Here is a 102692-nt window from a genome sequence, read left to right on the forward strand (position 1 = left end):
TTGATCTGGACACTTGACCTTTAGAGTCAGTCAGAAATCACAGGACAACTGAGGTGTTTTAAGGACAGTGATGTTTATTTCCTTTCATATCCTGAGATCCAAAATAGGACAAACAGCCCAAGACATGCCTCCAGCTCATGTGTTATTTCTGTAACATTGAGGAGACATGTTTAAACTTGTTTTCTAAACCTAGAGAAATTATTGGCTGGCTCAACAAGATTAAAATGTGGCATCTCTACCACAAACCAGTTCTCAAGATTTCCTCAGAGGAGTCTGTGTCTACTTACTTTTTAACACACTGATTACCATGTCTCCCAAATCTGGTTGACAGTTGTGTTTCATCAGGGTCACCTGATCTACCGTGGTCGATCAATGTGTTAATTGAAGTCTAGGAGATGGAAAGTATTACATCACTGACAGGTGTACAGTATAGCGGTTCACAATTTTTAAGGGTTATACTCTTGTATTTATTACTATTTACAATAGCGAAGACTTGGAAGCAACCTAAATGTCCATCGACAGATGACTGGATGAAGAAGACATGGTATATTTATACAATGGAATACTAGTCAGCCATAAAAAAGAATGAAATAATGCCATTTGCAGCAAGGTGGTTGGACCTAGACATTGTTATACTAAGTAAGTTAGAGACAGATACCATATGCTGCCATTTATATGTGGGATCTAAAATATGGTACAAATGATCTCATTTAGAAAACAGACTCAGAAAGAAAACAAATGTACATGGAAATGTTCATAGAAAACAAAGGGAAAAGGAGGGGTAAATTAGGAATTTTGGATTTAACAGATACACACTGCTATATATAAAAGAGGTAAACAACAAGGTCCTTCTGTACAGCACTGGGACTATATTCAATATACTGTATTAACCTATAATGGAAAAGAACCTGGCAAAGAATATATATATGTTTATATACATACATATGTGTAACTGAATCACTCTGCTGTAACCTGAAATTAATACAACCTTGTAAACCAACTATACTTCAATGAAAAATAAAAATAAAATAAATACTGGCTATGTTCCCTGTGCTGGACAGTATATCCTTGTAGGTCATTTATTTTGTGCATAGTAGTTTGTGTCTCTTCATCTCCTCCTCCTGTCTTTCCCTTCCCCCTTCCCTCTCTGCACTGGTCACCACTGGTTTGTTTTCTGTATCTGTGAGTCTGCTTCTGTTTTCTTATATTCACCAGTTTTTTGTAGTTTTTAGATTTCACATATAAGTGATGGCATACAGTGTTTGTCTTTCGCTGTCTGACTGACTTCACTAAGCATAATGCCCTCCAGGTCCATCCGTGCTTTTGAAAATGGCAAATTTTCATTCTTTCTACGGTTTTCATTCTTTTTAATGGGTGAGTTGTATTCCGTGTGTGTGTGTGTGTGTACACTCCACAATTGCTTTATATTATTGTATTTGAATGTAACTGTTTCCCACAAGAATGAGTTCTCATCTCTTACCCTACTCAAGGGTCACTCTGAAATTTGTCTCTACGGTTTCAGTTTTCATTTTGCCCTGAGTGTAAAACCTAACCTTATTACAGATTATGGGATTCCCGCCTTCCACGTAGCTCCTCCATGTTCTTTCAGCCATCCTCCTGAGCTGTCCCTGCGGTAGGCAACCTAGATTAAAGTATCCCCGGGCAACCAAACTCCAAGTAGCACTCAGTTGGAACGTTTGCCGTCAGGAGGGCAACAACCCTAAGGTGATCATGTTAATCATAAAAAAGGAAACAGATGGAGAGTGGATGGAGATCTAAAAATATACAAATTGAACTAACCCTCTGTAACTGAATGGAAATCTGTAGCTGAACTGAAAGATGAGTCTTTAAGAAACTCTTAGTTGAGATGGAAATGACACACAGCAAAAGTTGACGTATGTCGGGTGTACAGTTGATAAGCTTTGATGCATGAGTCCAGCTGTGAAAGCTGTTCCCCAACCAATGTGAGGGACAGATCTGTCACCTCCAAAACTGCCCTGGGGCTCCAAGGTCATCCTTCCTTTGTCCCTTCTTAACCCTCCCCCACCCTGTGCTAAGAGCCCCCTCTTCCGTTTTCTGACACAGTAGGTTATTTGGTATCCTCCAGAGTTCTTCTAAAGTGGAATCTGTGTGTGTGTGTGTGTGTTTTCTGGCTTTCACTTAGCAGCCTTATCTTAATAATCGTGCTCTTCTTGTAGAGTACGCTCCATTCAGCCCTGTGGAGTCTTACAGGAATATGTCACATTTTTATTCAATTAAATATTGATCCATGCGTCTCCATGGACAGGTCTGTGTAAGGAACTGAGGTGTCCTGTCTCTCGGGTGGATACTTAGGAGTGGAGTTGCTGTCTGAGAGTGCTGTACACTTTTACAGTCCTGTTGACAGTATATGACAATTCCATTTGCTCCAGATCCCTGCCAGTCCTCGGTGTGGCCAGTTGCTTCCTATTTCCGACATCATAATTAGCATGTAGTGGTATCTGGTTACAGTGTTTACGCACATTCCCTGAATAAATAAATAAGTAGACCATCTTTTTATGTGTTTATTTTATACTTTCTTTGGTAACTATTCTCCAAGTCATTTGTACCTTATTTTTTTCAGACTTCAAAGTATTTATTTTTCTTTAATTGTGAATTCACAACATGAAGTAAGATCATCGTTAATACTGTGTGTCTGTTCTGAGCTGTTCAGTCCATGAGGTATTACAATTAATTCACAACCTTTGACTTTAGAAGTCCTTACACTTACGGGAACACATCATTAGTTTTTAGAATGGCAACCATCTGTACAGTATTGACTAGATGTTTTGCCTTATTGTGAAGTTTGGTGGTTTTTAAATACATTCCGGGTATAAGTCTTTTTTCAGAGAGAAGATAGGCAGATTTATTTTTCCCCATGAACTGGCTTTTGCTTTTACTTCCCTTGAGGGGGGTCCCTCAGCAACCCAAATATCTTCGTGTTCATAAAGGTCCGGTTGCTAATGCATCGTTCTCACTGAGTGACCATGCCTTGGTGCATTGTCTAATCAGTAATCACCCCGTCCTTGGCCTTAGAGTTTTCAGCTGGAAGTTTTCTAGTGTTTTTCTTGCTTTAGGTCTTACATACAGAGTTATACATCAGTCGGTGTTATTTCTAGTACATGGGACCATGAAGTTTTTTTCTTTTCTCTTTTGCATGTGGATAGCCAATTTCCCCAGCAACTTTCGTTGAAAAAGATTATTACTTTCCACTGAACTGCTTTTGTACCTTTATCAAAAGTCATATTGCTGTTTCTTCCGCATAAGCAGGTTTTGTTTTGTTTTCCTTTTTTCCTTCCTTACTTGTGTTTTGGGGAACATTAAATAAAAGACAGGGTGTCAAGGTCATGCGATTTCTTTTCCAAATGAAAGAAAGTTTAAAAAGGCTTAAATTCCAAAGTCCAACCAATCACAACAATCTCCCAGAATACCTGCTATTCCGTTTCCCTTTGGGCGACATTTCAGGCAACGTTCTTCAGGGTTGCTGTTTCCTGAGCGCCCTCAGGCAAGGCACCTGTTCCTCTGAGGCGAGGGGCAAGTCAGCACAGCCATGTTTCCCCTCCCTCTTCCCCAGAGACAGCTCTGTCACCCTCTTTCCTTAAAGGGCTTCCCGTGCGAATGCCCCGTGACCTCATGGGACAAAACGCGATGAAGAGTTGTGTCTTCCTGCTGTAGATTCCGAACACCTTTTTAAGAGTCTCATCTTCCATACCTGTTTTTCATTCGTTGACTTAAAACCATTTCCCTAAGCCCCAGGAAAGCATGGTAGTAGGTCCGCTCGTGTTGAGAAACTTGGAAAGGAGAAACCCACCTCCTCCTGTCTCTGCCCATCTGGTTAGTTTCAAGGGCATTGAAACAGCCAACGGACCTGCGCTTTTGTTTTCTCCCCTCACATTTCCGTGTGTCTTATTCTCTTTCCTGGTAACTTATCGGGTAAAAATACATTTTCTTTGTTTTGTTCTTATTGTGGAAATTGGAAAAAACAAAAGCCACAGTGGTATTTTTATGATTTCCAACTCAGCTGAGTGAAAGCAGCCAGAGCCCTGACTCAGAATTGTCCGGTCCAGGCACATATCAGAGCCTCAGAGTTGCTCTGTGTTTGGTGTCTGACCTTTGAGGAGAACGTGTCTGGCAGGACTCCTCAGCCCCCGTCTTCAGTGGGCCACTTGTCTTCCTCCTCCTCCAAAGGACCAACACTCTTCCTTCAGTAATACTATCTCTATTTTTGTTCTCTTTCCTTCTGGTCCCAAGACCACTTTTCTTTCTTTCACACGCACCTCTCTGTATGGTGTCTTACCTATTCTCCTTCTGTGAAAGCTGCCAAATAGGGCCTTTTCTTGTGTCACAATATCATCACAAACTCTGTCTCCTCTGAGTTGGATGACTTTGACTGGGGATACGATCCCAGCAAACCTAGCGCTGCCCCCACGCTCGCCCGATACCAACCTCTCTGCCTCTTTTTTACGTACCTTTCACACTCCCAGCTTCTTCTGTTGGAGTCCTACCACCCCTGTTCCCTGGGTATGTCCGCTGAGATCGTCTCTTTCCAGGAGGGACCATACTACCTGCCTATCAAGGGGACACTGCTTCTCGGTTCTCCTGAGACACGATTGCAACACGATAGGTTTGGGTCCTGTTAGTCTTCTTCCTTTGTGGCTAAGGAAACTCCTAGCACCTTCGAGTCTGGACTCTTTCGTTAGTGTGCTAGAGACTTAGTAAGAGAATGAGAACGAGGAACGGGCCACTGCTGCACACATAGGAACCTTGGAACCAGCAAGCCCTGCTCAGCCGTCCCGTGTCAAAGTCCCTGGTCTTTCCTTCTCAAACGTGTCCAGGTTTCTGGAATCTGTTCCCCATCTCTCCCAGTGCATCAGCTAACTTGCGGCTTATTTTTCTGTTTTCTCTGTGATCACTATTTTTTCACCTTAGACTCCACGAGTCCTCTCTCCATAGTGCAAGGAAGCTTTTGAGCCGGGCCACCAGACACACCTGCTTCCCTCAAGGATGCCTGGCCAAGGTTCCAATGTACTTAGAATCTGAGTTGAGATAACTCACCAATGCCCGCCTTCACAGATCTGATCCTGGTGAGGTTGTGTCCCCCAGCGTGTCTCAAATGGGGCCAGGCTCAGAGGTCCCCAGAGCGGTTTACTGACGATGCTGGCTCTGATGGAAGGTGCTCAGTGTTGTGCCTGGACCCCTGCGTGTCTCACCAGTGCCCCGGGAGACGTCGTTGCTCCGGTCTCACAGCTCACTTGTCAGCAGAAGGCTGTGGGGTCTGCTGTTCCGAGCTTGCCCAGTGTTGAGTCCCCAGGAGACTGGTCCCGTCTGTTCCTAACTAGGAGCTGTGATTTGCCCAAATCTAAAGCTGTTTTAAAAGTATTTGTTTTCAGCCTGGGGCCGCTGTGCCTTTCAGGAGAGACAGCGGACGTGGATGCTGACATGTTTGATCATCCCAGTGGGCGAGGGGGTGTTGACACCTTCCACCTAGTGGGCACATCTTTGTACACACCCTACAGTGTGCAGGACAGCCTCTCACACCCAGCAAGTTGCCCAGTCATGTGTCAGTCGTGGGAGGAGGAGAAATGCTACTTCGTAAGAGTCAGCAAGCTCCTCACCCAGAACACAGCCTCAGTCCTTAGAGGAACCTGCAGATTTCTACGTGATTTGCTTCTTCCTGCCGTGTAGGAAACCCCCACACTCCCTAACTCCTTTCTCCTCCACACTTTAAGATCACTTTTTTCTTCTTATAGAAAGTCTTCTTTTACCAAAGAGACACTTCCTCAATGTCGTAGACTTTGGACTTTGGAGTTGGCCGAATCCCGAATGCCGAGGACTGGTTAAGACAGGAGTCAGTGTGTGTCCCCGGGGATTTTTGTGCTTGAGCCAGCAGGGCCCTGGCTCCGGTGTGCTTAGAAGGAACTCGGAGTCAGCCAGCATCCCCCGCTCTACGACTAGTTGCACCTGGGATGCACGAAGAAAGGGGCGGACAGTCGTGGCGGCTGCAGTCACACAGGTGGGGGTGTTCAAAGAAGGAGGTTCCCACCTGCAAAACAAAGGGATTCTCGTGTGAAACAATAACCTAGATTGTGCATTTCCACATGGCTTCCGAGGGCGCCTCACTCGTCTGAGTCAGGAAGGGAAGGGGCCTCCATCTTCCCATTGAATGTCGGGGGGTTTGGAAGCGCTGTGAGGGGCAGCCTGCCCAAGCAAGGAGCAGATACACACCAAGTGTGCACCGAGGAGGCAGTGTCTGCACCCGACCTCAAGGCTCCTTGCTGCAGTCCTTCCCTCCTTGGAACTCTGTTTAAGCTCACGTTTGCCACTTAGAATCTCTGGAACCTACCCAAATGGAAAGGAAAAAGAGACGTAGTAAAAGAAAAAAGGAAAAAAAAAGAGACATATTTGGTGACTGTCCAAAGACTTCTGGAAGCTTTTAGGCAGTGGATAGATAGGAGTAGGACTAAATGTGACTCCCCGCAAAAGTCACAGAGGCCCGTTTCTGGAAAGGACGGCCCCGCTGTCTCCTGCCTCTGTTGACCTTTGGAGTCATGTCCTTGTGTCGGTTCGTCACTGATTGATGGCTGTCTGTCCTTTGTTTGAAGTTCACCAGGTGTGTTTGTTTCCCTAAGTGCTGGACACTCCATTTCTGTGCTGATACTCTCATCAGCCAGCCTCTGGACATCCGTCTTAACCCAGATGTTTATTGTCACTTCAGTAGGAATTGGGTATTTTCCACGCCCCCGCCCTGCTCTAAGGGAGTAGGGAGGGTTAGCTAATGTCATGCTGGACTCAAAAGCCAAAGCAAAGAGCAGTGACTCCCAGACCCCGTTTTCTCAAGGTGTGTGTTCAGTGAGAGAGCAGTCCCAGTCCTCTGCAGAGTGACGTGACTTTTCCCGTATTTTGCAGGAATTTAGTAAAACGTATATAATCTAGTTCAATTTACAATACACGTTTATGCATGTGTGCGCCATAAAGAATGTATCTTTTGTAACATTCCTACTCTCCAGTGTTTGGTCTGTGTCCAATTGATGTGGATTTGATGCTTTTACAGCTTAAGTCTCATGACCCAGTCTCAGTGCAGGATAAACTGAGTTATGCTCTGGTAAAAGGAGATAGAATGCAAATAAGCTGGCAAGAAATTGCCAAATAAATTCCCAGTTTCTAAGTTCCAGGATGAACAACAAGGCAAGGTAGGAACAAGCAGTGTGTGTGCAGTGCACGTCAGAAGGAGACACGATTTCTGAGAGAGAAGGGAGTTTTGAAGGAAGCTCTGAGGACAGTTGGAAGAGGGAGTTCTGTGTGTGTCTTGTGAAGCACACACAGATGCTGAGATGTGGCAGGAGAAAATACACAGGAGCCTGGAAGGAACTTCCTGTGAATCAGCATACGAATGATGTCTGATAATATTATCATTTGAAAAAGATCATAAATAGAATTCTCGTGGCATTTTAATTCTGTTATGTGTGTATTGAAGAGTGTTCTCCAATATATTAGTGTGTTAATGAAATGCATGCATTTGATGCAGGAAAAACAGATGTGGGGCGTGAGAAAGGCTGTGTCCCAGGCTTTGGCTGAGCCCCTGGGACGCGCCCCGCCCAGTGTGGGTCCTTGGCTTCTCTCAGGAAGGGATTCAAGAGGGAGCCACCGTTGAGTAGAGGTAGATTTATTCAGAGACATACACTGAAAGGCAAGAGAAAGGCCGTGAGGTGTGGGGGTTGGGTGCTCAGATTAAAAGTAGGTACACACTCCATAGAATGCAGGCCTCTCTGAAGAGGGAGAGAGAGGGGTTGCCACAAGGTGCTGTGTTGCTGGTTTTTTATGGGCTTGGTGGCTTCACATGCTAGTAAGTGGAAGGACCAGTCTGAGTAGCCTGGGGCAGGGGCTGGGACTCCCAGGAAGTTGGCCATTTCCCACTCTGACATTTTGTGGCTAGCCTTGGGACTGCCATGGTGCCTGTGGGCGTGTTATTCACCATGCTAATACGTCACAGTGAGCATCTAAGGAAGCCCAAGGAAGTCGGACCTCCCACCATCCTGAGCCTCAAGGCCTACAGGGGGTTGAATCTTTCGCCATTTTGATGTTAATTGCTGTAGCATTCCTTGAGTGGCTGTGCCCTGCCCCCTTCCTATCTCACATTTGTGTAATGTGGTGTTGACCGAAATAAATGTGCAGCCTGAAAGTTGACAGTTCTGTTTCACTTGGCGGGAGGGCTCCAGCCGGGATGACCGCCTCTCGGATGGCTCCGAGGGGCTGCTCCGGAGAGGGAGGCGGGGAGCCAGGATACACAGGGGGGCAGTCTTAGGATAAAGATCACCTTGTAGTCAGAACATGAAAAGTTGTTTGTTACCTGAAGAAAACCAGACATCTGAAGTTACAGAATTTAGCACTTTCTTATGTATGGTAGGGAGCAAACATTTGGGCTCGCTGAATTCATTCCTTTGACAAGCACCTGGCTGTCTAGGGCCAGTGTCCTGTCCCTTCATATTCTGAGTCCCCTCAGAGGGCACCATTGTGAGAGGCTGCAGAGGCCAGGCTCTGGGCTGGGCCTCACTAGGAGGTGGGGCAGCCGCTGATCATTTAATTGATGGCTTCAGCGTTCTTTGTTTACTGATGTGGTTTGCGGTATTTTTCGTTCACAGTGCTCCCCTTTGGTCCTAAATTTGACCAGTATTTTGGGAGACATTTCATGACCAGTTTTGTGCCATGGCACTAGGATGGCTCATTTCTAGATCAGGTGGAAGATTATTTTGACCTGCCACTCAAAAGTGTTCACAGGGATCAGGCCCCGTTGATACTCAGAAATTCTCTGGACCACCTGTCTTACTGGTCTATCATGATCCAGGAGCATATTCCCTCTTGTTGCTTCTCCCCATATGTGGAGTTGCGCTGTTACAACCGTTGGTCTCACACAGAAGTACGTATCTGATCTACTGTTTCAAGTTGCCTGCTCATTATTTTATCAGAGGCGCAGTCACACATTTGGTAATGCAGAAACAATGTTGTAACACAGGCAAAATACAAGTAATACAGTTAGCAGTATTAGTAAGGTCACAAGTAAGAATTTAAGCCAAGAACTTCCATCAGGTGCAGCTCAGTGAACCCCCAGTTCATGTTAGTCTGTTCTGTACACATCCTTACCTTTAAGGAAGACGTCATACAGGCACCGTTCCTAAGACTTCCAGCCACATTTCTTAGTGGTATTAGCTTTGTTGTCTTTAGTATAGTTTAATTTTTCCGACGTAAGAGAGCCTTTAAACTTAAACCTCCATACCCTGGTGTTAACTATGTAAGTCCTTTCCATAATCGAGGGAGGTAATATTCTTTGGCTGAAATCTTAAGTCCATGTAAATTCTAGAATATCTGTATTAAGAATATATTCTCATACAGTATAACCTAGGGAGGTTTATTATTCATTTGACTATACTTCCCATTTGATTTAACATACCAAATCAAACTTACTAGTTAAAATCCCTCTTTGGGATGTTTCAGGGGCTGTCTGAAGCATCCCAGCCTTAGCTGGAGGTCAAAAGAATTCTCATGAAAATTGTGTATTTGGGAAGCTTGTTAAAAACTTTCAAAACACTTGGTCAGATAAAAGTATGGATCGCTGTGAAATAGTGCTTAGTCAGTAACAAGAAAATACGTCAAAGGGAAAGGCAGAACAGATCGCTTAAGGGGTATAAGAAGCTTTGCAGTCTGTTGCTGAAGGTGGATTAACGTTTTAAGAACCTTTGTCCTCTTAACAGAGAGAAAACCAAATCTAGTCTTGTACCGGCTTACTTCTAAGAGTCATTTACTTTGACTAAGTTTATTCTACACTTAGCCAATCCCGACCACGTACAAAACTCTTTCCTCAGGGTTCCTCTTCCTCAAGCCTTCCACGACTTTCTATACTCATATTATTTTGTCCCTTGTTTTCTATTCCATTCAGAAGTAACCAGCTTCAGGACAAAGTCACTGTTTTCCATTAACAAAATGTAATTTCATCCCTCATACCCTCTTTTCACATTGATCTTACTTTCCTAGGATACCGAGATGTTTCCCTTAATAGTAGAGAATATTTCAGGGTGGCACCAACCATTTACTAATATTTTAAGCATCTTTAGTTTCTCTGTAAGAGGAAGTCAATGTTAAGTAATTAATATTTCAATCTTATTTTATCTGAAAATGGCATAGCTGTTTAACAGACTCCCATCATTTAACTTAATTTAGCACAACTCTAGAATTTTAAGATAGCAAATATTTACAGAGATTATCTTAAGCATGCATTTCTAAAAATATATTTTAAAGCATTTACCCAAAAACTTCTCATTTGCATTTACTTAGAATTTACCCACCAAATTACTATTATTATTATTTTTTTGACAGATGTGCAACAGATATAATAAAGATCTTGTTTGACTTTCATTAAACCTAGGTACAGTAAAGGTATACTTAATATTGATGACCCTAAAGATGTCTATATTAATTAGAGCAAACTTAAGCTAAACTCAGTACCAGGTGTTAATATTGAATGTTTTCCAGTTCACGTGACCCTGAAAGTCAATTTGGTCAGCTTTTACTTTAGAAGTATTTAATTTGCAAGTAAGAGCTTTTAAGTCAATTAAGTAGAGCCCTTTTATAAATTTAATTTTGATAATTTTTAGCAGTAGGGACATCTCGTATCTATAATGTATACACAGACCTAGAAACAGACAAGACTAGAGATCTCATAGGTTCACGTTAAAACTTAGTTATGTGCTAGGTATTACAATATAAATTTATTGCTTATAAATAACACTTAGAACAAGCTGGATTTGTTTGCTCAAATCACTAAGGCTTACTATGTATGAAAAAGACTTTCAAGATTTTTATTTGTCCTTGACAAAGTCTGAAGGACCTGTCGGAGTTCTGAGTTCTAAAATCCCCAAAATGTCTTTGGCCTTAAGTTTTACCTCATTGAGATAATTAGGCTCAGTCTCGGGTCATTGTTTGCTGTATTTACACTTCTGCTCTGCAAGACAAAGAGAGTTGCTCCTAGTTCCCGCAAAGAACTGGTCTGTCACCCTGGCCCAACTGTATCTCCTTAATTTGCTTTCCTGTATCAGTGAGGAGAGCTACAAACAAAGACTTCTGCATTTTAAAACTTTAGGGTTCACTTCCTCATGTCTTCAGAGGCTTGCATAAGGCATTTAGTAAGGGCTCTTTTCCTTGAGTTAGAAGTTAAACGCAGGGTAAATCTTTTATTATTTTTTATTAGCCCGTGGATATTAGTTTTTAGTTTTACGTTCCAGTGGACGGCTCAGGCAGCTCTATGGGTTTCCTTTAGTGTGTTTAATTAGTATCCGGAGGGGCAGATTTATGTGCCTGGTCTTACAGTGCCAAGCAGGGGAAGCGTTCCCCACTGAAGCGTTATGTACCCCACAACGTAATTAAGCAAGCGGTTTATATAAAGCTCGTTTAAATATACCAGTTGTATAAACTTTTTTTCTCAATTTTATCAACTCTTATACCTTTAATTTTAATATTTACTAGGTTTAATCAATAAGTTTTATTTTTAGAAGGAGTGCTAGAAGCCTTTTTCTTTTATTTGTTGTCCACAATCTAATTTTATGTAAAAGTCTCCGGGCTCCCCAAGTTTGTGCCAAAGAACTTAGGCCCTTGTCAATTTTTAATTTGATTAATTGGTCCATTGCCCCAATCATTGATCAAGTATCTCACTGTATATTTTTTTCCAGCCCTATAAATATATACATTTTAAACTGGGGTAAATAAAGTGGACTTGTTTGAACTTTAATGTGGGAGACCAGTAGGTGATCCCTTTGGCCTTTTTAACTTGGTGTAGTGTAGTATCAAAACCTTGTATCTTAATCCGAAATGTCCATTTTATTTATCCCATTTTAAATAACCATCTAAAAAGTGTGCGTCCATTTGGGATAAATCCCTTATTTTTTCCTTGTTAAGAAAAAAATCTTTAGACATTTTCTACATTTTTTTTTTCCAGTTACTCAACTTAATTAACTTTTAAGTATTCCAGTGTTTTCATTAGCATCTCTAAAACCCATTGAAGGGAAAGGGGAAACAAAAATGTAGCTTTCCAAACTGTTTTCTTTTTTTAGAATTGTTAGGTTAACCACTACATACACTTTTCTACCTTTAAACTTGATTGATTTTAATAGGTACCAATAAAACAGCTGTTTACAATGAGAGGTTTCCCAACTTTCAGCAATTTAGACGTTTTTCGAAATTAAAGGATCCATCATATGGCCATCAATTTTATATCTATCTGTCTATCCATCCATCCAATCTAAATCTATCTATCTATCATCTATCAATCTATCTCTAGTGATTTTAAACCAATAAGATGAAGACGCTTTTCCACATGGGGGGGGGGGGTCCGTCTAAATAAAATTCAAAGCTTACTCCCCAGAAGGTAAAGGCCTTTGTGGTCCAGGCTGTGGCAACAAAGGCTAAGACGGCAAAATGCCTGAGAATTGGCACAGTTAAAGGATTGTTCAGAATCCCAGTTTATTTGCTTGGCCGCCATGTGTACACCATACCTGTACCCTTTGCATGGCAGAGTGCAAATTTTCTTTAAAAAAAAGAAACAGATACATACATACATACACACACATAAAACACCCAGAGAGAGATAAAACATTTAAATTTCAAGGACGCAGGAAGAGAAATCCAAGGTTCCCCTAAAGGGGCTTTTGTTTTTGTAAGGTCAGAATTCCAAGAGTTTTTAATCAGGCCTGGCTAGTTATTTTTAGGGTGAGATTTTCTTTTTTCTAAATTCCCAATTAAAGTCAGTTTTGTCCGTACATAAACCTAGCTGGGGCATAAGTTGGAGGCTGGCAATGTGTCATTTCTTTTTCTTTTGTTTTGAAAGTTCTATTCCCCATTCTAAGGTTAGGTTGTCAAAATAAAATCACTAGTGGGTTTCCCCGCAGGGACCGCTGCACGGCATGCTGCCTTTGCCTCTGCCACTCCTGCAGGTTTCTCGGTCACCGAGAAAGCTGTTGCCAGCCAGGACAAGGGTCCTGTTTTTGGAGTTGAAAGGCTCCTCATAAGATTTTTACTTTTATCCTGACGAATTCAATGGAGGTAGCCAAACTGAGGAGAGCATCAGACCAGCCTCTTACTGAACCACTCAGTCCAGACCCGGGTATCTTTCTACGGCCCCACCTAGGACATGTCCTCTATTCTGCCTGCTCCTCGGGATCTTTCAACTGGAGGGCCAGGTACCCGGATACACCGCCAAATAAAACTCAGGGTCGTCAACCAAAATGGGAGATCCGAGAACCAGGAGAGACTCCCCTAAGGGACAGATGGGCACAAAGGGCCACTGCTGGTACCAAGGCTGCGGTTCCTCGTAGAGTTCAGGCGAAGGAGAGAAGTCTGCTCTGGGCCGGTTGTGGTGGTCGCCGTAACTGTTGACTGAAATAGATGTGCAGCCTAAAAGTTGAGAGTTACGTTTTATTCAGCAGGAGGACTGGAGCCAGGATGACAGCCTCTCAGATGGCTCTGAGGGACGGCTCCGAAGAGGGAGGGGAGGAGCCAGGATACATAGGAGCTTTACAACAAAGACCAGATAGTTGGAACAATAAAAGATGACTTGTTATCTAAGGAAAGCAGGCATCTCAAGTTAAAGAATGTAGAGCTGTTCTATGTATGGGAGGAAGCAAGCATCTGGGCTCACTGAATTCACTCCTTTGACAGGCACCTAGCTGTCTAGGGCCAGTGTCCTGTCCTTTCCTGTTCTGAGCCCCCTCAGAGGGCAGCACTGTGAGTGGCTGCAGAGGCCGGGCTGTGGGCTGGTCCTCACGGGGGGGGGGTGGGGGGTGGCGGCAGCCGCTGGTGACTTGATGGCTTCAGCATTCTTAGTTTACTGATGTGGTTTGCAGTATTTTTTGTTCACAGTGTAAATTTTACTAGTCTGATTATATAGAGTACCTTACTCTGTTTGGGTGATTAAGGAGCAGTTTGTGATAGGAGAAAACTTAATATGAACTTACATGTTTATGTATATTTCAATGTCTTTATCAAATTTGGGGGTTTAGATCATGCTGACCTCATAAAATGGATAGAACAGCATCCCTTATCCTCTCCTTTTGGAAAATTTGACTAAGTTCAGGGCTCTCTCTCCTTTGCATGTTTGAGAGGATTCTCTAGTGAAATCACTCAAACTTGTAGCTCTTAATGGAAAACTGTCTGATGACAGACTCGTTTTCTCTTTTTTTTTTTTTTAACATTTTTATTGATTTATGATCATTTTACAATGTTGTGTCAAATTCCAGTGTTCAGCACAATTTTTCAGTCATTCATGGACATATACACACTCATTGTCACATTTTTTTCTCTGTGAGTTATCATAACATTTTGTGTATATTTCCCTGTGCTATACAGTGTAGTCTATTCTACAATTTTGAAATCCCAGTCTGTCCCTTCCCACCCTCCACCCCAGACTCGTTTTCTTGAAGAGGAAAAAGGACTCTTCACATTTTCTTTACATCCTGTGTCAACATTGGTAGCAGACCTTGTAAGAGCTGGGGCTGTTTTAGCAAAAGTGTTAACTACATTGTTGTCAGTTGGTGTGTGTGCTTTCTCTGATGTTTGTCTTCCTTCTGCAGGCTGGGTCATCACGCCCTTTCTTTCCTTAGTAATATTGATCCCTCATCACACACATACATGCAGTATTTCACAATTTTTATCTTTTTTATGCCAAATCGTGCCTTTCATCACTTGTTAAAGAGATTCACCCGTTCCTTCTCTGCTCTGTTGCCTTCGTGTGTATCCACCCAGCCACTCCACAATTTCCAGACACACTCTAAAGAGAAGAGTCAGAAGTCCAAACACACACTCCTTTATACAGGAGAGAGAATTCAAACATTTCTCTGGACGTGTGAATTACTTCCCTCCGAAGCCATCGTAACCTTCCTTACTGGTGCCTTTGCCTTTGGCCAAATGGAGCCCATTTGGAGACCATCTCTATGTAGAAACTGAAACATGGATTCCGTTAAGCATCACTGACGTCTAGTTTCACTTCCTCAGATCTCTCACCTTTGGCCCGAGATCTCGGGTGCAGGCTCTCTTGGATGGTGAACACCTTGAGGACCATGGGGAGCTGCTCTGTGTAATCTGCCCTTTCCTTGGAGATCCCGTGTCTCTTGCATTTGGAAGCATAGAGCAAGGAATCCCAGCTTCAGATCCTGTGTTCTGCGTCTGCAGTTGCAGCTTCCCACCTGAGCGCTCAGTCCCCTTCCTCCAAGCACTGCAGTGACTTCATGGTGCTGTGAAGGGACCACGTCTCAGCTGCTGCCCCTCTTTGATGACTAGTGACCCGTCAATAACAATGACCAGTCCTTCCACTCAATTTCAGACGTGCTGTGCTGTGGGCAAAGATGCATCCCCTCGGTTATGGAGCATGGCATCCCTCACTTTCCCCGCATAAATCTCAGGGAGTCCCACTCACATGTTTCCCCAGAATGAGTAGGATGCTCTGTGGGGACTGTTTCTGACCACAGTACCTCTTCCCACGGCAGTAAAGTGCCCACAGTCCTCTCCCCTTTCCCATCAGGGTGTAGTACGTTTTCTCCCTCTCACTGGGACACCTCGAGGACATCTCTGTTTAACCCTTACCAGACTTGTCTCTGATAAGGGGACATGTGTCCTATTAAAGGCACATTTTCCTGGATGTTTCACGTGGCTATTTGTAACTTTTAAAGTAGGTGACTTTCTGCAGAGATACACATACACAGAGTACTGGCTAAATCAATTTACTTGAACCCTCAGAAATCAAATACCACCAAGGAGGACATGGACGCTGAGCAGGAGAGAAGAAATGGGAAAGGAAGTGTGATTATGCAGTGAGATGATGTTATGCAGGAGCCAGGAATGTTATCTCTGTATTACTGATCCTGATCCTATGGAGAAGATGCCGTGCCAGGTTCTCCATGACATGTTCTGTAGGCGAATAAAACAGGACAGGGGTTAGTTGAGTTGACTGTCTAACAGGTGACAGGGCTCAGCCTCAGGGAGTAGGATGTCCAAGGTCAGAGGAGCTGTTAGCGAATCCAGTGGGCAGATTCCACATGAAACTTAATACTCTCCGATGTGTGGGTGTCCATTGGAAATTCACCCAATCATGGGCACATGGTGGGGCCTCTCCTGTGTAGGACTGATCCTAGGAGGTTCTTGATTTCGGGATGAATGCTTGTGGAATGGTTCGTGTAAAAATGATTGGCAGGACTGTGATTGAGTTACACTTCTGTTCTCTAATTTCACATTTTGTTTTCGGTGGACTGATGAATTATATTCAGCTGGAAGCTCATGGGGTTTTTTTTGGTTTGTTTGTTTTTTGCTTTTAAAGATCTCACTTTAACAAAATGACCTTCTGAAGGGGAATATAAACCAAAAGTGTGTTTCAGACAGTGTAGTTGGAAGGTCCTCACTGGGGCTGTTATGTGCAATTAAACATAATTTTTTTTGCAGCAATGGTGAGGTCTGTAAGCCCAGTTTTGGAGTCAGGGTGTAAATGGACAACCATCAGGTCAGGACTGACTGGGAAAATAATTAGTTTTCATCACCTTCTGGCAATCCCTGCTTCTCTCTAAGATCTGTCACCTGCATAACTCCTGCATGACGGTGCATTCTCACCAAAACCACTCAGCATTCATTGGCCAATCAGTAATCTGTAATTTAGTAAGGTTCAAGAGAAGCAAAATAACCCAATATAAGAGGAAAAAAACCCTCTAGTTACATAACTTAAATGATTGGGACAATAGACATTGTCTCCTAAAACCTTGGCCCATATGAAGTCACATTGCGTCCTGAGTGGTTTATTTGCTAGAGCGGCAGTAACAACAGGCCAGGTTTACTTACAGTTAGGAGCTGGTGGAGTCCTCTTTGCTTCACCAGTCAGGACAGTCGTCTGGGGGAAAATCGAAGAAGCAGGAATGAAAGAACCAGCGAGCACTACCATTTCCCAACATTTCCGAGGTTCTTCTTTTAAGTAATGGATTTTATAAAAGATTCTTTATGGAAGAAGAAATTTTAAACAAGTCAGTTTTTTTTTTTTTTTTTTTTCTCATAGCCTATTTACATCCCACATGAATGATGTATTCAGGGAAAGTTGTAGTAGTTTCATTACCAAGACTGATGATTTTCACAGTATTCTCTTCCGGAATCCCCTTCTCTTTTGTCACGTGCTTGAACTTCTTGAAGTCTTCCTCTTCAGTATCTTTTCCTGTGGCTGAAAATCACCATGTATAAAGCAGAATTTCACCCATTAAAACCCTGGGAAATTTCTGAACACAGAGGAAGAATTTGTGCAGATGAGATCTTCAGTTCGTACAGTGGTAACACAGTCTCAAACAGGCACCGACGCCGGGTGCCTGTCTTCAGAACGAAGCCCAGTCTGACTGTAACTACTTTCTCTGCAGCATCAGCACCAAGGCTGCAGAGACTCTTCGTGAACTTTGTGAATATGGTGCCCAGTTCATCACAAGTGTGCACATTACGTGATTCTTTATCAGCTTCCTAGAATCTACACGTGACACTCAAGCCTTGTTCTGGATCAAATGTTTTGGAAACATGTTGTCACCTCCCAGAGACACATTGGTCCCGTGACACACAGTCATGGGAGATGACTGATTTTTTAATCAAGTCACAGTTCACCCAAGCGCCTTTTTAAAATAAACACCTGTTGTCCCGGGGACTACAGCACACCTCTCAGTGAGCCCGTGTGGTCACCTGTGGTGATGTTCGTGTTTGTCGGAACATGGCATGACAGAAATTGAACAGGATGATTTATTTTAAAAGCTTCAGTTCCGGGGCTTAGAATGCATTGGAAAAGTGGCATAAGATGAAGAAACTGAGGTCAACCAGATCATAGGCATGGCTTGAAATTAGTTGACATGTTCAGAAACTATTTCTAAAACAAGTGGATTTTTAAAATTCTTAAATTTTAACACATAGGACTTACTTTGAAATCTCAGATGATCTGTTACTTCTCACTGCTACTGGCTCCTGTTTTAACCTTTGTTTCTTTGTAGATCATGTCCCAGGGTCCTTAATAAACACAACGACCTAGGCCTTGTTAATGGGTAAGGAGTCATGTGCGCACCTGGTGACTTTCTGAATACAAATGCTGACAGTGGAAGTGTTACCCGACACCGGCCACGGGGATAGCAGGGCGAGTTACATACCAAACACTCCGGTCAGTGTGGTCTGCGTGCCTTCTTCATCCACGTTGACGTCAGACGCTATCACGGTATTTTCAGACGCTTGAATTACTTTGAATTCATTTGTACCAGCATGTGTAAGCGAGTGAGAATAGACATGTGCACAGACGTGTCTTCACTGATTGGGCATGAGCTTCATTTAGCTAATTAGTGGATTAGCCACCACCCCGCCTTTGTCCTTGTGTCGCTCTGTGACGCTACACTCACTTATGACGGCAGGGAAAGTGTGGAAGAGCTTCCTTATCACCACCTTCTCGTACAGATAATCTGATCACAACTTCCAGTCTTACTAGAATGTTTTCTTGAATGTATGTTCTAAGGAAGCCAACATGTTTGTTTATTCTTTTTCAGAACACGTGCGTATTGTGACATGTAAGTTCAGGAACTCTGTATGTGTCCAGTATCTCTGCAGTGGGCTTCATTACTCTCTGGGACCAAAAGTAGCTGACCTCTCATCACTTGGTGTTATGTGTGCTGCCCTGTACCAGGCACCTTCTGAACACTGTGCATGAATGACTGCATTTCCTGTGTCTTGCAGTCTCAATGTGTGACGCCACAGATGCGCAGAGCCCACCGCCGTGTGGGTCGGTGTTAGGACAGGATTGCTCGCCAGGATGTGGAGGAAGTGACCACCGCCCAGTGACCGCACACCCCCTGGGGGGTGCACCTGACCCCTCCGGCTCCGTCCGTCCACCTGCCACTTTTCTCTTCAGAACAAGCGCTGATCTACTCCGTGTTACCTCTCAATCCATTCTCCCTTCTAGCCCTCCTGACACCTCGTTGGAATCGCTCATCAGGATCTGATTTACATCTGCCCAGCTGTGTCGCCCAAACAGAAAGTACCATTGCCCACTCTCTGGAACGGTGAAACATCATGCTTCTGCCAGAGCAAAGGCTAAGTAACAGCACAACTTCAGACTTTCAGACGGGTCTGTCCCCTTGCCCAAGGCCACTCCTAGTCCGTGGGCCGTGGGTTCCACCGGGACAGTTTCAATCAGGTTTCATGCATGTCCTCAGGTTCTCAGTCCCCACCTCTGTGACCCCCATGGTTTTACAGAGGAGGGTTTGAAGGCAGTCTCACAACAGGCTGTATGTGTTTTGAAGGGGAGGCAGGCAGTGAGGGTTAAGCGCATCTCCCGGGCCCCCTGCTGTGGTCACGGCGCTGCTGGTGCCGTGCTGGCCGTGGCTGCTCGTCACGTCCCCAGAACAACGCTGGGGGGGCTGCAAGCGCTCACTCCCAAAGACTGTGGAACAGGCCAGCTGTTCCTTCCTCTCCCTTCTTAAACCGTCCTGTCCACATCCAGGTAGAAAGGATTCCCCAAAATGGAGAAATTTATAGGAAAAATTGTAGAGGCATGAATGATCCACCCAAAGGGAAACAATAATGTAGGAATGAAAACGAGAAACATTCTTTAGGAAATGCCCTGATATATAAAGTTATTGGTGAATATGTAGAGAAATCCTTAATGCATATATTTTGCTTACTTGTGTTTATTGCACAACCCCTGTGCTATTTTTTCTGTTACACCAGTGTTGGGACCTCGTACTGATACATTTAAATTTTCATCAACTGTGTACCCCTTAGAGCGTTTAAATTTAGGTGTGCTGTTTAGGGCTTAGAATGCACTTAGACATTTACATGTTTGCCACAAACTCCATTGCTTTGAACACAAACCATGTTTATGAAGCAATAACCTTGGGTGTTTGAAATCACTATAGTTTTTAGACTGTAAGGTCCTTGGCTGTATAGGAATGGATTTAGATTGTTTTCAAAAAGTGTTTTCTGCAGATTAAGTTTGATGTGTAAACTAAAGATAGACACTTCAGACATTAGTTGTTTTAAAGAATTGTTTTAAAGGTTGTTTTAAAGAATCTAGAAATGGTTTCATGCACCTGAGAACCTCCTGACATAACAGTTCTATGTATATGTGTTTAGTCTGTCACTGACCACACTCAAGATTGGGAGGGGCCATCCAAGTCATGTGACTTAACCCGTTGTTGACGACAAAGTAAAGTGCCTGGAAAATTCAGAGATTAGTACTTGGTCATACGTCTCGTCTGTGGTAGAACTAGAATTTTAACCTATGTACTTCTTGAAGGAATAGGAGACCAAGTTTCCAACCCAAATACACCTTTACCCATAAAACAGTCATACTTACAATTTGTGACATAGGCACCATCTGCTTGCTTTATTCCCTGGGCAGTTTTTCTTTCACATTGTCCATTCAACCTTAAAAGAAAAACATGTTCAACTTGTTTGATGAAAAAGAATGAACAATTTTATATTCAACTGGGATTTTCGCTGTTTGGCCCTCTCGTCCCTATGTCACATTATAGCCTGTAAAGAAGGTGACATTCAGAAGAGAAGAAAAAAAGTCTTCTAAGATCAAGTTACTGTCAAGTTTAGGTAAGGGTGCCTGGTTACACATAAAGTCTGATCAGAATTTCCAAAGATAAACTAGAAATACAAAACAGATCATGTTTAAAGCCTAATAAACATGAGAAAATCTAGACTTGTGGAAAGGACAGAAAAGTAACAAGACTTTTCTTGAAACTCGTAACTATCAAGACTCAGCTTAGTTGTTTCATGACCCTGGCCAAGATTTCTTAGAGAATATAATACCAAAGAACAGGAAGAAGAAAAAAATAAAAATAAAAAAGACAATGCTTTTAAGTGTATTCAAAATACAGTCTGTTCTATCAAAACTCCATAATAGAATTAAACACTGAAAGACACAGGTAATGTGTGTGTGTCAAAAAGTGTGGCTGCATGAGAAACAGCTGAATATACAGTATTAAATGTTATGGAAACGGTAAACAGGAAGATAATATGGTCTCCTTAAAATGTCTGACAGCTGACAGGTACGTCTACTGGGATAGGATCGATACATGTATATGTATGTATAAAACACTCAGTTACATATATTTGTCTATCTTAAAACAAATGTCTCCAATCAGAAAGCTCTTAGTTGTCTTCTTCATACTTGTATTCTCCAAAACATCTCTCTGTGTTTGCATGCTCCTCGTAAATTCCCTGCGGGGCGGAGAACATTCTGTCAGCAGCGCTGGGAGCTGCGATGACCTTCATACCTTTAGTGATGATTGTAAATCGCTGAGAGTCAGCCCTTCAGGGTAGAGGCCACTTAGTCATCTATGTGCCCACATCCTCTGGGCCTCATAGGGAAGCATGTCCTAGAAGTTGGACGTGGACTCAGGCACATAAAACTGTAGGGGTGGAGACCAGGACCTTCTTGTTCCTGCCCCTTCCCTTGAATGAGTTGACTCCAGTGCAACATCTGTGACTTTCCCTCTAAGCAAAGGCTCCCAGGCGCCCTCTAGAGGCTGTTCCTGGACCTGACTCAGCAGCTCCAGAGACCCGTCTAAACCACAGGACCCGGGGAGGCACAGCCTTCCACCTAACCCATGCATTTCACAGCAGACGTGGAAACCAGACCCACTCTCAGGGCTGGGAATTCATGTGAGTTTTCCTTCTATGTTATTTTTTACTTACTTGATGAAAAACTTGAAGGCGATTCTGCGATTTTCATCATCTATTTCAATGTCACGGTTAAAAACCTGGAATGGGCCGTTCTCGCTGATCTTCTCGGTGTTACTGGCTGCGATATAAATGGTTCTCCATTCTGAAACCTGAAAGCAAAAATCTTCTTAGTAACGGTGGTCCGTCTCTTTTCATGGTGTCCACCACCGTCCATCACGACTTGCCCTTCACGTCTGCACATCAGCACAAATTACCTGCCTGGTATGAACAGAGCAGGGTTCATAGACAATGTGAAACCCAAGGCAGAGGGAGACCGTGGAGTTGAGATTACTCAGAGATACTTCACCCCCTGAGAAACTGGAAGAGTCCCGGTGGGACAGGTCTCTGGCTGACCCCCCCTTCTCTTGTACAAGGGCAGGAAAGATGCAGGAGAGCCTAGAAATTGGCAGTGGGGAGAATACGGAGACAGTACAGCAGTGCAGGTGCCAATTACTGGAGCAGTTCTGAGCTGGAGGTGGCTGTCTAGGTGAGGTGCATGGAAATATGGATACACATACCCTCAGCCCCAGAAGGCACTCACATACTCACACACACTTACTCACAGGCAAGTCCTCCTCCCAGACGAGCCCGTCCCTGGTACCTGCGATTGATCCCCCACAGCCGGAGGCTCCTGGGCGGCACAAAGCAAGCACACCAAGGACAAGAGTCAGGAACAGAATCTGCATCCTGGCGGTTCTTGTGGTCCTCCTCCTGGGGAAGCTGAGCGTGCCGTGTGCCACTTTGTGGAGAGAACCTGTGCGCCCCTTTTATAGTATCCGTGTGTGTTGTCCCATAGTGAACCAACGGTTGTTAACAAGACCTTGGTTACGTAGACGTTTTGTTCGGATATCCTGCTTGGCATTCAGGAGCCTCTCTGGCTCTCCATTGTTTTTATTTCAGATTAGATTTAAAAGAAGCTTAAACGGAATGAGACAATTTATCTTCAAGGTAACTGAGAAATCGCAGTACATATAAGGTGTTTCAAGGACAGTGATATTTACTTTCTCTTGTACCTTGAGTTCCACAATGAGGTGAGACCAAGGCACCTGTCCCCGCATCAGCTGTTGTTTCTTAACATTGAGGAGACATGTTTAAACTTACCTTCTCAAACTAAAGGTGTTACTGTTTAGTATAACAGGCTTCCAGGGATTCCCTTAAGAGACGTTGGGAAAGTCTCCAGTCCCTGAGGGGAGGAACAGATCAGCACAAACACGGATCTCTGCCCCCCTCCCCAGAGCTGGCTCTGTCATCCTTCTCCCTAAGGTGACCTTCCGGGTGGAATTGCAACAACCTGTTTTGAGGAAGTGACATCAGCAGTTCATTTTTGTTGCTCTATTTTCCAAATATCTTTGTTACAATCTTGTCTTTAACATATTATTTGTTCATGCAGTCACTTGTTTCCATAGGCAAGCAAGGAAACCTGATAGAAATTCCTCTAACTTTTAGACCTTTGAAAGGAAAAAGCAAATTTCCTATCTTTTTTTTCTGGTTAGTTTCAGTTGTAATGAAAGACCCAAAGAACCTCTTCTTTGTCTTTTCTTCCTCAAATTTCCCTTCATGTTCCTTTTCTTCTCTAGTGGCGTACGAGTTAAATTCTCAAGTTATATTCTGTTTTGACCAGGAAATCCTACTCATGTGATGTCCCACTGGTCTGACTGAGAACACCCGGAGTCCTGACTCAGCCCCAGCTGCTCCCGGGACACACACAGCCTCAGCGTCTCTGTCTTTGGTGTCGGACCTTTGAGGAGAGCGTGGCCGAAAGCACTCTTCAGCCTTCGTCTTCTGTCCAACGCTTGTCTTCCTACCCGCAAGGACCAACTACCTTGATTCACTGTTGTCTTTTCTCTTTTGTTTTGGCCTCAACATCATATTTCTCTTTCTTTCACAGATTCCTCTATGTGTTGTTCGATCCAGCCTTTGACTGTGAAGTGTATGGGAGGGAAGGGTTTCATGTCTCGAAATGTCTTGGAGTTTGTTCTCTTACCTCCCTGATTGGGATAATTCTCAGCAGAGTCATGATCCCAGATAACACCCCTCATCCACGTTTCTCCCTCCCTCCATGCCTGCCTCTTTGACCCCAACATTTGCAGGCTTTTCCTTTGGAGGAATGTGTTCCCTGGGGATGTGCGCCATTACCCCGCCGTAGGACGAGCTTTGTAACTGCCACTCACATTGAACAGTAGTTACTCTAAGAGACTATTACAGCAGCTTGGTCTTTTCATCCTGTCAGTCCTGTCACTTAGACCTCCAAAGACCGCATGACCTTTCATCATGATTGCCTTGAATTCCTGTCACTCACAACGTCCCTGAACAGTATGGCAAATAATAAAGGAACCATCCTACACACACATGAAGGTTTTAACCCCCAAATGTTGCTCAGCCATCGTGTGTAGATGTTTCTTGTTGTTCGTTCTCAGATTTGTCCAGGTCTCTCGAACTCTCTACCCCATCTCTCCTTGTTTATCAGCTAATTTCAGTCTTGTTTTTCTGTTTTCTCTGTGATCGTTGTTTCCACATCTTAGATTCCACAATCCTTCTCTAAGTAGTGCAAGGAACCTTTTGAGCCTGGCCACCAGACACACCTGTTTCCCTCACAGATTCCTGCCCATGCTTCCAATGTACTATTTATTACCTGCATTGAGATAATTCACCACTTGCCTATTTTTAGGGATCTGATCCTGGTAATATTCTCTGCCAGTGTTTCTTGAAAGGTGACAGACTCTGAGATCCCCGTAGTGTTTTATTGACAATGTTGGCTCTGATGGAGGGTGTTCAGTGTTGTCCCTGGACCCCCATCTTTCTCCCAGCACTCTGGGGGTCATCAGTCCTCTTCATCTTGCAGCATATTTGTTAACAGAAGACTGCGGGGTCCTCTTCTCAAAGCTTGCCCTGTGTGAAGTGTCCCCCAGGGCCCTGGTCCCATCAGGAGATCTCTGTGTTCTTAACCAGAAGCTGTGGTTTTACCAGTCCAGGAAGGCTTTCTAAAGCTGTTTGAAGGGCATTGGTTCTCAAACAGGGTGGCCTTTTCTGCCAGGAGACACACTTGACACGAATGGTGACATGTTTCATTGTCCCACTGGGTGACAGGGGTGTTGAAACCTTCCACCTCGTGGGCACAGATGAAGCATCCTTGGACTCACCTTACAGTGTGCAGCACAGTTTCTCACTCCCAGACTTACCCAGTCATGTGGAGGTCGAGAAATTCTAGTTAATAAGAGTTAACAAGCTCCTGTCCCCCAGAATGCAGCGTCAGTCGTCGTCGTGACTGCGCACCCAGAAGACTTGCTGCTTTCGCTAACTCCTCTGCAGGGAGTGCCCTCTCTCCCACTCTGTTCGGCCGCACTGGATTTGTGCTGACTCGGGGGGTTTTCTGCTTGCTTCTGCCCACAGTGTAGTAAACCCCCACACTCCCTAACCTTTCTGCTTCCCACTTGATGAGCGCTTTTCCTTTGCATGAGCCGTCTTCATCCACCAAAGGTACTTCCACAAAGCCATAGTCTGAACTTTGGCGTTCACTGCGTCCCCAGGGTACAGAACTGGTGCATAAATGAGTCAGTGTGTGTCCCCAGGGATTTCTGTTCCTGACGGGCTCGTGTGGGCAGCCATGCCTGTAACAGGGAGATTTGGTGAAAACAAACCCTGAAGGACCTGCTAACGAACTAGAGTCCAGAGCCATGTGGAGGGTTCGTTCCGCTGCACTCATTGGAGTTTGAAGGAGAAAGGGTTTTTGTCAGCAGACTTCCTTGGCCAGTGAAGCAAGGCTTTAGAAGGTCTGAATGGACTGAGTCAGGTGTGTTTAGAAGGAAGTTGGAGTTCTCCAGTATCCCTCACTCTAAAGGTAGTTGTACCCGAAATGCTTGAAGAAAGGGAAACAGTTGTAGCAGGTTCAGTAACACAGGTCAAGGTGTTTAAAGAAGGAGGTTCCACCTAGAAACTGATTCATAGAGAATAGGGATTCTTGTATTAAATAATTACCTGGATTTTAGATTTCAGCATAGCTTTTGAGGAAACTCAGTAGTCTGTCTCAGGAAAGGACAACCATCTTTTGATTGAATGTCGAGGTTGGAAAACACTTTAACGTGTTAAAAGGTTCAGTAAAGACGAGCTAAACACTAAATGTGAATGGCAGGGGCAGCATCTACACCTGATGTCAGATTTTCCTCACTTGAGCTTACTTTAAGTCATTGTTTTCCTTTGAAAATCCCTCAAACCCATCAATTGGTAAAGAAAATACACGTTAAAAAACAAAAACAAAAACGTACTGACTCTATGACATTATTTCTTCTGGAAAATTCTGGGAGCTTTTAGGCATGCAAATATACTTGAAAAGGACTAAATATGATCTCCTACAAATGTCAGAGAACGTAGCTTCCAGGAGAAAAGTTCCCCTTTGTCTCTTTATTTTCTTTGGCTTTGATTGGATGTCCCTCTGTTGCTACTGGTCAGTTCGTATTTGTTCATTGTTTCCGTTTCCGCATGTGTGTGTGTTTTACTGAATGATGCACACTCTATTTCTGGGTGATTTTCCATCAGCCTGTCTCTGGATACAGCCCTTGATCAAATGTTAATTTTCAATTAAATAGACATTGTTTTCAGTGCCTCCGCCCAGCTCTAAGTAATGAGTGAGGATTAGCTAAGGCCACCTTGGAATCAAAAGCTGACGTAATGAACAGTGACTCTCATACCAGTTTTTCTCAAGGTGTGTGCATTCAGTGAAAAAGTCTCAGTCCTCTGTGGAGTGATTTGAGTTTCCCTTTATTTTCTGTCAAAATAGAATATATATGGTGTCATCAATATACAAGAAACAGTGTCTCTGTATGCATAAGAGGACAGTGTGTTCTGTCAGATTGCTAGTGTGCAGCATTTGGTCTGGATTCAATTAATAAGGCTTTAACACCTGTCACGTGTGGACCTCTCCCAAGTCTCAAGATTCGTTAGAACCAGATAGACTGGATTCAGTATCCAGTGAGTTTCTCTCCCTGTGAAAGGAGACAGAAGAGAAGCAAGCCCCCTACTCTTGCCAAATATCTCACCGGTTTTTAAGGTCTAGAAACAAAATAAACCAAAGCAGGACCATGGAGTGTATCTGGGTCCTTTTGTGGAACGAGACAGAATTTCCAAAGTGAAAGGTTTCGGGCCAAGCTCTGAGGACAGTTAGAAGACTGAGTTGAGTGTGTTATCTGGGATGGGAACGTGCACGGAACTGAAACTAAAAAGGTGTTTTGGAAGATCCTGTCAGTTGTTTCTATCAATATTCCAAAGGTGTGTTCACTTTGTAAGGCATTTCCTTCTATAGGAATCGTGAAATCATTGAGACATAAAAAATGGTTACTGGTATGTTGACTGTCGTGTTGAAACATTTAGAAATAAATCCAGCAGTCTTTTAGCTGGACACATTCATAGTCAGAAACGGAAGAAATTAAATTCATAAGTTAGACCTCTCTGAATCAACATATGAATAATCTCTAAGAATATGATTACCTGAAGTGAATAAAATTATGACTCTCTTTATATTTTTACTCCTCTATGTATAAAACAAAGGCTACTCTCTGACATATTGGTATGTGTGTGCATTAATGAAAATGCATGATTTTATAAAATGTAGACTTTATAGCAATCTCTTAAAAGTACTTAATTCTTTCTGCGCATTAAGGAGGAGGTTGTAATATGAAATATTTTAGTATGAAATCCCAGTTATGTGTCTGGAAATCTTTGTCTGAGTTTAAATATTTCTTCTCCGAGTGTTTGATAGTTTTCGCTAGTGAAATATTCTGGACCTGCAACTTCTTTATGCACAATTCTATGATGACAGATGGCACTGCTTTAATAGATATAAGATAATAGAGATTGTTGGTTTCATCTTTTTTAGTATTTATAATCCATTTACTTATTTTATTGGATAATTATTTGGTACCTACCACATGCAAATTACTGTCTCTATTTAATTTATTCATTTATGTATTTATTTTATAGAAGTACAATCAATTAAAGTGTGTCAATATTTGGTATACAGCACAATGTCCCAGTGTTGCATATACATACATATATTCATTTTCATATTTTTTCCATTAAAGGCTATTACAAGATATTGAGCATAGTTCCCTGTGCTATCCAAAACAAACTTAAAAAAATCTATTGTATATAGCCAACATTATTAAATATCAAATATCAATATTAAATATCAAAACTCTCAAGTGTATCCCTTCCCAGCCCCTTACCCCAGTAACTATAAGATTGTTTACTAAGTCTGAGAGTCCGTTTCTTTTTGTAAAGTTCATAGTGTACTTTATTTATTTTCTTTTTTTAGATTCCACATATAAGTGATATCATATGGTATTTTTCTTTCTTTCTGGCTAACTTCACTTACAACAACAATCTGTGGTCCCATCCATGCTGCTGGAAATGGCATTATTTTATTCTTTTCTACGGCAGAGTAGTGTTCCGTTGTATAAACATATCACAACTTCTTTATCTATCATGTCGATGGACATTTAGGTTGTTCCCATATCTTGGCTATTGAAAATAGTGCTGCTGTGAACATTGGGATACGTGTATTTTTTCACATCATCATTCCCTTTCAGAAATATGCCCAGGCGTGGGATTGCTGGGTCATGTGATAAGTCTATTTTTAGTCTTTTGCAGGATCTCCAAACTGTTTTCCATAATGGCTGCACCAAAGTGCATTCCCACCAACCAGTGTAGGAGGGCTGCCTTTTCTCGACACCCTCTTCAGCATTTATCGTTTGTGAACTTTTGAATGATGGCCATTCTAACTGGTGTGAGGTGATACCTCATTGTAGTTTTGATATATATTTTTCTGGTAATTAGTGATATTGAGAATGTTTTCATATGTCTATTGGTCATTTGTTATGTCTTCACTGGAGAAATGCTTGTTTTCGTCTTCTGCCCATTTTCGATTGGCTTGTTTACTTTTTTGATATTAAAGTTATATGAGCTGTTTATACGTTCTGTAAATTAAGCCGTTGTCAGTCGCATTATTTGTGCGTATTTTCTCCCATTCCACAGGTAGTGGTTTTGCTTTTACTATGGTGTCCTTTGCTGTGCAAAAGCTTATGAGTTTAATTAGGTCCTATTTGTTTATTTTTGCTTTTATTTCCACTGCCTGGGTAGACAACTCTAGGAGAACATTGCTAAGATTTATGTCAGAGAATATTTTGCCTTTGTTTTCTTCTAGGAGATTTATTATGTCTTGTCTTATATTTAAGTCTTTAAGCCATTTTGAGTTTATTTTTTTGTATGGAGTGAGGCAGTGTTCTAACTTTATTGATTTACATGCTCGTACCCAGTTTTCCCAACACCACTTGCTGAAGAGACGGTGTCTTCTCCATTGTTTCCTTTGTTGGAGATTAATTCACCATAGTTCTGTGGATTTTTTCCTGTGCTCTCTATTCTGTTCTTCTGATCCATGTATCTGTTTTTATGCCAATACCATGCTGTTTTGATTTCAGTAACTCTGTAATATTGTCTGAAGTCTGTGAGGATTATTCCTCCAGCTTTGTATTGTTTCTTCAGTAATTGCTTTTGAATTCTGTGTGTTTTATGATTTCCATGTAAGTCTTAGAATTGTTTGTTTCAGGTCTTTAAAAAATGTCCTGGTTAGTTTCATAGTGATCATGTTAAATCTGTAGATTGCCTTGGCCACTACGACCATTTTAACAATGTTAATTCTTCCAGTCGAAGAGCATGGAATATTTTTCCATTTCTTTGTATCTTCTTTAATTTCCTTTCTCAGTGTTTTGTAGTTCTCCATGCAAAATTCTTTCATCTCCTTAGTCGGATTTCTTCCTAAGTATTTTATTGTTTTTGGTGCAATTTTAAAAGGGATTTTTTTTTAATGTCTTCGACTGTTGTTGCTTCATTGTTAGCGTAAAGAACTGCAACTGCTTTTTGTACATTAACCTTGTAGCAGGCTACCTTATCGAATTCTTTTCAAGTTCTAGTAGTTTTTGTGTGGAGCTTTTAGGGTTTTTAAAATATAGCATCATGCCATCTACATATGGTGACAGTTTTACCTCTTATTTTCTGACTTGGATTCCTTTTATTTCTTTTTCTTGCCTTACTGCTGTGGCTAGGACTTCCAAGACTATACTGAATAGCATTGGTGAGAGTGCGCAATGTTGTCTTGTCTTTTATCGGGAAGGTTTTCAGTTTTTCACCATTGAGTATTATGCTGACTGTAGGTTTGTCACAGATTTCATTATGTTGACATATGCTCCCTCTATATCCAATTTGGTAGGGATTTTTTTCATAAGTAGGTGTTCAACTTTATCAAATGCTTTTTCTGCATCTATTGAGATGATCATGTGATTTTTGTCCATTTTTTGTGGACGTGGTGTATCACATTGATTGATTTATGAACACTGAATTATCCTTGTGTTCCTGGGATGAATCCAACTTGATCATGGTATATGATCTTTCTTATGTGCTGTTGAATTCTGTTTGCTGATTTTGTTGATGGTTTTTACATCTATGTTCATCGGTAATATTGGCCTGTAATTTTCTTTTTTGATAGTGTCTTTGTTTTTGTTATCAGGGTGATGGTGGCTTCATAGAATGAGTTTGGACATACTCCCTCCTTTTCAATCTTTTGGAAGAGTTTGAAAAGGACTGGTATGAATTCTTCTTTGTATATTTGGTGGAATTCCCCAGTGAAGCCATCTTGTCCTGTACTTTTGTTTGCAGGGAGGTTTTTTAGTGCTAATTGTATTTCATTTCTGGTGATCCATCTGTTGAAGTGGTCAATTTCTCCTTCATTCAGTTTCGGTGGACTGTATGTTTGAGAAACTTGTCCATCTCTTCTGGGTTATCCAATTTGTCTCCATATAGTTGTTCATAGTATTCTCTTAGGATATTTTGTGTTTCTGTGATATTTGTTGTAATTTCTCCATTTTCTTTCCTTATTTTGTTTATTTGTGCTCTCTCTTTTCTTCTTGGTGAGCCTGTCCAGAGGTTTGTCAATTTTATTTTCTCTTTCAAAAAACCAGCTCTTGGTTTGATTGATTTTTTAAATCACTATTTGATGTATTTCCTCCTTGATCTTTATTATTTCTTCCTTCTACTGACTTATAATTTTGTTTGCTTTTCCCCTAATTCTTTTAGTTGGTAAGTTAGGTTGTTTGTTTGAGATTGCTCTTTTTTGGGGAAGGCCTGAATTGCTGTTAACTTCCCTCTTAGGACTGCTTTTGCTGCATCCCATAGATTTTGTGTGGTTGTGTTTTCATGGTCTTTTGTCCTAAAGTGTGTTTTAATTTCCTTTTTGATTTCATCACTGACCGATTGATTTTTTTAGTAGCATGTTCTTTAATCTCCATGCTGTCATTGTTTTCTCCTTTGTTTTTCTGTGCTGGATTTCTAGTTTCGTGGCATCGTGGTCAGAAAAGATTCTTGAAATAATTTCTATCCTTTTAAATTTGTCGAGCCTTCTTTTGTGCCCGAGTACATGATCTATCCTAGAAAATGTTCCATGTGCAAGAATGTATATTCTATCTTGTGGGGTTGTAATATTCTGAAAATATCAACCTAGTCCAATTGTTTTATTGTGTCTTTTTTTTCTCTCTTGCTGTGTTAATTTTCTATCTGAAAGATCTATCTAATGATGTTAATGGGGTGCTAAAGTTTCCTACAGTGATTGTGTTCCCATCAATCTCTCCGTTTTTATCTGTTAGTTTTTTTTTTTTATATGTTGAGGTGCTCCTATATTGGGAGCATATATGTCAATTGGTGTAATATCCTCATCTTGAATTGCTCCATTAATCATCATATAGTACTTTTTTTTGTCTTTTTTATGGCCTTTTAAGTTTTGTCTGATACCAGTATTGCTACTTTTGCTTTCTTATTTCTATGTGCATTAAATATCTTTTCCATCCTCTCACTCTCAATCGACGTGTGTCATTCTTAAAAAAGTCAGTCTCTTATACGCAGCATATTGTAGGTTCTTTTTTCATTATGCAGTCTGACACTGTATGTCTTTTGATTGCAGCATTTAATTCATTGACATTTATGGTAATTATTTATAGATGTGTGTTTATTGCCATTTTGATCTTATTTTTCCAGTTTACTTGGTATTTCCTCTTTGTTCCTTTTTGTTTCTTCTTGTGGTTTGATAATTTTTCTCTGTATTATCTTTATTCCTTTTTGGTTTTTGTGAGTATTGTAAGCTTTTGATGTTTGGTTACTCTGTTTTTAAGTATATTTACCCATTACTATAATTGTTGTTTTAAACTGATGGTCATATAGGTTCAATTGCATCCTTAAAGCACTGGGGAAAAAAAAAAAAGAATAAATCAGTATTTTGTTGCTCCTGTCTCCTACCCTTAATGATATTGACATTTTCTTTTACATTCTTATGTATATCCTATTATAACTCATTGTAGTTACTGCCTTTCCAATTACGGTTTTCTCCTTTTAATAGCATCCGGCTTCTTTTCTATTTAGATTAGACATTTCAATATTTCTTTTAGCATAGGCTTAGCATTGCTGAATTGTTTTAGTTTTGCTTGTCTGTGAGATTCTTTCTCTCTTCTTCAATTCTAAAAGATAGCCTCACTAGATAAAGTATCCTAGGTTGCAGCTTTTTCTCATTCAGGACATGGAAAGTATCTTGCCCCTCCCTTCTGGCCTGCACTGATTGTGTAGAGAAATCAGCTGAAAGCCTTATGGGGGTTCCCTTGTAACTCACTCTTTGTTTTTCTCTTTCTGCCTTTAGAATCATTTCTTTACCTTTAACCTTGGCCATCTTGATTATTAATATGTCTTGCTGTAGATCTATTTGGGTTCTTCTTTGGGACCCTCTGTGTTTCCTGTAATCTGACATTTGTTGCCTTCTTTAGGTTTGGGGAATTTTCAGTCATGATTTCTTCAAATACTTTTTCAATCCCCCTTGCTTTTTCTCCTGTGACCCCTAAAATGCTTAGGTTGGCACGCTTTATTTTATCCGAAGTTTCCTTATATTGATTTCATTGGTTTTTGTTTGCTTTTCTGTCTTCTGTTCTGATTGGGTGAGTTCTGTTATTTTGTCTTCTGAGACATTTATTAATTTTTCATTGTCTTTTTATTCATTTTTTCATTTTTTAAAAATTGAGTTATAGTAATATTACAATGTTGTGTCAAAGTCCAGCAAAGAACACAATTTTTGACTTATACATCAACATACATATATTCGTTGTCACATTTTTTTCCTTGTGAGCTAGCACAAGATCTTGTATATATTTCCCTGTGCTATACAGTATAATCTTCTTTATCTATTCTACATATGCCTGTGAATATCTACAAATTTTGAAATCCCAGTCTGTCCCTTCCCACCCCCTACCCCATTGACAACCACAAGTTTGTATTCTATGTCTATGGGTCTGTTTCTGTTTTGTATTTATGTTTTTTTTTAATTCTATGTATGAGCGATCTCTTATGGTATTTTTTTCTTTCTGTATCTGGCTTACTTCACATAAAATGGAATTCTCCAGGAACATCCATGTTGCTGCAAATGACGTTATGTTATCGGTTTTTATGGCTGAATAGTATTCTATTGTATAACTATACCACATCTTCTTTATCCAGTCATCTATTGATGGACATTTAGGCTGTTTCCATGTCTTGGCTATTGTAAATAGTGCTGCTATGAACATTGGGGTGCTGGTGTCTTTTTAATGTAGGGTTCCTTCTGGATATATGCCCAGGAGCGGGATTCCTGGGTCATACAGTAAGTCTATTCCTAGTGTTTTGAGGGATCTCCATACTGTTTTCCACAGTGGCTGCAGCAAACTGCATTCCCACCAGCAGTGTAGGAGGATTCCCTTTTCTCCACAGCCTCTCCAGCACTTTTCACTTGTGGGTTTTTGAATGATGGCCATTCTGACTGGTGTGAGGTGATACCTCATTGTAGTTTTGATTTGCATTTATCTGATAATTAGTGATATTGAGCATTTTTTCATGTGCCTATTGATCATTTGTATTTCTTCTTTGGAGAATTGCTTGTTTAGGTCTTCTGCCCATTTTCGTGTTGATTACTTGTTTCTTTCTTATTAAGTCATATGAGCTGCTTATATATTCTGGAGATCAAGCCTTTTTTCGATTTCATTGTTTGCAAAAATTTTCTTCCATTCTGTAGGTTGTCGTTTTGTTCTACTTATGGTTACCTTTACTGTGCAGAAGCTTGTAAGTTTAGTTATGTCCCTTTTGTTTATTCTTGCTTTTATTTTTATTGCTTGGGTAGACTGTCCTAGGAGAACATTTTTTTGTGTATGTCAGATAATGTTTTGCCTGTATTTTCTTCTAGGAGGTTTATTGTATCTTGTCTTACGTTTAAGTCTTCGATTCATTTTGAGTTTGTTTTTGTGTCTGGTGTAGGGAGTGTTCTAGCTCCATCAATTTACATGCTTGCTGTCCAGTTTTCCGAACACTATTTGCTGAAGAGACTGTCTTTATTCCATTGTGTATTCTTGCCCCCTTTGTCGAAGATTAGTTGACCAAGTTTGTGGGTTCATTTCTAGGCTCTCTATTCTGTTCCAATGGTCCATATGCCTGTTTTTGGACCAATACCATGCTGTCTTGATGACTGTAGCTCTATAGTATTGTCTGAAGTCTGGGAGAGTTATTCCTCCAGCCTCTTTCTTTCTCTTCGGTAATGCTTTGTCAATTCTAGGTCTTTTGTAGTTCCGTATAAATTTTACTGTGATTTGTTATAGTTCTGTGAAATATGTCCTGTGTAATTTGATAGGGATTCCATTAAGTCTGTAGACTGCCTTAGGCAGTATGACCATTTTAACAATATTGATTCTTCCAATCCAGGAGCATGGGATATCTTTCCATTTTTTAAAGTCTTCTTTAATTTCCTTCATCAATGGTTTATAGTTTTCTGTGTATAATTCTTTCACCTCCTTGGTTAGATTTATTCCCAGATATTTTATTACTTTGGGTGCTATTTTAAAGGGGATTGTTTCTTTACTTTCTTTTTCTGTTGATTCATTGTCAGTGTCAAGAAATGTAACTGATTTTTGAACGTTAATCTTGTAACCTGTTACCTTGCTGAATTCTTCGATCTGCTGTAGTAGTTTTTGTGTCGCCCTTTTAGGGTTTTCTATATATAGTAACATGTCATTGGCATATAGTGACGCTTTTACCTCTTCTTTTCCAATTTGGATCCCTTTTATTTCTCTCTCTTGCCTGATTGCTGTGGCTAGGACTTCCAAGACTACGTTGAATAGGGGTGGTGAGAGTGAGAAGCCTTGTCTTGTCCCAGATTTTAGTGGGAAACTTTTGAGTTTTTGACTGTTGAGTACTATGCTGGCTGTAGGTTTGTCATATAGAGCTTTTATTATGTTGCGATATGTTCCCTCTATACCCACTTTGGTAAGAGTTTTTTAAATCATAAATGGGTGTTGAATTTTATCAAATGGTTTTTCTGCATCTATTGAGATGGTCATGTGGTTTCTGTCCTTTCTCTTATTAGATGCAATGTATTACATTGATTTTCATATGTTGAACCAGCCTTGTGTCCCTGGGATGAACCCCAGTTGATCATGATGTATAATCTTTTTTATGTGCTGTTGGATTCTTTTTGCTAATATTTTGGTGAGGATTTTTGCATCTATGTTCATCACTGATACTGGTCTGTAATTCTCCTTTTTGGTAGTGTTTGTCAGGTTTTGGTATCAGGGTGATGGTTGCTTCATAGAATGAGTTTGGGAGTATTCCCTCCTTTTGAATCTTCTGAAAGAGTTTGAGAAGGACTAGTATGAGTTCTTCTTTGTATGTTTGGTGGAAGTACCCCGTGAAGCCGTCTGGTCCTTGACTTTTACTTGTAGGGAGGTTTTTTTTTTTTTTTATTGCTAATTTGATTTCATTTCTAGTGATTGGTTTGTTCAAGTGGTCAGTTTCTTCGTTCAGTCTTGGTGGACTGTATGTTTGCAGAAACTTGTCCATCTCCTCTTAAGTTATCCATTTTGGTTCCATATAGTTTTTCATAATCTTGTATGATATGCTGTATTTCTATGTTATTTGTTGTAATTTCTTCATTTTCCTTTCCTATTTTGCTTATTTGTGCTGTCTCTTTTTTTCTTCTATGTGAGTTTGGCCAGAGGTTTGTCAATTTGATTTACTTTTTCAAAAAACCAGCTTTTGGTTCGATTGATTTTTTTTCTATTGTTTTTTAAATCTCTTATTTATTTCCTCCCTTATCTTTATTATTTTCTTCCTTCTGCTGCTTTTTCCAGTTTTTTTACTTTTCTTTTTCTAGTTCTTTTAGCTGGTTTGTTTGATTATTTGAGATTGTTCTTTTTTGAGGAAGGCCTGTATCACTTTAAACTTCCCTCTAAGCATTGCCTTTGCTGCATCCCATAAGTTTTGTGTGGTTGTGTTTTCATTTTCATTTGTCTGAAGGTGTTTTGTAATTTCAACTTTGAATTCATCATTGACCCATTGGTGTTTTAATAGCATGTTGTTTAATCTCCATGCTTTTTTTTTTTCTCCTTTGTTTCTCTGTAGTTGATTTTTAGTTTCATGGCATTGTTAGTAAAGGTGCTTGAGAAAATTTCTATCTTCTTAAAATTTTTGAGGCCCCTTTTGTTCCCAAGTAAATGGTCAGTCCTAGAAAATGTTACACGTGCACTTGAAAAGAATGTATAACATATTTTTTGGGGGTGTAATGCTCTGAAAATATCCACCCAATCTAATTTTTCTCTTGTGTCATTTAGTTTCTCTGTTGCCTTATTTATTTTCTGTTTGGAAGATATGTCTAGTGATATTAATGCAGTGTTAAAATCTCTGACAATGACTGTATTCCCATGAATATCTCCCTTATGTCTGCTAGTAGTTGTTTTATGTACTTAGATGCTCCTATATTGGGTGCATATATATTAATGAGTGTAATATCCTCATCTTGTATTACTCTTTTAGTTACTATAATTTTTTTTTATCTTTCTTTATTGCCTTTGTTTTAAAGTCTATTTTGTCTGAATTCAGTACTGCTACACCTGCTTTTGTGTCTTTTCCATTTGCATGGAATATCCTTCTCTATCCTTTCACTCTGAATGTATATGTGTCCTTCTTCCTTAAATGGGTCTCTTGTATCCAGCATATTTAAGGTTCTTTCTTTATTATGCAGTCTGCCACTGTGTCTTTTGATTGGAGCATTTAGTCCATTAACATTTAAGGTAATTAATGATAGATGTGTATTTATGGCCATTTTGAACTTATTTTTGCAGTTGATTTGGTAATTCCTCTTTGTTCTTTTTTTTTTTTTTTTTTTTCCTTTTGTGGTTTGTCATTTTCCTTTGTATTACCATGGATTTTATTTAGTTTTTGTGACTAACATAAGTTTTGGCCTTGTGGTTACCCCCCCCCCCCTTTTTTTTTCTAAGTCTATTAACTCATTTCTATAAGTGTTTTTTATTAAAGTGATAGTAATATAATCTCAAACCCATTCTACTGGGAAGAAAAAATTTTAAAAAGAAAGAAGATAAAACTCTATATTTTCTTTCTTCCCTCTCTCACTCTTAATGATTTAGATGGCTTCTTTTACAATTTCATGTTCATTCTATTTGTAATTCATGGTAGTTATCACATTTCCAGTTATGAGTTTCTCATTTCTTTAGGATCCTGCTTCATTTCTATTTAGAGTAGACCTGTCAGTATTTCTTTTAGCATGGGTTTAGTGTTGCTAAACTCTTCTAATTTTTAATTGTCTGTCAAGTACTTTATCTCTCCTTCTATTCTAAAGGATAGCCTTGCTGGATAAAGCATCCTAGACTGCATCTTTTTTTCATTCAGGACTTTGAGTATATCTTGCCACTCCCTCTGGCCTGTTGTGTTTGTGTAGAGAAGTCAGCTGAGAGCCTTATGGGGGTTCCTTGTAACTCACTCTTTGGTTTTCTATTGCTGTCTTTAGGATCATTTCTTTATCCTTGACTCTGGCCATCTTGATTATAATATGTGTTGGTGTGGGTCTAGGTTCTTCCTGTTTTGGACCCTCTGAGCCTCCTGTCTTTGGATATCTGATTCCTTCTTTAGGTTTGGGAAGTTTCAGTCATGATTTCTTCAAATACCTTATTAATCCTCTGTGTTCTTTCTTACCCTTGTGGGACCCCTATTATGCATAGATTGGCACGCTTTATATTATCCCATAGATCCCTTATGTTGTTTTCATTGTTTTTTATTTGTTTTTCTCTCAGCTGTTCTGGTTGGGTGCTTTCTGTTGTCCTGTCTTCTAGGTCACTTATTTGTTCCTCTGCGTTATCTAGCCTGGTTTGTACAGCCTTTAGATCAGCTCTTATCTTGGCAACTGAGTTTTCCAGTTCTAACTGGCTCCTCTTTATAGCTTCAATTTCATTTTTGACATATTGTGTTTCTAAACACAGTCTCTTTTAGTTCCTCCCGTACTTTGATCACTCTTGTTTTCAAATCTTGGTCTAGTAAGTCGTCAGTGTCTATTTCATTGATTGTTCCTTTAGGGGATTTCTCTTGTTCTTTTAATTGGGTGTGGTTTCTCTGCTTCATCTTGCTCATATCTCTGTGGCACTGTGGCTTATGGAGTATCAGTTATTTATTGTCATCCTTAAGGAGTTTTTTTCATTTTTATATATCTAATGTTTATGCAGGAATAAAACTTAAGAAAGAAAGAACTTCAAAAGAGGGAGAAAAAATGTTTGAAAACAGTTTATAATCTATATAAGCTAAGAGCAAGTTGAATCCTAACAATTGAATTTAGACATGTTTTAAAAAGCTTTAAAAACCGGGAAAAGAGCAAAAAACAATTATGTGAAAGCTGTGTATAATCAGTAACAGGAGATCAAACCTAAGAGAAATGAAAATGAAATGAGGTAGATGTTTAGAAATAGTAATAATAATAAAAATATTAAAATAATTTTTTAAAGGGATAAAAACCGGAGTAATGTACAGTTTAAAAAGTGAAAATTAAAAAGTTAATAGAAAATAGAAGAGATAAAAAAGATAAAAAGAATTTTAAAAGGAGGGAGGATAAAAAGGTTGAAATTTTTGTATAATGAATAATAGGAGAGCAAGTTGAAGCAGAATAGCAATTGGGTTGAATCGTCTTTAAAAACCTTTGAAAAAGGAGAAAGGAGAAAAAAATGGAAACCTGTGTATAATCATAACAGGACATCAAAAGCAAGAGATATAAAAATGAAATAAGATGGATTTTTAAAAAATAAGAATGATAAAAGTACTTTAAAAAATAAAATTTGAAGGGGTTAAAACTGGAAGTATATAAATTGTTTAAAAAGTAAAAATTTAAAAGGTAATAGAAAATAGATTTTAAAAAAATTACAAAAAAAGGTGTTTGTTCTCGTGGAGAGTGTGCACTCTTAATGATTTTATGCAGCAGTCTTTGTGTTCTCGCCCTGTTTCGCGAACTCAGCTTGCTGTTAGCAGAGGCCCTCTGTTGCCCTTGTCTGTGCTGCTCCAGGTGCCTGTCAGGAAGCAGATCGCGCCCCCTGTCAACGCCGGGTCAGGTGCTGCTGTCCTATGCGGTGGGTGGGCCCGTCACGGCCCCTCTCGATGCGCTAGGCAGATGCTGTCTGGGCGAGGTAGGCGGGTGGGTCGAGGTGCCTCCCAGCAGCGCGGCCAGGGGCTGCGTTCCTGCCGGGAAGGCGGGGGCCCCCGCCCTCCCCCGGCCCTGGTCGGTCGTTCCGCCGCTCTGCGCCGCTGCCCGCTTCCCCTCAGCGCTCCGTAGGTGGGCTCGGTGAAGACGGAGGAACCGCCCGGCCCTGCTCAGTGCCAACACCTCGCTATTTACCTTGAAGGTGCAAGTTCTGGGAGGGACCAGGGCGGAGGGATCCTGTCCGCCTCGGGCTGCAGACAAGTCTCCATCTGGCCTTCGAGGCTGCTGAGCCCTTGGGTGCGGATGCAGGTTTCGCCCCGCCCCCGCCTGGGTGCTCAGCGCCGGGGGATATGGCGGCCGCGCCTGAGCCCCGCCTCTCTTCCCCCGAAACCTTCCGCGGGTTTTCAGAGATGGGGGTGTGCACCCTTCCCCCAGGGCACGTCAGCCGTGCTGTTTCATGGAGGGCCCGGGTGGTTCTGCCCTGTGCACCCACAGCCACGGCGCGCAGCCGCCTGCAGCCCCCCGGCGCCGTCCCAGCGCAGCCGCCCCCGCCCTCCGCCCGGCTCGCGCAGCCTGGCCCTGCCCCCAGCCGCCGGGCCCGCGTCCCGGGTTGGGTGTCGGGGGACGCTCTGTGCCCGTTGCACTTAGTTCTGCCGCTCAAGCGCTGCTGCATACAGATCCGAGCCTTGGAGGCCCCCCCCCCCCCCCGTCCCGCTGGCCTCAGTTGGAGAGGGGAGACCCAGCGAGCGAGCGCCGGTCCTCCTCTGCCGCTCCCTCCCCGCGGGACCTGTCCCGCCCTGTTTAGCCTCTTCTACTTTTTTCCTTCTCTTCTACCAGGTTTTTGGCATCCTTGTCCTTTGCAGAGGGCGATGTTCTGTCGGAGCTCCGCAGGTGCTCTGGTCGGCTGGCTGGGTCCCTGGATGTGAGTTTTGGTGCTTTTGTGGGAGAGGGTGAGCTGCGAGCACCCTTCTACTCCGCCGTCTTGCCCCGACCCCTCTGCGTCGTCTGGTCTGCTTTTGACAGCCTTTAGCGTGGCTCTTACCTGAGCCTTTGAGCTTTCTGTTTTTAATTGGCTTCTCTTTATAGTTTCAATTTCCTTATTGAAATACTCTGTTTTTATTCACAATTTCTCTCAATTCCTTCAGTGCTGTAATCAATCCCTTTTTGAAATCATGATCTCGTAGCCTGTTGAGGTCTATTGCATTGATCATTCTTTCAGGGCCTTTCTCTTTTTCTTTTAATTAGAAGTAATTTCTCTATTTCTTCATTTTACTTGTATCTGTCTGGCAGTATGGAGTATTTTGTATCAGTTTCTACTGTTGTACTAAATGGATTTATTCGCTTATTTATTTTTTTAAAAGACGTGGAGAATTAAAACTAAAACAAAAAACAAAAAACCCCCACAAAACCAGGAGAAAACAAAATAACAAAAAATAGAAAAAAAAATACCCAAACCAAACAATAAAACCATGAAAGAAAGTTTTTTTAACTTAGAAAAAATTCTAAGTTTAAAAACAGTAAAATGCTTTCAAAAATAATAACAAAATAACAGTCAAAAAATTCAAATAAAAAATTTACCAGAATTTTAAAAGGAAAAGAATTTGGAAACAGTACCATAACTAACAGAAGAACAAAACATAAAAGATAAAAGTTAAAAAATAATTTTAAAGCTGTTTTCATATTTTAAAAAATTAAAAGGTAAAGTTATAATAGATTAGAAGAATAAAAAGTATAGAAAGTTAACAAATAAAAGATAAAAATTGTAAATTGTAAAAAAGAAAAAGAATATATTCCCCACTAGACTGTTCATTCCTAATGATTACCTCTGTTTTAAGCATAGATTTTTTTCCCATTTCTTCCTTGTATGCCTTTTGGCTGTTTTCCCTTTGGTTGGGGTTTTGACTAGTAGTGTGGTGGCCAGAGCACTCCCTGGCATTTGAGCAGGGACTGCTTTTAGTTCTCTAGTTGTCACTGCACCTGCCCTTGTCCCACTGAGCTAACTGGAGCTCCACTCCCTTCTTCCGGAGGCCCTCGGGTGGAGCCCTCAGATCACACCGCCTTTCAGTGCCTCTCCCTGCGCCTGGACTACATGTGGTAGGCAGGCTTGCAGAAAACAGCTGCACCATCCGTCACCCCTACTGTGCGCCAGACTCTGCTCCTTGTTCATTTGTCTTAGAGACGTGTGTCTGCAGAGGCACCAGAGCAGAAAGGTCCTCTCTGCCTCGTGCTGTAGACAAATCTCAGTCCTGCCTCTGAGGTTATGGAGCTCCTGTGTATGGGTTCAGGTCTCAACCCCACCTCTGCCTGGGAGCCACTCACCTGGGAGTGTGGCGGCTGTGGCCATGCCCCACCTCTCTCCTCCCAAGATTGCACCAGCAATGATGCTGTGGTTGTGCTGAGACAGAGCTACGGCACCGCTTCCTCCAGGGCACAGCAGCCGTGTTGCTTCGCTCTTTATTCTTTTTTTAATTCCATGTTGTCCCTTGGCTATTCTGTTATATATGACCTCTCAGCCACGGCACACAGCACACTCCAGTCCCCTGAGGTTGCCTCTGTTCAGCGGGCCCCAGGCCTCTGCCAGGCTTGGCAGCCCGTCCCTTCCCACCTCCGCTGGTTCCCATGTAGGACTGGGGGTCGCAGGCAATGTTTGTGCCTGTTTCACTTAGTTATGTCTGTCAGGAGCTATTCTACACAGATCCGAGCCTTGAAGGTTCCGCCTCGATCCCGCCGACCTCTGCATTGGATGGGGGATACCCAGGGAATGAATGCTATTCCTTCTTTGCTCCTCCCTCCCCATGGGACTGGTCCACCACTAGTTTCCTTTTTCTTCTTTCCTTATTCCTTTTCTCCTACCAATTTGTGATAAATTTTGTCTTTTAAAGAACATGGTGTTCTGTCAACGTTCAGGAACTCTTCTGACTTTCTGGGGGGGGGGGCGGGGGGACGGTCTGTGAATGTCTCTCTTGGTGTATTTGGAGAGGGTGAGCTGTGAGTGTCGTTCTACTCCGTCATCTGACCACTCATTCTCCATTTCATCTTAAGTCAATTATTGTAACATCTCCTCCAGGAAATGTGTCCATTTTCATCAAAAGTGTTACTTTGGTTGGCGTAACTTTGCTTAACGTTTTCTTATTCTCTTTGAAAGTTACTATTGGTTATTTCTTTCAGTATTCTAAAGGTGTGTGCATTTTGGTAAAGCATTACCACTTATAGGACTTATGAAATAATTGAGACATATAAAAATTGTTACTGGTATGTTGATTGTCGTGTTGAAACATTTAGGAATAAATCTAGGAGTCTTATTGCTGGACACATTCATAGTAGGAAATGGAAGAAATTAAAACCACAAATTAGATCTCTCTGAATCAACCTGTGAATAATCTCTAACAATGTGGCTATCTGAAATAAAAAAATTATGACTTTTGATTTTTTGTTCTTCTATATGTGTCAAAAAAAAAGCTACTCTCCGATATATTAGTATGTGCATTAATGAAAATGCATGGTTTTGTAAAATGTAGACTTTATACCAATCTCTTGAAAATACCTAATTCTGTCTAGGAATTAAGGAGCAGGTTGGGATATGAAATATTCTATTGTGAAATCATGATTATATCTCTGTAGAAATCTTCGCGTTTAGGTACTTCTTCTTTGAATGTTTCATGGTTTTCACTAGGGAAATCTTGTGGACGTAGAAGTTCTTTATGCATAATTCTCTAGTGACAGATGGAATTTCTTTAATAGCTGTAACATAATAGAGATTTTCACTTTCATCTTGAGTCAACTTTTGTAACATCTCCTTCAAGAAATGTGCCCGTTTTCCTCAAGAGTGTTTATTTTGTCAATATAACTTTGCTTACTGTTTTGTATTCTCTTAATTTCTGTAGGGTTTGTGGTGAAAATTCCAGTTTGGTTTATAGTACTGGTCTCACCAATACATACCTCACCCTTATGTACATATGAATGTATAATATTTCACACGTTTTCCACTTCTTTTCATCGGTTCCTGGCTTTGAACATGCCCAGAGGTACTCATGTAAGAGTCGCCCCTCCCTTTCTGCTTAGTCACCTGTCTGTATGTCCATCCCTCAATCTTTAATTTCCACACACACTCTGTAGATCAGCGTCAGAAGTCCCCACACACCTCTGCTATATGAGAAGAGAACTCAAACACCGTGGCCACATCCCCATTACATCCATTGAAAGCCATAGTAACCTTCTTTACTGGGGCCTTTGACTTTGGCCAACTGGAGCCCGTTTGCAGACCATCTCTATGTAGTAACTGAAAGGTGGATTCTGTTAAATATCACTGAGGTCTGGTTTCATTTCCCCAGGCCTTGGGCAGGTGTCTGACCTTTGGCCCCAGACCTAGGGTGCAAGCTTTCAGTTGGTGGACATCTTGAGGACCATGTTGAGCTGCTTCATGTGCTCTGTCCGTTCCTTGGAGATGCCTGTGTCTTCTTCTCCTTTGAAACAAAGAGGGAGGAATACTATTTTCATATCCTGTGTTCTGTGTCTGATGCTATAACTTCCCTCCTGAGCTCTCAGTCGCCTTTCTCCAAGCACCACGCTGTCTTTATGGTGCTATGGAGGGACCATGTCTCAGCTTATGCCCCTGTTTGATCACCAGCGATCCATCAGTAATAATTACCAGTCCTTCTCAATTTCAGGTGTGATATGCTGTGCGAAAAGGCACATCCCCTCGGTTATGGAGCATGGCATCTCACACTTTCCCCACATAAATCTCAGTGAGTCCCACACATGTTTCTTCCACAGAACGAATAGGGTGCTCTGTGGGGACTTCTCCTCGACCACAGTGCCCCATCCCACTGCAGTAAAATAGCCATAGTCCTCTCCTGTTTCTCATTATGGTTTGGTCTTTTTCTTCACCAAGACACCTCAGGGACGTCTGTATTTAACCCTCAGCAGACTTGTCTATGTTGGGACATCTGTCCTAATGAAGACATGATTTCCTGGATGTTTAACATGGATATTTATGCATTTTAGACTAGGTGACTTTCTGGACAGATACACATGCACAGAGTACTTATCAAATCTATTTAGATGCTCAGTAATCGAATAACACCAGAGAGGATATAAATGCTGAGCAGGAGAGAAGGAATGGGAAACAAGTGTGATGAGAGAGAGAGAGAGAGAGATGATGTTATGTGGGAACCTGGAATTTTGTCTCCATATTGTTGACCCTGACTCTATGGAGAACATGATGCTCCTGGTTCACCATCACAGGTTCTGTAGGTGAATAAAACAGGACAGGGGTTAGGTGAGTTGACTCTATGACAGGTGACAGGTTCTCAGCCTCAGGGAGAAGGATGTCCAAGGGCAAAGGAGCTGCTAGTGAATCCACTCAGCAGATTCAACATGGAAGTTAATACTCCCCATGTTTGTGATGTGATATCCATTGGGAATTCCCCCAAGCATGTTCATATGGTGGGGCCTCTACTGTGTGGCATTGATTCTAGGAGTTTTGTAGTTTCAGGATGAATGCTCGTGTAATGAAAGGTTCATCTAAAAAAGATTGACAGGGTCTGTGATTGAATTATGCTTCTTTTTGCTAATTTCAAGTTTTGTCTTTAGTGGATTGAAGAATTATATTCAAATGGAAGTAGTTTTTTTTTTTTTTTAAATTTTATGTCTTTTAAGTATCTCACCTTAACAAAATCACTTTCTAAAGACGACTACCATTTACCACTTGGTTAGAAAGCAAATGCATATTTCAGAGAGTGTTGTTGAAAGGTCTTCAGTGGGGCTGTTGCATTTATGTACAATTAAATACAGTTTTTGCCACAACGGTGAGTTTCTCTGTGAGCCCAGTTCTCCTGGAGCTGGGATGTATATGGACAACCATGAGGTCAGGACTGACCTGGAAATTAATTAGTTTTCATCAACTTCTGGCAATTCCTGCTTTTCTCTATAGTCTGTCCTCTGCATAGTTCCTGTATGCTGGTGCTTCCTTACCAAAGCTGTTCAGCATGAATCAGCCGATCATTAATCTGTAATTTAATAAGACTGAAGAGCAGCAAAATACGCCTAATGTAAGAGAAAAAATTCTCTAGTGACGTAACTTAGATGACTGGGGCAACAGACTTTGTCACGTATGACATTTGGGCCGTATGAAGTCACAGTGCATCCATCCTGATGTACTTGCTAGAGCAGCGATCACAACAGGCCAGTTTTACGTACAGTTAGGAGGTGTCAAAGTCCTCTTTCATTCACTAGTTACCACAATCTGGGGGAAAATCAAAGGAGCAGGAATCAAAGAACCACTGAGTACTACCATTTTCCAGTATTTCCAAGGTTTCTGTTTTTAGGTAATGGATTTTATAAAAGATTCTTAATGGCAGAAGAAATTTTAAATCAATCAGTTTGTTTCCTGAAAACCTATTTACATCTTACATGAATGACATATTCAGGAAAAAGTATAGCTTCATTACCAAGACAGATGGCTTTCACAATATTTTCTTCTGAAATCTTATTCTTCATCACCACCTCCTTCAACGTCTCTAAGTGTTTCTATTCAATATCACATCCTTTGCCTGAAAATCACCATGCATAGAGCAGAATTTCACCCATTGGATCCCCTGAAAATTCCTGAAGATTAAATAAGAAATTGAATGTGTAAGTTAGATCTAGAATTGGTGCAATTCAGCAGACTCTCAAATAGACACAGTCATTTGCTGCCTGTCTTCAGAATGAAACCCAGTCAGACTCTGTAACTAATTTCTCTCCAACATCAGCACCAAGGCTGCAAAGACTCACCAGGACCTCTGAAAATCTGGCCCCCAATTCATCACAAATACGGAAACTATTTCCTTCTTTATCAGCTTCCTAGAATCTCTGACATTCAAACCTTGTTCTGGACCAAATAACCTTGAAGCATTTTCTCACCTCCAAGAGAAACATTGATCCTATTACACATAGTCATGAGAGATGATCTATCCTTTAATTAAACCACAGTTCTCACCAGTGTCTTGTTGAAATAGACAGCTGTTGTTCAGGGACTACAGACCACCTCTCAGTGAGCCTACAGGGTCATCTTTGGTGATGCCCACGTTCACAAGAACATTGCATGAGGAATACTGAGCAGGATGAAGATTTATTTTAAAAGCTTCAGTTCCGGGGCTTAGGAAGCTTTGGAAAATGGCATAAGTTAAAGAAATTGAGGTCGACCAGAACATAGCTATGGCTTGAAATTAGCTGACAATTTCAGAAACTCTTTCTAAAGGAACTCAATTTTTACAATTCTTAAACTTTAGCACGTGGGACTTATTTTGAAATGTCAGATGATCCGTTACTCCCCACTGCTACCAGCCCATCTTTTGACCTTTGTTTCTTTGTAGATCACATCCCAGCATCCTTAATGATCACAACGACCTAGGCCTTGTCAGTGGGTAATGAGTCATATGTGCACATGCTGACGTTTTGAATAAAAACGGTGACACTGTAAGTGTTGCCAGACACTGACCATGAGGACATGGGCATGTGGTCCATACCAAGCACTCCAGCCAGTATGGTCTTGTTGCCCTGTTTATCGATGTTGCCATCAGATGGTGTCATGATATTGTCTGTGGCTTGAGTAACAATGACTATCAGCACATCTTGGGACACTTGAATAATTCGTAGTGTTTTTGCACCGTCATCTGTGATTCAGTAAGAATAGACATGCATGCAAACCCTTCCTCACTGATTGCACGTTACCTTCATTCAGCCAATTTGTGGTTTAGTCACCATCCCACCTTTGTTCATCCTTGTGTCACTCTGTCAGTGTGGTGAATGCTATAGTCGACTATAATGGGAAGAAACCGGAGAAGACCTTCCTTATCGCCACCTCCTTATACACCTAATCTTGTCGCACCTTGCAGTCTTACTAAGATGTTTTCTTTAACATGTGTTTTATGGAATCCAACATTTTTTTTAACCCCATCTAAATATTATCACATGCAAGTTCAGGAACTTTGTATATTTCCATTATCCCAGCAGTGGTGTTGATTTCTCCTTGGGACCAAAAGCAACTGACCAACACTTGATGTTATGAGTCCTGCCCTGTATCAGGCAGCCTTCTGAACAGTGTGTTTGAATGACTGCATTTCCTCTGCCCCACAGTCTTATTGTGTGATGTAAAAGCTGTCCAGATGCCTCTACCTCATGTGTTGGTGTTAGGTCAAGTTTAGAGGGTGGTACCGAGATGGCAGAGTAGAGACTCACAGCTAAGCCTCTCCCACAAATACACTAAGAGTTACATCTACAAACCCACTGAACCACACAGAACACCTACTCAACTCTGGCAGAGTGTCTCTAATTTCAAAACACAGGAGGATTCTCACAAAATACAGTAAGGAAAAGGAGGACAAAGAAAAAATTGTGTGTAGGACTGGTCCTGCAGATAGGGTGTGGCTTAGGAGGAAAGGCACCCTCTCAATGTGACACCCCCCTTCCAACAGGGAGGTCAGTGAGGAAAGAAGTGGTGCTTCCAAGGCTCAGAGGAGAAAGTGACAGTAGGCAGAACTAAGGGAATCTGACCCCAAAGGTCCCTGCTATCCATGGCCCTAAGTGGGAGTCAGGAGTTATGAGCCGGGGCTGGCTGCTGGAGATCCGTGACAGCCCAGGAAGAGGGCAGGGGCCCACTGCACAGAAGCAGCCTCGTGGGGCTGGAGGGCAGTGTGAGCTCTCGCCTAGTATGTGTACGGAACAAAACATCATCGGACTCTCAGACAAAGCACCACTGTTGGTCTGTGTTGGGGAAAGGGGCCTAATGCAGCCTCATCATAGCCCCTTTGCGTGGCTCCTTTGTTGTTGTGTTCTTGTCGGAAGAGAATTGTGGCTTGGTCACAGCCATCGCTGTTGCTTGGAGGCAGTCCTGAAGGGTGACTCCACACCCTGTGGCCCTGCAACTTCATGGGCGGAACTGAGATTTGCTTGTAGCCCCAGGCAGATAAGGTGGATTTGTTATCTCTGGACCATTTGTGGACTCAAGCCTCTGGGAGCAGGGAGCAGGGAGCAGGGAGCAGGGAGCAGGGAGCAGAGTCCTGACTCATGGCAGGGGCAAGTTCAGGTATTTTCAGCAGGCCAGCATAGAGCACTGTGCTGACACTGGCACAGCATACTCAGGTGTGTGACTGCACACTCGCTGCGGTGGGTCCTAGTGCCTGACACTGGCAGGTCTCAGTGGTGTTTCCTGGGGCCCGGAACCTGCGGAACACCAGAGTACGTGGCCAACATTCCCACTGCTGAGGTAGACACAAAGGCAGCATCAACAAACAGTACTTGTAAACCCACGTATCAAGTGACAGACACCACCACAGAGGGCACTTCCCAGTGGACATTACCTGCCTACTCTTCCTCCCACCCGAGGTGCTCCAACCCTGCCTGCTACACACCACAGGTCAGAAACAGGTCTAGAAGCCTCTATTCCAGCTACAGAGGAGCAGACCAGGCCTGCCTCAAGGCTGTGACCACTACAAAACAAAAAAGGCCTGGCTCAACAACAACAATCAGGGCAGGCTCTGATCACCACAAAACCAACCACACCCTTAGTCAAACGGATAACAGCTGACACTCATGGAAGAAAGACATGGCAACAATCCATACTAGTGACAGCCATCACAACAAAACTATTAGATGCACACATTGTACATAGGAATCCTCCTACATTAAATAAAAACAAACAGGGAAAAAAATAAAACCTTTTTTCAGGACCACAGTAGATAACTGATACTCCTAAATCCATAGAGCCAAAAAAACATAAATAAAGTTTAGAAGCAGAAGAACTGCGCCCAATGAAAAGAACAAGACAAATCCCCTGAAAGAATGATCAAGGAAACGGACTTTGAGAGTCTTCTAGGTCATGACTTGAAAAAGGGAATGACCAATGTGATAAAGGAACTAAAAGATATTATCAGTTGAGACAGAAAACTTTTAAAAAGAAATTAAAAATATAAAAAGAATCAATTCAGAACAGAATGTTCAATGGCTAAAAGCCAAACTACAGGCAATCAGAAGCAGACTAGATTAAGCAGAGAAACTGATAAGTGACTCAGAAGACAGGAATACAAAAGTCACCCATCAGAACAGCAGACAAAAAAGCAAGTAAAAACCGATGAAAGCAAAATAAGAGACCTATGACATAATACAAAGTGTGCCAATCTATGCATAATAGGGGTCCCAGAAGGATAAGAAAGAGAAGTCTTTGGAAAGGCATTTGAAGAAGCCATGACTGTAAACTTTACAAACCTAAAGAAGGAAACAGATATCCAAGTAAATTATAGGAGGCACAGAGGGTCCCAAACAAGAAGAATCCAAACAGACCTACACCAAGACATATTATAACTAAGATGGCCAAAATTAAAGATAAAAGATTCTAAAGACAGCAGGGGAGAAATGGAGTGAATTACAAGTGAACCCCTACGAGGCTTTCAGCTGATTTCTCTATACAAACACTAGTGGCCAGAAGGGAGTGGCAAGATATATTCAAAAGTCCTGAATGAGAAATCACTGCAACCTAGGATACTCTATGCAGCAAGACTATCCTTTAGAGTAGAAGGAGAGGTAAAAAATTTCACAGACTAGGAAAAACTTAGAGTTTTAGCAACAGTAAACATGCTAAAAGAAATATTGACAATTTCTAAATAGAAAAGAATAGAAAAGAAACAGGAAGCTATAGAAATCAGAAAATCACAATTGGAAAATGATAGCTACAGTGAATATCAAGAGAATAAACATTAAGATGTAAAAGAAATAAAGGATATCAAAATAATAAAAGCTGGGAGAGGGAGGCCAGAAAATACTGATTTTTTTCTTTTACTCTTCTTTGTTTTCCTTACTTTTCTTTCTTTTTAGGATGTGTGTGAGCTTACATGACTATCAGTCTAAAGCAAACAGATATATCAAGGGTTTGGCATACTTGAAAAAGCACAAATCAGTAGCATACAATTGAGTCAGAAAAAGAAAACAGAAACCAAGCTAATTGAAAACAAAATTCTCAAAGGAGAAAGAAAAACAAAAAGGGAAAGAAAGAAAAAATTTCCCAATTAACTGGAAAACAAAGTTCAAAATGGCTATAAACACATATCTGTCAATAATTACTGTAAATTTCTGTGGACTAAATGCTATCAAAAGACATGGAGTGGTGGATTGGATAATAAAAAAAAAAAAGCCTACAATATGCTGCCTACAAGAGACCAATTTACTGTGAAGGACACACAGTTTGAAAGTGAGAGGATGGAAAATTATTTCATCCAAATGGAAATGACAAGAAAGCAGGAGTAAGTAATACCCACATCCGACAAAGTAGACTTTTAAACAACAGCTGTAAAGAGAGATAAAGGACAATATATAATGATCAAAACAGTGATACAAGATGAAGATATACTCATTAACATATATGCACCTGATATAGGAGCACCTAAATATGAAAAAAAATACGAGCAGACGTAAAGGGAGAAATTGATGGGAATACAGTAATAGTAGGGGACTTTAACACTCCAGTAACATCATTGGAAAGATCTTCCAGACAGGAAATCCACAAGGCAACAGAGATACTAAATGACAGAATAGAACAATTGGACTGGTTGATAATCTTTGAACATTATATCCCCTCAAAACAGAATATACATTCTTTTCAAGTGCTCATGAAATATTCCCTATGATAGACCACATACTTGGACACAAAAAAGCCTCAACAAATTTAAGAGAATAGAAATTATTCCAAGCATCTTCTCTGACCACAGTGTCATGAAACTGGAAATCAACCACAGAAAAACAAAGAAGGAGAAGATGACGTCATGGAGGCTAAACAACATGCTACTAAAAAAGCCAGTAGGTCGGTGATGACATCAAGAAGAAATTAAAAAATACCTTGAGACAAATAATAATTAAGACACAAGCACACAGAATCTATTGGATGCAGCAAAAACAGTCCTAAGAGGGAAGTTCAGAACAAAAAACACCCTCCTCACAAAGGAACAATCTCAAATAAGCAACCTAACCTACCACTTAAAAGAATTAGAAAAACAAAAAGAACAAATAAAACCTACAGTCAATAGAAGGAAAGAAATAATAAAGATTAAGGAGGAAATAAATAAAATAGAGATTAAAAAAAACAACAGAAAAAAATCAGTCAAACCAAGAACTGGTTTTTGGAAAGAGTGAACAAAATTGACAAATCTTTGCGCAGAATCACCAAGAAGAAAAGAGAGAGCACATAACTAAACAAAATAAGTGAAAATGGACAGATTACAACCAACAACACAGTAATGCAAAAATTTTTAGAGAATACTATGAACAGCTATATGGCAATAAATTGGACAATTTAGGAGATGTGGACCAGTTTCTAGAAATGAAGAATCCACAAAAACCGAATCGAGAAGAAATAGATCACTTGAACAGACCAATCGCTAAAAATGTAATACAATCAGCAATAAAAAAACTTCCTTGCAAACAAAAGTCCAGGATCTGATGGCTTCACTGGGGCCTTCTATCAAACATGCAAAGAAGAACTCATACCAATCCTTCTCAAACACTTTCAAAAGAATGAAGAGGAAGCAAAACTCCCAAACTCATTCTTTGAAGCCACCATCACCATGGTCCTGAAGCCACAGAAAACAGTACCAAAAAAGGACGCTGTAGGCCAATATTGTTGAGGAACATAGTTGCAAAATTCCTGAACAAAACATTAGGAATCAAAATCCAACAACACATATAAAAGATCATACACCGTGATCAATTTGGATTCATCCCAGGGACATGAGGATGGTTCAACATATGCAATTCAATCAACATGATACAGCACGTCAACAAAAGAAAAGACAAAAATCACATGATCATATCAATAGATGCAGAAAAGTCATTTGATAAAATCCAACACACAATTATGATAAAAACTCTTACGTGAGTATAGAGGTAACATATCTCAACATAATAAAAGCTATTTGTGACAAACCTACAGTCAGCATAATACTGAATGGTGAGAAGCTGACAGCCTTTCCGCTGAAAGCTGGAACAAGACAAGGATGCCCACTCTCACCACTTCTATCCAATACAGAATTGGAACTCCTAGTCATAGCAATTAGAGAAAAAAGAAATAAAAGGAATCTAAATTGGAAGAGAAGCACTAAAATTGTCAGTATATGTGGATGACATGATAACTGTATATAGAAAACCCTAAAGGCTCCACCCAAAAATTACTAGAGCTAATAGTAGAATTTGGCACTGCAGCATGATACATGATTAACATACAGAAATCAGTGCTTTTCTTTACACTAAAGATGAAATATTAGAAAAGTAAAGAAACAGTCCTTTTTAAAATTGCATCTAAAAAAATGAAATAGGAATAAAACAATGACTAAGGAAACATGACTTAAAGAACTTAAAGACATTAACTAAAGATAACTTTAAAGAGTGGAAAGATATCCTGTGTTCTTGGATTAGAAGAATTAATATTGTTGAAATGGCCATACTACCCAAAGCAATCTACAGATTTAATGTTATCTGAATCAAGTTACCAAGGGTATTTTTCAAAGAATTAGGAAAGTAATCCTAAAATTTATATGGAATCACAAAATACCCAGAATTACCTAAGCATTACTGAAGTAAAAGAACGAAGCTGGAGGAATAACCATCCCAGACTTTAGACAATACTACAGAGCTGCAGTAATCAAAACAGCATGGTAAAGGTACAAAAACAGACATATGGATCAATGGAACAGAATAGAGTGCCCAGAAACGAACCCACAAACTGTTGGTCAATTAATATTTGACATAGGAGGCAAGAACATACAATGGAGTAAAGACAGTCTCTTCGGCAAATGGTGTTGGCAAAACTGGGCAGCTGCATGTAAATCAGTGAAATTAGAGTGCTCCCTCACACCATACACGAAAATAAACTTAAAATGACTTAAAGAGTTAAACGTAAGACAAGACAATTTAAACCTCTTGGAAGAAAACATAGGCAAAAAACATTATCTGACATAAGTCACAGCAGTGTTTTCCTTGGACATTCTACCCTGGCAATAGAAATAAAACTAATAAAAAACAATGTGACCTAATTAAACTTAGAAGCTTTTGTACAGCAAAGGAAAGCATAAACAAAACAAAAAGACAGCTTACTGAGTGGGAGAAAATATTTGCAAAAGATGAGACTGATAAGAGCTTAATATCCAGAATATATGAACAACACATATAACTTGATAAGGAAAAAAAAAATCCAAAAATGGGCAGAAGACCTAAACAAGCAATTCTCTATTGAAGACATGTGAAAGTCCAATAGCACATGAAAAAATGCTCAATATTGCTAATTATCAAAGAAATGCAAATCAAAACTACAATGAGGTATCAACTCACACCAGTTAGAATGGCCATTAATCAATAGTCCACAAATTCTAAATGCTGGAGAGGGTGTGGAGAAAAAGGAACCCCCCTACGCTGTTGATGGGAATGCTGTTTGGTGCAGCCATTGTGGAAAACAGTATGGAAATGCCTCAAAAAACTAAAAATAGATTTATCGTATGATCCATCAATCCCATTCCTGGGTATATATCCAGAGGAAACCTTAATTCTAAAAGATACATGCACCCCAAGTGTTTGTAGCAGCACTGTTTACAATAGCGAAGACATGGAAACAACCTAAATGTCCATCAGCAGATGACTGGATAAATACATGGTATATTTATACAGTGGAATACTACTCAGCTATTAAAAAGAATTAAATATTTCCATTTGCAGCAACATGGATGAACCAGGAGATTGTCATTTTAAGTGAAGTAAACCAGAAAGGACAATACCGTAGGATATCACTTGCACGTGGAATCAAAAAAAAAAAAAAAAGAAAAAGAAAAAGACAAACTTATTTATAAAAGAGAAACAGACTCACAGACATAGAAACAATCTTCCGTTACCAGGGGGAAGGGGGTGGGAACAGAAAATTGAGAGTTCAAGATTTTCAGATACTAACTAAATATAAAAAGTAGATAAACAAAAGTTTATACTGTGTAGCACAGGGAACCATATTCAATAAATTTTAGCAACCGTGGTGAAAAAGAATGAGAATGGATATGTGTATGTTCATATGTGACAAGTATTGTATTGAAGGACAGAAATTGACAAAACATTGTAAACTGACTGAACTTCAGTATAAATGTATTTAAAAAAAGACAAGTTTACTTGCCAGGCTGTGGAGGAAGTGACCACCTCACAGTGACCGCACCCATCCGTGGGAGGGGGGGTGCACCTGACCTCTTTGGCTCCGTCCATCCACCTGCCACGTTTCTCTTTAGAAGAACAAGCACTGATCTACTCTATGTTAACTTTAAGTCCATTCTCCCTTCTAGCCCCCTGAGACCTTATTCAAATCGCTTATCTGGATCTCATTTAAAACTGCCCAGCTGTGTCCTTGAAACACAAAAACACCATCACCCACTCTCTGGAGCACTGAAGCATCATGCCTCTGCCAGAGCAAACACTAAGTAGCACCAGACACAACTCAGAGTTTCAAACAAGACTGTGCATCTTGCCGAAGGCCACTTTAAGTACATGGCCTTTGGTTTCCACTGGGACAGTGTAAATCAGGTTTCATGTATCTGTTCAGGTTCTCTGTCCCCACCTCTGTGACCCCCATGGTTTTACAGAGGAGGGTTTGCAGACAGTCTCACTGTGGGCTCTCTGTGCTTGGAAGGTGAGGGAGGCAGTGAAGGTAAGTGCATCTCCCGGGCCCCCTGCTGTGGTCACGGCGCTGCTGGTGCCGTGCTGGCCGTGGCTGCTCGTCACGTCCCCAGAACAGTGAGGGTGGGGGGTGGTGGTGGCTGCAACCACTCGTTCCCGAAGACTGTAGGACAGGCCAACTGTTCCTTTCTCTCCCTTCTTAAATTTTCCTGTCCACATCCAGGTATAAAAGATTCCCCAAAATGGAGAAATTTAAAGGAAAAGTACTAGAAACCTTTATGATTGAGCCAAAAGTAAATAATAATTTAGGAATGAAAAGATACAAACATCATTTAGGAAACGTCTTGATATATAAACTTATTGATGAATATGTAGAGAAATCCTTAAGGCATATATTTTACTTATCTGTTTATTGAATAACCTCTGTGCTATTTCTTCTGTTACATCAGGGTTGCGACCTCGTATTGAAAAATTTAAATTTTCATCAACTATATATCCCTTAGACCATTTAGTTTAGGAATGTTTTTTACGGCCATTAGAATGAACTTAGGTGCATTTTGGCCACCAAATTCATTGCTTTGAACTCAATGCATGTTTATGAAGAAATACACTTGGTGTTTGAAATCACTGTTTGGGGGGTAGATTTAAGGTCCTTGTCTGTGTAGGAGTGGATTAAAATGTTCTAAGATTGTTGTCAAAAAGTGTATCCTGCAGAATGACATTGATGTATAAACTCAAGGTAGTCCCTTGAGATGGTAGTTCTTAAGGTTGTTTTAAGCAACCTAGGAAGAGATTCATGCACCTGAGAAACACCTGAAATAATAGTTCGATGCACATGTGGTTAGTCTGTCCTTGACCACACTCAGGATTGGGAGGAGCCATCCAAGTCATGAGATTTAAGCCTTTGTTCATGACAAAGTAAAGTGCCCAGAAAATTTAGGGCCTATAGCTTGGTCATACCTCTCATCTATGGTAGTACTAGAATTTTAAAATATGGGCTCCCTGAAGGGGTTTGAGGCCAAGATTTCAACCCCAATATACCTTTACTCCTAAAACCATTATATTTGCAATCTATGACATAAACACCATCTGTTTGCTTTTTTCCCTGGGTGATTTCTATTTTCCGTTGTCCATTGTACCTTATATGGAAAACGTATTCAAGTGGGTTTATTAAAAAATAATGAATAATTTGATATTTAATTAGGATTTTCTTTGTTTGACCCTCCCAAGTCCCTAGGTCACCTATCACCTTAGAGCCTGTAAACAAGGTGGCATTCAGAAGAGAAGAAGTAAGTCCTCTAAAATCAAGTAACTGTCCAGTGGCAAGGATGCATGTTTACACGTAAAATCTGAGCAGAAATTTGAAAGATAAACTACAAATTCACAGATCATGTTTAAAGCCTAATAAACATAAAGAAATCTATAGGATTTGGGAAAGAAAAGAAAAGTAACGAGGGTTTTCATCAAACTCATGCCTGTCAAGATATGCCTTATTTGTTTCACAACCCTGGCCATGATTTCTTAGAGAATATAATAACAGAGCAATAAAAAAGACAAAAATGTGTTTAAGTGTATCCAAACACAAGCTCTTCTATGAAAACACTGTAAGAGAATGAAACATTGGAAGACACAAATACATATGTGTGTCAAAAATTGTGGCCACATTAAAAGTCAGTTAAGCATAGGGCAGAAAAAATTATGGAAATGGTAAAAAGAGGGATAATGTGATGTTCTTAAAATGTCTGACAGCTGACAGGTACGTCTATTTGGATAGGATACATACATGTGTGTGGGTGTAATGTGATTATAAGTAGGCTATCAAATATATCTAATACACAGTTAATTATATTTATTTGTATACCTTGAAACCGGTATCTCCAAGTATAAAGCTCTTAATTGTCTTCTTAATATTTTTATTCCTCAAAACATCTGAGTTTTCAGACTCTTAGAAAACCTGCGGGGTGGAGAACATTCCATGAGCAGCAGTGGAATTGTGGTGACATTCATACGTTTAGTAATGATTGTAAATCACAGAGGGTCAGCCTTTCAGGGTAGAGAGACCCCTTTGTCACCCACAGCCTCACATGGTCTGGCGCCCAGTGGGAACCACATCCTCTAAATTCTGCATGAAGGAGTCCAGCCCCCAGGACTGTGGGGATGGAAGTCAGGAGCCTCTTGTTCCTGGAGCCTTGTCCCCTTTTTCCTCTAACGAGTTGACTCCAGGGGAGGCTCTGTTACTCTCCCTCTAAGCAGAGGCTCCAGGGTCTCATGTTGAGTCTGATCCTGCACCTGACTCAGCTACTCTGGAGACCCTTCCAGTGCACACAGCCCAGGGAGTCACATCATTCCAGCTAATCCAGGAATTTCACAGCAGATGTGGAGACCAGACCTCTCAGAGTTGTGGATTTATGTGAGTTTCACTTCTGTGTTATTTTTACTTACCTATTGAACATAGTTAAGGTGATTATTTCATTTTCATTGTCAAATTCAATCTTACAGATAAAAAGGCCTCACTGGTCCTCTGAGTGTTACTGGCTGCAAGATAAATGGGTTTCCATTCTGAAATCTGAAAGCAAAATTCCGCTTAGAAACTGGTCATGTCTTTTCATGGTGTCCATCACCCTCCATCACAACTTTCTTTCCCTTCACTTCTGCACATCAGCACAAATTACCTACCTGGTATGAACAGAGCAACGTTCATAAAATAATATAGAAAACCCAAGGCAAAGGGGAAATATGGAGTTGACATTATTCACAGATAGTTTACAGCTTGTGAAATGGAAGAACTCCAGTGGGACCGCTCTTTGGCTGACCCCTGTTTTCTTGTACAAGAACAGAAAAGATGTGGGAGAGCCCAGTAATAGATTGTGCAGAGAATATGAAGAGAACATAGCAGAAGTGCAGGCACCAATTAGTGGAGAACTTCTGAGCTGGAGGTAGGTGGCCAAGTGAGGTACTTGGAAATATGGATAAAAATAGCCACAGCCCAAAAGGAGACACACACACGCACACGCACACACACAAACTTAAACACGGAGAAGACTTCCTCCCATATGAGCCCATCCCTTGTACCTCTGATTGAGCCTCCTCAGTGTCAAGTTGTTGGGCGGCATAAAGCACACCAACTACAGAACTCAGGAACAGAATCTTCATTGTGTTCGTTCTTCTAGTTGTCCTGTTGGCGAAGCTGACCGTGCACCAGTTGGCAGAGAGAATCTGAATGTGTGCCCCTTTTTATAGTATCCCTCTATGTCCTGATCCATAGTGAACCAATGAATATTAATCTAAGACCTGGTTACATTGACGTTTTGTTACGATATCCTGCTTGGCAGTCAGGAGCCTTTCTGGCCACCTGTTGTTTTTATTTGCGATTAGTTTTAAGAGAAGCTTAAGTTGATCTGGACACTTGACCTTAAGGGTAAGTGAGAAATCACAGTGCAGTTGCGATGTTTCAAGAACAGTGATATTTGTTTTCTTTTATATCCTGAGTTGCAGAATGGGATAAATCCAAGACACTTGTCTGCCAATAGAATGTTATTTCTATCATTGAGGAGATATGCTTAAACGTATCTTGTCAAACTAAAGCTGTTACTGTTTGGTGTAACAAGATTACAGTGATTTCCTTAAGAGACCTTAGGAAAGTCTCCAATCCCTGAGGGGAGGAACAGACCAGCACAAACATGTATCTCCTCCCCAGACAGTGATCTGTCATCCTTCTCACTAAGAGGACCTTCCCTGCAGACAACCAAGAACCTGTTGTGAGGAAGGCACTTCAGCAGTTCATTTTCATTGCTCTGTTTTCCAAACACCTTTGTTACAGTCTTGTCTGCAATATGTTATTTATTCATTGACTCAGTTGTTCCTCCAGGCAAGCAAGAACGCATGATAATAGGTCCTAAAATTTTTACCCGTTTGAAAGGAAAGAGCAGATTTTTTATCTTTGTACCTCTGGTTATTTTCAAGGACCCTGGAACGGCCAAGGAACCTTTTCTATGTCTTTGCTGCCTCAAATTTTTATTCACGTTCATTCTTTCCTAGTGATTAATGAGATAAATTCCCTAATGTATATTTCATTCTGAATATAGAAATGGTACTCAGATGATGTCCCACTCAATCTGAGTAGGAACCCCCAGAGTCCTGACTCAGTCCTGGATGTTCCTGCTACACACGCGGCCTCAGCATCTCTGTGATGTCTACCTTTGAGGAGAGCGTGGCTGAAAGCGGTCTCCATCCTCCCTCTTATGTCTGATATTTGTCTTCATGCTCACAAGGACCAAGTACATTCATTCACTCTTGTGATTTCTCTTTTGTTTTAGTCCCAATATCATCTTGTCTGTTTGTTTTACAGATTGCTCTGTATATTGTCCTACAGTCTTGGACTGTGAAGTCTATGGGAGGTGAGGCTTTCATGTCTCAGAATGTCTTGGAATTTGTTCTCTTACCTCCCTGATTGGGACAATTCTGAGCAGGGTCTTGATCCCAGCTAACACCCCTCATCCACCTGTCTCACTCCCTCCAACTCTGCCTGTTCCACCCCAACATTAGCAGGTTTTGCTTTTGCAGTGATACCGACAGATGTTCTCTTGAGATGTACACCGTGATCATCCCAACTTCGGAAGAGCTTTCTTAGTGCCAATCAATGGGAAATTAAACAGCAGTTATCCTAAGAGATTATTGCAGCAACTTGGTCTTTGGATCCTGTTAATCCTGTTATTTTAGACCTTCAGAAGTCACATGACCTTTAGTCGTGATTGCCTTGAATTCATGTCAGTCACAATGTGCCTTAACAGTATGACAAATAATAAAGGACCCATCCTACACACACATGAATCTGTTAACCCCTAAATATTGCTAAGCCATCCTGTGTAGATGTCCCCGGTCTGTCTTCTCAAATTTGTCCAGCTTTCTGGAACTTTGTACCCCACCTCTCAGTTTATCAACTAACTTTTCTCTTCTTTTTCGGTTTTCTCTGTGATCATTGTGCGTCTTAAATTCCATAATTCCTCTCTCAATAGTGCAAGGAAGCTTTTTGAGTGTTGCCACCAGACACACCTGCTTCCCTCAAGGATTGCTGACCACACTTCCGATGAACTTAGTATCTGAGTTGAGGTAATTCCCCACATCCCCAATTGTTGAGGTTTGATCCTGTGAAATTCTCTCCTGAAGTGTCTCTCAAATGAGGATAGGGTCAGAAATCCCCAGATTTATTGATGATGCTGGTCCTGATGGAGGGTGTTCAGTGCTGTGTGCATGGACGCCCACTCTTCTACCCAGCCCCCCGGGAAAGGTCATTGCTCCTGGTCTCCAGATACACATCTCAGTTGCAGGCTTTCAGGCCCTCTTCCAAAAGCTCGCCCTATGTCAGGATTGTTTCAAGGCACTGCTGCCCTTGGTAGATGTCTTCTCCTAACCAGCAGCTGTGGTTCGACCAGATCCGGGAAGGCTTTCTAAAGCTGTTGGAATGGTGTTGGTTTTCAGGCATAGACCACTGTGCCTCCCAGCTGAGACAGTTGACACAAATGGTGACATGTGTGACCGTTCCGGTGGGAGAGGAGGTGTTGACGACTTCTACCTAGTGGTCAGAGATAAAGCATCTTTGTACACACCCTGCAGCGTGCAGGACAGCCTCTCACACTTAGAGTTGTCCAGTAATGTGTCAGTCGTGGGAAGGTTGGGAAGTGCTAGTTAACAAGAGTTGACACTCTGTTCTCATCCAGAATATAGCCTGTCTTTCTGGTCATGTGCACACCCCACAAGACTTGCTTCTTTTCCTAATTCCACTTCAGGGAGTCTCCCTCTCTCCCGCTCTGTTCCCACCACACTGACTTTGTGCTGACTTAGATGGTTTTCCGCTTACTCCTGCCTACAGTATAGTAAACTCCCACGCTCCCTAACTCCTTTCCGCTTCCAACTTTATGAGCATTTTTTTTTTTTAAATAAGCAGTTTTCACCCACTAAAGAGTCACTTCCGCAATGTCATAGTCTTTGGACTTTGGAGGTGGCTGCATCCCCAGTGCTCAAGACTGGTGAATGAATGAGTGTGTGTCCCCAAGGATTTCTGTTCCTGATGGGCACATCTGAGCAACCATGCATGTATCAGGGAGATTTGGTGAAAAGAAATCCTAAAGGACCTGTGAACTGACTAGAGTCCAAAGCCATTTGCAGGGATCATTCAGTTACACTCTTGGGAGTGTGGTTGAAGTAGAAAATGTTCTTCTCAGCAGAGTTCCTTGGCCAGTGAAGCTAGGCTCTAGAATGTCTGGTGGGGCTGACTCATGTGCGTTTATAAGGAACTCAGAGTTGGCCAGCATCCCCCACCCTAGGGCTAAGTGTACTCGAAATGCATGAAGAACGGGAAAGGCAGTCATGGCGGCTTCAGTCGCACAGGTGGGCGTGTTTATAGAAGGAGGTTCCCACCTTAAAATTGATTCACAGAGAATAGGGATTATGCTGTTAAATAATCACCCATGTTGTACATTCCAGCATAGCTTTTGAGGGACCTCAGTAGTCTGTCTCAGGAAAGGACCACTGTCTTTCGATTGAATGTCACGAGGTTGTGTGTAACACTTTGAGGTGTTACACAGCCTCAGCAAAGAAGAGCTGAACACTTAATGTGAATGGCAAAGGCAGCATCTACATCTGATCTCAGATTTTCTCACTTGCCCTTTTAAAATCATTTGCCTTTGAAAATCCCTCAAACCCATCCATTGTTGAAGAAATTAGACATTAAAAAAAAAAAAAGGAAACTTACATGCTCCATCACCTTATTTCTTCTGGAAACTTCTGAAAAGTTCTTGGCATGCAAAAGGATTTGAACAGAACCAAACGCCATATCCTACAAATGTCAGATAGTCCAGCTTCCAGGAGAAAAGGTCCCCGTTGTCTCTTTCGTGTGTTTACCTTTGATTTGCTGTCCCTGTGTTGGTACTGGTCAGTTGGTGTCTGTTCATTGTTTCCATTTCAGCATGTGTGTGTATTTTACTAAATGATGGGCTCTTCATTTCTGAGATATTTCCTTTAGCCTGTCTCTGGACATGGCCTTTAATTAGAATGTTTATTGTCAATTAAATAGGATTTTAAAAAATAGGATTTTTTGCCCAAGCCTCCACACTGCTCTATGTAGTGAGTGAGGATTAGCTAAGGTCATCTTGGAATCAAAAGGCCATGTGAAGAACAGTGGACCCCAGACCAGTCCTTCTCAAAGTGTGTGCACTCAGTGAGAGAAGTCTCAATCTTCTGTAGAGTGACATGACTTACGTTTTATTTTCTGGCAACTTAGTAGAATATATGTTGTAACAAACAACATACAAGAAAGTTTTATGTGTATATGCATTAAAAGGACAGTGTGTTCGGTAAGATTGCTAGTGTCCGTTGTTTGATCCACGTTCAGTTAATATGGATTTAGCACCTGTCATGTGCGACCCTCACCCGAGTCACAAAATTCATTAGGATCCAGATAGATTGGTTTCTAGATCTAGTGAGGTTATCTCCCTTTGAAAGGAGACAGAGGACAAGCAAGCTCCCCACTGTTGCCACATATCTCACTTGTTCGTAAGTTCTAGGATGAAAAAGCAAGGCAGGGCCATGGGGTGTATCTGGGTCCTTTTGTGGAAGGAGATAGAATTTCTGAAATTAAGGGTTTTGAGTGAAGCTCTGAGGGGAATTCGAAGTTTGAGTTGAGTGTGTATCTGGGACAGGAATGTGCAGGAAACGGAAACTAAAAAGGTGTTTTGAAGGGTCCTTTCAGTTGTTTCTATCGATATTCTGTATGTGTGTGCACTTTGTAAGACATTCTCATTTGCCAGAATTGTGAAATGAGCCTTTTAAAAAGTGTTATTGGTATGCTGACTGTGGTGTTGAAATATTTGGAAATAAATCTAGCTGGAGACATTCCATAGTAGGAAATGGAAGAAATTAAATTCACAAATTAGATCTCTCTGTCAACATATGACTATTCCCTAAAAATATGACTACCTAAATGAATAAAAATACGACTCTTTATATTTTTACTCCTCTATATGTATAAGACAAAGGCAGCTCTCCAATATTTTAGTATGTTTGTTCACTAGTAAAACCGCATGCTATTTTAAAATGTAGACTTTATATCAGTTTTTAAAAGAGTTTGTTATCGAAGCTTCATTGTTTAAGCTGTGACTATATAATCACCCTGCCCCTTCCGCAAGATGGGGTCACAGTTTGAAGACACTAGGCTCCTGTGAGTCCCCTTTGCCTTGCAAAGGAATAAAATTGTATCTATTCTTCTGAGGTTTAATACCCTGCCTCTGAGTTATTTGACTCATCAGGGACAAGGGCCAGTCTTTTGACAACATAGTCAGTTTATTATGCTGTGTGAATTTCCTGTGTACACAACAGTACTTCAGACATACATGAACATTCACACGTTCATTTTCATACTCTTTTTCACCATAGGTTAACTAAAAGATTTTTAACATAATTCCCAGTGCTATACAGTTTGAACATATTTATTTTATATGTTATTTGCAAATCTTGAACTCCCCATTTATCCTTTCTATTTCCTTCTGAACCCCTGATAAACATAAGTTTGATTCTGTGCTCGTGAGTCAGTTTCTGTTTTGTAAAGATGTTCTTTTGTTTTTTTTAAACTAGATTTCACATACAAGTGATGTCATATGGTATTTTTCTGGTTTGATCATTTTCTTCTGTATTAGCTTGGTTTCTTTTTGGTTTTTGACTCTATTTTATGCTTCTCATTTATAGTTGCCTCGTTTTTCAAGTATTTTAACCCCTTACTCTTCTTCCTTTAGACTGGTATTCATGTAGGCTCACACATCCTAAGCAGAATAAAGAAAAAAAAGAAAAAAAAATTTCCTTCCTTCCCTTTCTACCTTTTATAAAATTAGATGTCTTCTATTTTTAAAAAACATATCTTGTCTTTTCTCTCGCAAGTGATTGTAGTTATCAATTTTCCACTCAGGGTTTTCTCATTTCTATAGCTTCCTGCTTGTTTTCTTTTTAGAGTAGACCTTTCAGTATTTCTTTTAGCATAGGTTTAGTCATGCTGAGCTCTTTTAGTTTTTGCTTCTCTGAAATTCTATCTCTCCTTCTATTCTAAATGATTGTCTTCCCAGGTTGGTAACAATTACCAGCCCTTCTGCTCAACTTCAGACATGCTGTGCTTTGGGAGAAGGCACATCCCCTCGGTTATAGGGCATGGATGGCATTTCTCACTTTCCCTGCATAAGTCTCAGGGAGTCCCACACATGTTTCTTTCCCCAGAATGAATAGGATGGTCTGTGGGTACTTTTTCTTGAGCACAGTGACCCATCCCACTTCAATAAAGTGCCCATAGTCCTCTCCCCTTTCCCATGATGGTGGAGTTCTTTTTTCTCCCTCATTGGGATACCTCGTGGACATCTCTATTTGACCTTCATCACACTTTTCTCTGGTGGGGTGTCTGTCCTATTAAAGGAACATGTTCCTGGATGTTTAATGTGGGTATTTGTGAGTTTTAAATTAGGTGACTTTCTGAACAGATACACATGCACAGAGTACCTATTAAATCAATTTATTTAAACCCTCAGAAATCAAATATCACGAAAGTGGACTTGAACAGTGAGCAGGAGAGAAGAAATGGGAAATAAGTATGTTTATGGAGAGAGAAAGATGATGTTATGCGGGAACCAGGGATGTTGTCTCCATGTTGTTGATCCTGATTCCATGCAGATGATGACTTGCCTGGTTCTCCGTCACGTGTTCTGTTGGTGGATAAAATAGGACAGGATTTAGTTGAGTTGACTGTATGACAGGTGACAGGGCTCACCTTCAGGGAAAAGTGTGTCCAAGGGCACAGGAGCTGCTAGTGTATCCAGTAGGCAGATTCCACGTGGAACTTTATGCCCCCCGTGTGTCTGATATGTGAGTATCCATTTGCAATTCCCACACGGATGTACGTATTGTCGGACCTCTCCCGTGTAGGATTGATTGTAGTTTTTGTGATTTCAGGATGCATCCTCGTGGAATGTTTCATCTAAAAATGATTGACAGGATCTATGACTGAGTTACACTTTTCCAATATTAAAAGTTTTGCCTTTGGTGGCTAGAGAATTACATTGTTTTATAAGCTACTATTACTGTTTGCCTTTTTCCTCTCTTTGCTCCTAACAGAAAAAAAAAAGTGACAATTTAGCCTCGTTCAATGTCCTTTTCCTTGGCTATCTTGTTCTAGAAACCATAAACGTCCCTCTTTAACATAATCACCGTCTACAGGGGAATATAGACCAAATGCGTGTTTTTTACTTATTTTTGTCTATTAATCAACCCCTGTGCTATTTCTTATGTTACACCAGGGTTGGGACCTCATACTGATATATTTAAACTTTCATCAACTACGTACCCCTTCGACCATTTAAACTCAGCAATGCTGTTTAGGACTCTTTGAGCAAACTTAGACATTTACATCTTTGCCACCAATCTAATTGCTTTGAACACGAACTGCGTTTATGAAGCAATAAGCTTGGTGTTTGATATCAGTATTTTGGGGAGATTTACGATCCTTGACTGTATAGGAATGGATTAAGATGTTCTAAATTTGTTTTCAAAAAGCATATTCTGCAGAATGACTTTTATGTGTAAACTCAAGACAGACCCTTAAGACATTAGTTCCTAAGGTGTTTTGTTTGTTTTTTTCTTTTTTTTTGAAAGACTCTAGAGTCTCATTCACTTCAGAACCTTCTGAAATAATGGTTCTATGTTCATGTGTTTAGCTTGTCATTCAATACACTCAAGATTGGGAGGGGTCATCCCATTCATGTGATTTAAGGCTTTGTTCTTGACAGAATCAAGTGCCTGGAAAACTTAGGGTCTGTCTCCTGGTCGTAGCTCTCTATGTTAGCACTAGAATTTTAAAATATGCAGTTATTGAAAGAATTTCAGGCCAGGATTTCAACCGTTATATACTTTTACCCATGAAACTGTCATACATACAATCTATGGTACGAACACCATGTACTTGCTTTGTTCCCTGGACACGTTTAATTTTACCTTCTTTATTGCACCTTAAAAAGAAAGCATAATCAAATTGGTTGATTAAAACTAATGAACAACTTGACATTTAATTATGATTTTCCTTTTTCACCCTCCCTAGTATCAATGTCACCTATCACCTTAGTGTCTGTCAACAAGGTGACATTCAGAAGAGAAGAATTAAGTCCCCTAATATCAGGTAACTGTCAAGTGACAAAGATGCCTGGTTACACATAAAATCGGAGCAGAACTTCCAAAGATAAACTATGAATACAAAACAGATCATTTTTAAAGCCTAGTAAACATGAAGAAATCTACAATTGGGGAAAGAAAAGGAAAGTTACAAGGGTTTTCTTAAAATCCATAACTGTCTAGACAAACCTTAGTTGTTTCACAAGCCTGGGCAAGATTTCTTAGAGAATATAATAACAGAGAGCAATAATAATAATAATAAAAAGACCAAAATGTGTTTGTGTGTCTAAACACAAGCTCTTCTATCAAAACACCATAAGTGATTTAAACATTGGAAGATGGAGATATATGTAAGTGTGTCAAAGAGTGTGGCCACATGAAAAGTCAGTCATATATGAGGCACAAAAATTTATGGAAATGGTAAATAGGAAGATAATATGTTCTTAAAATTTCTGACAGCTCACAGATAACATCTACTGGGATAGAATATATACGTGTGTGGGGGTGTAGTTTGATTATATGTAGGCTATTAAATATATATAATGTTCTGTTATATATATTTGTATATCTTTAGAACAATCTCTTCAAATATAAGACCCTTAGTTGTCTTCTTAATGCTTTTATTCTTCAAAATATCTTATCTGTGTGTGCGTGCTCCTAGTAGAACCCCTGCCACGAGGAGAACATCCCATCAGCAACACTGGGAGCTGTGGTGACCTTAATATATTTAGTTGTTACTGTAAGTCACTGAGAATCAGCCCGTCAGGGTAAAGGCCACTTCGTTATCCAAGTTCCCACAGCTTCTGGGCCCCAGGGGAACCACTGTATCCTGCAAGTTGCACATGGACTCAAGGCCCTGGGACTGAGGGTGTACCGGCCAGGACCCTCCTGTTCCTGCTGCTTTGGCTCTTCTTTCCTTCAGTGAGTTGACTGCAGTGGGATGTCTGTGACTTTCCCTCTAGGTCAGGGCTCCAGGATGTCCTGTGGACTCTCATACTGAACCTGACTCAGAAACTCCACAGACCCTTCTAATCCTCAAAAGCCCAGGAGTTGCAGTCTTCCCCCTAAACCATGTACTTCACAGCAAATCTGGAGGCCAGACCTTTTCTCAGGGTCGGGGATTTATGTGAGCTTACCCTCTGCGTTACGTTTACTTACCTGTCACAAACTGTGAAGGTGATTGTGTCAGTTTCATCACTGATTTGAAAATGAGAGATGATAATCTGGCATGGACTGGGCTCACGGGCCTGCTCTGTGTTACTGGCTGCGATATAAGTGCGTTTCCATTCTGCAATGTTAAAGCAAAATTCACCTTAGAAACTGTGATTCATGTCTTGTCATTGTGTCCACCACCATCATGCGTTTCCCTTCACTTCTGCACATCAGCACACGTTACCTATGTTGTAGGAACAAAGCAGGCTTCATAAAACAATGCGAAAACCGAAGACAGCAGGAAAATACTGAATTGAGATTCTTCCAAAATCTGTTACCCTCTGTGAAATAGAAGAACCCCAGTGGGATTGGTCTCTGGCTGACCTCCCTTTTCTACAAGGACAGTAAAGATGCGGGACAGCCCAGTGACTGATGGTGGGGACAATCCTGAGATGGTGTAGATGTGCACCTGCCAATTAGATGAGCAGTTCTCAGTTGGAGGTAGGTGGCCAGGTGAGGTGCATGAAACACAGATACACATACCCACAGCCCCAAAAGACCACACACACACGCACGTGCACACACACATACACTTGCACAGAGATAAGACCTCCCAGATGAGCCCGTCCCTGGTACCTGTGATGGAGCATCCATAGCTGGAGGTCTTTGGGCAGCACAAATCACAGCAAGTATGAGAGTCAGAAACAGAATCTTCATCCTGCTGGTTCTTCTCGTCCTCCTCCTGGGGAGCTAAGTGTGCTGTGTGGCAGTTCGTGAAGAGAACCTGTACGTGTGCCCCTTTTATAGTATCCATCTGTGTCCTGACCCATAATAAACCCAAGTGTGTTAAACTAAGACCCTGGTTTCATAGACATCCTTTTAGAATATCCTGGTTGGCAGGAAAGAGCTTTTCCATCAGTTCTTTTTATTTGAGAGTAGTTTTAAGAGAACCTTAAATTGATCTGGACACTTGACCTATAGGTTAAGTGAGAAACCACAGTGCAGTTGAGATGTTTCAAGGACAGTGATACTTACTTTCTTTTATATCCTGAGTTCCAGAATCGGGATAAGTCCATGACAGCTGTCCCCAAATTGGGTGTTCTTTCTTTAACATTGAGGAGATATGTTCAAACGTATCTTCTCAAACTAAACCTGATATTGTTTGGTATAACAAGATTATAGTGGTTTACTTGAAAGACATCAGGAAAGCCTTCAGTCGCTGGCGGGTGACAGAGATCTGCACAAACAGGGATCTCTGCCCTGTCCCCAGACTGGGCGTTGTCATCGTTCTCACTAAGGGGGCCTTCCATACAGATGCCCAGGAACCTCTCGCGAGGAAGTCACATGAGCGGTTCATTTTCGTTGCTCTGTTTCCCAAACACCTTTGCTACAATCTTGTCGTCAACAGATCACTTACCCATTGACTCAGTTGCTTCTCAAGGCAGGCAAGGAGGCTTCGTAGTAGTTGCTGGTTTCAGAGCAAAAAGGAAACGTCCTACTTTCAAGGACACTGAAACAGACAAAGAACCTCTTCTTTGACTTTTCTTCCTCAAGTTTTTATTCATGTTCCTTTTCTTTCCTAGTGATTTATTAGATAGATTCCGTATTGTGAATTTAATATTGCCTGTAGAAATGGTACTCAAAAGATGTCCCACCTAATCTGAGAACACCCGGAGTCCTGACTCAGCCCCAGCTGCTCCCGGGACACACACAGCCTCAGCGTCCGTGTCTTTGGTGTCTCACCTTTGAGGAGAGCGTGGCTGAAAGCGGTCTTCAGCCTCCCTCTTCTGTCTGACATTTGTGTTCCTACTCACAAGGACCAACTACACTGATTCACTGTTGTCTTTGTTGTTTTGCTGCCAATATCATGTTTTCTCTTTGTTTCACAGACTCCTCTGTACATTGTCCTATCCAGCCTTTGACTGTGAGGTCTCTGCGAGGGAAGGCTTTCGTGTCTCAAAATGTCTTACAATTTGTTCTCTCACCTCCCTGATTCAGACAGTTCTGAGCAGGGTCATGATCCCAGCTAACACCCCTCATGCACTTTTCTCACTCCCTCCAAGCTAACACCCCTCATGCACTTTTCTCACTCCCTCCAAGCCTGCCTTTTCCACCCAATATTAGAAAGTTTTTCTTTTGGAGACCTACCATCATGTATTTCCTGGGAGCTGGTAACAAGCTCATCCTATCTTAGGAAGCGCTTTCTAACAACTGATCACAGGGAAATTAAACAGCAGTTTGTCTAAGAGATGATTGCAGCAGCTTGGTCTTTGAATCCTGTCAGTCCTTTTATTTCAGATGTGATATAGTTACATGACCTTTAATGCATAATGCCTTGAATTCATGTCAGTCACAATGTGCCTTAAGAGTATCACAAATAAAAAAGGAACCAACACAAACATTAAGGTTTTAACCCACAAACAGTGCTAAGCCATCCCGTGTAGATGCTCCTGGTCTTTCCTTCTCAAATGTGTCCATCTTTCTGGAATCTGTACCCCATCTCTCCCCGTTTATCAGCCAACTTCTTCCTTGTTTGTCTGTTTTCTCTGTCATCATTGTTTTTACATCTTAGATTCACATTTCCCGTCTAAATAGTGCAAGGAAGCTTTTCAGCCTGGCCACCAGACACACCTGGTTCCCTCACAGATTCCTAACCAAGGTTCCAGTGTACTTAGAATCTGAGTTGAGATAATCCAACACAAGCCCACTTTCAGAGATCAGATCCCGGTGAAGTTCTGTCCCCCAGTGTCTCTCAAATGGAGACAGGCTCAGAGGCCCCGTGTTTTACTGATGGTGCTGCTTCTGATGGTGGGTGCTCAGTGCTGTGTCTGCACCCCTGTCTTTCCAACCAGCAACGTGAGAGACACTGTTGCTCCTGGTCCCACACCACACTTACCACCAGAAGGCTGTGTGGCCATCGTCCTGAAACTTGGTCTGTTCTAAGGGTCCCCAAGAGCATTTTTTCCCTTACTAGATCCCTCTGTTCCTAAACAGGATTAGAGTAAGGCTTTATAAAGCTGTCTGAAGGTTATTGGTTCTCAAACAGGGGCCCCTGTGCCTCCCAGGATAGACACTTGACGTGAATGCTGACATGTTTCATTTTCCCAGTAGGAGAGGGTGTTGTTGACCTCTACCACCTAGTGGGCAGAGATGAAGCATCTTTGTACACACGCTACAGTGTACAGAACAGCCTCTCACACCCAGAGTTATCCAGTCATGTGTCAGTCATGCGAGGTTGAGAAATGCTAGCTAGTAAGAGTTAACAAGCTCCTGTCGGCCAGAATACAGCCTCAGTCCTTGTGATGACCTGCACACCCCACAAGACTTGCTTTCCCCTCCTAATTTCTCTGCAGATAATTGCCCTCTCTCGTACTCTGTTCCCGCCACCCTGGATTTGTGCTCACTCAGGTGGTTTTGTCTACCTCTGCCCACAGTGCAGTAAACCCCCGCCCACTCCTAACGCCTTTCTGCTTCCCAATTTTGAGCGTTTTTTTCTTTTCATAAGCAGTCTTCATCCATTAAAGAGTCACTTCCACAAGGTCATAGTCTTTGGACTTCGGAGTTGGCTGCATCCCCAGTGTGCAGGATGGGTGAATGAATGGGTCAGTGTGTGTCCTCTGGGTTTTCTGTTAGTGATGGTCACATGTGGGCAACCATGCATGTAACAGAGACATTTGGTAAAAAGAAATCCTGAAGGACCTGTTAACAAACTAGTGTTCAGAGCCATGAGCAGGGGTCATGCAGGTATGCTCACTGCAGTATGGTTGATGTAGATGGTATTCTTCTTAGCAGAATTCCTTGCCCAATGAAGCAAGTCTCTAGAAGGTTCAGTGGGACTGGCTCAGGTGTGTTTAAATATATCTTGGAGTTGGCCAGCACCCCCCACTCTAAGGCTAGTTATACCCAAAATGCATGAAGAAAGGGAAGGACAGTCATGGCAGGTTCACTAACACAGAAAGTGGTGTTTAAAGAACGAGGCTCCCGTCTAGAAACTGATTCACAAGAATAGGGTTTCTTATGTTAAGTAATTACCCAGGCTGTACATTTAAGCATAGCTTCTGAGGCACCTAAGTAATCTGTCTCAGGAATGGACCACAGTCTTTCTATTAAATGTCACTGGGTTGGGACACACATTGAGGTGTTAAACAGACTCAAGAAAGAAGAGCTAAACACTAAATGTGAATGGCAGTTGTAATATCTACACCTGATCTCAAATTTTCACACTTGACCTTTTTTTTTAAAGTTGTTGTTTGCCTTTGAAAATCCCTCAAACCCATCCATTTGTGAAGAAAATAGAAATTAAGGAAACAAACAAAACTGACAGGATCTGTTAGCTTCTTATTTCTTCTGGAAATTTTAGGCATGCAAATAGACTTGAACCGGATTAAATATCATCTCCTACAAATGTCGGACAAGGCAGCTTTGAATAGAAAAGGTCCCCGTTGTCTCTTTTCTGTCTTTACCCTTGATTTGATGTCCCTGTGTTGGGTTTGGTCAGTTGGTGTGTGTTTGTTCAGTTTTCCTTTTCAGCATGCCTGTATGTTTTACTGAAAGATGGACACTCCATTTCCGGGTGATTTTTTTATCAGCCAGTCTTTGGACATAGTCCTTTGTCAAAACATTTACTGTCAATTAGATACAACTTTTTTATGCCTCTGTCCTGCTCTGTGTAATGAGTTCGGATTAGCTAAGGTCGCCTTGAAATCAAAACCCAGTGTGAAGAACGGTGACTCTCAGACCTGACTTTCTCAAAGCATGTGCACTCAGTGAGAGGACAGTCTCAGTCCTCTGTGGAATGGCTTGATGTTCCCTTTGTTTTCTGTCAGCTTAGTATAGTATATGTGGTATCATCAATATACAAGAAACTTTTATCCGTATATGCACTGAAAGGACTGTGTGTTCTATAAGATTACTAGTGTGCAGTGTCTGGTCTGGATTCAGTTAATAAGGATTTAGCACCTGTCATGTGTGAACCGCTCCCAAGTCTCAAGATTCATTGGAACCAGATAGACTGGATTCAGAATCTAGTAAGGCTATCTCCCTGTGTAAGACACAGAAGACAAGCAAGCTCCCAACGCTTGACAAATATCTCACCTGTTTCTAAGTTCTAGGATGAAAAAGAAATCAAGGCAGGACCGTGGAGTGATTCTGGCCTCTTTTGTGGAAGGAGGTAGAATTTCCAAAATGAAGGTTTTTGATTGAAGCTGTGAGGAGAGTTAAAAGAGTGAGTTGAGAATTTAACTGGGGCAATAATGTGCTGGGAACAGAACCTAAAGAGGTGTTTTGGGAGGTCCTTTCCATTATTTCTGTCAATATTCTAAAGGTGTGTGCACTTTGTAAAGCATTTCCATTTATAGGAATTATGAAATAATTGAGACACATAAAATTTGCTATTGGTATGTTGAGTGTCGTGTTGAAACATTTGGAGATAAATCTAGGAGTCCTGTAGCTGGACACATTCATAGTAGAAAATGGAAGAAATTAATTTCACAAATGAGATCTCTCTGAATCAACATATGAATAATCTCTAAAAATGTGACTACTTGAACAAAAAAATGACTCTTATTTATATTCTTCTATTTGTATAAAACAACGCCTTCCTTCCTGTATATTAGTATGCTTGTTCATTAATGAAAATGCATGCTTTTGTAAAAGGAAGACTTTATACCAATCTCTATTTTTAATTTGTTACCAATGCTTTATTTTTTAAGCTATTTCTATATCGTCACCCTGCCGCATCTGCCAGGTGCGTTCTCAGGTTTGAAGGCACTAGCCTGCTGTGAGTCCCCTTAGTCTGGCAAAGCAATAAAGCTGAGTTTCTTCTTCTAACTCTGCGACCCTGTCTCTGAGTTATTTGGCTCATCAGGGATAGGGGCCAATCTTTCATCAACGCAGTCAATTAACAATGTTGTGACAATTTCTGGTGTAGAGCCCAATGCTTCAGTCATACATGAACATAGACAAATTTGTTTCCATACTGCTTTTCACCATAGGTTATTACAAGATATTGAATACAGTTCCCAGCTTTATACAGTATGAAACCGTGTTTACCTATTTTATTTATTTTTATTTTATTTTAATTTTTTAAACATTTTTATTGAGTTATAATCATTTTACAATGTTGTGTGAAATTCCAGTAAAGAGCACAATTTTTCAGTTACACATGAACATATATATATTCATTGTCACATTTTTTTTGTCTGTGAGCTATTTTATAAGCCAATTTTATATACCTATTTTATATACATTAGTTAGTATCTGCAAATCTTGAACTTTCAATTTATCTCTTCCCACCCCTGGTAACTGTAAGTTTGTTTTCTGTGTCCCTGAATTTTTTTATAAATTTTTAAAATCTTTTTTTATAAATAAGTCGTTTTACATTTTTTTTAAGATTGCACATATAAATATCATACAGGATTTTTCTGAATTGATAGTTTTCTTTTGTATTAGCTTGGTTTCTTTTTGATGTTTGTTACTCTATTGTATGCTTTTGACTTCTAGTTACCTTGTTTTTCAAGTATGTTAATCTCTTAGTATATCTGTTTGCTTTAGACTGGTATTCATGTATGCTGAAAGACATCATAAAAAGAGTGAAGAAAAAAAAGAAAGAAAAAAAGGAGAAAAAAATCTATATTTTCATGCTCCCCTCTCCTACTTATGATTTGTTATTTGTTCAAACATATCTTCATCTTTATTCTTTTGCCACTCATTGTAGTTATCTAATTTCCCCTTATGGTTTTCTCATTTCTGTAGCTTCCTGCTTCTTTTCTACATAGAGTAGAGCTTTCAGTATTTCTTTCAGCACAGATTTCACATTGCTGAGCTCTTCTGGTTTTTGCTTGTCTATGAAATTCTTTCTCTCTCCTACTCTAAAGGATAGACTTGCTGGATAGAGTATCCTAGGTTGGAGCTTTTTCTCATTCAGGACTTTGAATATATCTCTCCCTGCCCCTCTGATTCTGGCCAGCAGTGTTTGTGTAGAGAAATCAGATAAAGTACTTCTGTGACTTCCCTTGAAACTAATTGTTTTTCTCTTGATGCCTTTAGATTCCTTTCTTTATCTTTAAATTTAGCCATCTTAATTATAACATGTCTTGGTGTGGGTCTGTTTGGGTTCTTCTTATTTAGGACCGTGTGCTTGGATATGTTTTATTCTTTAAGTTTAGAAAATTTTCACTGTTGATTTCTTCTAATACCTTTTCAGTCCAGTTTTTGCTTTCTTTTTCTCTGAGATCCCTATTATGTGTAGGTTGGCATGCTGTATGTCATCTTATAGGTCTCTTATATTGCTTTCATTGGGTTTTATTTGCTTTTCTGTCTGCTGTTCTGATTGCACAAATTCTGTTATTCTGGCTTCTATGTCAGTTATTCCTTTCTCTACATTAAATAGCTTGCCTTTGACAGCATATAGCTAGGGTCTCATGTCAGCCATTGAGTGTTGTTTTTAATTGTTTCCTCTTTATAGTTTCTTTATCCTTTGTATAGCATTTTCTGTCTCTATTTGTAGTCTCTGTTATTTCCTGCAGTGATTTTATCAAGCCCTTTCTGAAGTCATGATCTAGTAGGTCGTTGAGCTCTGTCCCGTGGTTCATTCTCTCAGGGGCTGTCTCTTGTTCCTTTAATTGGGAGTGGTTTTTCTGCCTCTTCATTTTCTTCCCTCTATTTCTCTGGCTCTAGGGATTTAGGAGTATCAGTTATCTACTGCCGTCCTGAAGGGCTCTTTTTTGTTGGTGTGTTTGTTTTTATTCAACGCGGGCATGCTCCTGTGCAGACCGTGTGCATCTAATAGTTCCGTGGCGATGGCTGTTCTTAGCATGGATGGTGCCTCGTCTTTCTGCCATAAGTGTTGTCTGTTATCCCTTTGATTGAGGGTGTGCTTCGTGTTGTTCAGAGCTTGCCCTTATTATTGTTGTTGAGATGGGCCTCCTTTTTTTGTTGTGTGGTTATCAGAGGCCTGACAGGGCCAGGTCTGCTCCCCTGTTGCTGGAATAGTGACTTCTAGACCCATTTCTGAGCTGCATTATATAGTAGGCAGGGTTAGGACACTTCAGCTGGGGGAAGAGTAGGCAAAGGATGTCAACAGAGAAGTGCCCTCTGGTGTTGTCTCTCCCTTGTTATGTGGGCTTACAGAATACTCTTTACTGACACTGTCTTTGTCCCCCACCAGCTGTGGGAGTATCAGGCACGTTCTCTGGTGTCCCTCAGGTTCTGGGCCCCAGGAACCACCAATGCAGATCTTCCCATGTCAGGGACTAGGACCCATGGTAACAAGCATGCATGCCCACAGGTGAGTCTGTAATATTCCACAGTGTCAGCACAGATCCCAGCCTCACCTCCACATACATTACTGTATGCAGGCCTTTTGTAAATACACATACTCACCCCTAGCTTTAGTCAGATCTCCACTCCTTACATGTTCCTCCCAGATGCATGGTTCAGCAAAGGTTCCAGACAAAACAAATCCACCCTCTCTTCTTGGGTCTGTAAACAAATTTCAGTCCTGCCTGTGAAGTTGTGGGGCTGCTGGGTATGGATTCAGCTTTGATCCGTCCATGCAGTAGTGATGGTTGTGACTGAGCCCCAGCTCTCTTCTCACAAGAAGACAAGCGGAGAAAGCAGGATGGTGTAGGTTTGTTCCTCCCTTACCCCCATGCACACCAGCAGTGGTGCTTGTTTATGGGGGTCCGAGGCTTTTTTCTTCTGCACACACCTCCAGTCAGAGCTTACACTGACCTCCAATCCCCTAAGGCTGCCTTTGTGTAGTGGGCCCCAGTCCTCTTCCTCAGCTCCTCACTGATCCCCAGCAGCCAGTCCTGGCTCCTACGTTTCATCTATTGCCAGAAAACAGGGACCCCACATTTTTTTTTTTTTTTAGTTCTGTCTGCCAAGCTCTTGCCAATTAATCCTCTGAGCCTCAAAGCTTTTCTTCTATCTCGGCTGACCTCTTGACTGGAGAGGGGACATCCCATCGTGAGGGTGCCTTCTTCCTTTTCTGATGCCTCCCTGGATGGCCTGACTCCAGTTTTTTCCTGTTTTTTCTTTCTGGGTTTCGTGAGAATCCTCCTGTATTTCAAAGCAAGAAACAGTCTGCCAGATTTTCGTAGTTGTTCCGTGTGATTCAGGGGGTTAGTAGATAAAATTCTTGTTGTATTTGTGGGAGACTGCGAGCTGAGTGTTTCTTTACTCTGCCAGCTTGGCGCCTCTCTCTCTACATCCATCTCTTCAAAGTACCCAAATCTATCTGGGGGATTAAGGATGATATACTTCACTGTGAAGTCATGGTTATGTGTCTGTAGAAGTGTTTGAGTTTAGGTATTTCTTCTTTGAACGGTTGATAGTTTTCACCAGTGAAATCTTCTGGACCTGAAACTTGTTTATGCACAACTCTATGATGACAGATTGCATAATAAGTTTCACCTTGATTCAGCTTTTTTTAACATCTCTTTCAGGAAACGTGTTCATTTCATCAAAAATATTACCCATAGAATATATTTCACAATTTTTCCACTTGTTTATGCCAGGTCTTGCCTATCAACCCTCACTGAGGTACTCATGTCAGATTCAACCCAACCCTTTCTACTCAGTTGTCTGTCCACGTATCCGTCCCCCTCACTACAATGCAGCATTTCCTCACACACTCTGTAGATCATCGTCAGAAGTCCGCATACACACCTCTTTTAGAGGAGAATTCAAACATGGCAGTCACATGTCCATTACTTGCCTCAAAAACCATAGTAACCTTCCTTACTGGTGCCTTTGACTTTGGGCAACTGGAGCTCAGTTGGAGATCATCTTTGTGTAGTAACTGCAACATGGATTCCGTTAAGTAGCAGTGAGGTTTAGTTTCACTTCCCCAAGCCTTGGGCAGATCTCTGACCTTTGGCCCCGGATCTAGAGTGCAGGATCTCTTAGATCATGAACACCTTGAGGACCATGGGAAGCTCCTCCGTGTGCTCTGCCCATTCCTTGAAAATCCCCTTGTTTCCTTCCCTTGGAAGCTGAGAGGAAGGAATCCCATCTTGAGGTCCTCTCTTCTGTGTCTACATTTAGAACTTCCCACCTGAGCTCTCAGTCAGCTTCTCGCTCCAAACACCACGCTGGCTTCGTGGTGCTGTGGAGGGACCACGTCTCAGCTGCTGCCCGTCTTTGATGAGTAGTGACCTATCAGTAACAATTAGCAGTCTTCTGCTCAATTTCTGACATGATGTGCTGTGGGACAAAGGACGTCCCCTCGGTTATGCAACATGACATCTCACACTTTCCCCATGTAAATCTCAATGAATCCCACACACATTTAATTCTCCTGAATGAATAGGAAGTTCTGTGGGGCTGTTTGTGATCACAGTGCGCCATCCCACTGCAATAAAACTCCCACAGTCCTCTTCCTTTTCAATGATGGTATTGTCCTTTTCTAACTCACTGGGACACCTCATGGATGTCTCTATTTGACCCTGATCAGAGTTGTCTATAGTGGGACATCTGTCCAATTAAAGGCACATTTTCTTGGATGTTTAACATGGCTGTTTGTGACTTTTAAAGTAGGTGACTTTCTGCACAGGTGTATATGCACAGAGTACCTATTAAATCAATTTATTTAGGCCCTCAGAAATCAAGTATCACCAAAGAGGACATGAACACTGAGCAGGAGAGAAGAAATGGGAAAGGAAGTATGATTATGCTGAAAGGGAGATGATGTTATGTGGGAACCAGGGATGTTGTCTCCATATTGTTGATCCTGATTACAAGAGAAGATGCCGTGCCTGGTTCTCTGTGACGTGTTCTGTAGGTGAATAAAACAGGACAGGGGTGAGTTGAGTCGGTTATGTGAATGGTGACAGGGTTCAGCCTCAGGGAGTCGAATGTCCAAGCATAGAGGGGCTGTTATTGAATCCACTGGGCCGATTTCACATGGAAGTTAATACACCCCATATCTCTGATATGTGGTATCCATTTGAAATTCCCCCAAGGATGTACATATGGTGGGACCTCTGCTGTGTAGGATTTGTTCTAGGAGTTTTGTGATTTCAGGACGCATGCTTTGGAGTGGATCATCTAACAGTGATTGGCAGGATCTGTGATTGAATTATACTTCTGTTCTCTATTCTTAAGATTTGTGTTTAGTAGGTCGAAGAATTACATTCACTTGGAACCTCGTGGATTTTTTTTCTTTGCTTTAAAATAGCTCACTTTAAGAAAATCACCATCTGAAGGAGAATATAAACCAAATGCATGTTTCAGGCAGTGTGTTTGCAAGGTCCTCAGTGACGCTGTGACAGTTATGTACATTTAAACATTGTTTCTGCTGCAGTGGGGAGTTCTCGAGGTGGGATGTATGTGGACAAACATCAGGTCAGGACTGACTGGGAAATTAAGTAGTTTTCATCACCTTCTGACAGTTCATGCTTCTCTTTAAGGTCCGCCATCTGAGTAATTGTTTCATGACGGTGTTTTGTAACCAAAACTGCTCAGCATTAATCAACCAGTCATTATTCTATAACTTAACAAGTCTCCAGAGAAACAAATTAACCCGAATGTAAGAGAAAAAAAATTCCCTAATGATATAATTTAAATGATTGCTGGGAAATTCATTGTCATTTAGAAAATTTGGCCCATTAAAGGTCCCAGTGTGTCCTTACTAACTTACTGACTTGAGCAGCAGTAACGACTGGTCATTTTTACTTACAGTTAGATGGTGTTGAAGTCCTCTGGCGTTCAACAGTTTCCACAGTCTGGGGGAAAATCAAAGGGGCAGGAATAAAAGAACAGCCGAGTACTACCATTTGCCAGTATTTCCAGGGTTTCATTTTATAAATGATTCTTTATGGAGTAAGTAATTTTAAATCAATCATTTTTAGCCCCCCAGTAGACTATTTCCATCCCACATACACACAGGAAAAAGTGTAGTTTCATTACCCTGACAGGGCAATGCCACAGTATTTTCTAGTGCAAGCCCATACGTCTCCAGCACCTCCTGGAACTGTTTCAAGAACGTCCATAAGCATTCCAGTGTAATGCAAGCTTCATTGCCTGAAAATGACAATGCATAAAGCAGAATTTCATCCGTTAGAACACCTGATAATTTCTGAACAGAGAGTAAGAAATTGTGCAAATCAGATCTTAACTTGGTACATTTTAACAGAGTCTCAAACAGACACCCACGTCTGCTCCCTGTCTTTAGCATGAATCCCAGTCTGACCGTGTAACTACTTTCTCTCCAGCATCAGCACCGAACTCCAAAGACTCGTCAGGATCTCTATGAATCTGCTGCCTGATTCACACCTAATATGGAGACTGTTTTCTTCACATTCAAGGCTCGTTCTGGACCAAATATTCTAGAAACATATACATACCTCCCAGAGACAGTCAACGCTTACACATAGTCATGGGGGATGACTTATTCTTTAATTAAGCTACAGTTCTCTCCAGTGCCTGTTTGAAATAGACACCTAGTGTCCCAGGGACTACAGCACACTTCTGAGTGATCCTGTGTGGTCATGAGTGGTGATGTCTGCATTCATCAGAATGTGGCATGAGGGAAATTGAACAGGTTTAAGATTTACTTTAAAAACTTCAGTTCCAGGGCTTAGAATGCATTGGGAAATGGCTTTATATGAAGAAACGGAGTTCAACCGTATATAGGCATTGCTTGAAGTTAGTTGACATGTACAGAAACTATTTCTAAAACAACTCAATTTCTAAAGATTCTTCAATTTTAACACACGGGACTCACTTAGAAATGTCAGATGATCTGTTACTTCCCACTGCTCCCCGCTCCTCTTTTTACCTTTAACTTTTTCAGATCACATCCCAGCATCCTTAATGAACACAGCAACCTAGGCCTTGTGAATGGGTAGTGAGTCGTATGTGCAGCTGGTGGCTTTCTGAAGAAAAATGCTGACATTGGAAGTGTTACCAGACAGTGACTATGGGGATACTAGGCTGTGGTACATACCAGAGAATGCAGCCAATATGACCTGGTTTCCTTCTTCATCCACGAAGACAAAAAGTAGCACTGTGACATCATCACACAGTTGAATAACTCGAACTTCCTGTACACCATCATCTGTGAGTGACAACAGACATACATAATGCTGCGTCTTCATTGATCGCACAGTAGCTTCATTCACCTAATTAGCAGAATAGCCGCAATCGTGTCTGTGTTGGTCCGCCTGTCACTCCATCACTGCAGTGATGCTACTCTTGGTTATGATGACAGGGAAAGCGGGGAAGACCTTCCTTATTGCTACCTTCTCATACAGTTCTTTTGGTCATCTTTGCAGCCCTACTAGTATGTTTTCTCAAGCGTGTTCTAAGGAAGCCAACATGTTAATTTAGTTTTTTAACAACATGTGAATATCACATGCGACTTCAAGATCTCTATATGTTTCCAGTATCCCAGTAATGGAGTTGATTTCTTTGTAACCAAAACCAAGTGACCACTCATCATTTGGTGTTACAAGTGCCTACCATGTACTGGACGCTTCTGAACACTGTGCATGAGTAACTGCATGTCCACTGCCCCGCAGTCTCGCTGAGTCACGTCAGAGATGTAGAGACCACTACCATGTGTGTCCATGTTAGGGCAGGTTTCCTCACCATGATGTGGAGGAAGTGACCTTCGGACAGTGAGCTCCCACCTGCTGTGGGGTGCACATCCCCTCTCCAGCTCCGTCCGTCCACCTGCCAGGTTTCTCTTCAGAAGAACAAGCGTCGATCTACTCTGTGTTACCTGTAAATCCTTACTCCCTTCTAGCCCTCCTGACAACCTTTTGGAATCACTCATCTGGATCTGATTTAAACCTGCCCAGCTGTGTTCCCAAAACACAGGAATGCCATTACCCACCGTCTGGAACACTGAAGCATCATGGGTGTGCCACAGCAAAGACTAAGTAACAGCCAGCACAACTTCAGAGTTTCAGACAGATATGTGCCCTTGCCCAAGGCCACTCCTAGTCCACGGGCCTTGGGTTCCCCTGGGGCAGTTTCAATCAGGTTTCATGCATGTCCTCAGGTTCTCAGTCCCCACCTCTGTGACCCCCATGGTTTTACAGAGGAGGGTTTGCAGGCAGTCTCACAGTAGGCTGTACGTGACTTGAAGGTGAAGGAGGCAGTGAGAGTAACTGCATCTCCTGGGCCCCCTGCTGTGGTCAAGGTGCTGCTGCTGCTGCTGCTCTGCTGGCTGTGGCTGCACGTTCTGTTCCCAGAACAACGCTGGGGGAGCTTCATTTGTTAGTTTTCAAGAGAGTGTAGAACAGGCCAGCTGTTCCTTTCTGTCCCTTCTTAAATTGCCCTGTCAATATCCAGGCAGAAAGGATTCCCCCAAATGGAGAAGTTTAAAGGAAAAGTAGTTAAACCTTGAATGATTCAGCCAAAAGTAAATAATAATGTAGCAATAAAATAGCAACAACATTTCTTAGGAAATGTCCTGATATAAGAAGTTATTGAGGAACATGTAGGGAAATCCTTCAGCATACATTTTACTTATTTGTGTTCATTGCACAACCCCTTTGCTATTTCTTATGTTATACCAGGAATGTGGCCTCATAGTGACATAGTTAAATTTTCATCACTTATGTATCCCTTAGAACTGTTAAGTCTAGGAATGTTTTTAAGGCCATTAGAAAGAACTTAGACATTTAAATCTTAACCACCAACACACCAACACCCTTGCTTTGAACACAAACTGTGTTTATGAAGCAATAAGCTTTTTCTTTGAAATCACTATGTTTGTTTTGGTGTTAATGTCCTTGGCTACATAGGAATGGATTATCATGTTCTAAGATTGTCTTCAAAAAGCATATTTTGCAGAATGAATTTGATGTCTTAACATCAAGAAAGACCCTTGAGACATTAGTTCCTAGGGTGGTTTTAAAGAATCTAGAAATAGTTTCCTGCACCTGAGAACCTCCTGAAATAACAGTTCTATGTCCACGTGGTTAGTCTGTCACTGGCTACACTCATGATCAGGAGGATCCATCCAAGTCATGTGAGTTAAGTCTCTGTTTATCACAAAATAAACTGCCTGGAAAACACAGGGCCTAGTGTGTGGTCATACCTCTCGTCTGCGGTCAAAATAGAATTTTAAATTATGGAGTTCTTGGAGGAATTTATGGCCAAGATTCCAAACCTAATATACTTTTACCCAGAAAACAGTCAGACTTACCATCTATGATATAAACACCCTCTTTTTCTGATACTCCTTTGATAATTTTTTCAATGTATTGTCCGTTGCACCTTAAAAGGAAAATGTATTCAAGTTGGTTGATTAAAAATAATTTACAATTTGACATTTAATTAGGATTTTCTTAATTTGACCCTCCCAAGACCCTGTGTCACCTATCAGCTTAGTGCCTGTTAACAAGGTGACATTCAAATGAGAAGAAATAAGTCCTTTAAGATCAAGTAACTTTCAAGTGGTAAGGATGTTTGTTATACATAAAATCTGAGCAGAATTTCAAAAGATAAAATACAAATACAAAAGAGATCCTGTTTAAAGAATAATAGACGTGACAAAATCTAGAATTTGGGAAAGAAAAAAAAGTAACAAGGCTTTTCTTGAAACTAATAACTATAAATACACACCTTTTCATTTCACAGTCCTCGCCATGACTTCTTAGAGAATATAAATTCAAAGAATAACCAAAAAAAGATAAAAATATATATTAAGTGTATCCAAAACAAGTTCTTTTACCAAAACCCCTTAAGAGAATTAAGCATTTAACAACTCATACATGTATGTGTGTGAAAAAGTGTAAATACATGAAAAGTCAGTTAAATGTAGACTACTAAAATGTATGGAAATGATAAACAGCAAGATAATAAGGTGTTCTTCAAATGTCTGACAGCTGACAGGCATGTCTACTGGGATAGGATAGATGCATGTATGTGGAGGTGTAATGTGATCGTAAGTTGTCTATCAAATACATGTAACGTACAACCAGTTAGATAAATTCGTGTGTCTTTAAACCAGTGTCTCCAAACATACAGCTGTTAGTTGTCTTCTTACGCTTTTATTCCTAAAAATATCTATCTGTGTTGCATGCTCCTAGTAAGTCCTCGGCCACGTGGAGAACGTTACATGAGTAGCACTGGGAGATGTGGTGACTTTAATACATTTACTGATTGTAAATCGCTGAGAGTCAGCCCTTCAGGGTAGAAGCCACTTTGTGATCCACATCCCCACATCCTCTGGAGCCCAGTGGGAACCTCGTGCTCTAGATTCTGCATGAAGTAATGCAGCTTCCAGGACTGTGGGGATGGAGGCCAGGACTCTTGTTTCCACAGCATTGGCCCCATTGTCCTTTTTTAGTTGACTCCAGTGAAATGTCTGTGACTTCCCCTCTAAGCAGAGGCTCCAGGTTGTTTTTTGAGGCTGATCTTGGACCTGACTCAGCCACTCCAGAGACCCTTCTACCACAGAACCCTGGGAGTCCCAGCCTTCCACCTCATTCAGGTATTTCAGAGCAAATGTGGGAGCCAGGCCTTTTCTCAGGGTCGCAGAGTCATGTGAGTTTGCCTTTTGCGTTATTTGTACTTACCTGTCATAAATTGTGATGGTCACTGTGGTCTCTGTATCATCAAATTGAATCTTAGTGATACAGAGCTGGCATGGGCAGGTGTCACTGGATTTTGCTGTGTTAATGATTGTGAGACAAATGAGTTTCCACTCCGAAGTCTGAAAGCAAAATTCCCTTTAGAAACTGTGGTCCATCTCTTGTCACTGTATCCACCAGCATCCATCACACTTTCCGTTCAGTCATGCACATCGGCACAAATTACCTACCTTGTGTGAACAAAGCAGGGTTCATAAACAATGAGAAAAGCCAAGGCAAATGTAAAGCACGGAGTTGAGCTTATGCAGAGATTGCTTACGCCCTGTTAAGTGGAACAGCCGCAGTGGGACAGGTCTCTGGCTGACCCCCCATCTCTTGTAAAGGGCAGTTAAGATCTGGAAGAAGCACAGTAATACACGGCACTGGGAATGTGGAGACAGTGGAGCAGCAGTGCACCTGCCAATTAGTGGCGCAGTTCTGGGTCGGACGTAGGTGGCCAGGTGAGGTGCACGGAAACATCGATACACATACCCACAGCCCAAAAGGAGCTCCCGCGCTCACACACACACTTACAGATTGTGACGCTTCTGTACCAGATGAGGCTGCCTCTGCTACATCTGATTGAGCCTCCTCAGTTGGAAGTTCTTGGGCGGCACAAAGCATTCCAAGGACAAGAAGCAGGAACAGAATCCTCATCCTGGCGGTTCTTCTAGTCCCCCTCCTGGAGAAGCTGAGCGTGCCGTGTGCCAGTTGGTGGACGGAATCTGTACGTCTCCGTGTTTTATAGTATCCGTGTGTGTCCTGACCTGTAATGAACGAATGGTTGTTGACGGAAGACCTTGGTTACACAGACGTCCTCTTAGGATATCGTGTTTGGCAAGGAGGCGTTTTCGGGACATCCGTTGTTTTTAGTTGAGATTAGTTTTCAGTGACGCCTCAGTTGATCTGGACACTTGACCTTTAGGTCAAGTGAGAAACCACAGTACAGTTGAGATGTTTCAAGGACAGTGATATTTATTTTCTTTTATATCCTGAGTTCCAGAATGGGGTAAGTCCATGACACATGTCCCAAATCAGAAGTTGTTGCTTTAACATTGGGGAGTTATGTTTAAACGTATCTTCTGAAAGCAAAGCTGTTACTGTTTGGTATCACAAGATTACAGGGATTTCCCTAAGAGACCTTAGGAAAGTCTCCAGTCCCTGAGGGGAGAAACAGGTCGGCACAAACACGTATCTCCCCCAGCCTCCCCAGGCCAGAAACTCATCCTTTTCACTAAGAGGACCTTCAGTGCTGACGCCCAACATCGTTTTATGAAGAAGGCACATCAGAAGTGCATTGTCATTGCTCTGTTTCCCAGACACCTTTGTGACAGTCTTCTCTTCAACATATTATTTATTCATTGACTCAGTTGCTTCTCCAAACAAGCAAGAAAGTTTGACGGTAGTTCCCCTAATGTTTAGAAGTTGGAAAGAAAAAGTGAAATTTCTTATCTTTGTGCTTCTGGTTATTTTCAAAGACACTGAAACAGCCAAAGCAGTTTTTGTTTGTCTTTTCTTCCTAAAGTTTTATTCACGTTCATTTTCTTTTCTAGGAAGTTGTCAGATAAGTTCTGTAACGTATATTATGTTCTGACTCTAGAAATGGTACTCAGATGATGTCCCACTGATGTGAGCGAGATCACCCAGAGTCCTGACTCACCCCAGCTGCTCCTGGGACACACACAGCCTCAGCATCTCTGCCTTCGTTGTATAACCTTTGAGGACAGTGTGGTAGAAACTGGTCTTCAGGTTCCAATTTCTGATATTTGTCTTCATTCTCACAAAGACGAACACTGTTCTTTTACTGTTGTTTTTCTTTTCTCTCTTATTTTGGTCCCAATACCATATTCTCTCTTGTTTCACAGATTCCCCTGCCTATTGTCATATCCAATATTTGACTGAAATCTAGGGGAGGGAAGGTTTTGATGTCTCAAAATGTCTTAGAATTTGTTCTCTTCCCTCCCTGAAGGTGATAATTCTGAGCAGGGTCACGGTCCCAGGTAACACCCCCTCATCCGCCTTTCTCAGCCCCGCCAGTGCTGCGTCTTCCACCCGACTTCAGCAGGCTTTTCTTTTAGAGCCCTGCCAACACTTGTTCCCTGGGCATGTGCCCCAAGATGATCCCGTCTTAGGAAGAGCTTTGTAACCGCCAATCTAGGGGAGATTGATGGTAGTTGCTCTAAGAGATTATCGCAGTGGCTTGCTCTTTGGATGCTGTTAATCGTGTTATTTTAGATGAGTGGTAGTTACATGACCTTGGATGTGCCTCAACAGTGTGACACATAGTAAAGGAACCACCCCACAGAAACAGGAAGCTTTTAACCCCCAAATATTGATAAGCCATCCTGTGTCCATATCACGGGTCTTTTTCTCACGTTTGTCCTGGTTTCTGGAATCTGTACCCCGTCTCTCCCAGTTTATCAGGTAACTTGTTTTTTGTTTTCCTGTTTTCTCTGTGATCATAGTTTTTACGTCTTAGTTTCCACAGTTCCTCTCTACGTACGGCAAGGTACCTCTTTTACTGGACCACCAGACACATGTGGTTCTCTCAAGTACTTCTGACTGTGGTTCCTGCATACTTATAATCTGAGTTGGGATAATTCACTACAAGCCCACTTTTTGAGATCTAATGCTGTTCAAATTTTGACCCTCAGCATCTGTCAAATGATGCCAGTCTCAGAGATCCCCACAGTGTTTTATTGACAATGCTGGTTCTGATGACGGGTGTTCAGTGTTGTCCATGGACCCTCCCCTTTCCAAACAGAACCGCGAGAGATGACCTTACGGCTGGTCTCACACCACAGTTCTCAGCAGAAGGCTGCGTGGCCATCTTCCCAAACCTTGCTCTCTGTTAAGTGTCCCCCAGAGCACTTTTTCCTTGGTAGATCACTCTGTTCTTAAACAGAAGGTGTCATTTGAGCAGATCCGTGACGGTGTTGTAAAGTTGTTGGAAGGGTTTTGGTCCTCAAACAGGGGCTGCTGTTTCTGTCAGTAGAGACACTCGATACGAGTGGTGATATGCTTGATTGTCCCCATGGGAGAGGGCGACTTATTGACTCCTTCCACCTTGCGGACAGAGATGAAGCGTCTTTGTGCAGGCCCTGCAGTGTGCAGGCCAGACCCTCACGCCCAGAGTTACCCTGTGATGTGTCAGTCACGTGGAGGTTGAGAAACGCTAGCTGGTAAGTGTTATCCAGCTCCTCCCACGCACAGTGCAGGCTCAGTCGTTGTGGTGACTGCACATGCACACACGACTTGCTGCTTTTCCCGGCTGCTCTGCAGGGACTCTTCATCTCTCCTCCTCTGTTCTCGCCACAGTGGTTTTGTGCTGACTCAGGTGGTTTCCTGCTTGCTTTTGTCCCCAGTGTACTAAGGCCCCATGTTCCTAACACATTCTTGCTTTGCAGTTTATGAACATTTTTCTCTTCATAAGCAGTCCGTGTAGTAGTGTCACCTGCACAAGGGCATAGTCTTTGGACGTTGGGGTTCGCTGCATCCCCAGTGTGCAGGACTGGTGAGTGAATGAGTCAGTGTGTGTCCCCAGGGATTTCTGTTCCTGATGGTCACATGTGGGCAACCATGCATGTAAGAGAGACATTTGGTGAAAAGAAACCCTGAAGGACCTGTTAGTGACCTGGAGTCCAGAGCCAGGAGCTGGGGTCAGTCAGGCTGACTCACTGGAGTGTGGTTGATGTTGAATGTGTTTTTGTCAGCGGAGTTCCTTGGCCCATCAAACAACGCTGTAGTAGGTCCAGTTGGACTGACTCAGGTATTTTTACAAGGAAATCGAAGTTGGCCAGCATCCCCCAATCTAGTCCTAGTTGCAGTCAAAATACATAAAGAAAGGGAAAGACAGCCATGGTGGATCCAGTAACATACGTAGGCACTTAAAATGGAGATTCCCTCCCAGAAACTGACTCACAGAGAACAGGGGACCTTGTACATTTCAGCATCGCTTCCACGGTCACTTCAGTAGTGTGTCTCAGAAAGGCCCACCATCTTTCCATTAAATGTCAGGGGTTTGGAAAACACTTTGAGGTTTTAAACAGCCTCAGGAAAGATGAGCTAACTGCTAAATGGGAATGTCAGGGGCAAAGTCTACACCTGATGTCAAATTTTCTCACTTGTTCTGTTTTTATGTTGTTTGTCTTTGAAAATCCCTCCAACCAGTGTATTGGTGAAGAAAATAACATTAAAGAAAAGCAAAGACAAATCTACCATAGCCTGTGACCTCTTGTTTCGTCTGGAATCGTTTAGGCATGCAAGTAGACTTGGGCACGACTAAATATGAACTCTTAACAAATGTCAGAGATCACCACTGCCAGGATAAAAGGTCCCCATTGTCTCTCTTTTCTGAATTTATCTTTGACGTGATGTCCCTGTGTTGGTATTGGTCAGTAGTTGTCTGTTTGTTCATTGTTTAGATTTCATCACGCGTGTGATTTACTGAATGATGGACACTCCATCAGTCTGTCCCAGGACATAGCCTGTGATCTAAACGCTTATTGTCAATGAAATGGGAAATTTTTTCCATGCCTCCACCCTGCTCTAAGTAATGAGTGAGGAGTAGCTAAGGTCAAATTGAAAGCAGAAGGCAAGGAGAAGAACTATGACTCCCAGACCAGCCCCTCTCAAGGTGTGTGCACTCATTTGTAGAAATCCTTATTTCTCTGTGGGGTGACTTGACCTTGCCTTTATTTTTGGACACCTTAGAAAAATATATGTGCTAGCACCAGTATACAAGAAATTTTATCTGTATATGCAATTAAAGGACCGTGTGTTCTGTAAGATTGCTACTGTCCAGTGTTTGCTCTGCGTTCAGTTAATATGAATTTACACCTGTCACGTGTCAACCTCACCCAAGTCTCAATATTCACCAGGAATCAGGCAGACTGGATTCAGGATCCAGGATGTTATCTCTCTGTGAAAGGAGACAGAAGACAAGCAATGCTCCCCCACTGTTGCCAAATATGTCACCTGTTTCTAAGTTCTAGGATGAAAAAATAAAGCAAGGCAGGACCATGGAGTGTATCTGGGTCATTTTGTTCAAGGAGATAGAATTTCCAAAGTGAAAGGTTGTAGGTGAAGCTCTGAGGAGAGTTAGAAGAGTGAATTGAGTGTGTATCTGGGACAGGAACATGCAGAGGACAGAAACTGAGAATGTGTTATGGAAGGTCCTTTCAGTTGTTTCCATCAATATTCTAAAGTTGTGTGCACTTTGTAAGGCATTTCCATGTATAGGAATCATGAAATATTTGAGACATCTAAAACTTGTCAGTGGTATGTTGAGTGTTGTGTTGAAACACCTAGAAATACATCTAGCAGTCTTGTAGATGGCAACATTTATAGTAGGAACGAAAGAAATTAAGTCACAAGTTAGTGCTCCCTGAACGAACATATGAATAATCTGTAAAGAAACGGCTACCTGAATGGACAAAAATATGACTCGCTATTCTTATTGTTGTATGCATAAAATAAAAGCTGTTCTCCAGCATATTATTATGGTTGTGCATTAATAAAAATGCATGCTTTTGTAAAATGTAGACTTTATAACAGTCTTTTTTTTTTTTTTTTTTTTTTTGGTATCAGTGTTTCATTGTTGAAGCTATGGGTGTATAATCATCCTGCCCCATCCCCAAGATGGGTTCACAGTTTTGAAGGTACAAGCCTACTACTGTGAATCCCCTTGTACCCAGCAAAGAAATAAAAGTTGTCTCTTTTCTTCTAACCTCCAAGACCCTGTGTGTGTGTGTAATTTGACTCATCAGCGAAGGGGACCAATAGTTGGGCAGCATAGTTAGTTTGCACTGTTTTGTCAATTTCTGGTGTATAACACAATGCTTAGTCATATATGAACATACGCGTATTTGTTTCCATGTTGTTTTTCACCGTAGGTTCCTACGAGGTATTGACTATACAGTATCAGCATGTGTATCTATTATGTATATATATAAGCTAGTATCTGCAAATCTCAAACTTCCAATTCATCTCTTCTGACTGCCTCCCCAGCCCTGATAATGATGTTTGTCATCTGTGTCCTTGAGTATGCGTATGTTTTGCAGGCTCTTTTTTTTTTTTTTTAATTCCACATATAGGTGATATCATACTGTATTTTTTTGGTTTGATAGGTTTTCTTGCATTAGCTTGGTTTGTTTTTGCTTTTTGTGACTCTGTTTTATGCTCTTGATTTGTAGTTACCTCGTTTTTTAAGTATGTTATCATCGTACTATACCTGTTTGCTTTAGACTGGTAGTCATGTAGGCTCAAGCATATCCTAAAAAAAGAGTAACAAAAAGAAAGAAAAAATGGAAGTGGAAAAAAGCTACATTGTTTTGCTTTCCTCTCCAGCTTTCCATGATTTTGATACCATTTTTTTTTAACACATCTTCATGTTCATTCTCTTGGAACTGATTTTGTTATCTCATTTCCACTTATTTTTTTCTCATTTCTATAGCTTCCTGCTTCTTTTCAATTAAGAGGAGACCTCTCAATATTTCTTTTAGCTTAGGTTTTGTCATGCTGAGCCCTTTCAATTTTTGCTTGTCTGTGGAAGTCTTTCTCTCTCCTTCTACTCCAAAGGATAGTCTTCCTGGATACAGAATCCTAGGTTGCTGCTTTTTCTCATTCAGGACTTTGAATCTATCTTGCCCCTCCCTTCTGGCCTGCAGTGTTTGTGTAGAGAAATCAGGTGAAAGCATTATGAGGGTTCCCTTGTAAATTAGTGTTTTTCTCCTGCTGCCATGAGAATGCTTTCTTCATCGTTAACTTTGGCTGTCTTGATTATAATTTGTCTTGGTGTAGGTCTGATTGTGGTCTTGTTTAGGAACCTGTGTGCTTCCTGTACTTGAGTATCTGTTTCCTTCTTTAGGTTTGGAAAGTTTTAAGTCTTGATTGCTTCAACTACCTTTTCAGTCCTGTTTTGTCTTTCCTTTTTTTTTTTTTTTTTTTTTGTGGAACTTCTCTGTGACGTGTAGGTTGGCACACTTTATATTATCCCAAAGGTCCCTTCTGTCGGTTTCATTGGTTTTCACTTGTTATTATGTCTCATGTTCTGATTGCGTTACTTCTGTTTTCCTGTTGTCTAGATCACTTATTTATTTCTCTAAATTATTTAGTGTGCTTTTGACTGCCTTTAGCTCAGGTCTTATGTCAGCCATTGAATTTTCTGTTTTGAAATGACTCCACTTTATTGTTTCTATATTCTTTTTATATTATTGACTGAATCTTTTCATAGTCTATTGTTTTTCAATATTTTTATCACCCCCTTTTGGAAATCATGACCTATTAGATTGTTGAGGTCTATCTCATGATTTTCTCTTTGTGGGTTTTTTCTGGCAAAGACCCACCATGGAAGAATGAGTTATTGGAAACTTTATCAAGTCAAGACAGTGAGAGGGAGCCAGAGACCACGTCCAACTCCCTGAGCTCCTCCAAAACTGGTGTAGTTATTGTGCGTAGTCACACACAGGATTCAGTTAATACAGGTGAAAGGAATGTGTAAGGGGCGTGGTGTACATGCAGGTATGCAGGTCAGCAGTTTTGTGAAAAACAGAAACATTGTTCTTTATCTACATGTTTAGGAATAAGTTTACAATGTCTAGGGAGCATACAACTGATAATGGAAACCAGGCAGGCACTAGGACTCCAAAAAGATCAAGAACTAACCAGGTGCGTGAAGGTTGCCCTGCTGTTTTCAGCAGGGGCGAGAGGTAGTGGTTTTCCAAGAAGCAGAAGCAACCCTACAGCTACAACGTACACCTAAGATAAGTGAGGCGTGTCTTGCCTTTTTCGGCAAGACAAGGAGCAGCAGTTTTCTGCGTCGCAGCCCTACAACTTAATTACCCATGTGTGTGCTCCCACACTGTGTCAGCGGATTTATCCTGTTCTTTTCCTTCGGGCTGGTTCCTTTGCTTCCTCATTTTCCTTATATTTCTCTCGCTGTATAGACTTAGGAGTATCAGTTATCTGCTGTGGTCTTCAGGGGCTTTTTGTTTGTTTGTTTTTATTTAAAGTGGGAGTGTTTCTGTGCAGACTGTGTGCATCTACCAGTTTTTTTTTTTTTTGCGAGGGCTGTTCTTAGAATGGATGGTTGCCACGTCTTTCATCCATGAGTGTTGACTGGTATCCCTTTGATTGTTGGTGTCATTGATGTTGTGCAGTTCAGAGCCTACATTGATTGTTGTTGTAGCGCCGCGCCTCCTTTTTTGTTCTGTGGTTATCACAGCACTGGCAGGGTCCTGGTCTGCTCCCTGACTGTCAGAATAAAGGCTTCTAGAACTAATTCTAAGCTGTGGTGTGTAGTGGGCAGGGCTCCAGCGCTTCAGCTGCGAAGAAGATTAGGTATTAGATGTTCGGTGAGAAGTGCCCTCTGTGGTGTTGTGTGTCACTTGTTATGCAGCTTATAAAGTACTCTTTGTTGATGCTGCCTTTGTCACCGCCTTAGCTCTGGGAATGTCAGCCCCCTGCTATGATGTCCCCCAGGTTCTCAGCTCATGAATCACCAGGGCAGATCCACCAGTGACAGGCGATAGAACCCACCATAGCAAGTGTGCAGGCACACACCTGAAGCTGTGGTGTGCCCCAGCGTGCGCAGACCCCAGTCCTGCCTCCCTGCGTTGTACCGTCTGGTGTGCTGGCCTGTTGTAAATTGCCTTTCTCACCTGGTGCTGTAAACACATCTCATTCCCTCCTGTGAGTTTGCACGTCCAGGGGATATGGATTCAGCTTTCAGCCCCACCTCTTTGCAGTAGTGATGGTCTCTGCTGTCTCCTCAGGAAAACAGCAGGAATAGCGCCAAAGGGACACTGGGGCTATGGTGTGGGTATGATGCGCCCCTCCCCCCCACACACACATAGACAGTGGTGCTTTTTTACGGGGGTCCCAGGGTGTTGTGTTCCACACACACCCCCAGCCTTACACCGCCCTCCAATCCTGTTAGGCTCTCTGTGCAGTGGGCTCCAGCCCTCTTCCTGGGCACCTGACTGATCTCCCACAGTCAGTTCCAGCCTGTCCGTGCTGGCTCGTGTCTAGTGCTGGGATCGCCGAGACCCTGTATGCCATTTAACTTTGTTCTGTCTGTCATGTGTATGCGACTTTCTCCTGTAGCCTTGGAAGCTCTGCTTCTGTCTACGCTGCCCAGCAAGAGGGAGGACATCCCAATGTGAGGATGCCTTTCTTCCTTTAGCTCTCCCTCCCTGCAGGACCAGTCCCACAATACTTTGGGTTTTTTTTTTTTTTTTTTTTTTTAATGTTTCTCTCTTACTGGATTTTGTGATATTCCCCTTGTATTTCGAAGTGGGAGAGACTGCCAGATTTTCGTAGGTGTTCCGTGTGGTTCTTTGAGTTTGTAAATCAAATTCTTCTATTTGGGGGTGAGGGTGGCCTGGAAGTTCCTCCTGTGCCACCACGTCCCCTCTCTCTATACACCAATCTCTTCAATGTATGTAGTCCCATCTAATGGATTCAGGAGCAAGTTGTAAATATGGAATATTTCAATATGAAATCATGGTTCTGTGTCTCCAGAAGTCTTTGTCAGAGTTAAGGTATTTCTTCTTTGAATGTTTGACAGTTTTTGCTAGTGAAGTCTTCTGGACCTGACGCTTCTTCCTGCAGAATCCTGCGATGACAGAATGCATTTCCTTAATGAAGAAGATAGAGATGTTCGGTTTCATCGTGACTCAATCCTTGTAAGATCCCTTTCAGGAAACGTGTCCATTTCATCAAAAATATTACTTTGCTTAGTGTTTTTGTATTGTCCTTATTTCTGGAGGATTTGTGGTCAAATTTTGAATTTCGTTTATTATACTGATCTCACAAAGCTGTATGTCAGACACAAAAATGTATATATAAACGTGTAATATTTCAGTTTTTCCATGAGATTATTCCACGTCATGCCTTTCCACCTTCCCTGAGGTACTGATGTGAGATTGAAACCCTCTCTCTGTCTTCTGTTGTGTGTGTATATATCCACCTCCCTACAGTGCAGCGTGTCCACACGCACCCTGTACACCAGCTTCAGGAGTCCACACACCACCCACCTCTTTTACATGCGAGGACAGTTCAAACATGGCATTCACTTCTCCATTACTTCTCTCAAAAGTCGTGGTAATCTTCCTTCCTGGTGCCTTTGACTTTGTCCAACTGGAGTCCAGTTGAAGACCATCTCTATGTAGTAACCGAAAGATTGATTCTGTTGAGTATGATTGAGGTGTAGTTTCATTTCCCCAGGCCTTGGGCAGCTCTCTGACCTTTGGCCCCAGATCTAGGGTGCAGGCTGTCTTCGATCATGGATACCCGGAGGACCATGCGCACCTGCTCCCTGTGCTCTGCCCACTCCTTGGAGATTCCCATGTTTCGTGCCCTTGGAAGCACAGAGGAAGGAATACTGTCTACAGATCCTGTGTTCTCTGTCTATAGATACAACTTTCACACTGAGCTCTCAGTCACCTTCTTCCTGCAAGCACTGCTGCGTCTTCGTGGTGCTGTGGAGGGACCACGTCTCAGCTACTGCCCATCTTTTATGACTAGTGACCCATCAGTAACAATGACCAGTCCTTCTGCTCCATTTCAGTGCTGTGCTGTAGGAAAAGGCATGACCCCTGGATTATGGAGCATGGCATATCACGCTCTCCCTTCATAAATTCCAGTGCGTCCCACACACCTTTCTTTCCCTGGAACGAATAGGATGCTCCGTGGGGACTTTTTCTTGACCGCAGTGCCCCATCCCACTGCAATAATGAGCCCATAGTCCTCTTCCTTTCCCACGAGGGTGTAGTCCTTTTTCTCCCTGTCACCTGGATGCGTCAAGAACATCTCTAGTTTACTCTTATCAGACTTGTCTCTTTTGGAACATCTGTCCTATTAAAGGAACGTGTTCCTGGATGTTTAATGTGGCTATTTGTGAGTTTTAAACTAGGTTACTTTCTGCACAGATACACATGCACGGAGTACTGACTAAATCAATTTATTTAAACCATCAGAAATCAAATACCACCAAAGAGGACATGAACACTGAGCAGGAGAGAAGAAATGGGAAAGGAAGTATGATTACGGAGAGAGAGAGATGATGCTATGGTGAACCAGGAATGTTGTCTCCATAGTGTTGATCCTGATTCCATGGAGAAGATGACTTGCCTGGTTCTCTGTGACGTGTTCTGTAGGTGAATAAAACAGGACAGGTGTTAGTTGAGTTGACTGTATGACAGGTGACAGGGCTGAGCTTCAGGAAGTAGGACGTCCAAGGGCAGAGGAGGTGCTAGTGAAACCAGTGGGCAAATTCCACGTGGACTTTCATACTCCGTATGCCTCTGATATAGGGGTATGTATTTTGAAATTTTTTCAGTGATGTACATATGGTGGGGCATCTCGTGTAGGATCGATTCTAGGAGTTTTGTGATAACGGGATGTATGCTCATCGAATGGTTCATCTAAAAATGATAGACAGGATCTGTGGTTGAGTTATACTTCAGTTGTCTAGTTTCAAGTTTTGTTTTCAGTGGATTGAAGAAATATAGTCATCTGGAAGCTAGAGGGGTTTTTTGGTTTTTTTCTTGACATAACCTTAACAAAATCACCTCCTGAAGAGGAATATGAACGAAATGCGTGTTTCAGTCAGCGCGGTTGTAATGTCTTCAGTGAGGGTGTTGCAATTATGTACGATTCTCTATTGCTTTTACAACAATGATGAGTTCTCTGTAAGCCCATTTGTCCAGGAGGCTGGCTGTATATGGACAACCCTCAGGTCAGGAGTGACTGGCAAATTAATTAGTTTTCTTCAACTTCTGGCAAGTCTGGCAAGACCCTAATGTCTGTCATCTGCATGAATCCTACATCATGGTACTTTGTCACCCAAACTAGATCCCCTGTCATTGGCCAATTATTAATCTGCAATTTAATAAGCCTCAAGAGAAGAAAAATACCCCTCATGTAAGGAAACCCATTCTCCAGTGACATAATTTAAATGACTTTTGCAGAAGTCATTGGCACCTTCAAAATTTGGCCCATATGAAGTCACTGTGTGTCCTGAGTAGTGTATTTGTTAGAGCAGCAGTAAGAATTGGTCGTTTTTACTTACAGTTACTTGGTGCTGAAGTCCTCTTTTATTTAACAGTTTAACAGTCTGAGGGAAAATCAAAGGGTCAGGAATAAAACGACCACTCAGTACTACCATTTCCCAGTGCTTCCAAGGCTTGTTTTTTTAAGGAACACATTTTATAAAATATTCTTCATTGACTAAGTTAATTTCAAATGAATCATTCTGTTTCCTGACAATCTGTTTGCATCCCACATGTATGATGTTTTCAGGAAAAATGTGTAACTTCATTACCGAGGCAGAGGACTTTCATAATATTTTCTTCTGAAATCTCATTCTCCGCCACCAGGTTCTTGAACTTCTCAATGTATTTCTCATCAATATCACATTCTCTGCCTAAAAATCATAATGCAGAAAGTAGAATTTCAGCCACTAGAACCTCTGAAATTTCTAAAAAGAAAATAAAAAATTCAATGTACAAGTCAGATCTTTACTTATCACAGTTTTAACAGGGTCTCAGACAGCAATGTCTGCTGCCTGTGTTCAGGATGAAACCCCGTGTGACTCTGTTACTACTTTCTCTCCAGCATCAGCACCAAACTCCAAAGACTCAACTGGACCTCTGAGAATCTGGCACCTGATTCTTCACAAATATGGAAAGTATTTCCTTCTTTACCAGCTTCCTAGCATCTGTGCCTGACATTCAAGCCTCATTCTCACCCAAATATTCTGGAAACGTGTTCTCACCTCCCAGAGACACATGGACCCTGTGACACATGGTTACGTGAGATGATTTGTTCTGTAATTAAACTATAGTTGTACCCAGTACTTTTTGAAATAGACACCTGTTTTCCCTGGGTCGACAACACTTCTCAGTGAGCCCATGTGGTCATCTTTGGTGATGTCTGTGTTCATAAGGACATGACATAAGAGAAATTGAGCAGGTTGAAAATTATTTTAAAATCTTCAGTTCCAGGTCTTAGAACGCATTGGGTAGTGGCATAATAGGAAGAAATTGAGGTCAACCGTTTTTTAGCCATGGCTTGAAATTAGTTGACGCTTCCAGAAACTATTTTGAAAACAACTCATTTTTTAAAATTCCTGAATTTTAACACATGGGACTTATATTTTGAAGTGTCAGATGATCTGTTTCTTCCCACTGCTACAAGCTCCTCTTTTTTACCTTTGTTACTTTGTAAATCACATCACAGGATCATCAGTGAACACAACGATGTAGGCCTTGTCAATCGGCGATGAGTCATATGTGCACCTGGTGACTTTCTGAATAAAAATGCTGACACCGGATGTGTTACAGTGACCATGGGGATCATTGGGTGTGGTACATACCAAACAGTTCGACCAGTGTGGTCTCGTTGCCGTCTTCATCCACACAGACAACAGTTACTTCCAGGACATCTTCGGACAGTTGAGTAACTCTCACTTCCTTTATGCAGCCATCTGTGAGTGAGCGAGAGTAGACATGTATACACATGCATCTTCATTGATTGTGCATTAGCCTGTGTTGTTCTGTGTGTCCCTCCATCACTGCGGTGATGCTGCAGGCAGTCATGATGGCGAGGACAGCGGGAAAAGCCTTCCTTATCACCACCTTCTAATACAGGTAATCGGGTCACACCTTGCAGTCTTACTAGGCTGTTTTCTAGAACATGTGTTCTAAGGAAGCCTGTGTGTTTATTTGCTTGTTTAATAAGATGTGCATATTATCACATGCAAGTTCAAAAACTCTGTATATTTCTGGTGTCCCAGCAATGGAGTTGATTTCTCTTTGGAACCAAAAGCGACTGACGATTCATCACTTGGTGTTATGAGTGCTGCCCTGTACCGTGCAATCTTCTGAACACTGTGTATGACTGACTCCATTCCCTCTGCCCTTCAGTCTCACTGTGTCACATCACAGATGTGCAGAGGCCCCTACCATGTGTGTGTCTGAGTTAGGACAGGTTTACTTCCCAGGGTATGGAGAAAGTGATGGCCTCACAGTGAATGCTCACCCCCTGGAGGGGTGAACCTCGCCTCTCTGGCTCCATCTGTCCACCTGCCATGCTTCTCTTCAGAAGAACAAGCAGTGATCTACTCTGCATTTCCTCTAAATCCATTCTGCGTCGTAGCCCTCCTGACACCTTATTGGAATCCCTCATCAGGATCTAGTTTGAAACTACCAGCTGTGTGCCTGAAAAAGAAAAATACCATTACCGACTCTGAAATATCAGGCATCTGCCAAAGCAAAGACTAAGTAACAGCCAACACAACTCGGAGTTTCAGACAGGTCTGTCCCCTTGCCCAAGGCCACTGCAGGTCCATGGGACTTGGGTTCCACTGGGACAGTTTCAGTCAGGTTTCATGCATCTCTTCAGGTTCTCAGTCCCCACCTATATGATACCTATCATTTTACAGAGGAGGGTTTGCACACAATCTCACAACAGGCTGTATGTGTTTTGAAGGGGAGGCAGGCAGTGAGGGTTAAGCGCATCTCCCGGGCCCCCTGCTGTGGTCACGGCGCTGCTGGTGCCGTGCTGGCCGTGGCTGCTCGTCACGTCCCCAGAACAACGCTGGGGGGGCTGCAACCACTCGTTCCCAATGTGTGTAGAACAGGCCAGGTGTTCCTTTCTCTTCCTTCTTAAATTGTCCTGTCAATGTCCACATAGGAAGGATTCGCCAAAATGGAAAAATTTAAAGAAAAAGTACTAAAAGCATGAATGATTCAGCCAAAGGGAAATAATACTATAGGAATAAAAAAAAAATACGAACATCCTTTAGGAAATGTCCTGATATAAAAACTTACTGATGAATATGTAGGGGAATCCTTCTGGCATATATTTTACTTATTTCTATTTATGTGCTATTCCTTGTGTTACACCAGGGTTGGGACCTCATATTGATATATATTTCAATTTTTATCATTCATGTACCCCTTAGGACATTGAAATTTAGGGATGCTTTTTTGGGCCATTAGAAAACTTAGCCATTTAAATCTTACCCACCAACCCCATTGTTTTCAACACAATAAAGCAATATGTTTGGTGTTTCAATTCACTGTTCTTTTGAGGATGTAATATCATTGGCTATATAAGAATTTATTAAGTGTTCTTAGATGGTTTTCAAAAGGTGTATCCTGCAGAATGAATTAGATTTGTTAGCTCAAGATAGATCCCTGATACGTTAGTTCCTAAGGTTGTATGAAAGAATCTGGAAAGAATTTCATGAACATGAGAACCTCCTGAAGAGACCGTTCTATGTGGTTAATCTGTCATTGACTGCACTCAGGGTCGGGAGGGACCATCCATATCATGTGATGTTAGTCTTTGTTCATCACAAAACAAAGTGCCTGGAAAAGTTAAGGCTTATTGTCTGGTCATACCTCTCACATGTGGTAGAACTAGAATTTTAAAATACGGAGTTCTTGAAGGAATTTGAGGCCACAATCCTTACCTGATATACTTATATCCATAAAACAGACATCCTTACAATCTATTTCATAAACCCCTTCTTCATTTATTTTCTTGGTAATTTGTGGTTTACATTTTTCTCCCAACCTTAAAAGCAAAGCAGATACACATTGGTGTCTAAAAATAATTAACAGTTTGACATTTAATAAGAATATTCTTTGACCTTCCCAAGTCCCTATGTCACCTGTCACGTTAGTGCCTGTAAACAAGGAGACATTCAAAAGATGAGAAAGAAGCTCTAAGATCAAGTAACTGTGAAGGCGCAAAGATGCCTGGTTACACATAAAGTCTGAGCGGAATCTCCAAAGATACCCTTAAGATAACAAAAGAGATCATGTTTAAAGCCTAAGGAACATGAATATACGTAGAATTTGGGTAAGGAAAAGAAAAGTAACAAGGCTTTTCTTGAAACTAATAACTTTCAAGACATATATAATATGTTTTCTCACAACTGTGGCCAAGATTTCTTAGAAAATATCAGATAAAAGAACAACAAGAATGAAAAGACACGAATGTGTTTAAGTGTATCCACAACACAAAGTCTTCTATCAAAACGCTGTGAGAGAATTAAACATTGAAAAACATATATGTATGTGTGTCAAAAAATTGGCCACATGAAACGTCATTTAAATATAGAGTATTAAAGCATATGGAAATTATGAGCAGGAAGACAATATGGTATTATTCTTAATTTGTCTGATAGTTAACAGGTACATCGACTATGATAGGATATAAACGTGTGTGGGTGTGTTTTGATTACAGGTAGGCTATCAAATGTATGTTATATACAGTCAGTTATATGTATTTGTTTATCTTTAAAACAGTCTCTCCAAACTTAAAGCTCTCAGTTGACTTCTTAATGCTTTTATGCTTCAAAATATCTATCTGAGTGTGCGTGCTCCTGGTAAAACCCCTGCCACGAGGAGAACACTCCATGAGCAGCACTGGGAGCTGTGGCGACCTTGATACATTTAGTGATGATTGTAAATCACAGTGAGTCAGCCCTTCAGGGCCAAGGCCGTTTTGTCTTGTGCCCACAGCCTCTGGGCCTCAGAGAGAAGTGTGTCCTACAAGTCGGACATGGTCTCAAGGCCCTAGGACTGAAGGGACGGAGGCCGGGACCCTCTATTTCCTGCTGCATTGGTGTTTCTTTCCTTGAGTGGGTTCCCTCCAGTGGAGCAGCAGTGAGTTTCCGTCTAAGGAAAGGCTCCCGGACGTTCTCTAGATTCTGACCCCAGACTTGACTAAGAAAGTCCACATACCCTTCTAATCCTCAGATACCCAGGAGTTGCAGTCTTCCACCTAACCCAGATACTTCACAGCACGTGTGGAAGCCAGACCTTTTCTCAGGGTTTGAGATTTATGTGAGTCTTCCCTGTGTGTTATTTTTACTTACGTGGCCCTAAGTGTGAAGGTGATTGTGCCAGTTTCGTCGTCTGTTTGAATTGCACAGATCAAACACTGGCATGCACACGTCGCACTGGTCTCTGTGTTACTGGCTGCGATATAAATGAGTTTCCATTCTGAAACCTGCAAGCAAAATTCCTCTCAGGAACTGTAGTTTATCTCTTTTCATGGTGTCCACCACCGTCTGTCATGACTTTCCCTTCACATCTGCACGTCAGCACAAATTACTTACCTGGTATGCATAAAGCAGGGTTCATAAAAGATGGTAAAAACACAAGGCAAAGGGAAAACATGGAGTGGAGATTTTTCAGAGGTCATTTACCCAATGGGAAATGGAAGAGCTCCAGTGGGACAGGTCTCTGGCCGACCCCCCCTTGTCTTGTACAAGGACAGGAAAGGTGCAGAAGAGCCCAATGAAAGATGGTGTGGACAATACGGAGATAGTATAGGAGAAGTGCAGATGCCATTTAGACAAGCAGTTCTCAGTTGGAGGTAGGTGGCCAGGTGACGTGCACGGAAATACGGATACACATAATCAGAAACCAAAAGGACAGACAGATAGACAGACAGATGCACACACACACACACACACACACACACACACACACACACACACACACACACACACACACACAAAACCTCCTCCCAGATGAGCCCATCCCTGATACCTCTGATTGAGCCTCATCAGTTTGAAGTTCTTGGGTGGCACAAAGCACACCAAGGACAAGAGTCAGGAACAGAATCTTCATCCTGGCGGTTCTTCCAGTCCTCCTCTTGGAGAAGCTGAGCGTGCCGTGTGCCAGTTGCTGGAAGGAATCTTTTTCTGTGCCCATTTTATAGTAGCCGTCTGTGTCCTGACCCATAATGAACCAATGATTGTTAATCTAAGAATCTGGTTACACAGACATCCTCTTAGGATATCCTGGTTGGCAGGGAGGAGCTTTTCTGGACATCCATTATTTTTGCTTGAGATTAGTTTTAAGTGAAGCCTCAGTTGATCCGGACACTTGACCTTTGGGTTGAGTGAGTAGTCACAGTATAGTTGAGTTGTTTCAAGGACAGTGATATTTATTTTCTTTTATATCCTGAGTTCCAGAATGAGGTAAGTCGAAGACACCTGTCCCAAAGTCAGAAGTTACTTCTTTAACATTGAGGGGATGTATTTAAACTTATCTTCGCAAACTAAGGATGGTACTGCTTGGTATAGCAAGATTCCACTGATTACCTAAGAGACCTTAGGAAAGTCTCCAAACCCTGAGGGGAGGAAAAGATCAGCACAAACCTGTATCTCCCCGACCCTCCCCACACAGGGAACTGGCATCCTTCTCACTAAGAGGACCTTCCATGCAGATGCCCAACAACCTCTTGTGAAAAAGACACATGAGCAGTTCATTGTCTTAGGTGTATTTTCCAAACATCTTTTTTTTACAATCTTATCTTTAACATCTTATTTATTCATTGATTCAGTTGCTTCTCCAGGCAAGCAAGAAAGGTTGATGTTAGTTCCTCTAACTTTTAGAAGTTTGAAAGAAAAATTGAAATTTCTTATCTTTGTGCTTCTGGTTATTTTCTAAGACACTGAAACAGCCAAAGCAGTTTTTGTTTGTCTTCTCTCCCTAAAATTGTATTCCTGTTCATTTCCTTTCTAGGTAATTGTAAGATACATTCTATGAGATATATTTTGTTGTGACTATTGAAAAGATACTCAGATGACGTCCCACTGATCTTTGTGTCAACACCTAGAGTCCCGACTCAGTTTGAACTGTTCCCCAGATACACACAGCCTCAGCATCTCTGTATTTGAGGGCGGTTGTAAGCGGTCTTCA

The 102692-nt window shown here is 41.5% G+C and overlaps 1 protein-coding gene across 1 annotated transcript; it reads right to left on the reverse strand.

Annotated features, from left to right (window-relative positions):
- Window positions 1-16910: 16910 nt before the first annotated feature.
- Window positions 16911-84618, reverse strand: LOC105091672 (odorant-binding protein-like). The gene is made up of 5 exons (XM_064483541.1): window positions 84535-84618; window positions 21754-21890; window positions 18207-18355; window positions 17150-17251; window positions 16911-16930 (listed from the first exon to the last, which is right to left on the reverse strand). The coding sequence occupies exons 1-5, from the start codon at window positions 84616-84618 to the stop codon at window positions 16911-16913; spliced, it is 492 nt and encodes a 163-aa protein (XP_064339611.1).
- Window positions 84619-102692: the final 18074 nt, after the last annotated feature.

Source organism: Camelus dromedarius, chromosome Y (genome assembly GCF_036321535.1).
Source record: "Camelus dromedarius isolate mCamDro1 chromosome Y, mCamDro1.pat, whole genome shotgun sequence".
NCBI classification, from domain to species: domain Eukaryota; kingdom Metazoa; phylum Chordata; class Mammalia; order Artiodactyla; family Camelidae; genus Camelus; species Camelus dromedarius.

Bases quoted from the DNA above. Each gene is read 5' to 3' on its own strand.
- LOC105091672 (XM_064483541.1), bottom strand. From the start codon at position 84,618: ATGAGGATTCTGTTCCTGCTTCTTGTCCTTGGAATGCTTTGTGCCGCC. The intron at 18,356-21,753 runs GTAAGTAAAAAA...CAATCAGTGAAG, and splicing joins GCCTTCAAGTTTTTCATCAA to ACACGTCTGTGCACATGTCT. The intron at 17,252-18,206 runs GTATGTAACTCG...GGTGATTTTCAG, and splicing joins CACACTGACCGGAGTGTTTG to CCACAGGAAAAGATACTGAA.